Here is a 110,914-nt window from a genome sequence, read left to right as displayed (position 1 = left end):
ATTTTTTATATAACTAACTGGACTTCCTCGCATCTCCCTTACCCTGCATTCTTTATAATAAAGATATCAGCAAATTATTACCTTGTTTCGTACCTTATTTTGTACTTTTCAAATACTATACCTCTAAATTTAACATCCTTTTCATCAGTTACTTATATCTTAAATTAAACATAGTATTACCTTAGATTTTGACCTTTTCTTACTTAAAATATAATTTCCTGTTTCCCAAATCTAATTGCTGAAGCTATAGTTTCCGAATCGTGTAAATTTTTAACATTCATACAACTTATATTGTTTTTGTAAATAGTCCTTAAATTTTTTCCAGTCCTCTTCCGTTGTTTCTTCTCCCAAATCTCGGATTCTGCCAGTCATTTCAGCCAGTTCCATGTAGTCCATCAATTGCGTCTGCCACTCTTCCAGTGTGGGCAAATCTTGTGTCTTCCAATATTTTGCGATAAGTATTCTTGCTGCTGTAGTTGCATACATAAAGAAAGTTCTATCCTTCTTTAGCACTTTCTGGCCAACAATGCCCAAGAGGAAGGCCTCTGGTTTCTTGGGAAAGGTATACTTAAATACCTTTTTTAACTCATTATAGATCATTTCCCAGAAGGCCTTCACTTTTGGACAAGTCCACCAGAGGTGAAAGAATGTCCCTTCAGCCTCCTTACATTTCCAACATTTATTATCAGACAGGTGATATATTTTTGCAAGCTTGACTGGGGTCATGTACCACCTATAAATCATTTTCATAATATTTTCCTTCAAGGCATTACATGCCGTGAATTTCATTCCGGTGGTCCATAACCTTTCCCAGTCCTCAAACATGATGTTATACCCAATATCCTGAGCCCATTTTATCATGGCTGATTTGACTGTCTCATCCTGAGTGATTTTCTCTTCAACCTGCCCTCCATCCTCTTGCAGAAAACTCTTTGCCTGCCCTGCCCGTATCTCGTTTTTGCTTTTTAATTCCACACACACACCCTTCGGACTTCGTGGCAATCGGGCGCGCGGGTGCGTTTCCTAAGAGAGTGAGGACCCCCGCCTCCTCCCCACCTGCTCCCTCGCCAGCCAGCCAGCCGCGCGCCCTAGCCGGAGAGCCCCGGCCGTCCCCGTCGCGCAATCGGCTGGATCTCCCTTCAGCAGGCTGTGCTCACAACTCGGCCCAGGGACCCCCCAGCAGCGGATCTCCGGCCCAGCTGAAGAATCCGGCAACAAGCCCCCTCCTCCCCAATCGCTCCGCCGAAATACGCTCCAAAACCCCCCAGATAGGCCGCTGGCCGCCAAGTCTAGTGGCGCCCTGAGCGAGGGTCTCTCCCCAACACCGCCACCTCGAACTGCGTTCTCCCGGCTACCCGAGCGAACCAGCGGCAGGACCCCGGTATGGGCCCCCCCAATATTTTTTATAAGTCGGCGCCCCTGTCCCCAAGGATCATCTAGACCAGTGATGGCGAACCTTTTAGAGACCGAGTGCCCAAACTGCAACCCACTTCTTTATCGCAAAGTGCCAGCATGGCAATTTAACCTGAATACTGAAGTTTTAGTTTAGAAAAAACAACTCCTACATTAACATCTTTTGTCCTAAAAGAAAAACACAATAGCAGAGCTTTCAATGATACAAACAACTTTTAATTGAAAGGCAAAAGTTTGCATTATCCTTGTTTGGGAAATCATGAAAAAGGGAATTACAGTGGTACCTCGGGTTAAGTACTTAATTCGTTCCGGATGTCTGTTCTTAACCTGAAACTGTTCTTAACCTGAAGCAGCACTTTAGCTAATGGGGCCTCCCGCTGCCGCCGCGCCACCAGAGCACAATTTCTGTTCTCATCCTGAAGCAAAGTTCTTAACCCGAGGTACTATTTCTGGGTTAGCGGAGTCTGTAACCTGAAGCGTATGTAACCTGAAGTGTATGTAACCTGAAGCATATGTAACCCAAGGTACCACTGTACTGTCAGACAACATGGCCGTTTTGATAATTTCCCTTCAAGAAACTCTTCTTTAGGAGATTGCAAAGTAGAAGCTGAATGGCCATCTGCCATGGATGCTGTAGTTGAGATCCCTGCATCTTAGACCTAGATGGACTTAGATGACCCTTGGGTTCCCTGGAACGGGTATCCTGGAACTGGTAAAACAACAGATCAGAGCCAACTCCCAGGGCAAGTATAACAGGACTTTTAAAAATCCAGATAACTTAAAACCAAATACTATTGTCGTGGTTTAGTTTCAGTAATGTTTTTTTCTAACTCCATTGGATCAAACAAGCCCAAAGATACAGACATGTCACGGGGAACCTTCTGATGCAAAACAATGTGTGACACTCTTCTGTTTTTCTGTAGCTAGCTGTAATGCAATTCCATTCCATATGGCTGGTATTCGTTACTAGTCCTACCCACTGAAGTTAATGGTTAAGAGTAACAGGTTTATTAATTTCAATGGGTCTGCTCTGGTTAGGACTTGGAGCTCATTCAGACTCCCAATTGTCCTGTGCTTAGAAAGGATATGTTATGTATTGAAGTTCTCACCCTGGCCACCAGGAGTATTGTGTATGTAGTTTTCACTCAGGTCCACGTCAGTTATTTTAGGCGGGAAACCCTGGGTTGTTGTTGCTACAATGTTGACAGCTGGCTGCCTATAAAAGCAGGCTGGCTGAGCTGTTTGCTGTTCAGTTCTGTTCCAGCTTACAAATAAAGAGCTGCTTTGGAAGAATCGCTGTGTCGTCTGATATGTTCGCCCACAACTTAACAGGATGGGTCCAAGTGGTTTTCCACTTGTCCTTCACTTTCTAAGCATGGATCCAAGAGGTTTTGGCCCTTGTACCCACCGCTTTTCCTGGAAAACCCACTCTTTAGCAATCCGGAGAATGTTCAGTAGTAAAGATCAGGTGTCCATGGGGGAAACTGGCAGGACTATGAGCCCTTACCACCCTATGTCTGCATATTGTGAAGCAACCGGAAAAACTCTATGAGAATACAATTTCCGATGCTAAAATGAAATGATGATACTATGTAATGGTACCAATGCAGAGTGGCACAGATCAGCGCAGCTGGACTTTTCGTCTGAAAGAGCCTGAGGCTACTATGAAATGCAAAAGGTATGTACCAGTCATTGCTTAAATGGGAGCTCATTCTAGTGCTGGCATATGATGTACATGGTACTTTATAAAATAATCTACCGGAAAATTATTACATCACTCTTCGCCTACCTTTTTCTGTTATAAATGATATTCCTGTTATACTTAATTTGGCAGTGTTTGACTCCTAGGCACTCAAACTAATCATGTCACGCATACTTTGAGAGACACGGACGACATCCCTTTGGACTATATTAGAAATAACTTGTTGGTCGTGTTGCCCATTCAGGAGAAAATCCTGTGTGTATTTTGGATTTCTTTGCCAGCCCTTAATTGGAATTGATGAACTAAAACTATTCAAGGGTTGCCAGGTTATTTAAATCGGTACTAGTGAGACTGATGAAAGTTGTGACTTTTCCCATAAGGGGATAGGTGAGAGCAGACACGTTAATTGTGTATATGAGTGTGTGCGGCAGGGTGGAAAGAGAGAAAAGAAAGGACTGGATTCTAAGGTGTGAAATTTGGCAGCTTTGCACTGTACAATGGGCATAAGAAACCACATTTTTCTGTCCATGAGCACATCTGACTTGCTGTTATTTCACAGTTGGATGACTGTATTGTTAAAGTAATGGAATGTTTTTTAATAAATGCAAATCATGAATTAAGTGCTTGAACTGGCTACACTTGCGCTCTCTGGTGTGTAATTAATGTGTGTGTTGGAGACCCATGTCTGCGGGAGTGTTTCATTTATTATTTATAGCACACATTTTCCCTTTTTCTTTTTTACTTCTAGCACACCTTCTTGCATACACAGAAACAGCATCCTATACCTGCAGTGTTGACGGTGAAACCCTGCTAACAGATAAGGCTTTAGCCATTGCTACCTCAAATTGCTACCTCCTGCCAACCTAGCAGTTCGAAAGCATGTCAAAGTGCAAGTAGATAAATAGGTACCTCTCCGGCGGGAAGGTAAACTGTGTTTCCATGTGCTGCTCTGGTTCGCCAGAAGTGGCTTAGTCATCCTGGCCACGTGACCCGGTAGCTGTACGCCGGCTCCCTCGGCCAATAAAGCGAGATGAGCGGCGCAACCCCAGAGTCGGTCATGACTGGACCTAATGGTCAGGGGTCACTTTACCTTTACCTCAAATTGCTATCTGTTAATTCAGTGTTTAATGAGGAAATTTCCCAGTCCAGATAACTGTTGGGCTCCAGATACAACCATGTTCATGGACTCATGACTTCAGCATTTTGTAGTTGCTGTTGACATCTGTCTGCCTCGAGAGACAATGGAATGTGCCTCTCAGAGTGAAGTCAAATTGCTGTGTTAGCCGCACTGAAGTGACCTTGGCGCACAAGCCTGGGCAGTGCGTATGAAGGTCCTAGGCTGCCCAGATGACACGACCCCCCTTCCAGCCTCGCTGATGGGGTCCAAAGGAAATCAGAGCAATACATTTGACACCATCATGGCTGCAAGAGTTGCCAGGAGGTGGCATACAAGGTGCTACCCAACTCTCTTAAGGACTCTACTCCAGATTTGTGTAAGGTTTACTCCTTAGCGGCCTGGCCCTTTATTATCCCAAAGATATCCCGCAAGGCAGCGGAGGTTTAGGAACAGTGTTTTCCTTCTCCTAGATGAGCTACCTTTCCCAGGTTGATGAGCCTCATCTGCCCCTCCCTTCCCTCTACAGCACATGTAGAAACCGCCCTCTTAACCAATGGACCCACTATTGGTCTTGTCCGCTCAATCCTCCTGAGCCTGTCTTCACATGCAGAGAAAGTCCCTAACTCACTGAGGGTTTGAGACCCATCAGCTACCCTCACCTGGTTTAATTGGCCAGTTGAAGCTGTTTCCAGGGTGTGGCCTCTGTCACATGCTGACAGCTTCTAGGAACCACAGGTGAGAGAGCTGAGTGCAGGGTGTGGAGCAACGGTGGACAAACTACTCCAGAAGGAGCACAATGTATCCCCTACCAGAGGTACTACCCATCCCCTAACACCCCATAAACCCCATCTTCAGCATCACCACATGGATAACCAGTGTACTTCTTCATGATGAGAGGCACCACTTCTTTAAAGTTTCTCCAGAAACCCACTCATTACTTTCTCCAGGAAGGTGTTGTGTAAGATACTTGGTCCTGTTTGAACACTGTCCTCTCACGATTTTAGACCACTGTATGTTTAATATACTAAAATCATTTTTACTATGAGATTAACTATTTGCATTTATAAGGGAGAACAAAGTTCTACTGAAGAAGTTCTCAAACTATGGCCTATAAGCTCCAGTCAAATAGTCTGTGGAAAAGATCAGTCTTGGCCCTGCAATTGATCTATAATTTTTCATGACAATAGGAACATCTACTTCCTAAAAAGGTAAAGGGACGTGGGTGGCGCTGTGGTCTAAACCACTGGGCTTCTTGGGCTTGCCTTTCAGAAGGTTGGTAGTTTGAATCTGCTTGATGGTGATGAGCTCCCATTGCTTTGTCCCAGCTCCTGCCAACCTAGCAGTTCGAAAGCACACCAGTGCAAATAGATAAATAGGTACTGCTGCAGCAGGAAGGTACATGGCTGTCTTCCATCACAGTGTCCCATTGTGCCAGAAGCGGTTTAGTCATGCTGGCCACATGACCCAGAAAGCTGTCTGTGGACAAACATTGGCTGCCTTGGCCTGAAGCGAGATGACTGGAGTTAACGGTCCAGGGGTCCTTTACCTTTACCTACTTCTTAAAACCACAAACACAAGCACTTTAGAAAGTCAAGACTACATTTATTTAAAAATTGTGTATTTTATTTATTTCAAAAAATTTATGCACCACTTGATTGTAAAAAACACACACCACACCCTCAAAATTGTTTACAAAAGATAAAACAGTAAAATTTAGAAAAATTCACAACCATACTTTAAAACATATGCAAGTTAAAATACAAAATATTAAAACGCGTTACAAATGTTTGGATTTGTTTGTTGTTTTTTAACAAGTTTAAGTGGTCTGAAATGCACGTTAATTTTCTAGTAGTCTGCGGGGGGCAGGCAGAGTTTGCAGATCACTGTTCTGTAGGTTGCAATCTTATGCTCACCCAAGGCCCACCCTATATTTAGGCTCCAGGCAGCTGCAGCAAAGTTTTGGTTATTTAATTCATTATTATATTTTTAATGCCAGGGAGCAGGAAAAAGTGCTTGTGGGATTTTCTGCCTTAGATGCCAAACTAGCCTGGCAGCTTTGGGTGTTATGCATCTTGACATGGTGGGAGGGGTGTGTTTTGTCCTCTCGGGAGAAAAACAAGCAAGCCTTAGTGGAACTACAGTTAATCACAGCCTTATCAAGGGAGTCACTGTCATGTGTAGAGTTGTTGTTTTGTTCTGCTATTTCATGTAGTATCTTGTAACTGCAGTGAATGCAAATGTTATGCTTACTTTCATCTCTGTCATCTCTGTCAGAGGAATGTAGTTGACAAGGCCATAGAAGGAATGTTTCAAAAATAGAAGATGCCAGTGACTGGGCAAATCACAGCTCTAATCTTGTCAATTGTTCTTCCTGAGATAAGTGCCCATTGCCTTTACCGGTACTTCCTAGCTCCTGAGGTTAATAGCCAGGGGTTACCCACCCATGTCAATTCTGAGCTTAGAAATACTGCAAGTCAAAACAATATGCTTTCTTTGTAATTCCTCATTCCTTACAGAAACATGAAAAAGGAGATTACAGTGGTACCTCAGGTTAAGTACTTAATTCGTTCCGGAGGTCCGTACTTAACCTGAAACTGTTCTTAACCTGAAGCTCCACTTTAGCTAATGGGGCTTCCTGCTGCTGCCGCGCCGCTGGAGCACGATTTCTGTTCTCATCCTGAAGCAAAGTTCTTAACCTGAAGCACTATTTCTGGGTTAGCGGAGTCTGTAACCTGAAGCGTATGTAACCTGAAGCGTATGTAACCCGAGGTACCACTGTACTTTTAAAGCCTCAGGCCTAGGTAATTAAAAAGCCCCTTCTTCTCATACCATGTATATGTGATATATACAGTGGTACATCGGGTTACATATGCTTCAGGTTACATACGCTTCAGGTTACAGACTCCGCTAACCCAGAAATAGTACCTTGGGTTAAGAACTTTGCTTCAGGATGAGAACAGAAATCGTGCTCTGGCAGCGCAGCAGCAGCAGGAGGCCCCATTAGCTAAAATGGTGCTTCAGGTTAAGAACAGACCTCCAGAACGAATTAAGTACTTAACCCAAGGTACCACTATACACATATGCAAAGACTCATACTCCAATCAATCACAGTCCTTTTCATCATGGCCCCTTTTTTGTGAAATATTCTCACTAAGGCAGAGGCAGGGAATCTGTGGTCCTCCAAATGGTGCTAGATGTCAGCTCCCATCAGCCTCGGCTCCTATGACCAATGCTCAGTTGGAGGAGTCCAAATCAAAGAATTGTAAAGTTGGAAGGGACTCTGAGGGTCATTTAGTCCAACACAGAAATCTCAGCTAAAGCATCTATGATAGATGGCCAACCAACCTCTGCTTAAAACCTATAAGGAAGGAGAGTCCACCACCCCTTGTGGGAGTCTGTTTCACTGTCAGAAAGTTCTTACTGGTGTTTAGTCAGTAACTCCTTTCTTGTAACTTGAATCCATTGGTTTGGGTCCTAGCCTATGGAGCAGAATAAACAAGCTAGCTCCATCCTCCATGTAGCAACCCTTTAGATATTTGAAGATGGCTTTCATGACTCCTCAGAGAGCCAGTGTGGTGTAGTGGTTAAGAGCGGTAGTCTCCTAATCTGGGGAACCGGGTTCGTGTCTCCGCTCCTCCACTTGCAGCTGCTGGGTGACCTTGGGCCAGTCACACTTCTTTGAAGTCTCTCAGCCCCACTCACCTCACAGAGTGTTTGTTGTGGGGGAGGAAGGGAAAGGAGAATGTTAGCCGCTTTGAGACTCCTTAAAGGGAGTGAAAGGTGGGATATCAAATCCAAACTCTTCTTCTTCTTCATAGTCGCCTCTTTACCAGCTTTAACATACCCAACTCCCTCAATTGCTCCTCATAAGGCTTGGATTCCAGACCCTTTGTCATCTTGTCACCCTTCTCTGCACACATTTCAGGTTGTCAATATCCTTCTTATATTGTGCTGTTCAGAACTGGACACAGTACTCCAGGTATGGTCTGACCAAGGCAGACTAGAGTAGTACTATTACGTCCCTTGATAATAATAATAATAATTCATTACTTATTCTCCACCCATCCAACTGGATTGCTATACTTCTGTTGATGCAGCCTAGAATATCACTGTTTATTCACTGTTGCATCACTGTTTATTCATGTTAAGCTTATAGTCTACTAAGACTCCTAGATCCTTTTAACATGTACTGCTGGTAAGCCAGGTGTCCTTCATCTTATATTTGTGCAGCTGGTTGTTCCTGCATAAGTGCAGAACCGTACCTTTGTCCCTATTGAAATTCATTTTCTTAGTTTTGGCCCACTTCTCCAATCTGTTGAGGTCATCTTGAAGCCCACAAGTTCCTCATTGCTTCCCTAAAGAGTCTCACTTGGCTTTCTGGCACCTTTTGGGACATGTTAAGAACAAGCTCTTTTGGAACAAGACATGAGTATCGGCACCTCATTTGTTACAAAAAGAAAAAAAGAAAAAAGCAGCAATACAGTATTGATACTTACTGAAGTATCCAATCTAGCAAAAGATTCGGTTAGTTACCTGTACTTCACTCTCATCTCTGCAGTCTTAATATATATTTAAAGATAGCAAATGCACTGGTGGTGAGGTAGAGAAAATATGTTCCATATTGTATTTACCAAGGGTTCCCCCCACAAAAAACCGTTTAACGCTAAAACCATAAAGCTAGTATTATTGCCTTTAAGACACAATGCTCCATTGATTGAAGAATAGCTTTTAACCCAATTAAAGTTTGGCAGCCATCCTACTACAGGCAAAGTAATGCTTGTTAACAGTTCATTTTTGTTACACAGTTTTCAGTATAATCGTGCATTTCTAAAAAGCCTATTTAATGCTTATGAGTATTTTGAAATCTCATTTTTACAGACATTTTTAGCCTTTGCTTTCATATTGAAAGGTATTTTAAATGTTATGGGCACCCATATATTTAATACAGGGGAGACAAAAATGTTATAGTGTGTAGAAATAAGCTATGCAGTTAACAAGCAGTTAATGCCTGTTTACATTTTAAATATCCTTCAGTTTCTGAAAATATACACAAATCTGTTTGAGTGTCTGTATTATTAATGGCAACTCTATCAATACTGTGGCTCTATGGACCCCTTTGGAGCATTAAAAAAAAGGCAGTTTAACACAGTAGTAAGCTTTCACAACTGTTGAAACAAAAAAAACAGAAAGCCTGCAAAATCTTTATAATTCATTAATACCCAATATGCAATATACTAGGCTTTGTGCTAATTTCTCACACATCATCTTATTACCTGTCAATGCTGAAACAGATTATCATGGGAATTCAAAATAAAATTTAACGAATACCTGATTTGTAGTTGTAATCTGCAAACAACCACAATCAGAAACTTAATTTTCCAGGTCACAAGCACAATATCCTCAAGGAAGCCTGGGTCTGGGAGGAGATAGTTCTTCCTTTCATTGATACAGATGATACATTTCTTTCCATTGTTTGTTATGCAACTTTCTGATAATGTTTTAAATCGTATCCATCTTGTGTGAATATTCTCTGCAAGCCAATGTCCATAGTTTAAAATACTCAATAGACCAGTGAAGCAATTTTAAAGTTGGAAATACAGGGGTACCTCAGATTAAGTACTTAATTCGTTCCGGAGGTCCGTTCTTAACCTGAAACTGTTCTTAACCTGAAGCACCACTTTAGCTAATGGGGCCTCCTGCTGCCGCCATGCTGCCGGAGCCCGATTTCTGTTCTAATCCTGAAGCAAAGTTCTTAACCTAACTATTTCTGGGTTAGCGGAATGTGTAACCTGAAGTGTATGTAACCTGAAGCATATGTAACCCGAGGTACCACTGTACCTACAGCCAGATCCCCTTATTTGGTGCAGCAGTTCTCTAAACTGAACACAGCCACATTGAGCTAGCGTTACACAAGAAAGCAGGGAAGCATCACTGACGGAATAGGTTTATTCATCAAACCGGAGGCTGGGAGTCAACGTGACTTAATTCGGAGCAGATATTATTAGGACAGCACTGCAAATTCCACACCAGGCGTTACTCCCAAATTAGCAAGTCACCCCCACTTACCTGGGAGTAAGGCCGCCATCCTTGACCCACTAACTATTGAATTCAGGGAGACTCAGCGCCTAGTTTAGGCACACAGAGAAACTGAAACCGGAGAGACCTGCAAATAAACCATAGCTGTCAACGTTTCCCATTTTTTAAGGGAAATTCCGTTATTCCGAATAGGATTCCTCGCAAGAAAAGGGAAAAGTTGACAGCTATGCAATAAAATGCATAGGGGGTTGCAGAAGAACACAAAACGTGCAGCCCCATCTCGCGCACGTCCCGCCGATTTCCACCCCCCGCCCCAGTAAGTGTTCCTCGAATTGAAATTTGCAGCTGCAAGGGGGGTGGGATATCCCCTTTTGACTGACAGCTGTCCCAGAGCAAAGCCTCATCTGAAAGTGAGGTGGGTGGTAGGGGGCAGATCTTGCATCAAAGCAAGGGATCGCCGCCTGCAAAGAGGAGGTTCCTCCGGCTAAGGGAGGGATCCAGGCCAGATCGTCCCAGCAGGGCGATCCCTGCCTCTAAGGGGGGGGGGGGGACTGCTCTGCTGTCTCTGCTTGGGTCTGGGTGGGTGTAGCCACGGCGGGTCACAGCCAGGCGCAGCTTCGCTCCGATTGGCGCTCGGTCTCCCGTGGGGCGCGGCGGTTGGCTGGCGAGGCCGCCACTCCCGCCGCCCGCCTCCTCCCGTGCTCGGCGGCCGCGAGTGAGAGCGAAGGGTAGCGGCGGGCGGAGGTGGGCGGCGCCTGAGCTGGAGGTCGCGGCGGCGCGGAGGCGGGCAGGCAGCATGGCAGCGGCTCTGGTGCTGAGAGGCTCCGCCAGTTGGTTGCGCAGGCAGAGGAGGGTCTGCGCGGGCAGCGTGGCGATGGGTAAGGAGCGCCGGGCTGCGGGGATGAGCTCGGCTGAGCTGCTCGCGGATCCTTGCAGAGGAGCAGCAACAGCAGAAGGGCCTGGCCTCTTCCTAAGGAAGCCCCGAGGGGAGATGGGGCTACTGTTTCCCCCTCCACCCCACAGCCCCTTGCCTTGTCACCAGGTCCAGGGGTCTGACAGCCCTTTGCCCAAACTTATTGGCAACTGCATAAACAGTAAATCAGGTGCAAAGAAATGGTGCGTTAGATGACATCTGGGTCTTGCTTCTCCAGAGCTAGCCTGCTTTTATTTTTGCTTCTTTTTTTTCAACCTCCTGGTCTAAAGTTTGCATAGGCTTGCAAGGTGCTGATCAGAAGGAAAGGAAAGGCTGTATGACTTGCATTTTGCGCCCTTTACAAGTATTGTACCCGCGCTGTTAAAACCCACACAAGCTGTAAAATTATATTGGGCTAATATCAGAACGTATGGTCGGCTGAAGAGAAGGCCAGTGTAATAAATACTTTAACGTGTTTACTTAAAATAACATGCACCGTGTTTAAAACAGGCCACAAAAGTTTATGTGACGCTAGTGACCTAACGTATCAAGTTAATGGTATTTATAATCTGCTCACATTTGCTTTTCACATAATACTGATTATTTTTCTCGCAGAGAACTAGGCATTTTATTAATTGCTGTGATCCTGGACAGTTTAATACATACATGTAAAACTTGGTACAGGTGTGGTTAGTGTTGTTGTACCATGTACATTATCCTTTTTGTAAAGTTAGCCATAGCCTTGTGGGTTTGCACAAGCGATATTCATGCTGCAGCACAAACCGACATCTGAATTCCACAGAGTTTGCTCTGAGATAAGTGTATAGTATCTAGGATTGCAGGGTAGTTTCTCATCTTTAAAGGAGCAAGTTTACTTGAATGCTTTTACTTGTCTGCCCTAGTTAGGTTATTAGTAACACTAAATAATATAAAAGAAAATGTTTTAAAGCCTTATTGTTTGCCCTTCATCTCTGTGTGTATTTTTTCCATTCTTTTTGATAAGGAGCTCTGTGCTCTCAAAAGGCTTGCATGCTGTCTTACTAGCAAAAGCCTGGCTTTGTATAAACCAGCTTGTTCTATTGGGTGAAACTATTGACATCCAACATACAGGGGTACTTGTTTAACTTCCCAAATGACTTCAGTTCCTAGTGTCTTTAAATAGAACAACATGTGACTTCATAATAGTGAATTTCAATAAATTAAATCGGTTCTCAGTAGAACGTGTATAGAAGTTCTGTATCATTAAAACTGTGCCCTAAGAGTGCAAAAATCCGTAATTCAAAATGCCCCTCTGTCATGAACTCATGTACTGACTTTAGGGAAGACATTTCTCATCCCATCTCCAGATCTGTAATATGATAATACTAAAGCTGGCTTGCTTTACAGATTTTGTTTTACGGATTACCAGGAAAATATACACTGAGCGCTTTGAGCACTTCAAAATTACCGTATAAGCAATGAGTTATAATATATATATATATGTATGTTTGCATGTATATTATATATTGTTGCCACCATGTGTCAATAAGTCTTTGGTCATGTTAGAATTGTAGAGTTGGAAGGGATCCTGAGGGTAATCTAGTCCAACTCTCTACTGCAACGCAGGAATCATTTGCCCAATGTGGGTCTCAAAGCCAAGACCCCAAGATTAAGAGTCCCATGCTCTAACAACTGAGCTATATACTGTATTTATGCACACATAAATCCACACACCTTACACAGTTGTTGGATTGTTCAGCAGTGTGAAATTCCTTCGCTTGCTTATTATACTTATGGCATTAAAGTTGAAATCCTAAACATGGTTGCTCATGAGCAAGCCCCAAAGAGCACAGTGGTGTTTACTTTTAAGAAAACATGAATAGGATTGGGGCCGCACATCATTCATTTCCTGATGGCTTTATGACATGAAGGTAATTAGACTTCTTGTCTGTAGAAATCAACTTGTGCCTTATGTTTACTGTCCTTTAGTGTTTGTAAGTCATCCTTGGCTATTCTGTGACCAAGTCACATGATTACATAAATAATACTACCATTTTTTTAAAAATGTGGGAGCCTTCAATTGCTGTAGCTCAGGGATAGACAGCATGTAAGGGGTCTTAGGCTGAATCTAGAGCACCCCTATATAGTGCTAGAAGAGCTGTCTGAAATCGTGAAAACCTGCTGCTAGTCACTATAGTGTAGGTTAATGAGACAGGATTTGCACCTGCAGGAGCCATAACAGCTGTTATTCAGCAGGGCTTGTTCTTCTCTTTCCCTCTCTAAGACCTTGATATCGACCTCTCCACAAATCACTCCATGTTTGGCACTGATATATTGCAGGGGTAGGGAATCGATATGGGACATGGGTGGCACTGTGGGTTAAACCACAGAGCCTAGGACTTGCCGATCAGAAGGTTGGCGGTTCGAATCCCCGCGATGGGGTGAGCTCCCATTGCTCGGTCCCTGCTCCTGCCAACCTAGCAGTTCAAAAGCACATCAAAGTGCAAGTAGATAACTAGGTACCGCTCCGGCAGGAAGGTAAACAATGTTTCCATGCTCTGGTTCGCCAGAAGCGGCTTAGTCATGCTGGCCACATGACCCGGAAGTTGTACGCTGGCTCCCTCGGCCAATAAAGCAAGATGAGCGCCGCAACCCCAGAGTCGGTCACGACTGGACCTAATGGTCAGGGGTCCCTTTAACCTTTACCTAGGGAATCCATAACCCTCTAGATGTTTGATTGCAATTCTCATTAGTTTTAGTTAGCAAGGGATGATGGAAGATGTAGTCCCTCAACATCTGGAACAGAGCCTGCATCTCTGTTGCGTATGCCCCTTTGCCTGTATGGCTACTGATTTAACATGTGACATAGAAGGTTTGGTTTCTTGCTTTTCACTATTCCGTCCCCATATCTGGGGGGGACGGGACACTTCAGCATCTTTGTGTGAGAGGTGAGAGGACTGGAAGCCAGATTTCTTGTTTCCCATTTTATCATCACAAACCCCCTATCGAGCAGGTAGAGAGCATGTGGTCCTCCAGATATAGTTAGACCACAGCTCCCATTAACCCTATCTATTAGCCATACTAGCTGGGACTGATGGAAGTTGGAGTCCAGTAGCATGTGAAGAGCTACAGGTCCCCTATCTGTGTGAAACGAGGTATGAAATAGAAGCCTTGTGTATTGTTGTTAAACTGTTGTACCCCTATTTATTTAAAATATTTATAATAATACTGCTTCTGGGTAACTTTCTATGGTTAGAGAACAGTTTGTCTCAGCTTGCACATCTTCTGCTGGCTTGATAGTTGTCGGAGGTAACTGGTTAGGACTGTGATCAGGATACAAGATGTTGGCGTATTAATCATGGCACCAACAATATCGTGTGGAGAGCAGCTGCATCTGTCTTCTGTTGGGGCTAAGAAAGAGCTTAACATCCGAAGACTAATAACTCAGATGCTACTGATCTAAGAAGGAACACTTCCAATGTACTCTTGTCACTTCCTGATTTTTCAGTATGAATGCTATTTTTCTTTAGATACGCTGTTGAGGTTGAGCAGTTTGGTAAATTTCATGTAAGCTTGATATTCATTCATAATGATGCCTGGTATGATTCTACTCCATTTTATTTTGCTTTAAGTCAACGTTTCTTACAATTGGCAGTCAAACTGAGAACAGATGGCATTCAAGCTCTAAGCTAGGATTCTATTCATTTAGAAAAGGAAATTATTGTTTATCCTGTTGCCTGACATCCCCTGTTCATGTATGCCTAGTAGCTAGCGCTTATGTTACGACTGCATGGTGCAGTACTGAGAGTTGAGTGCCTCTAAGATTTTTTTCAGTGGGTCTTGAATACCCTTTTTCTGAATTACATCTATAGCCCTGTAGTGCTACAGGTTCTAATTCTGTTGATGGCTACTCTTTGCATTTGAGTGCCTGTCATTTACCTAACTTTCATGAATGTTCTACTAACACCAGAGGATAGCTTTCAGACTCTGGGGAAAGGCATTAAATAATGTGGTGTGAAAGTTCTCCATTATGCTTTTTAAAAAATGCATCTTTAGTCCATGCAGACAAACTGCCATATGATAGTAGTTTGCACATCTCAACATCTGGTGGACAGCTGTTTGTGTCTTGAATTACAGCTGATACTAACTGGCTGGATTGGCAGTCAGGAAAAGAAAAGGGATCAGCTATGCGTGGAATCTGTACAATCTTTCCTGCCAGTCCATATTAAGGTTGAACTCATTCTGTTTGTCCTGTAACCCAAGAACAATGGGTAACCAAGTGGAATTGTTTTAGAATTACTACATTCACATGACAAAATTTAAGCAAAAATGCCCCTGCAACTGAAAGTTAAAGGCAATATGCAAAGCACACCTTAAAATAATTTTGCATCGCTTTTTTACATGAGATTACTCAAAATGGTAACTATTACAAATTAATATTATTTATTGGGTGTTCCGAGTTTATAAAGATAAACTAGGATAAACATTTGTTAAAGAATAAGAAAAAATACTGTGTTTATTAAAGTTTTCTTAAAGATGACAAAAATGGCAAGAACAAGTTCAAGCAAGTTTAAATTCTAACTGAAATACAACATAAATAGATTTTATCTGTGCATGGTACAGTGGCTATTATAAAACACAGGAATAGTACAGATGTCTTCAATTGCATATTAGTAGCAGATAAAAACTCTTGCCAGGGCAGGCACCAGAGAAGCTGGGGCAAAACATAGCACTACTAATATATGACATAATAATTAACAATACAAACTCAGAGATGATCAACAGCATCAAATTGCTACTGTAGATGGTCACAAATAAATGTATAATCTGTTTTTGTTATAGAAATGTATTTCAAGATCATTTACTAATGCTGAAACTCTTGGAATTGTCTTTAGTGTCTTCTAGGGCAATGGCTTCCAAAACTGCTGTTGGATTCATTGGTTTGGGCAACATGGGAAATCCAATGGCGAAAAACCTTGTAAAACATGGGTACCCTGTCATAGCATATGATGTATTTCCAGAAGCGTGTAAAGAGTTTCAAGACTTGGGCTCACAGGTATAGTAGTTGGTATCTTATTTTAAGAATCTTACTTCGTAATGGGTGGGGGCTATGAAATTCCATTAATTCCATCTCAATATAGGAATTGTTATTAAAAATATACCACTCTGGGCGGCTTCCAACAAGTTAAAACACAGTAAGACATCAAACATTAAAAACTTCCTTATACAGGGCTGCATCCAGATGTCTTCTGAAAACTGTATAGTTATTTATCTCCTTGACATCTGCTAGGAGCATGTTTCACAGGGCAGGCACAACTACCAAGAAGGCCCTCTACTCGGTTCCCTGTCACCTCACTTCTCCTAGTGAGGGAACTGCCAGAAAACCTTCAGTGCTGGATCCCAGTGTCTGGGCTGAGTGATATGTGCTTCCTATGTGTTGGGTGTGATTGTGCCCTAGTTCATACATCATGGGCACCCATGGCTAGTTAAAACAAAATTCAGTGGTACCTTGGTTTACAAACTTAATCCGTTCTGGAAGTCCGTTCTTAAACCGAGGCGTGCTTTCCCTAATGAGGCCTTCCGCTGCCGGTGCCCTTCCACCGTTTAGATTCCGTTCTTACACCGAGGTAGAGTTTGCAAACCGGGACACTACTTCTGGTTTTGCAGAGTTCGTAAACCAAATCATTCATAAACAAGGCTGTTCTTAAACAGAGGTACCACTGTAGACGCAAGCTGTGGTTTGTGAAGTTCAGGTGTAATTTCTCAGTTCAAAATAGTAATAGTTCACTCTCCATCCGATGTGCACAGGCAAGAGAGGGATAAAGGTTTGTGTAGGGTCAAATGGGCCCTGATCCTGACTTGCTTACCCTACGCCTCTAATTGTTGGACCACAGCCCCCATAACCTTTGGTCATTGACGGTCACAAGCTCCCCACCTGGATGGTTAAACCCATTCTTTTTCCTTTTTTGTAACTATATGGATAAGCTATAGTTGACTAGAATGTCTTAAGTCAAAATGTATGTGCCTATTTTGGGAAATGCTGGCACCATATATGGTAATGATGATTTGGTGAACAGTGAAGTAATTAGCATCATGGAACAAATAATGCAGGTATAGGCAAACTCGGCCCTCCAGATGTTTTGGTACTACAACTCCCATCATCCCTAGCTAACAGGACCAGGGGTCAGGGATGATGAGAGTTGTAGTCCCAAAACATCTGGAGGGCTGAGTTTGCCTTTGCCTGAAATAAAGGATTCCTACTGTCACTTGTATCCCATGATCCCCTCCTTCTAACCAATCAGCTATTACATCTTTGTGCTGCCTCTTGTTAAAATTCATAGGCGCAAGAGGATACGGCAAGATTTCACCCTTCCATTGTCGCATCTGATTCTGTGGCTTAGCTACACAGCGCTGTTTCTGTTCTACTGAAGTACTTGTAATACTTGCTTAAAAGGTTGAAACGATAAAACATGAAAGGATAACTTCTGTTTCAATAGGCAACAGAACACTGATCTTTTTCTTACGCCCTCTTTCTTGAAAGGTGACAGATTCCCCAGCAGATGTAGCGGACAAAGCTGACAGGATTATTACGATGCTTCCATCTAATGCTAATGCAATAGAAGTCTACGTAGGCTCCAATGGAATTCTGAAGTGAGAATTTCCTCTTATCTTCCCTCCTCTCCCCCGTTTATAAGCCTAATAATAAAATAAAGCATTTTATGCTACATTCTGCCTAGAGTGTTATTTGCATTCATTTTCTACTTGCCTGCTGAATTAAAACGTTGCTAAGCACATAGTGTCTATCAGCTATCCGTGTGTGCAAACAATTCCCTGCTGCACCTATGGCAACAAGCTGCATTTGGCAGTAGGCTTTTACTCCTAGAGACGCATGTGTGAGGGTCTCTCCCCAAACTTAAGCACTAATCCCTGTTAGTATATGAATGCAACATCTTGCTGCTCTTGCAGGACTCTGGAAAGAAATAATAGCTAGAAGTCCATTATCTTAATCCTTCATGTGTGTTTTTCCCTGGGAGATTGTAAGGAATTTCTAATCACACAAGTTGATATTTTGATGACTTTGAAGAAAATTGTTCAGAGCCAGGGGTAGCCATCTTAGGCTGCTGCAGTAAAAGCATAGAATTGTTGGATTGGAAGGGACCCAAAGGGTCATCCAGTCCAACCGTCTGCAATGCAGGAATCACTGACAGGTGGCCATCTGGCCCCTGTTTAAAAACCTCTGATGAAGGAGAGTCCACCATGTTCTGAGGTTGTCCATTCCACTGTCAGACAGCTCTTACCATCAGAAAGTTTTTCCTAATGGTTAGGCGCAGCCTCCTTTCATGTAATTTGAATCCATTGGTTTGGGTCCTGCCCTCCGGAGCAGCAAAAAAGCAAGCTTGCTCCATCTTCCATGTAATAGTATTTTAGATATTTTTATTTTTATTTGTTAAATTTGTATACAGTGGTACCTCTGGTTGCGAACAGGATCCGGTCCCGAGGCCCGTTCGCAACATGAATAGAACACAACCCGCAGCGGCGTGTCTGCGCACCCACAGATCACGATTCACCGCTTCTGCACATGCATGTGATGTCATTTTGTGCATCTGCGCATGCTCGAGCGGTGAAACCCGGAAGTAACCCTTTCCTGTACTTCCGGGTCGCCACGGGACGCAACCCAAAAAAAGTATCATGAAGCAAACGTAACATGAGGTATGATTGTACTGCCCTATTCCTGTAGATCTCAGGGCTGTTCACAAAATATTTTAAGATATCTATCATATCACCTCTTGATTCAGGTAGGTAGCCGTGTTGGTCTGATGTAGTCTAAATAAATAAAAAAATTGTCCAGTAGCACCTTAGAGACACGAAAGCTTATACCTAGAACAAACTTACTTGGTCTCTAAGTTGCTACTGGGCATTTTTTTATTCTTTTATTTATATCACCTCTCGGTCACATCTTGTACATCAGATGCAAATGTTATCATGGCATAAGCTTTCATGTACAGTCATACCTTGGATCCTGAACACCTTGGTACTCGGACATTTTGGCTCCCGAATGCTGCAAACCCGGAAGTGAGTGTTCCGGTTTGTGAACGTTCTTTGGAACCCGGGTGTCTGATGGGGCTTCCGCAGCTTCCGATTGACTGCAGCCAATCAGAAGCCATGCTTTCGTTTCCGAACGTTTTGGAAGTCGAATGGACTTCCGGAACGGATTCCGTTCGACTTCCGAGGTACCACTATACTAGAATTCATTTCATCGGATGCATGAAGCATAATCCTCAGTTGCAGGTGTATATATAAACACACATGGTTATAAAAGAGGGGGGAAGAGTTGTAAATCGTGGGCTCAGAAGTGAATGAAATGCAAAGGAAATTAAATGCAGGAAGTGTAGATGGTAACAATTCAGTTTACACTTAACTTGAAACCATAGTTAAAACTGCCTGATTTAACACGAATGGGCAGTGTGCTGTGCGTGCCGCTCAACAGTCTCTGCTTCACTTCTGCTGAATTTGCCATGTCAGGCAGGAAACGAACCATAGGCCTGCTTCCTGTTGTGTGTGAAGCAGCTCTGGTTCCCATGTAGCGTGACACCAGCTTCTGTTTTGTTTCGTGCTAATGGCGGGAGGGAGGGAGAGAAGTGGGGATGTTTGAGCAGCGTCAGTGTGCTGATCATTCACATTAAACCATAGTTTATAATAAAGGAAAACTTTGTGTGTACCAGGCCAGAAGATATGCAAGAGAAGCACTGGCCCTTCACAACAGCAGCGATAACAGCATTGCCAAGCTTATTGTTTTGATTAACATCTGCAGTGGGAAAGAAAACCATTGTCTCTATTCAAATAGAGTTGACCATCTTGATCGATTGTAATTTAGAAGATTCACACAGGAGCATCTCTTAGAAATTCCTTTGTTCCAAGTATGGACACCTAAGATCAGTGGCAGAAATCCCTGGTAAATTGTGTTATAGCCAACTACTAATGTGAATTTATGAAATAGCATGCCCGTATTGAAGATCTCATTGATACTTTTTTGTTATATCTGCGATTATCTTCATTTGATTGTGCCAGCTCCTGTACTCAAGTTGTGTTGCCTCTAGGCCAGATGGTAGCAGTAAAAAAATTGTGTGGACTTTTTTACATATCTACAAAGCTCTCTGTCTTATTCTTCTTTTACTTCTTCTTCTTCTTCTTCTTCTTCAGGAAAGTGAAGAAAGGTTCTTTGTTAATAGACTCCAGTACTATTGATCCTGCAGTTTCAAAAGATCTAGCTAAAGAAGCTGAAAAAATGGGAGCTGTTTTTATGGATGCCCCTGTTTCTGGTGGTAAGTCCCCCCCCACTTGTGTTTTCCCTGATGTTGGAGGCTAGGGAAGGCTGGCCTATATACGCACTACTCATTAGGAAAAATAAAGTAGAACCCTGAATTTTCATATCCAAGATTCATAAAGATATGTAGGCTCAGGCAGAGGGGCTCATTTTAGCCAAGTGAAACGATTGCTGTCTTTGTTGACCTGCTCACCACATTACAAACTACTTTTAATAGTCCCCTCTGTTTGAAAAGAAATTTGCCATGCGGCACGAGGAGCTGGAATTCACTGAAAACAAGTGTAAATCATCAGATGCATAGGACAAGTTCTGTGGGTCCTCACGCCACATATTTTGTATTTTCTCTCTCTTCAAATTATCAAGCTGGTAATTTTCCACTTAGTATATTGGAAGCTTGTAAAGTAGAGGGTCAGCAATATGAAACGGGGAATTTGAATGTACTATTAAATAGGATTGTTTCTCTAGACTTGGAATCCAGCAAATTCAGCAAAAGATTGATGGATTCAACAAAAATTGATATTTTGGGTATACTGGATTCCTCAACCTCTTTACAATAAGACATTGTCTAATTCATATAGAAGCTGGAGGTTTAACAATAGAAGTACCTTACTGAGGCTTTTCCAGTGATACCTCCTTTTTGGTTGAAAGTTGTTGTCTGTTCATTTTGCCTTGGTGAAACCTATGATATTTGCAGATGTCAATGTACTTTTGAAATACTACAGTGAACAAGGTACCACTTTAACTGCTGTCTTACACAGAAGAGCATAATAGGTAACGCCACTGACCAGGTTGGAAGTCAAACGAACCTATAAAAAGGATAGTAAAAGGTAAAGGGACCCCTGACCATTAGGTCCAGTCGCGAACTACTCTGGTTTTGCTGTGCTGATATCGCTTTACTGGCTGAGGGAGCTTGAATTTGTCCTCAGACAGCTTCCGGGTCATCCCTGGTTCAATCCCTGGCCAGCATGACTAAGCTGCTTCTGGTGAAACCAGAGCAGCACACAGAAACGCCGTTTACCCTCCCACTGGAGCGGTATCTATTTATCTACTTGTACTTTGACGTGCTTTCAAACTGCTAGGTTACCAGGAGCTGGGACCAAGCAACAGGAGCTCACCCCGTTGCGGGGATTCGAACTGCCAACCTTCTGATCGGCAAGCCCTAGGCTCAGTGGTTTAGACCACAGCACCACCCATGTCCCTAAAAAGGATAGTACATGTTACGAAACAGTGCTTTTGAACAATTTACTGGCTTTATGGCTTCACTATCAAGCCAGCTCTTCTCTGCCATGCTTTTTCTTACCCTTCAACTTGAAGAAAAGCTTTGGAACACTTATGTTTGTGACATTTTGGTTAGTCCTAGGAATATAGGAAGCTTCTGTATACATAGAGGCTCAGTATTGGTCCATATAGTATTGCCTACTCTGACTTGCAACACCTCTCCATTATTTCAGATGGGAAATTCCTATCCTAGTACCAGGAATTGAACCAGGGACCTATAGCTCTACCACTGAGCTACGGTCGCTCCCGAATAATTGTCTGACTAAATTTTTAATTTATTCTAATGGAGCAAGACAACTTTCCCTGCTTTTTGTGTATCTTGGAGGATACCAAGTTTAGCCATAGATCAGGGGTCAGCAAACTTTTTCAGCAGGGGGTTGGTCCACTGTCCCTCAGACCTTGTGGGGGACCGGGCTATATTTTTTGGGGGGGGCGGGAATGAACGAATTCCTATGCCCCACAAATAACCCAGAGATGCATTTTAAATAAAAGGACACATTCCACTCAAGTAAAAACATGCTGATTCCCAGACCGTCTGTGGGCTGGATATAGAAGGCCGGATATAGAAGGTGATTGGGCCGGATACGGCCCCCGGGCCTTATCTTGCCTACCCATGCCACAGATGATATCAAAACTGGAAGATTACTGCCTGAAAATGGGACTTTTATTTTGTGGCAGGTGGGGTGGGGTTACATGACCTCCTGCTTCTAGATGAAGCTCTGCAAGCTGGAAAACTAAAAAGCTTGTTTATGGCTTCATGACATTTTGGTTCGTTCTAATAAAGGTATTTAGCCTAACTGGATTTTAAAAGGATAGTGGAGAAGGTATGGGTATCTGGCTGAGTATGAACAGGAGTAGAATCAATATAAGAAAATATAGGCTAGCAGCAGTGTGGCAAGCTGCCAACCCAAGTAGCTGATTACAGTAATGGTGAAGAGACAAGAAAGGTACAGGAAAAAGGCATTTATTCAGCGCAAACCTAGAAAAAAAAGAGAGAGTTGTTGTGGCTCAATCTGTAGGAGAAAATCCAGTTTCTTATATTTGCATTTCCCACAATGTAACACTATGCAAATAACACATCATTGACTTGCCCTATTCAAGAGAGAGCTATGCTTGTACGCTGGTCTCCATTATTTCTGTCTTTATTTACCATTGGTACGTTCTACCACCTTCCCTTGTACAAGCAGCTGACCTCTGTAGGCGAATGTAATTTGAAGTTCTCCATATTGCCTGGATAGGTTCCCCTCCAATTGCATCTTGCCTGCGTGAAGGGAAACTGGAATATGTTAAGTCATTTATTGACGCTGTAGTGACAAGTGTAAACTGAGAACGAAGAAAGTGACTCCTCTATGGCCTTGTATGCATAAGAGCTCCTTTGTACACATCATGTTACTAATGTGGCATTTGCAGCAGTTGCTTGTGTCAAACGAATGTGTCCTTTAAGGAATCTTAAGAGTGTGTGTGTGTGTGTGTGTATATATATGCCTGAGTGCATCTGTGAGCATTTTTTTTCTTATTGGAGAAAATAACATATGTTGAATAGAGTCGTTTTTACTAACTTGTATAAATGCTTTCTAGAAGATTGAAACAGTAGGCAGCGGAGCTTGTTAAAGACTTCTTATTTTACAAGCTTTAAAGAATTCAGAATATGGCTTGACTCCTTTTTTTTTTTTTTAATCGAAACCCTCATATAGACTTCGTTTCAGAGCCAGCATCAAGTCTGTACAGTTCTTGTCTTTTTTAAAAATACAAACATACACTCTTGCTCTTTCTATTTACTGAATCAGAACCCTACTGTTTCCACTGGTGCTGTGTCTAATTTATGACGTGACCACAAAAACTAAAATTATTTATATGTTGGCACAAAACGGCACCACTGTAGTTAAGAGTCTGTTGGCATTTCCATTATAAATCCTCCCTAGGACAAGTTTATAACTTGGCATTTTTCCTTTGCTTCAGGCTCTAAACATGCTGTTTTCTGTCCAAGCACAATTGGGGTTTTTTTAAAATATATAAAAAAAATCATTTAAATAAGCTTGGGCCACTTATACTAGTTTCACAACTAGTAATGCAAGCTAGAGTTTTGAGAATGGTATATGGCCCAAACTGTAGTGAAATAAAATAATAGTGGTTTTTAAATGGACTTTACAAACTCTTTACTATTATTTACTAAATGGCACAAGTATACATGCAACAGTTTTTACGTGCAATTTTTTTTTTTTTTGGCATAGTGCTCTACATTCCAGTCTTTTCATTGAGAGGTCTTAACGGTCAGCAGTGCACATTTAATAGGATAAATATTTAAAAACCCACAAAAATAGTCTGTAGATGTATGAACCCATGTTTATCAGACTCATGATTCCTCCTTTTTAAAATCCCAAATTCTCCCTCAGTCCCCGTTTGAAATCAGTTTGTATTTTTCCTCTTCTGTGTCTAAATGAAGGAAGCTTCATTTAGCATTAGTAAACTGGTAGGAAAGGATAGCTCAAGAAAAGGGGACCAGCTAGTAGATTGTGTGAATTTTTATTACAGTTACCAGTTCGGACTGCATGTGAGAGTCCAATTGGATGAGAAGCAGTTTTCTGTTCCTGCGCAGTTACCGTGTGAGTTGAATTTTTAGTACTCGCAAAGCTCTTTAACTAGAAGGGCTCACACTGCTCACATTACCCCCCTTCTTTAATCTAGTGGCCTGTCATCTTCCCTTGTCCTTAGTTTACAAATCCTTGTTTCCACTGGTGTGCCTGAGATAAGGATTCTGTATGTTTAAGACAAGGTCAGCTCCAGGTGTGAGGGGACCCTGCATAAAGACCACCTCTCAACAGGCCACCTCCTCCATCAGTGGGCCCTTGTAAGCTGTGCCAAAGAGTGCTTGTTGGTTGGGTCTAGCTGCCATTTTGGTTGTTGGTGGTGCCCTTGATATTGTGTCATACTGTACTGCGGGGGAAAATTAAGCTGTGACTTGACCCAGCTACTTGATGCTGTTCAGCATGCTGGGCCAGAATAAAAATCTAAAGCAGTGGACACTTCCAGAGGGCAGAAAATTGTCTTCTACCGTGTCAGGCCATTGGTCCATCAGGCTTGCTATTGTCAGTACTGATTGGCAGTGACTCCTGGCAAGCCCTACCTGGAGAAACCAGACATTGAACCCGCAACCTTTTCAATCCGAAGCATGTGCTGTGGCCAAGTTCTGAAGCCAGTCCTGACTTGAGAGTGAGAGATGCCAGGAAATGATTCAAATTAATTCATTGCGGCCTGGGGAAGCAGAAATACTATGATGTTACTGGATGGATTTGTTGAATTTTGAAAAAAGAAAATCGGAGTGATCTCTGTGTGCATTTTTTTGGGGGGGGGGGACGAGGGAAATATGGCGATGCTGTTTGCAGCTCATTGTATCAGACAATTGCTCTACAGCCATTGGCTCAGTTTCAGTTGATTTCCTAGCTGCCCAGCTCACTGATAGAGGCACATTCTTCCCTCCCCACTCTTCCACAGCTGTTTGGGCTGGAGTTGACAACTACTGTTTCCAATGAAAACTCACTTCTGGAAACAAATGGCATTCTTGACGTTTTATGGTGTTAACAACTTTAAATATCTTTCCCATCCGCTGATAAAAGTGGAAAGGAATAACCCCTCCCCCATTCCATTCTCATGTTGAATATACGCAGTAATAACCCCCTGAAAATATCAGCGTTGTTGCGAGGAGAGGAACATTTATTAGCTGCAAGGTACTTTTTTTGGTGGAAACAGGCTAAAATATATCTCAAAATGAGAATGCAGCATTTTTTTGCTTTATGGCTTTGGCCACGGAGCAGAGCTAGAATTCCAGGCGAAAACCTACAAAGGTTAGTCAAAATATTGTGTGTTTTGTTCTTAAACCTCATGCTACTGTTTACACAGCTGGTCTTGCATTAGGTTATGGTTATGGATTTCGCATCTCATCCCCAGCCTGTGCCACTTATGAGTCACTGGGAACCGTTGTTGAATATAACAGAGCCTTAAAGCTCTTGGTCCCCACTAAGGGTAGGATCCAGCATTCAGCCTCAGATAAGGGCATTCCCTTGCTTCCAGAGAACAAAGTGGGGGTGGGGGTGGGAACAGCATTCGCAAAAGAAAGAGAGGGAGGGTGCAAAGTAGGGCGGAAAGTTGCTATATTCTGAAGAGCAAAAAAGAGGATACATTTTCTGACTTCTACTTTTAACTGCAGATCGCTATGATGACTCTCATTTTAAATACCCCTACTATATGTAGGCCAGGGGTAGGCAACCTAAGGCCTGGGGGCCGGATGCAGCCCAATCGCCTTCTCAATCTGGCCCACGGATGGTCAAGGAATCAGCGTGTTTTTACATGAGTAGAATGTGTCCTTTCATTTAAAATGCCTCTCTGGGTTATTTGTGGGACCTGCCTGGTGTTTTTACATGAGTAGAATGTGTCCTTTCATTTAAAATGCATCTCTGGGTTATTTGTGGGGCATAGAAATTCATTCATCCCCCCCCCCAAATATAGTCTGGCCCACCACATGGTCTGAGGGACAGTGGACTGGCCCACAACTGAAAAAGTTTGCTGACCTCTGATGTAGGCTATAGAAGCTGTGATATATTGCTAGTAGCAAGGTTCTTAACATTTCAGAAACAAAATAATAACACTCTTCCCTCCATTTTGTACATTACAAGCAGCCTTCCCATTAGGAATTAACTCTTGCATAGCTAGCTGGAACGAGGAACGGTTGCAGGGTGTGTTTAAATATTATTTGTTCTGCAGTACTTATATCCCACAGCTGATTTGATTCATTAATATGCCGCTGAACTACAATCATCCTTAAGTGGTGTACAATCAATATAACACAGAAAATATTATTTTGATTGCTGAAATGCATGATTCAGGTGAGAGTGCTATTACAAGATGGAATAGAGGTATCTGCACTTTTAAAATCAAAGGTAGGTAACTTTTTGGTGTTTGCAATACCAGTCATTTGAGCTGAAGCACCTCAGGAAAATTGTGGACAGAATGTAGAGAACGGTAGGCAGAGTTCCATCTGTACAATAGGACTTTCCCGCTGCAGCTTCTTGCACAAAAGCCACTGTAGAGAGTGATGTCATGTCAGGTGCTACAATCTGTGAATGGAGGGGAGGGAATTGGCAAAAACTGGAGACTGCCCCCACCCTCACTTCTGTGACCAGAAGTGCCATTTGTTCACACAAGGAGGCCCCTGGATCCTGGCCATTGTGTTACTAGGAACAACAACAGCCACATGATTAAAATGTTGTTCAGAGGTAGAAAGTGGTTAGCATCCTCCCTGAAGATTGTGGCAAACTTAGTAACAAATTTGTAGTGTTTTCAAGCCATCATAAAGAATGGGAGTCACTTGTATCATTGGGAGTAAATGAATGACCAGAAACTATGTAATTAGCTCTTCAAATGTTTGCGACCTTGTCTCTTCTTGCAGTTACAATGGCGATCCATAATCTTCAACCATGCAGAGTCTTACCCCTAGATTTCGCCAGATAGAATATCAACATTTGCTATAAAGAGCAATGTCAGAAGGCATTTCCAGAGAAGTAGTTTTTAAAGACTGGTTGAAACACAGCTTGCCCTAAGAGAATTCTGGGGATTTCAGCTGTGTGGTTGCTTATAGATTCCTATGAAGAGACTTGTGGCACCTTAAAGACTAACAATAATAATAATTTATTATTATTTCCCCAGCCACTCTAGGCGGCTCCCAACAGAATATTAAAAACCACGATAAAACATCAAACGTTAAAAACTTCTCAAGACAGGGCTGCCTTCAGATGTCTTCTAAAAGTCAGGTAGTTGTTTATTTCCTTGACATCTGATGGAAGGACAAATTTCTTACAGCATAAGCCTTTGTGGATGACAGATCAGATGCAACAGGACCTAGAAATTATATAGATTCTGGGCCCTCTTGCAGAATAAGTTTACATAAGTTACATACACACTGTAAGATGACATGATTTCCGAGCATAATCCTGACTGGTGAGATCACATTCAACCCTTTGGAGAGCCTAGTTCCCTACCAGTGATTATTTTTAAAAGTAATAATTATGTAGTGGAAAAATTATTTCTCTGAATCTACTCTAAGTCTGCAGTTTATTCCACCCACCTCTTACATTTGAGTGAACTCATTTCCACTATCTCATTTGGTATAATAATGCATGCATTATTACCATCCTAAGCTCTCAGCAGAGAACTTGAACTCATGTAGCTCTTTATAAAAAAAATGGGGGAAGGACTTGCTTCACATTAAGGTTAAGGTCATTTGATTGTCTGCCAAATAGCTGGTTTAGCAAATGGCAGGAAAATTGCAATTAAGTCAACATTCATATTTCCACAGGAAGACCTGCTATATAAATCAAAATTCTTTTTAAAGCAATAAAATCACACTATAAAAACTAACGTCAGCTCTCATCTTGCAAGGTTTTCCAGATTATTAGAATAATTATTTTGCTTCAGGTATTTTAAAAGGTGACAGTTGGCTAGCACTGTAAATTGCACCACAGATCAGAAGAAAAATGGCAAAAAAATCAGCATAAATGCATACTGCACTAACTGTTAACAAGCAACAATGGGGTTTTAAAGCATCAATATCTGAAGCAGAATTTATCCACACATATGGTAGGAACTTCCTGAATGTTGAGGGTTCCTGACTAAGTACACCTGTGACCTCTTTTTTGGGGTGGAGTGGGGGGATGATTAAAAGTCTATATTGAGCCAGTCTCAGAAGCGGCTGCCAAACAGCAGTGCCTATTATTGATCCTTTGTAATGGTGTGTGACTTCCATAATCCAATATTCTACATTTCTGCTCAGAAGGAAGTCCCACTGAGTTTACTTGGAATTAGATGTGGGATTGCAGCGTTAGTAATGTTCAAACATGTGGAACTTGTGGCTTCTGTCACATACTGGGGGGGGGAAAGAATGCTTTCCCACCTGACTCACTGCATAGTTATTTGCTCTGGAATCCACAGAAATATGTGCAGCAGTAGTATACTTACTGGATGGGTGAGGTTACGTGGTGCTTCTCCAAACTTGACCACAGCCTTGTCTGTTGCTGTAATGAGGCACTTGGGTTTTGGACTAGGTAATCTGAAAGACCTTGTCCTGCACGATCCTGCTAAGGTCACTAGGAAAGGTTCTCTGAGTCCCACCCTCACCAGAATTTCAATTATTAGGTAAACAGTTGAGGGCTTTCTCTACTGCAATACCCAGATTTTGGAACTGTCTGCCCCAGGAGATCCACCTGTCTCCTTTTCTGATGACATTTCATTTCAACAATCATGTGAAGGAGTGTCTCTCCACCCCCATCTTTCAGTCGGGACACAGGTCCAGCTCCGAAGGCCTTCTGGCAGTTCACAGAGTGTTTGTTGTGGGGGAGGAAGGGAAAGGAGAATGTTAGCCGCTTTGAGACTCCTTAGGGTAGTGATAAAGTGGGATATCAAATCCAAACTCTTCCCTCACTGTGAGAAGTGAGGTTACAGGGAACCAGGCAGAGGGCCTTCTCGGTGGTGGCACCCACCCTGCGGAATGCCCATTAGATGGATGTCAAGGAAATAAATAACTATCTTGACTTTTAGAAGACATCTGAAGGCAGCCCTGTTTAGGGAAGTTTTTAATGTTTGATGTTTTATCATGTTTTATCATGTTTCTAATATTCTGTTGGGAGCCACCCAGAGTTGCTAGGGAAACCCAGCCAGATGGGTGGGGTATAAATAATAATAAATGATGATGATGATGATGATGAACTTATTTGAACATTTTGGACCATGATCTGCCAGTCTCCTCTGCCCTTTCTGGTTTTATCTTATTTTGCATCGTGTTGCAATTTTAACTATGTTGATTGTAGGCCGCGTTGTTGGCCAGTGGAAAGGTAGGATACAAACATTTTAATAAATACTAAGGCAGCTAAGAAGTGGTTGACTGATGACGTCTCACCAAATATCCTGTTCTATGCTAAGGAGCTCTAAGCATCATAATTGGGTTCCCATCTCTTTGTTTTATCCCCCCGGTGAGGTAGGCTGGTTTGAGAGAGAGGAGGAAAGAGACTCACCCATGGCCACCCAATCAGCTTTATGGCCAAGTGTCTCTTTGAACCCAGATCTCTCCAAAGTCCAATACTGTCTACTTCACTTCACCACACTGGTTGAGTGTTTTTATGGGTATATGCTACTAGTACTTCAGACTGGAAATGGTAAAGCTATACTCTTCAGCATTGACACTGGCCCAAGAGAGATTATAAACCATTCTGAACAAAATTTATTTAACCTATTAAAAAGTCAACCTTAAACTGCAGTTAATTAGTTTACACTATTACCTCACTTCTGCTGAGGACTAAAATTCCCTCAGAGTAAAAAGAGCTATATCAGGTGAGTTGACTGCTGCCCATATGGAGCTTTAAGATAATGATGAGTTTAAATTTCCTCTTAGAGCTAAGTGAGAATAAAACTGAAGGCAATAAATACTGTTGGCCAAACCCATTAAACCAAAAAGCTGGGAATTCTCCAGTTCTTGACTTAAATTGTTTGTTTATCAGCTGGCGCCTAGTCTGGAGTCAAGAGCTGGAGATTTCTATCTGTGACAGAACTTTGAAACTCTTACAGGACACTTTCATTTTAACTTAAGGTAACTTGAGTTTATAGCTTTGGCTTTAAAGATTACTAATGATTTACTCATTTCCTTACCATTTAACCAGAGTGGACTTCTTTCCCAGGAAGGGATCTGTGTTTATTTAGGGTCTTTGTCTGCGGAGGGATTAAAAGGCAGCCCACCAGCATTGTGAACTTGATGGTAATAAAGGGTCACCAAAACACGCCATAAAAACATTCTTACTATGGAATTAATTATACAGTGTAATTTTACAAAGCAGTTCAGTAACCCTTCTTTTAAGGCTTCAGCAACATTTTATTCTTCTTCTTCAGAAAGTTGGAACTGGGGGGGGGGGGGAGAAAACAGTTTTTATTTAATGTCAAGAAGCCTGATGTGTACATAAACTGATCCAGGCGTTCAACTTACAAAGACTTGAAACAACTGGGGAAATCCTAGTTTCAGTTTCTGCTCTATGTGTAAATTCTAAACACTTTACTAGGTTGTGCACAGAGGATAAAAGTCTTTTTGAAGCTCTGTTAACAGATGCAGCTATAGATACCTAGCGCAGGGAAAATTCTTAAGAACGCTGCGTTGTTTCCCCCACCTCCCCAAAAACCTTTCGATCTCTTCAAAGGAATCCATTCATTTTCCGCGCCACCAGGTGGCATTGCAACCAAGCATGATTTCAAAAAAGTTGGCTGGTGCATTTGGAAGTATTTGGGCAGAAGAGTATCATACTTTGTTTTGTTTTTTTAAAGAAAATCTTCCATTTTCAAAACTTCTTTTTTTTTTTGTTTTAGAAAGAAAAGTAGTAGCTGCTTAGGATGACTTAGGAAGTCAGATCTTTGAGCTTCAAAAGAGGATGGTACAATATGAAGAGAATAGAAGTGAATGGTTGTTAGAGTGGAAAGCTAAATGATCTGTCAAAGTGCTTTGCTATGAAATGATGATTCATCCTTTGTTGATATGAATCAGCTGTCTACTGATTTATCTTTTAGTTCAGCTGTGAGAAAGGAATTTTGAAATTTGCTGTTTTATTTTTTTGAAACTTTTCCAAAAGGAAGTCTTCAAGGCAGCTTATTCACCCATCTCTTTCAAACCCTTTCACCTAATCTAGCAAGCATTTTAGGCATAGGTAGGCAAACTAAGGCCCGGGGGCCGGATCTGGCCCAATCGCCTTCTAAATCCAACCCACGGACGGTCCGGGAATCAACGTGTTTTTACATGAGTAGAATGTGTGCTTTTATTTAAAATGCATCTCTGGGTTATTTGTGGGGCATAGGAATTCGTTCATTCCCCCCCCCCCCCAAATACAGTCCAGCCTCCCCACAAGGTCAGAGGGACAGTGGACCCCTGCTGAAAAAGTTTGCTGACCCCTGATTTTAGGCATGCAGTCTGTGCACCCAGAGCAGTTGTTTCAGTGCCCGTGGATTCAGAGGAGTCTTCAACTCTGGATGTGGTTAAACTGATGTGTGCAGAAAGAGGTGCCGGTTGGATGGGGCTGGATGTGGATTGTGTTGAAAACAGTGCGCATGCTAGACAGCCACTTTGGTCCCCATTGAAATAAACAGCACATGCTTGGCAATAATTTCAGCCTGATGCAGGTGTTCCACCGCCATGTTCACAAAATATGTGAAGAGGAGCCTTCATGAGTACTGGAGGCTCATTTCACATAGTTGCCCTTGAACCCGTAGCGAACAATGAAAACAACAATGAGGGGAGTAGAGCTTGTGCATTTATCACATATTTAGTGAACATGGTATCCAGTCACGGCTGTGATGTGAATAATGGTTGTATGACTGTCACTAGTTGTTATGTAACAAGTTGTTGCATGCAGCTATCTTTGCATCATAGCTGGAATAGATGTTTTGAGCATTGGAAATCCATTACACCGACTGGTTCAGTTGAGAGGGAATCTTTACAATCTCTGTGATGGGGTTTCTCCCACTCCAGCCCATCCCATAGAAACCTGGATAACTAGGTTGGGTGCAGAGAAACATCCTCCTCTGAAAAAAGTGCATTTCTCCCACAGAATAAGCCTTTTTTCAGAAAATCCATCTCAATGATTACTCTTCTTATATTTTTTAAAATTAAGATTATTACCCTTTCAAAGTATGGTCACATGCATTAGGCAGAACATTAGTTCTTAGAATATACTTGGGGAATTTTTATAGGAAAAAAAATATTTTTTTTAAATGCCATCTTCTGAGAAATCAAATCTTACTAAATCAAACTGGAAAATGGCAACTTAAAGAATTTGTTTCTCCTCGTAATAGTATTTTACCCTTTCCATGTATTATCCTTGCCTAATTCATGGAGGTGATAATTTATCAACAGCTTTATGAAGTGCCATTCATCTTACACCATTACTCTTTCTCTTCAAGTATTTAATGTGTATAATCTGTTGAGAAATGTATATGCTTTCAAAGTGAATGTCTGTGACCTCCCACCTTGTCCTCGGACCGAGTATATATCTTACGGCCTACTTGTTCAAAGAGCAGCTTGAATATTTTATATCTGAAATCCCCAAAGTGTTGAGAAAAAGAGATGTCATGTTATAATTTACATATATGGGTTTTTGAACAGACACATTTATTGGTAAACAGCAGCAGTATACGGTAATTGTGACTTTTGACCCTCCGTGTTACACTTTTAAACTTGATACAACGGTCTGTTTCTAAGCTTTGTTGTTGTGTGCGATGTTGCTACTTATTTAACATCAAAAAGCTGTGGCAGTTTGCCTTTATAGATGGTGCCTGTGCTCTGGAATTGCCTCCTGCTGTCCCTGAAACCTTGCTTGGTTTAATGTGTCAGATTTTCTCACCAGAGCCCTTAATAAGCAAGACTTTAGCTAACACACTAGTCTTTATCAAATCTGATACAGCAGAGACTGTGCTTGAGCAACTGCCCAATTCATTAACACACATAACAGCTTGGGCCTTTTTCTCGGAGCACTTAATGATGTTGTGGAGTAATGACATGCACATGCAGATTTTTACATTGCATGTAATCTTTGTGTTTTCCCACTTTTTTTAAAAAAAAACACCAACAGACATTGCTTTAGGTCTGGAGTAAATGAGTGTTTTTCTGCTAAAGATTCTCAAAGTAAACTGGTCTCATTAAAAATAATGGTCGCTTGGGGGGAGGGGAATCCCGCAAGTTACAACAAATAAAGCCACTTAAATCATAACTATACAGTAGATTCTCCTCTAGTTCGGTTTGGAATGGCACCTATTACTAGCACATGTTGCCATGGGAACCTCTGCATAGAGGTGAAAGATAAGTAGGCCTCGGTTAAAGGAAAAATTGAATAATAGCTGTCGGCTTAAATGATCTATTGACATAATGTGTATGTGTTGCAATGGAAGTCTAATAATCTATGTCTTCCGATTTTTTCTGCTCCCTGAGTCTTCCAATATGTTTAAGAATGCTTTTGTCTATATTTAGTAAATAAATGCTTTTGTCTAAATTTAGTAAATAAATTAAAATTTGGGGGGTTTCTTAGAACAACGGTCAGGTTGTGTCTATTTGAAATTAGCAAGTATTCTTTGTAGTGTCTGTGTGGAAATTACTTTTCAGGTTAACAGTTGTTGTGAGAGGGCTTTAGTAGTTAGATGGGTAGCTGGTGTTCAATAGCTGATGGGAATTTTAATCTTGTCGCCCCATTTGTGGCATCGGCGCCTTTTTCCTTTTTCAACACCAGGTGAAGATAATTTTATTTGTCTAGGCATTCATGCGTGGAATGTGCATTAGTTACTAAAATAGGTTTTATCCCCACCATTGAATTTTTACACTGATTTTTTTATGCTGCTGTTTTGCTTTGTGTCCATTTTATCCGTGAGTTTATATTGACCTTCTTACTGTTCTGTTGTATGCCACATTGAAAGGCAGTTCTCTGAAACTGTGGGATTTATATGGGATTGTGCAGGTAGGATTCTGCCCTTATTCTTGAAAGTATCATTTCAGTATTAATGATTTGATACTTTAGATACACTGTTGTATGGACATTATTTTCCCTTTTATCTTTAAATCTGTATCTGTGACAATGGGGAAACTTAAATACAACTATTAATTGGCAGAATGCTGGCTGACTGGGCTTCCTAATGAGTTTAACTCTAAAGGAGTAATAAGTTGTGTTTCATAGTATCCAGTGGCGTAGCGTGGGTTGTCAGCACCCGGGGCAAGGCAAGTAATTTGTGCCCCCTAACCCGTGGATTTGCGCCCCCTAACCCTAACCCCCAGATGTTGCGCCCGGTGCGGCCAGCCCCCCCTGCACCCCCACGCTACGCCACTGATAGTATCATAGAATTGTAGAGTTGGAAAGGATCACGAGGGGCATCTAGTCTAATATTGGGAATATTTTGCCCAGTGTGGGGCTCAAACCCACAACCTTCAGATTAAAGAGTCTCATGCTCTACCAAATGAACTATTAATATACGTATATATATATATTTAAATAAGATTGTTTAGTAGCATAACATATATTTGACATTTAAATTTAGTGCTTGAAATTTTTCCTCTTTTTAGTAAGTGATGCAACGCTCCACCTATTGAAAGCATCCCTATAAATTGCAATAGTTGGAGGGAAACCAACAACATTTAGCATCTCTGGGCAGCCGCCAGCGCATCAGCACCCTGGGAGGTCCTGCTGTTGCTGATTGTCCTGGGGACCCCCCCCCTTTAAACAAAAAGTCCTGGTCCAGCACTCTGAACACCACTGTGTGGCTGGTGCAGCTGCCAGTTTAATTTCCCACAGTATCCCTGATGTGATCAAGAGTGTTCTGGGAAGTTTAAATCTTGGACTACAGCCACGCAGCACAGGTTGGATTGCTACTGCTACTGCTGCCTACCACTGCTACCAGGTAATTCCACCAGAACCAACCATCAGAGGAAGAAGGAGAACTTACCAGAGCAGGGGTCAACAAGCGTTTCCAGCAGGGGGGCGGTCCACTGTCCGTCAGACCTTGTAGGGGGCCGGACTATATTTTTTTGGGGGGAATGAACGAATTCCTATGCCCCACAAATAACCCAGAGATGCATTTTAAATAAAAGCACACATTCTACTCATGTAAAAACACCAGGCAGGCCCCACAAATAACCCAGAGATGCAGTTTAAATAAAAGGACACATTCTACTCATGTAAAAACACGCTGATTCTCAGGCCATCCGTGGGCCGGATATAGAAGGCAATTGGGCTGGATCTGGCCCCCGGGCCTTAGTTTGCCTACCCATGTACCAGAGGGTGCGTTCTCTTCCACCCCCTCCATCCTGGAGCCCATTCTGACAGTGTGAATGCAAACAACCCCTTTTAAGGCTGAAGTCCTATATCCACTAACTTGAACCAATTTGGTTTCTCAATAGACCTATGTATAGGACTACATTTACTTATATTTACTTATTTTAGTTCATAGGTAGGTCGCCCCCAAATAGTCCAAGATAATCAGATGAGCCCTTTTATAGTCGAGTGGTGAAACTTTTAACCCCTCCTGAAGGACTATATTCCCTTTGTCAGACGGCAGAGCTTAGAAGTGCCTGCTGCCTCTGCATTACCTGCTTTTTAGCCCTATTGTTGCTCTTTTAAGAAACGCCCAAGGTGTTGTCCTTCTAGTCTTCTGTATCAGCTAAAATAGGATGAAAGGATAGCAGGTGGGTGAGAAAATTCCTCCTGCTGGACTAGAGAGAGGGTGGGGGAAACCATCAGAACCAAGAAGCTGTCTGATGGAGACTTCCAGCCCACCTCATTGCATGTCTTGCCTGGGGTACAGGAAGTGCAGCCACCTGAGAGCTTCACGCCCTTACGCAAAGCAAGAAAATTTCAAAAAAAAAAAAAATAAGGAAACACCCTCAGCACCTTGTAAGTAAGCAGCAGGGCAAGGTAAACAGAAATTTCTTCCCATCCCTAAAGCAGAATAAAATATAAAAAGCTCCCTGGCCAAGGTGGACGCATGTTTCCGTGGTTCTCAATCCCTGATCTGGAGTATAGTTCTGGACTTTGAATCCACTCTTAATGAAAATAAGAACAAATAGTGTGCTACATTAAAGAGTTGTCATGAAGTTAACAGCCTGTGAGTTATAAAGTAGCTGTTGATGGAGTTTATGGGAAAGGTCTGACTTTGCAAACCATGCATATGACTTCCTTTCTGAAACTGATTTTCTGGTTGGTACACATATAAAGAGGAATGAAACATACGTTTTTTTTTTAAAAAAGCCAGTTAACAGAAATACTGCCTGAGGGAAATGAGTTTATCTCTTTTAAAAACACTGTTTTCCTTCTAACACTGCAGCTGGGGCATGGGTCAAAGACAGAGGGCTTAAATCAGAATTTCCCAATTTTGGGTCTCTAGCTGTTGTTGGACTACAACTCCCACCCAGCGGCGTAGCGTGAGTTGTCAGCACCCGGGGCAACGCAAGTAATTTGCGCCCCCTAACCCAGGGCAAGGCAAGTAATTTGCGCCCCCCCTAACCCCTAACCTGCGAGTTGCTGCTGGCGCTGCCGCCCAAACGACGCCGCTTGCCCGGAGGAGGAGGGGGGCAGAGAGGCGAGGAAAATGCAACAGCCCAGCAGCTGCAGCAGCACCGGCGGAGGCGGGGCTGTGAGGAGGGGCTGCCTGGCGCGTCCTCCGCGGCGAGCGCTGAGAGCCGCTGCCTGCCGGGCGCCTTCAGCCCGGACGCGCGCACAGCTCGTCGGTTCCGCGAGACATGCGGCTCCGCTACAGCCTGCGCCCAAGGCTCTTCGGCGACTCCGGAGGCAGCGAGCGCGCCCCCCCCAGATGTTGCGCCCGGTGCGGCCGGCACCCCTGGCACCCCCCACGCTACGCCACTGCTCCCACCACCCCTAGCTAGCAGGACCAGTGGTCAGGGGAGATGGGAATTGTAATCCAAAAACAGCTGGAGACCCTGGCTTAAATAGATGACCTTCAGTTATGTTCAGTTTGTGAGTCTGCTGCTTCAAGAATGTTTTAACAAATCCATACTGGATTTCTTTCTTCACCTCCCCCATGCCCCACAGAAACCATTAACTTTTAGCAATTTACCAACAGAATCATATAACCAGACTTGATCACTTCTGTTCGAAACAGCTTTTGGCTAAGTTTGGCTAAGGACCAGGATAGTTGAAGGAATGCCTCTCCCACACACATCTGCCTGCCTGCTTTTTTATCATTTTATCCCTACTTGCCTCTTGTTGCCTTCGGAGGAACATTTGAATATTCCCCATCTGATGTCCCAGCTAGTGGTGGTACCCAGTTTGTGGGAACGCTGTCCTCTTTTTTTCTTTTGTTTTTGGGTTACATACTCACTTAATAACTGCAGCTAAGGCCATGTTCACAGTGGGTTAATTTTACATTAATTTACCCTCAATGCCACCCAGAAAATTATGGCCTACTTAAACATTAGGTGAGAAGGTAAACCTGTTTCTAGGGTGTATCGCCTCAAACATGGGGACTCACATATCTGAATATTCTTCCATACCAAAAAGTCATAGAATCATAGAATTGGAAGGGACCGTGAGGGTCATCTAGTCCAGCCCCAGCAGGAATATTTTGCCCAACATGGGGCTCAAACGCATGATCTTGAGATTAAGTGTTTCATGCTCTACCAACTCAGCTACTCTCACTCACTTTAGTTACTGAAATTTAGACATACTAGTTTCCGTATGTTGTGTTCGCCACTATATTTCTCTTCATATTATTTCCTGGGTTTGTCTTTAAAAGTTTGAGAAACGCTTTCAGTAGGCAAAGGTAAAGGTTTACAAGACTACTGGGAAGTAGTCATCTCAGATTTCCATGTTCACAAGTTACTAGTGTAGTAAATATTGCATGCTTTTATAAAGAGGTTGACTATTGCCTCATAGCTTTGGGTGGAACAACTCATTTTGTTTTCCTAGATTAGGAACGGCGTTTTGTTAATGTTTTATCCTTTAGTGGGGACTTTTGTTCTGTGACTGATTTCCTTCTTTCTATCGAATGCTTAAAAAGCAAATGAATAAAAGTGAGTATGCTTGTCTATATATTGTCAAACATAAAAGGGCTGCTGTCATTTAACAGGAGATGACTCGAGATTAGGTGGGTATTTGAAATATTCACATAACATTTTGTTTCAATCTTTTAAAAAAGAAAAAAGCTCGTTAGGCCGGTTGGTTGTGATTTCAAGTCCACATTTTTAACAATAAAATGATATTGGAGATTGTGTTGATATAAAGTCTCTGTTAAGATAAGATGTGCTGTTTTTTTAAAAAAGGTGCTGTTAATATTTCCCCCCCCCCCAAAGCTTTTTCTCTTAAGTGAACCATTGTCCACTTGCAGAGAGGTTACAGTGCTGTGGACTTTGTTCTGCATTAATAATACAAGTGAACAGTTGAGCAGGAATAAATGAGGTACTTTGGGTAAGTAAAAATGTGAGCCGACTGTCAGTGTGAGATTGGTTCAAGGAGCAGTTAGCCAGCAGTAATGGGGTACACTTGAGTAATTGAATTTGCATAACAAGGCTTGCTGAAAAGATCTGACAGGCGTAGAGATTTGTCTGGCTGGAGATCTCCAGATGGATGTGACCACGCAGCAGCTGGGTGGCACGTTGCTCAGCATGGTCAGCAATGCCCAGGCTGTCAGCTGCCCCATGCAATTGCAAAGCCCTGGCAGGCCAGCTGGTGGCTTCCAACAGACTAGGTCCCTGTTAGCTGAGTTTTCACATTGCTTGTCAGCCCACTGGACCTGCAGGGACTTGCTGGCAGCAAACATAACAAGTCGCCTCTGAGAATTATTAAAAAGCTTTAGAAATCTGCTTTGGCTATGTGGATGTTGCTTTGCTTTGGAGGCACTCAGCCTCCCAGAAATGCTTGCAGCTCTAGAACAAAGGTGATGAAAACCTTTCTGTGTTTGTGTGCTAAGTATGGGTCATGGTTTATCATGTACCCTATGTTACGAAATGTATCCCCCCCCCCTGAACCAAGGGAATTAAATTTGTTTTTCATTCCGAACACTGCATTATTTCGTCTTTCTCCTTTTGATGATGATACTGAAGATTGCAGGCTGACTGGATAGGTATGAAATCAGAGGCTTTTTTTATAAAAAATGAGCACTTCACTTATTATGTTTGCCAACAGAAAGTTGATCTATACATTTATACAGAATGAACTGGTAGAATTCTGAGTTGTACCACTTCAGACTGCGTGCCAAGGGTCAAGCTTTTCTTAAAATGGAAGCCCTTACATATAAAGTGAAAATTTATATGGGTCTTCTCTTCCCACTGAGTTGAGGCTTATTCTCTCATATATAAGACTTCAGCATAGTTAAAGAGTAGGGCTTTTTTTCTCAGCCAGAACTCACCTGAACATGTCAGAAGTATTACCCAGGAGAACACTTTTGTAGAATCTTTTATCTCTCTTATTTCAACAAAGATTGATTGACCAACTAGCTTATAAAGAAACATATCATCAACAGGATGCAACTGGTTTTATAATCTGTGTTTGCAATTTGTGCATTAAAACAACAAATAATTTCTGTGCGCCATTCCAGTTGCAAGAAAAGGACATCCAAAATGATCAAGCGGTTGAAAGGTGTGTGAGCAGGAGGGTGCGTGATAGAAATGTATGGAATTAAGCATGGTTTGGAGACTGTGGACAGACACAGGCTCCCCCCCCTCTTGTCATGAAGTTGAATGTTGGAAGATTCAGGACAGGCAAAAGAAAAAACTCCACACACCACTGAGCTATACTGTGGAATTTGCCCCCCACGAAGTAGCAATGGCCACACATTTGGATGACCGTAAAAGCGCGGGTGGCGCTGTGGTCTAAACCACAGAGCCTAGGACTTGCCGATCAGAAGGTCGGCAGTTCAAATCCCCGCGACGGGGTGAGCTCCCGTTGCTCAGTCCCTGCTCCTGCCAACCTAGCAGTTTGTAAGCACGTCAAAGTGCAAGTAGATAAATAGGTACCGCTCCGGCAGGAAGGTAAACGGCGTTTCCGTGCGCTGCTCTGGTTCGCCAGAAGCGGCTTAGTCGTGCTGGCCACATGACCTGGAAGCTGTTTGCGGAGAAATGCCGTCTCCCTCGGCCAGTAAAGCGAGATGAGTGCTGCAACCCCAGATGCGCCCGCGACTGGACTTAATGGTCAGGGATGCCTTTACCTTTACCTTAAAAGAGGATTAGACAGATTCATGGAGGAGAAGGATATCAACTGCTACCGGCCACGATGGCTATGTGCTATCTCCGCTGTAGGAGACAGCATGCCCCTCAATACCTGTTTGCTGAGAATCGCAGGTGTGGAAGTGACTGTTGTGCTCAGGTCCTGCTGTGTCCCAAGGGCATCTGGTTGACCACTGCAAGAACAGGAGGCCAGACTAAATGGGTCTTTGGTCTGATCCAGGAGGGCTTTTCTTATACAGTGGTACCTCGGGTTACAGACACTTCAGGTTACAGACTCCGCTAACCCAGAAATAGTACCTTGGGTTAAGAACTTTGCTTCAGGCTGAGAACAGAAATCATGTGGTGGTGGCACGGCGGCAGCAGGAAGCCCCATTAGCTAAAGTGGTGCTTCAGGTTAAGAACGGACCTCCGGAACGAATTAAGTACTTAACCCGAGGTACCACGGTATTCTTGGTTTGCATATAAATGCATATGAATTAGAGAGCATAGTGGGGAGCCTTTTCCCCCCTATTGCGGGCCACACGTTGACAGTGGATGAGCCTTAAGCCCTTTCCCCCTGCCACCTCATTTCCCCCCATTTTTTCTTTCCTTGTCATCCACATAATTTTAAGTCCATGGCCCTATGTGGGCAGTCTGTGGCTCATCCCTGTATTGGATTATCTAACAGCATATTGATAAAATAAATAAAGAATAAACATGTTTATTATGACCATGTAGCACTTTGGAGATTAGTTTCATCCAGTGCTCCCCCCCATGAATGTTTAGGGGTACTCTCATTTTCCTACTCATATTGAAATACTGCCCCTCAATGAGGCCAAACTTTCACAAAATATTTAGGGGTCTGCGTACCCCCAGAAAAAAGCACTGGTTACATCAGTGTTTTGCTGTGTTTATGGAGAGAGTCAGCAACTGGATAAGAAACATTTTCAAAATTTATACTTTTAAAAAACTGTTTACAAAACTGATTGCACCTTACTTCATGAGAATTTAATATTTAAAATACTTTAAGGCACATAAAAAAATATGGATGCGGGTGGCACTGTGGGTTAAACCACAGAGCCCTAGGACTTGCTGATCAGAAGGTCGGCGGTTTGAATCCCCGCGACGGGGCGAGCTCCCGTTGCTCGGTCCCTGCTCCTGCCAACCTAGCAGTTCGAAAGCACGTCAAAGTGCAAGTAAATAAATAGGTACCACTTCGGCGGGAAGGTAAACGGCGTTTGCATGCGCTGCTCTGGTTCGCCAGAAGTGGCTTTGTCATGCTGGCCACATGACCCGGAAGCTGTACGCCGGCTCCCTCGACCAATAAAGCAAGATGAGCACTGCATCCCTAGAGTCAGTCATGACTGGACCTAATGGTCAGGGGTCCCTTTACCTTTAAGGCACAAAATATGCCCTTTGATGTCATGCATTTGCCCATTTTGAAATGAGTTAAGTTCTATCTGCTTAACTGTTTTGACAAGCATCAGTCCTAACAAATCTCTACCCGTTTTTATACCTTTATTGCGGCAGTATGTATTCCTAGGAGGAACAATGTATTGCAGTCTTGTGTGTTAGCATTTGAAATATTTACATTAGCTAGTCCTAAAACCTATTCCCGGAAGGAGTGTTCAATATTCTTGATACACATAATGTTTTCACTTTTAGTTAATACTCTGGCAGTGTATTTATATTGTGAGACAAGCTAAATTATATCATCTCGGTTTTCTCATGCATTGCATTTTTCTCCAAAACTGCTTATTAGATGGTAATGTGGAAGTAGTATAATAGGTTCCATCAAAGCAAAAATTTATACCACTTTCTGTAAAATTACAGGTAATAGGACTGCTGCTTGCATAAATTATTATCCCATTCCATTCATCAACTTCCAAATGGAAGTTAAGCACTTTCAACCCATTTATCTTTATGATTAACTTTTAAAATGTTTCCCAAACTACATAAACTTCCATAAATTTTACCTGTAATCCTCTTCCTCTTGGAATTATATATGCACCAGTAGTTTTTAGTTTCTTTTCTATTGCAAAATTGCTTTAAAAATCCTTAAGATATACTGCATAAGAAAGTCAAGGAGATTCCTTCTGTTTTTATTACAATCTTATGATACCAATGCGCTCTTGGAATATATTATATAGTTTAAGATTCACAACTTGAATAATATGTTAATATATGTGCTTGCGCTCTCTCTCTCTCCCCCCCCTTCAACTTTTGAACCATTTCTGTTAATTCTCCAGTAACTAGTGTTGGTTTACAGTTCCGGATTATGAAAATCCAAAATTTAGTGTAGCCTTGTTGAAGACCATAGTTCCACAATTCTCAGACCACCAGAATCTGTACATAGGTCAGACTCTGTTACTTTTAATCTTCGTTCCAGCCTACATTTTTGTTTTTAAGTCTGCTCTTCAATAATATCATTTTAAATATTTGATTGAACTTTTTTTTTTCTAAAGGCAACTGTAAACCTTTTTTTTCCCTTTTGACTCAGGTTTTTAAAGGCCCATAAAAATTGAAATTGATGTTCTTTTCTAGCTTTCTGAAAAGATCTTAAGAATTTTTATAGGGAGCATATAAAACAATTAGAGAACTCTCAAAGTAAGTTCATGCCTACAGCATATGGTCTCCCTAAGCAGATTCTTCTAAATGGTTCTCCAGTTTCTGTGATGACTTTTGGAAACTGTTGTACGTAGGAAAGAAAACTTTGTATGTTATTCATCTTCAGTGGCATAATGGAAGTATTATTATTATTATTATCATCATTTCATTTGATAGTGCAACTCAAGCGGTTTCTGCCATACCAGATGTAGGTATGAGTGTGCTCAGGCAATTGGGCTGTTTCTTGCAAAGCTGAGACAGACCAAAACCATATCCATATTCAGTTCCATTGCAGTCTGGGTTCAGGCCTCGCGGCGGGACTGTTGGTGTCAGTCACCATGACTTCTGATTCTTCCCAAAAGACTAAGCAGAGAGTAGCATTGGGAGAGTGCTTTTTGGCCCTCTGGTGGTTACATTATGGGGTGTTTCAGGGTACTCTCTTATCCCTGATGCTATTTAATATGTATATGAAGCTATTGGGAGTGGTCATTAGGAGTTTGGGGGCAAGAGCTCTATTTCTTTGTAACATCCAAATCAGGAGAAGCCACGTAGGCCTTCGACCAATGCCTGGACCAAATGGTGTGATTGACAAGGGGAAATAAGTTGAGCCTGAAACTGGCAAGATGGAGGCATTGTGGGTTAGTGGTTCCCATTTCTAAGAAACTGGTCAATTCCCTGTCTTAGGTAGCATTACATTTCCTTCTAAGGAGCAGGTACATAGTCTGGGACTGCTTCTGGATCCAGCTTTGTTGCTGGAAACCCAGGTAACGTCAGTGGCTAGAAGCTTACTTTTCCAGCTGTGCTTGGTATGGCAGCTTTGATGGTTCCTGGGCTGGGAGACCTTGATCACAGTAATTCAGGGATTGGTGTCCTTGAGATTTGATTGCTGCAGTGTTGGCCTTCCCTTGTACTTGACCCAGAATCTGTAGTTATGGCAGAAGATCCTAGGGTGGTTAAAATGTACATCGCCTCCTTTACATAACAAAACACTGCGTTTTGTGCCGTTCAGGGTGGGGGTGTGGAAACCAATTTCTGTGTGGTTTCCATTTGCTGCCAAATGTTTAATTCACTTATTTATGTACAGCCATCTGGCTCTAAACCACTTTGTGGCATTTAAATGGCTTGGAGGCGGCCAGTCAGATGTTCTCTAAAGCATTTAGCATCTGTTTTTACACCTTTTGTATACTACGATTTTACTAAGCTAACCAGTGCTAGCTTACTCTGTGTCTCAGTTATATATACAGCGGTACTTCGGGTTACAGACGCTTCAGGTTACAGACTCCGCTAACCCAGAAATAGTACCTCGGGTTAAGAACTTTGCTTCAGGATGAGAACAGAAATCGTGTTCTGGCAGCGCAGTGGCAGCGGGAGGCCCCATTAGCTAAAGTGGTGCTTCAGGTTAAGAACAGTTTCAGGTTAAGAACAGACCTCCAGAATGAATTAAGTTCTTAAACCGAGGTACCACTATATAAAAAAGGCCAAGTCACCTCAGCCTCTCTCTCATAAAAGCCTGTGCATGTGAACCAATGTGTGTTCAGCTCCTTCCCTTCCCTGCCTCCATGCTCCAGTTAGCCACTACTCTTCCCTGCATTGAAAGCCAAGCTAGATGTATAAGAGATGCTTCCTTGTAGAGCAGTGCCATTGCATAGACTGGGAACAAAATTTGGACCTTACTTATTCAAAACCCGTTCCTAAATTATACCTGCAAGAGGCAGGGTATTTCTCCCACCTTCTTTTGCTTCAAAGGTTGTGTAATTGGAAGAATATATTTTGCCCTATAAATTCTGTATATATGACTTGAGAATACATAATATCGTATTGGACATAGCGTTCCTAGCACTGGTAAAAGGTACTGTCCATGATTCCTAACAAGTTTTCCTTTGGGCTATCAATGCCTGAGTCCATGTTCTTACGTACAAGGGGAGCATTTTGGTCTTGTCATATATTTGCAGCTGCTTTAGTTATTCAGTGAAACCACTCTTGTGTTTGTGGCAAGTCCGTCTGAATTGCCAATATTTTATTAGCTGGTTGTGTTAATAAAAGCAAATCTAGGAAATACCTATCCTGCTGCAGCTAATTGAGTATTGCGATTAAAATCTTATGATGATATTAAAGTAAAGGGAAGACTATTTCTTTCTCCATCTTTCCCCCTGTCCTGGTTTTATTGTACCACTTTGTATTCTGTACCCAAATGAGCTATATAGCCTGGAATGTCTTTCTTTTAGGAGTCATAGAGAATAATTTTCATAGCTCTCCTTAAATATCATCTTGGTTCTTATGTCCTATGAGGGAATAATTACACTTTGCTGAACAGAAGGTCTCAATTTTAGGATAGACCATAAATTTCTGCAGTGTCTGGAGACTGAAGTGTATATCAACGCAACTTCATTTACCTGACATCTAAATATCTTTCTAGTTATCATATACAACCACAGTCTTGTTTGTTTTAAAATTTAATTTTTAGTGTTCTAATTCCTGAACTCATTGTTAATGATGCAATCCCCTGTTTGTCCCCTAGCAAGAACAGAAATGCTTATGCCCAAGAGACATGCAACTCTGTTTTTTGTTTTTTACTTGTGATAGCTATGCACCACTGCAGAGAAGTATGCACAGTCCGAGGAAACACACTTTGTATTTAACATGTGCTCGAATGTGCCAAAGTAACAGTGCGTTTATTTTATGATGACATCTTCTGGAACACCTCAAATGGAAAGGAGCTTTTGAGATCTTTGGTGAGACATTAATGTACCACCACACATTTGATTCACTCAACTGTGAAAAAAATATATTAATATTTACAACATACAGTGGTACCTCTGGTTACGGACGCTTCTGGTTACGAACGCTTAAGTAGCTGCTCCTGGTTGCGAACTTTGCCCCAGGATGCGAACGGAAATTGCGTGCCGGACGTGCGCACGCTATGGGAGGCCCCATTAGCGAAAGCGCGCCTCAGGATAAGAACAGTTTCAGCTTAAGGACGGACCTCCGGAATGAATTAAGTTTGTAACCAGAGGTACCACTGTATAGTCATTTTACAAAAGGGACATATATGTTTTTCTCCTTTCTGAAATCTCTTTCTGAAGGCAGCATTTAGTGTTCACCATTTTTTAAATGAACAACAATTCTAAAACGACTGATCAGATACTATATATTACACCCAATATACACCTAGCATATGCTATCAGATGGCTTTACAGGATTTTAAGAAAACTGAAACTAAAGCAATAGATTTCCAAAAATTCCCTTTTGTATTTTTGTTTTGTTTTTGGATAGCTACTTCATTGGTTTTTAGATGTGTAAGAGACGCAGGGAAAAATTAAAGCCAAGCAACCATTAGCAGCAATATTCGGACAGCCGGGTTGCTTTCCTTCTCTGAGGTCAGCTTCACTGAGATGAGATTAATCAGGTTGACATTTCATGCTGGTGGGTCATGAACTGATGATAATAGCATTAAATGGTGATTCACTTGCTGTGGAAAGCACAGCTCATTATTCAGTCGGCATATTAAATCATCACCACAAACAACTGGAACTTTTACATGTCGCTTTGCTCGCATGCAAAGTGGATAAGTCTCTCTTCACATCCTATATTTAGCTCTACCCTTAAGTGTTCCCTGGTTCTAGTAGAATATAAATATATTTGCTGATAAAGGAATGGTAGGAATGCCCTTAGTTCAAGAACCTGCTTTTATCTCTGTTTTTACTTTTTTATTTGGATTTGGATTTTCTACATATCACTTAGATTTTTCTGTAAAGAAAAATGAAGTGCGAACTTCTCAGTTGGCTTCATGCTTGTGTTGAAAACAATGGGGAATATAATCTGCAAATGCAAAGTGGGGTCTTGATATTTTTATAAGCTAGATTTTGAAATGTAGCTTACTGTTTTAAAATATACACAGGAACCCCTTGGCCCTTTAAAAGTTCAATACCATATATGTATGTTTTGCAGAAGTGAATCAGTAAGGCCATTGAATTCAAAGGGACTTACTTGCAGGGACGTGGATACTGGATTGCAGTTTAAATTCTGCAAGTAAAAGAAGCTTTGTAGCTAAACTACCAAAGCAGCTTAAACCACAAATCAGATACAGAACTTTTTGTGTAAAACATTACGGTGTATTTTTAGTCTCAGGTGGAATTGTGCAATTCTAACTTAGTCAATGAACTTATGTTCACTTGTATTTCTGAACTGCACTTGACCCTTTGTGTAGCTGTGATGTAGAAATCAGGAACTGATCTCAGTGGTTGGCAGAAAAATACAAATTTAACTCTTAATGTTCACTGACTCTGAGGTTAAAACCTAGGCAGCTCCATGCTGTCTTATCTGTAAAGAAAAGCAAGCCAGTAGGAGCGACTCCTGTGCCACTAGAGGTCAGTCTTTGGTAATCAACCTTTAATGAGCCAGAACTGTCAGGAAAGCTAATAAATTACACTGTGGACTTTTCTAATTATGAATTCCTATTTAATCATTCACTGACAAGTTAACTGAGGCAGTCGTTCTATGTACTTTGCATACACAGTTATGCTCATGTATTATTATATTTCTTGAGATGCAGGTCTTCCATCATAAGAACAGGTCATTACCAAAGACTCTCTTATCTAATCATAATTACTTATTATAGGAAATAATTAACTTTGTTACCCTCTTGATGCTACTCACAGCAAAAGAAAATTCATACTACCACCAAAAGGCATTTTACATAAAAGGCACATTCTGATTTCTGTGCAGTGGAGAATGTTCAAATAAAAAAATACAGAGGATCAGATGTGTTTGATTTCAAATACTGAGTTATACTATGCGCTAATACTATGACCACAATAGTAGAGAGACTATGACCAAAGTAACTAGAGAAAAGATGCGGCATGAGAATAGGTGTTCAAGGAGTATGTATAAGTAATTTAAGCTATTAAGCTGTGGCTGGATGGTTACGTGGGAGCCGGTTGAAGTTAAATCCTTCGAAGACAGAGGTCCTCTGGTTGGGACGGGACGATATGGGATTGAGGGGGCAACTCCCATCTCTTGCGGGGGTGCAATTAGTGCCAGCACCGTCCGTTAAGAGTTTGGGTGTAATCTTCGATACCTCCCTCTCCATGGAGGCGCAGATTGCAGCTATAACAAAGGCGGCATTTTTTCATCTCCGCCAAGCTAAGCAGTTGGCTCCTTACCTCTCTCGCCCTGACCTAGCCACTGTGATCCACACGACGGTCACCTCCAGACTGGATTATTGTAACTCGCTCTACGTGGGGCTGCCCTTGAGACTGACCCAGAAACTCCAGCGGGTGCAGAATGCCGCAGCGAGACTCCTTACGGGGTCTTCGCTGCGGGATCACATTCATCCGGTGCTATACCAGCTGCACTGGCTCCCGGTGGAGTACAGGATCAGGTTTAAGGTGCTGGTTTTAACCTTCAAAGCCCTACACGGCCTAGGACCCTCGTATCTACGGGACCGCCTCTCCTGGTATGCCCCACAGAGGAACTTACGGTCCTCAAATAAAAACATCTTGAAGGTCCCAGGCCACAGAGAGGTTAGGCTGGCCTCAACTAGAGCCAGGGCTTTTTCAGCTGCGGCTCCAACCTGGTGGAACGCTCTGTCACAAGAGACAAGGGCCCTGCAGGACTTGACATCTTTCCGCAGGGCCTGCAAGACAGAGCTGTTCCACCAGGCCTTTGGTTAGGGCACAGCCTGACTCCCTCCTTTGGCAATCTTTACAATACTTTAGTTTATGGTTGCCATCAATTTTGATTTCAATTAATTCTTATGATGTTTTTATAATGTTGCACTATTTTAGTGTTGTTAGCCACCCTGAGCCTGGCTTCGGCTGGGGAGGGCGGGATATAAATAAAATTTATTATTATTATTATTATTATTATTATTATTATTATTATTATTATTATTTAAATCAATGTTAAGGGTGAAATCCAACGGACCTTTGCCTTTGCAAATGGGATTTGCCATTCCTTCCCTCCAACCTACAGACTTCACCCACCCCCCCAAAAAAATTGCTGTAGAGGATTGAGGGAGTGTGGGGGCAGGACAGGAATGGGAAACTGATTGTGTCTGCTGTTGCAATTTTGGATCTTGCTATAAGTAAATATTTAAGTAATGTGCAACTATGTGAATTAATTGTTTCACTTTGGATTTCTTTGCAATCAGCCTTTTTAGGCAAAACCTCACAAGGCATTCTCACATGTCAGAGAACATTTTTAAAATAAGTGCAGAGTAAGGTAACTGTGTGTCCTGCTTTACAGAATATAATTCTCAATTTGAAGGAGATGTCTGTTTGGTTTCAGTGTGGTTTAAACATAGCACCATATAACTCCTGTCCTGAAAGACCTGCATCGGCTCCCAGTACATTTTCAAGCACAATTCAAAGTGCTAAACGGCCTTGGCCCAGTATACCTGAAGGAACATCTCGACTTCCATCATTCACCTGAGGTCCAGCTCTGAGGGCCTTCTGGCAGTTCCCTCACTGTGATAAGTGAAGTTACAGAGTACCAGGCAGAGGGCCTTCTTGGTAGTGGCACCCTTTCTGTGTAGGGATGCCATATTTCAAAAAGTAAAATTCTGGACACCTGTAGAGTTACTGAGCTTTTTTAAGGAAGACTCCATAATTGTTGAGCTGTTTTGGGTAAACCTCCCCCCAAAGCTATGTATCATGTTGCCATACATCCAGGTTTTCCCTGATATTTTGCCAATTCGGCAAAATCCCCCCCCCCCCGACATGTGGCAAGCCAATTCCTGTGGAACGCCTTCCCATCAGATGTCAGGGAGATGAGCAACTTTATAACCTTTAGAAGACATCTGAAGGCAGCCCTGTATAGGGAAGTTTTAATGTTTTATTATGTTTTTGTGTATGCCGGTAGCTGCCCAGAGTGGTTTGGGCAACCCAGTCAGATGGCTGAGGTGCAAATAATAAAATTATTACTATTACTATTACTATTACTATTACTATTATTATTATTATTATTATTATTATTATTATTATTAAAGAGCCATAAGAAGTGAGAGTTGGGGCCTTGAAGTTGCCTGTCAACAGCTAGTACCTGGACAGCAGACTGAGCAGGTGCACAGGTCACCTTGTCACACTCCTTCCTACTGTGGCATTTCATCTTAAATTATAATAATAGTGTACATCTATACCATATATATTAGCATATAAGTGCCTCTTTTGACCTCTTTGGTGAAGCATGACCTCCTTTTGTCAATTCTGGTGCAGAGCAAGTGCAAGCCCTTCGCCAGCTACAAAAATAAACCCTTAACTAAATAATTGCAGCAAAACATTAGAAAAAAGAGACTTTCTAATATTCCCATTTAGGTTCCTTTTTATCACCTTGGCTGGAGGAAAACCTGCGTGTCACAAACATTAAACTGACAGCATGTTGGAGTACAATATAAAACACAGCATACAGATTTGCTTTTAGGTACATATTGGAAAATCCTTTATTACATGTCCTTACAGCTGTAGAAAAGGAACAGAAACAAAATATTTCATACAAGTTTCAAAAGGCTTTACTGTAGCTTTATTAGGTAGAATGTTGTTATGTTTGGATTTTTCAAAAAAAAAAAATCAAAATCAAAAATCCATACCTTTATTTTATCAAAACAGTTCTCTAATTAGGATTTAGATAGCAAAATAAGTTACCATTTCAATATCTTTGAATAAATGCATTGATTTCTAAAGGAACCTCTGAGTTATATTATGACCAGGCATTCTGTTCTGCATGTTAAAATGTAGGGATTAAGCATTGCATTAAAATGGTTATCATGATGGTAACTGATCAGTTTATGTGTAATCAAAGGAAAGGAACTGTTTACTGTCATTAAATGGACATCACTTAAGATGATAGCCTAGTTTAATTTTTAAAATCTAATATTCCTCATGGATAAAATATATAATTAAAAAAACAACCATGAGTTTTTAAAAATCTGCTTGCAGATTTTATTGACTTCCCTTCAGTTTGGGATTGGACGCTGTTCGACTAAACAGAGAGGAACCTTCCATAATTATACTGATAGTAAAAGTTGCACAGTTTAGACAAAAGTCTCTTACCCAATTTCCCTAAACATGGGGCTGTTCTGGCCAGTTTAGGTTTTGTGAGATCTCTTAAGTAGCTGGAGTCTTAGTGTTAGGCTCAGAGTAGAAGTTTCTGGGGTTTTGGCACATCTTGCAAAGGACCAGTTCTCACAACTCTGTTCGCCCTGTGGTGGCTTGGCTGAGTGAAACAGGTATACCAGATCAATTGTTATGGATACAACATTGTATCTGTCAATAAGCCTATCAAGTTAATGACATTGATTCATAACTGCCAGGTCACCTGGCCAACTGTGAATTGATTGTTCTGTTCTGCAAATTGAAGGGTGCCATTTTGCTCTTTTCCCAAATGTGATTTGTAAAAGTACCCAAATAATATCTAAAAAGCAAAACTGTGAAGTGTTTGGGTACACAAGCTTCCTTTGCTCTGAAATCCACACTTTTTTTTTTAACAACCTCACACACATTTTAAAAATACTGTATGGGTGGAAAACTGACAAATGACCAGCAATCTAGAGTATATTTGTACAAGTCATCATATTAAGAGTCTTGATTTAGTAGGCAGCCATCATTTCTGGTTGTTCTCCCAATCTTTCCCTCAAGTCCTCTGCTCTGATACTACACATAGAGAGTATTGGGGGGTAGGAACTGAAGTGGTTTTCTCATTTTGTGACAAGCCTTGTAGATGGTTGGAATGTTTCCAATGCCTGGTGCAAACTGGGAGTGATTGCTCCCATCAGATCTTTGTGTTGATATGTTTTAACTTGCTCTTGGATTGTCTTTTGCGTTTATGTGATTTCTATTGTGGTGGATGTTGGCTACAAAAAGTAACAACCTGACTGGTGGCTTGAGATCTCTGTGTATGCCAGAGGAATCACAGGGTACAAGTGAGTGTTGTCTTCCCTACCTGACATGTGAAGAGTCCATGCTCCCTTCTGAGTTTACTGCACTGTGTAGAGAATTTACAGGTCAGGATGGATATCTCGCTTTCTGGTAACAGAAGGGTTACTAAAAAATAAAGTTTATTGTTCCCGGTTCCATTGACCACCTAGCAGCCACATTTCTGATGCCCCATCCTGTGACCTGAGATTGCAGTTGAACAAATGTGACACATGTGCACCATTCTGGAATTTGCTGAAGGGCAGGATGTAAAATAAACACTTGCTTCCTAAAGTTTTCCTAGGTAACCCTTTCAAAGCAGTCAATTTCCCTTAAAAGGCAGTTGGGGAGAGGGGCTGCACCACTGAAAGAAATGCACATTGTGAAAGCATCAGCATGTTGATTTATTGCTTGGGGGTGTCTGTATCACTGTACATGTTTATAAAAAAATACATTAGCCTCAATATTTGCCACCATTTTATTTGTGGGAAATAGTTTTAACAGAACCTTGGGAGATGTGTTCAGTTTTCCATGTGCCTCTGGAATCATGCCCCAATCCCAGTTTTGGTGTATATTTTAAGAGGGACTTTTGACATTGGGGAGTGGACAGGATCTCAACACTAAGAGAGGCATCTCATGCTAGGCAGGCAGATTTTTCCTTTGCTATGTCATTGTAATTTACACACTTGCCTGCCACTGTAGGATTGGCCTTTCTCGCCCTACCTGGTAACTTTTCAAGTGCTGTCATATTTCTTTGCTATAAGTGACCAGCATAGAGCATCATGCTTTATAAATTGCACCATGCTATCCTTAATCTTGCTGGATTGGTTTTTCCTGGTGCTAGAATACCTTGTCGCTTTATATTCTTTTTTTCGTAATCTTTTGGTGCCTACAGACATGCATGGGGTGTATTAACGACTTTTAAACATCTTTGTCCCTATTGGCCAAACTTTTTTTATTACATTTACTAGACTTGTTTTCTGTCTCCAGGATATATCTAACTTCCTCTGCAGTTTTACTGTTTGTTTTCTCCCACTCATGTCCATGGTCAAGTTCAAGCACTTTAATCCTTATAGCCACTCAGCACCTTCTTTTGAAACATAAATCCTTTCATTATTGTGCTTTTCGGGTCAAGCAGTTTCCTTGAGTCTCCTGTATGAGCTGCCTTGAATGGCAAGTTTTACCTCTTAGTTTGTTTTTTTCTGGGCACACTGCAACAATGTAGGATGACTGCAAGGCAAATTCCCCGATTCTTTGAAGTGTGTCATAATTATCCCGTATTTTTTCCATTGAGTGAAAAAAGTAAATGAAACCTATGCTGATTCACATCACTATAAAAAATAATAATAATTAGTAGGCTTCTAACTGCAGCAGGAGTGTTCCTCAACCCTAAGCAGTATACTTCGTTGTTTCTGAAGCCTGCATGTGGAATGTGTACAGCTTTGGAATATTCTAGAACTCTCTTTCTCTGATTCTTCATCCTCATCCCTCTGAACAAGGGATGACAGTTGCATCTTGCGGCTACTACAAAAGCAACATCTTGGGAATCTTTTTCTTTTCCACACAGCCTTGTCAAAAGTCTATTGTTTGTGTCTCAGAATACATGGAAATGATAACTGGATTTAGAGCAGTGGACCTCAGAATCTCTACTTCAAAGACCCAGCAATGAAACATTGGCCTGTGGGCCATATGCAACTTATGTTTACTTCTGCTCCCAGAAACTTGGTGTCTACAAAGCATCCTTAACACTGAGAAATGGATGGTTCGCAGCACACAGTTTGGCCCCTAACAGGCTACAGAGTGAACAACAGCCAGAGTAGCTGACAACAAAAATGTTCCGCTTCTATAGTAAATGTTTTAGTACAACTTATTTGTAATAGAGATGTATACTGCCTCTATAATGATCAAGCTCTGACTGGAAATATTTGTAAGGTGAGCTAATTTCCTGAAAGCATATGTGTGCACAAACTCTACCGTACAATTATTCTTCTGCTTATGTAATAATATTATGCAAATATTTGTGGGGGGCTTTTTGTAGGTCCCTCTGGTGACACCCTCTCAGTTTGATTTGTGTCCCCACTGGGTAGGGAGATCATTATTCTAGTGACATGAGCACAAAGAGAGGGATCTGATAATGCAATGGAAGATTATGATCTTCGAGATTAAACAAAACAAAGGAGATAAATAGGATGAGAGGCTAATCTGTTTTAATTCTGGAATGATCTTTAAAATACGCCTTTTTCGAAAAAATAGAAATGTGTGTGTGTGTGTGTGTGTGTGTGTGTGTGTATGTATGTATATGAATGAAAACAATAAAAGTGTCAGTAAGTTGTGCTTTAAAATATATCCCAGAGTAAAAAAAAAAGGCTGATGCAAAAATCTTTTCAGAAACTGAGAGCCTTTGGTGGTGGTAAGCCTGATGTTCACAAATCCTTATTAATATACAAGTATATTTTTAAATATGCTTGCATAGCACAGTTCTTTCTACTTTCTCTCCGTATGGGTAGTTCTAAAGTCAGATCAGCTCATCTTTCACAATATTCTGTTGCTCTTTCAGCAGAAGTTGGGCCATTGTGATATTTATCTGAATTCAAACAAGGCTAATTAAAAGAGCTGCTGACAGTTGTTGTGATCCGACTTTGACTGCAGCTTGATGGTCATTATGGGTAAATAATGAACCAGGTCTGCAAATGTAGCAGCTGCCAACTCGGGATAGAAGAACAGCTATTGCTACCAATTTAAAGATCTATCGACCGCTTTCTTTTCTCCCTACAGATCTTCTGCCGAAATCTAGTGTTTTCTGCTGCTGTGTTTTTGTCATTTTAGCTATTGTAAAACTACCTTATAATTTCCTCCTTAATATTTAACTTTGTCCATTATAAGCTTTCAGAGTTAACTTTCCCAGTTAAAAGCTTACATTGTTTCTTTTTAGGAATCAGATTCAGTTATAATTCCTTGCTGTTTAAATGTTTTGCATATTTCAGTGCCATCTTTTAATTTGTGTGTTCAGCTAGCTCTCCTTTCCTTTGCTTAAACAGTCAGTAACAAAGTAATTATTTTCTAAACGTTTCCCACTGATTGTCGTACACTGAGTTGCAGTAATGAGTGGCTGTTCTTTATGATACATTCCCACAGCATTGAGACAAACCTGCTTTTTGTTTATGTTTTGTTTTGATTGCATCGCTAAGGTAAGAAATAATCTGATCTGGAGCTCTGCTTGTCAGTGCTGACTGAGAAACACAGACTTGTTCATTAAGACGCACTTCTGAATACATTGTCACTTCATCATGTTTTGCCTTGTCCCATTAGCAAGCAGAAAACCTGTGCTAAAGGAAATAAAGATAGATCGTAATCGTAGATGAATCTAACTTTCTTGCAGAATCCCCCATTATAAATGTATCTCAGAAATGTGTAAAAGTCCCATTGTAGTTTCAGATATGTGCCTGTACTAAGAACAGCGACACAACATTTATTTCAGCTGCCATTATTAAAGGCAATGCACATTAGGTAAAATGTAGGAGCTTGCTTGTGCATAATGCAGCAGAACCAGAAATCTTGCTGTGAGGAAATGATCCTAACGTGCCCCTAAAAGGAAAGACTTTCCTTGAGAAATAATGGTGAAAAATGATTCATTTCAGTGTCTCTTTGTGTTTCAGAAGAAGATTAAACTTTATTTTGTTTTCTGCAGAGCCCTCTTGCTTGCTTGTTTGTGGAAATACGTGTGTGTGTGTGTGTGTGTGTGTGTGTATGCTGCTGTTTTCCCTTCTAGGTGAAACCAGCAATATGTTAACAAGAGGTTATGTTATGCTACTTTATGTTAAACCAGATCACCCCTGAAACATGTGTAGAGCCATTCATCTGTGTCACCAAAACCCAAGAGAACAGCTGACATCGACTCTAAAACCGAAACAGTGATCACTTACAAATCAAACATGGCACGCTCTAAACCGATTGTGCACGGCAATCTTTTCTCTAGAAAGGGCAACTAATTGAACATGATAAAGTGTAAAGTTAATTAACACTCTTAAATTTGTTGATTACTTTTCACAGGATTATATTGTTCTGTTGAGTAGCAGCTTTCTGTCCCAGCTGTCGCCTTTTTAGCACGAATGTCTCTGGTAAACAATAGAGACACCATGACAAGTCGTAAATGGTCCCTGTGACAGCAGACCCTTGTGAGGCTACATCTGTAGAAAATGATTAAAACAATTGTATTTTAAAGACAGTTCACATAGCAGCCTGGTCCCCTCGGTCCTCTTCTTTATCTCATTTGATGGTAGACTGGTTAAAACATTTAAGTGCATTTTAGTAAATTAAGTGATTTACTAGTTTCAGTGGAATTAACCGTAAATGCTGTTTTAAGGTGCTGTTGTGCTGAAATGTATGCCTGTGCTAGATTCAAGAAGATTTATATCTCTTCACACACATTTGGTTCAGTTGTAAATGGAATAAAGTTAATGTTTGCATATCATAGTTTGCAAATACATAGGAAATAATTCAATCGCTAACTTTGAACTTTAGCAACTAGCATGTTACATCTTAGTGTTTATTTGTTTTTAATATTCATTTTACAATTTGGTTTCCTTAAGCAAATGGTAAAAATATTTCTTGTGATGCAGCAGGAATTTCAAGAGAGGAAATGTTCCAAGCTTTAAAGTCACATAAGAACAATTGTCGAAAACAACGAGGTGATAGTAGCAAACTACAATGGGTGCTAATCCCTTAAAATGCCTATTTGCAAAAAAAAAATTGGCATAAGAACCCTCCATTTTCTTGCACTTCCAGAGTGCAGGAAGAGCTTTAATTTCCTTAATAAAAAGTCAAGGATGTAAAATTGGAGAGGGTTGAAACTTTGACCGCCTTTTCCTTGGTGTTCTTGTTCAAACTACAAATTATGTTCAAAACTGTAGTGAATGGTGCAATGTGTTTGTAATGAGGTATTTGCAAAGCAAGATTGTAACTGCTAGCTATTCTCTAGGAAACAGATAAAAGGTAGAGCTTTATGCATTAATAATTTCCTTCTAAGGTAGATTCAAGATAAACATAATTAGAGACATCTGCAAATTTCTCCCAAGCCAGGGTCAAAGGAAAACTTTGGGGGCTCACCAAGCTTGCTAATAAAAGAGGTGAGATTTCAAACTCTGGAATCCTTTTCTGGGTTGCAATGGAAGGATGGACGTTGGAGGGGAGAAACCTCTTTACTTCCTTCTTCCCAGCACTGTACTTGCTGCTGCTGCCACCACCACCACCACCATGTTCTTTGAGTTAAAAGGAAGATGGCAAAGTATTAGGGGGTGCAGAATTCTTCCGAACCTTCAGAATAGCTTGGGAAATCTTTCTAAGCTTTTCTAGATTTAATTATTTAATTTATTCCCTTATTATTAGGTTGGAGGCAGACAAACTGTGCTGAACTTAAGTCCCACTCATTTCAACAGAAACTAAGTCATGACTAACTTGGACCACTGAGTCCCAAAAGGACACAAGGTCAACAAACTTAGTCTGGATCCAATTTATTTCCCACCCCGCCCCCCAAACTGAGAAAATTCCTTGGCTAATTCTTGAAAAGTAGCCTTGGAGAATTCTCCTGTCTCTCTAAATAATCAGTTTTGTTGTTGTTTAGTCGTGTCCGACTCTTCATGACCCGATGGACCAGAGCAGGCCAGGCACTCCTGTCTTCCACTGCCTCCCACAGTTTGGTCAGACTCATGTTAGTAGCTTCGAGAAAACTGTCCAACCATCTTGTCCTCTGTCATCCCCTTCTCCTTGTGCCCTCAATCTTTCCCAGCATCAGAGTCTTTTCCAGGGAGTCTTCTCTTCTCATGAGGTGGCCTAAGTATTGGAGCCTCAGCTTCATGATCTGTCCTTCCAGTGAGCACTCAGGGCTGATTTCCTTCAGAATGGATAGGTTTGATCTTCTTGCATTCCATGGGACTCTCAAGAGTCTCCTCCAGTACCATGGGGGCAGATCTTTTGTTCTGTCCTTAAGCAGAACCTCAGCTTGTTATGTATTTTGTTGATTTTTAAACCACTTTGAGGTCGTGGTGTTGTTGTTATTTTTTTACTATCAAGTGGTGTATGAATTTTATGAAATAAAATAAAATGAATGGAAAGGTAATGGAAAAGCACTTAGAATAGGACCTCAGCACTAATAGGCAGTCTGTACAGCAGTGCCAAAACAGGAATGATCTGCTGGGCTTGAACATTCTGTAGCAGCTGGTGTCCTACATCAGAGTCCTACATCAAGTACTTTGCAATAATCCAAACGGCCACAGTCCATGGAGGAACGTGACTATATGCCAGGTTTCCAAAGGCAGACACCAGGGCTTATCTTCTTTCCCTAACTAGGTCGCTATACTTTCCCCAAGTATTTGGGCAAGAGAAAGAGTGACTGGCCAAGATTAACCAGCTGAAAATTATTGTTGGTATTCCGTTTACGCTTATCAGTGATTTTCTGGAGCTATTTAGCAATTTGTTATCCTGATTAGAAAGCTTGACCTGTGATGGACAGTGCTGTATTTTTGTCGGCAAATCTAGGCTTAAATTCGCTGGAGATCAGGTCAGGAGATTAGTAGCAAGGACCAAAAAAAAAAAAAAAAAAAAAAAGAGAGAGAGAGAGATTGTTAAGTCGTGGGTTGACATAGCAGCCGGCACAGCGATTTCTTCAAGTAGCTCTTTATTAAGGTAAGCTGGAATAGAACTGAGAGCGAACAGCTCAGCCGGCCTGTATTTATAGGGAGCCGGCTGTCAACATTGTAACCACAACAGCCCAGAGTTCCCGCCTAAAATAACTGCCGCGGACCTGAGTGAAAACTATCTACAGACCTGAGTGAAAACTATATACAGTATCCCCCTGTTGGCCCAGGGTGAAACTACACTACATAACACCCCTCCCCACCGAGATAAGGCGTTAGTTACAATCGTAATGGTTTCCTTATATACAGCACTACGCGTAATGGTTCAATTAAGCACAAAAGCATATCGGTTACATTTCCCATACTTAGACCAACAGTGATACCTGTCCAACAACATAGTCCTTTAAATAAGTTGGGCGCTTGGAAACTCTGCCAGACCGCCGGGGACTGGTAGCCAAGTCCGGAGGGCCACACAGTTCTCGCTGAGGCTGTGGTGCGACCCTAGGTGGCGTTGGGACCAACTCCCCTGGATCCGCTGCTGTGGGTGGAGCCTCCGCAAGTGGAGTGGTCTGAGTCTGTTCTGAAACGGCTTGGTTCGGCTCCACGCTGGCAGTTTGCGAGGGAGGTGTAGGTGGGGCCTCGCCATCTGTATGTGTCTCTTCTGGAGCCGCAAGCGCAGTTGGGGGCACCTCGGTAGTGTCCAAGTCCCCAACCCTGCGCCTAAGCTGGTCTATGTGCCGTCGCCACAAGCGTCCGTCTTCGAGTGCCACCTGGTACGAGCGAGGTCCAGTGACTCCCACTACTGTGGCTGGCACCCAAGGGATGTCCCCCACATAGTTCCGGGCAAAGACCTGGTTTCCTGGGACAAATGACCGTGGTGCGTTGGCACAGCCTGGGGGTTCAGCCACGGCAAAGTCTGGGTGTAGCCGGTCGAGCGGTGACCTGAGGCGGCGGCCCATAAGCAGTTCAGCAGGACTCCTCCCTGTGGCCGCATGAGGGGTGATGTGTTGCACGAACAAGTATTCAGCGACCCGCTCATGCCATTCTCCCCGGTCCAGGCGCGCCAGTGCCTCTTTTGTCGAGCGCACCATTCTTTCCGCTTGCCCGTTGCTGGATGGATGAAAGGGTGCCGTTAGGGCATGGCGGATGCCCAGTCCCAAAAGATACCGCTCAAACGTGCCTGACGTGAACTGCGGTCCGTTGTCAGAGACAAGGACATCAGGACACCCATGCGTTGCAAACAGGCCTCGCAGCACCCGGATGACAGCTTCGGTAGTGGTGGAGGGCATCAGGGCGACCTCCAGCCATTTGGAATAGGCGTCCACCACTACCATAAAGGTCCGGCCGTGAAAGGGGCCAGCCAGATCGATGTGCACCCTCGACCAGGGTGTCTTTGGCGTCTCCCAGGTGTGTCCCTTAGCTGCCGGTGGTGCAGGCCTCGACTCCTGGCACGCTTGACAGGCGGACACCCAGGCAGTGATGGCATCGTCCATATTAGGCCACCAGACGTAACACCGAGCCAACGCCTTCATTTTGACAATTCCCGGGTGGCCAACGTGCAGAGCCTCCAGGACGCGCTGACGGAGTCCCTGGGGAATCACGACGCGGTCTCCCCACAGCAGGCAGCCGCGATGAGCTGAGAGTTCATGTTGTCTGGTTGCGAAGGGCTGGAACTCCGATGCAAAAGGCCCTTGTGGCCACCCCCTCCACACCCAGTTGAGCACCCGGCTGATGGTGCGATCCTGGGCAGATGTGGAGGCCACAGTGGCAGCCGATACAGGCGCTGCCGGAAGATCCTCAATCAGAAGGAGCGATGAAGCTGGAGCCGGGTCTTCCACAAATGCTGGAAGAGGGCAACGGCTGAGGGCGTCGGCATGGCCCATCGATTTCCCCGGGCGATGGATGAGCCGGTAGTGGTAGGCAGCCAGGAAAACAGTCCATCGCAGCATGCGTGGTGAGAGGACCGGTGGAGTTGGACGATCACCGGCGAGGAGGCCCAGGAGTGGCTTGTGGTCAGTGATGAGGTCAAAAACCCTGCCATAGAGGTATTCATGGAACCTCTTCACTCCAGCCACAAGTGCCAATGCCTCCTTGTCGAGCTGGCTGTAATTCCGTTCCGTTGGAGATAGTGTCCTGGAAAAGTAGGCGAGCGGTGCTTCTCTTCCATCTGGAAAACGGTGACTAAGGACAGCACCGATGCCAAAAGGTGAGGCGTCGCAGGCAAGGACCAGCGGCCTGGATTCACTGTACTGTACCAGCACACTGTCTGAAGAAAGGAGAGCCTTGACCGCGTTGAAGGCTGCCGTCTCCCGATGACCCCAGGCCCAAGGCGTCTTAGTGCTAAGGAGTCGGTGAAGAGGCTCAGCCACTGTGGCTTTGTGGGGCAGGAACATGTTATAAAAGTTCAGCAGCCCCAGGAATGCCTGCAACTCCGTTTTGTTCTTTGGGGTGGGGGCCTGCTGGATAGCGCGGATCTTGGATGTGGTTGGATGAAGACCGGAGGCATCGATAAGATAGCCCAGGAACTCTACCTGTGGAACGGCGATCTGGCACTTGTCCCTCTTTACCTTGAGCCCGGCCTCCTGGAACCTGGTCAGCACGGCACGGAGGCGCTCGAACAGCTGCTGGTGTGAGTCTGCAGACACCAAGACGTCATCAAAATATGGAACCACGCCCGGAAGCCCTTGCAGGAGACGCTCCATAAGGCTTTGGAAGATGCCAGGAGCCACACTCACCCCGAACTGCAACCGGCGGCAACGGAAAGCCCCCCGGTGGGTGACGATCGTCTGGGCTTCAGCAGTGGCATCATCGACTGGCAGTTGTTGATAGGCTTGGGCAAGGTCCAGCTTAGCGAAGACCTTACCCTCACCCAGGGAATGCAGCAGGTGTTGGACAACAGGAACCGGATAAGCGTGCTGCTGAAGTGCCTTGTTGATCGTGCACTTGTAGTCAGCGCAGATTCTCACCGACCCATCTGGCTTGACAGGCGTGACGATGGGGGTTTCCCACTTTGCGTGGTCAACCGGCTCCAAAACTCCTTGGGCGATCAGTTTGTCCAGTTGTTCGTCCACCTTAGCCTTGAGAGCAAAGGGAACCCGGCGTGGCTTTAGCTTGATGGGGGCGACTTGTGGATCAAGGCTAAAGGAGATGGGCGTACCTGTATATTGGCCCAAGGTGCCGTCAAAAACCTCGGCAAAGTCTTTGACCAGACCCTCAGTCTCTGCGTTAGAGATGCAGTTGATGCCGGTGACTTCCAGGCCGAGGGCATCAAACCAGTCTAGCCCTAGGAGGCTTGGCCGCTGACCTTCGACCACCACCAACCGGAGCAGGCCCGAAAAATCCTTGAAGGCGATCCGGAACCGGCCAACGCCCACCACGGGAATGTCGTTTCCCTGGTAGTCTCTCAGGTGTACGCGGTGAGAGTCGAGTTGCCTTTTGGACACTCTGGGTACCAGTCTTTTGATGGTGCTCCATGACACGATGGACAGGGCAGACCCGGTGTCGATCTCCATGTCACATGGAGCTCCTTCAATGAGCACCGTGACGTTCAGCTTGCGTCGCGTAGGCGAGTCGGTTTGGCCAATCGTGGTTCCAGACGGGCAGCGGCAGTTGGTGAGAGCAAAACAACTTTCCTTGGCAGACTGGAGTGAAGACTTGGACTTGCGAGTCGATGAAGGGGGGGTGTCAGACGGAGCCGATCGGCAGACCTTAGCGATGTGGCCCCTTCTGGAACACTTCCTACAGATGGCGTCTCTGAATCGACACTTGGCACGGGAATGGTTGCCTCCGCAGCCAGCACATTCCGGTTGGCCCTTGGACTTCTGTTGGAACTTCCTGCGCTCCCGCTTTGTCTGGTGCACGTCATCGTCTTCACTGGAGGATGCCTCATCACTGCTGGCCTCTTCATGATGCACCGGAACTGGCTCCCTAGCAAGACGCGGGCTGCTGGACTTGCGGATCTCCTGGGCGGAGCGTTCAGCAGCTTCTGAGGCCACAGCCTCCTCAATGGCTTTCTGTAGCGTGAGGTCTGGCTTGGCTAGGAGGCGCCGTTGCAGATGGATGTCCCGGACCCCGCAGACGATTCGATCCATCAGGGCATCGTCTAAGTCTCGGAACTCACAGTGCATTGCAGCCTGTCGCAGGGCGGTGGTGTAGTTGTTGATTGACTCCCCCTCTGCCTGGTTCCGGTGGTAGAACGCATGGCGGGCAGCAATCTTGGACGGCTTTGGTGCGTAGTGGTTGCGGAGCTTCTCTTGGATCGTGTCCCATGGTGTTGCCTGGACTGCTTCAGGCGCAACCAACGCTCGGGCCGTCTCAAACACCTCAGGCCCACAGAGGCTGAGGAATAGGCCCCGCTTCCGCTCCTGTGATACTTCTGTCAGCTCGTTGGCTTGGAGGTAGCAGTTGAACCGAGCGAGGTAGGAGTCCCATGATTCAGAGGCTGGCGCAAAAGGCGGTAGAGGCACAAGTGAAGCCATGATTCCGATGCCGGCGTGAAGGGCGATGGATGGAACACAGTGCTCTAGCCAGAACAGTCAGTTCTGAATTGGTTCTGCCCAGTGATTTCGCTCAGTGATTTCGCTCTGTGATTCAGCTCAGTGATTCAGCTCAGTTCAGAGGCTGGCCGCATCTGGCTGTGCTCTGATGTCCATCCATCCCATCCTCGTCGCCAGTGTTAAGTCGTGGGTTGACATAGCAGCCGGCACAGCGATTTCTTCAAGTAGCTCTTTATTAAGGTAAGCTGGAATAGAACTGAGAGCGAACAGCTCAGCCGGCCTGTATTTATAGGGAGCCGGCTGTCAACATTGTAACCACAACAGCCCAGAGTTCCCGCCTAAAATAACTGCCGCGGACCTGAGTGAAAACTATCTACAGACCTGAGTGAAAACTATATACAGTATCCCCCTGTTGGCCCAGGGTGAAACTACACTACATAACAGAGATGTGTGATGAAACTCTTCCAAATAGTAATTTGGAAAGGCTGCCATTGGCTGTGTGGATATATCAATATGCCAAGGTGTGGCTGAAGAAACTGGAGCAGCTGCTGGTGGATGGGCCGTGGTGCAGCGAGAGGCCCCCAAATGTGGAGGCAATGCTGGATCTGCTACTCGGCCTTGACACTGAGTGCAGTCGCAACTTGCCACTCCAGAGGGACAGGCTTGTCTCGGTCTTGCTCCAGTGGAAATGGACCTCCTGTTTATTGAGAGTGGCAGGGACAAGTTCCTCATCAGTGGTGCCATTGGTGGTAGGCCCAAGAGCCTACTACCTGAGGACCCCGGTGGCACTGCGGTTTAACCACTGAGCCTCTTGGGCTTGCTGATCAGAAGGTCGGCGGTTTGAATCCCCTTAACAGAGTGAGCTCCTGTTGCTCTGTCCCAGCTCCCACCAACCTAGCAGTTTGAAAGCACACCACTGCAATTAGATAAATAGGTACCACTGCGGTGGGAAGGTAAACGGCGTTTCCATGCACTCTGGTTTCCATCACGGTGTTCCATTGCACCAGAAGTGGTTTAGTCATGCTGGTCACATGGTCCGGAAAACTGTCTGTGAAAAAACGCCGGCTTCCTCGGCCTGAAAAGGAGTTGAGTGCCACAACCCCATAGTTGCCTTTGACTGGACTTAACCATCCAGGGGTCCTTTACCTGAGGACCCCAGTCAATGCAACATCTGACCAAGCTGGCTTAACAATGGGCGTTAAGTGTACTTTATGTGTATTTTTATGAACTGAATAGAGACACCGAGGCTTGGAGAGTGTGTGTATGAACTTAACAGTGCTTAGCTTATTTTTTGTTGCCATTTTGTTGATGTTGTTAATATTGCTTTATAGATTATAAATGCCATATGGATTTGTTAATCCTATAATATGACTTTTGCTGCAATTGTGATGTTTAGCTTATTTTTCAACTGCTGTTTTCTTAATAAATTGTAATTATTTTATTGGTGGTTTGTTAACTATTTTATATGATTTATGCTGCATTTGTGATATTCTTTTTTTTTTAATGGTTTGTAAGTGGCTTTGAGGTTCATTTGAATGAAAAGCAGCATAGAAATACAGTAAATCAAATCAGTGCCTTTGTACCTGTCACATTGAACTCCACGGCATCACTTCTGTGTCGTCTTCACGTTCTGGCATCATTAAGTAGCTGCGAATGGAGTGACCTGAAAAGAAGCTAAACTCCATTATGTGTTGCTGTTTTGAACTTTAGGTGTTGGAGCTGCCCGAGCAGGAAACCTTACCTTCATGGTTGGAGGAGCAGAGCAAGAATTTGATGCTGCAAAGGAGCTGCTTACATGTATGGGTTCCAATGTGGTCTACTGTGGAGAAGTTGGAACTGGACAGGTACAGACTGGAAAAAATCCTAGACATTTCTTGCCATCTTTCCACAGACAGGCTTAGACTATCTTTTTCCTTGTTTAGGGAAGTTTTTAATATTTGGTGTTTTATTCTGTTTGGTGTTCTGTTGGGAGCCTCACAGGGTGGCTGGGGAAACTCAGCTAGATGGGCGGGCTATAAATAATAAGTTGTTGCTGTTGTTATTTCAATGTGTCCTTGATTACTAAGTTGTCATATTGCCTTTTGATCCTGTCACGTTTGTGATTATTTTTTGGGAGGCGGTGGTAGGGTTTTATGGTTTATTTGACCTTAGTCTCTATATCAGGCTTCCTCAAACTCGGCCCTCCAGATGTTTTTGGCCTACAACTCCCATGATCCCTAGCTAGCAGGACTAGTGGATGCTGGGAATTGTAGTCTCAAAACATCTGGAGGGTTGAGTTTGAGGAAGCCTGCTCTATATCAATATTTAACTGGGAAATGATACAGAAGACTTTAAGATAACCAATTAAGGATGAAGATGCCTGGAATGCCTCTTAGATCAATTTATATATCACAGAATAAGCAAAGGTCTAAGTCCTGGGATGCATGCATTGGTTTACAGTGGAAGATAAGCCAAGATAAATAACTATACAACCTTTAGAAGTTGTCCGGAGGCAGCCCCTGTATAGGAACGTTTTAAATGTTTAATGTTTTATTACGTTTTTGTAAATGAAGCCGCCCAGAGTGGCTGGGGCAACCCAGTCAGATGGGTGGGGCACAAATATTCTTATTCTTGTTTATTATTCAGTTAACAAAGTGAGAAGCAAACATAAGAAGAACATGCCGTGATAGGTGCGTGTAAAACAGAATATGTACCTACCATCTTTTCAGTCCATTCTGTGGCGGATTTCTGCTTACACATTCAAACCTATAAGCACATATTTGTTGCAGTTTGCTAACTATACTTTTCTGGTTGGTTATTAGACAGTGACATCAACAAATTGTCAGTAAGAACAAATATTTATACAGTTCTTTTAAAAGTGCAAATGCAGATGACTGTTAATGTCTGAGGCATACCAAATCAAATTACTGTGCAAGTGTTTCAAAAATTGTTTTGCAGCTTTTGATATCCTTGCCCCTGAAAACATGTTGCTGTCTGTTCTAGGGACTGGCTGTGGAGCAAATGCATTCATAATAGAATTTGAGTTCCTGTTGGATAGTTATCTGGATAACAGAAATTCATGGGGTGTTGAATTTCTTTTCAGGCTGCAAAAATCTGCAACAACATGTTATTGGCCATTAGTATGATTGGAACTGCAGAGGCCATGAATCTTGGAATCAGGTAAGTTTGCCTTTTATGATATCCTTTTTATATCGGTTTGTGTTTATGTGTTTTTCTGACTGACTCTTCTATGGGAGAAGAATGATGTTTCAGAAATGTAGATTAACAGCTGTTTGCAGCATAAGTGTAGTATTTCATTATTGCAATGCTTTCCACCCCCACCCCAGAAAAACACCCAACCCCGACAACCTTGTTTGTTAATCTAGGCTAGGATTTCAGGAAGAAGGAACATTATTTATAAAGACCATAAAATGAAATTACATTTTGATATTGTTATATAGAAGCTCTTTTTCTTATTTTCAGACGAAACATGAAACAGAGAAAGAATAACGGTTGCAACTACTTGCAAAAGACAAAGGGTTTTTAAATTATTATTCACGCAATTATGTGATCTGGAAGTTTGCAGTTGTGTGAACTCCCCCGTATGCAGCTCTGACATTTAGCTGCCACATTTTGATACATCCTTTGTGGCATCATGTCCTGTATCTACTAACTGCTGAGCATGCACTTACTAAGCTGGCAAGGTTCCTGGGAAGCCCCAGACGTGGGAATTCCTGTCTTACTTTCTTTCTACTTGATCCTTGACTCTGAAAACCACAATAGATATTAAATAATAGTTGCATCCCTGTGATTGTAAACAGCAGCAAACCCAAGTTCGTTCCCAACGTAGCATTAGTGTTGCTTTTGTTGCTTTTTATTACAGTGGTACCTCGGGTTACAAACACTTCGGGTTACAGACTCCACTAACCTGGAAGTAGTACCTCGGGTTAAGAACTTTACCTCAGGATGGGAACAGAAATCGTGTGCTAGCAGTGCGGCGGCAGCAGGAGGCCCCATTAGCTTAAGTGGTACCTCAGGCTAAGAACGGTTGCAGGTTAAGAACGGACATCCGGAACGAATTAAGTTTGTACAGTGGTACCACGGTTTCAGAACGTTTCGGAACTCGAACGCTGCAAACCCGGAAGCAAATACTTCCGTTTTCGAACGTGCCTCGAAAGTCAAACATCTTCTGCTGCGTGTTTCTCACTTTCCTGATTTGAATTTGCAGATTGCCCTTTGAGCCTTGGTTTTCGAACGTTTCGGAACTCAAATGGTTTTCCGGAATGGATTACGTTCGAAAACTGAGGTACCACTGTATTTATAAAATTGCCTACAGTACACTGGCTGCTGTACATTAGTCAGAGGACTAATGGTCACTGTGAAGTTGCATCCTCATGACAAGAGCAAAACAAACCTGGACCCATCCATCGGCCTGAGAAGGAGAAACTGTAGGGAAGTTGGTCTAAAGGCTGCTGAGTTGGGAGAGGGAGGGTTGCTTTATGTTACTAAAGTCAGTCACAAGCCATTTTGAGGATCAGTGGATTGACAGGTGGGTTATAAATTTTCTAAATATTCTTCCATATTCCGACACAGTAGCAAATAGCCACAATGCTTCCCTGTCTCAAATCTGCACCCACTTCTGTTTGATGTGAAAAATTGCTACTGCTCCTGTTTATTCCTTGTTTTTTAATATTTTGACAAGTGTAGATCACAGTCCATTCTAGTGGCTCCTATCTATAGAGAAGTACGGATAAGAATCTCAGTCAGTAAGAATCTTGCCTTGAGATATAGGAGTCTGTTTCTCCTTGCAGAATATCTATCTCACCACAGCATGATTGATCATGTAAAAAGTCCAGAGACAGAGTTGTTTACATTCTAGCCATTTTCCCTAGAATTAATGCCATTCATTCACTAGTTGGAGAGTCTGGATGAAGTCATTGCCACACCATTGCAATCTGGTCTTTTCCCCTGCTGTCTTTCCCTGCTTTTAAAAACCTGCTTCAACTGGACAAACTGTCCAGTATGGACTGGTTAAGTACCATTGAAACATTTCTCTGATACTGGACGTTTAATAATGTCCTGATAATTGATGGCCACAGCAATCATTCCCATAATGAATTGTTTTCTACCTATAACCTGAACAATACCATGGTTTGGGATAGTAAAAAACAAAATTAAGAAAATTATCACAAAGGTCATGCTACAAATAAGAAACATGACTTTTCTAAATAACTAAACAGCATGACATTTGTGGCCTCAGCTATCTGGAAATAACACATATTAAGATCTTGGCCATGGGCAAGATGCATTAAGGGATTTTTTAGGGAGATTATAGTGTCATCTTAAGTCTCATGTGGAAACAATACATTTTGTTTTCCTTTTTTAAAAAATCTTCATCTAATTGATTGCAGAAGTGCCTCGGTTTTGTTAAAGGGCTGTACTGTGGGATAAGATCAGTGTGTTGGTAGATCAGTGTGGAAGTTTTAGAAAAGTAGGGACATCACTGGCACCATGAACTATGGGATGTGTAGACCTACAGCAACATACATGAGCATTAATGTAAGCTGTGAGATGACAAAAGGCTTTGAGAACAAATAACTGACCCTCCATATTCCTATGCCTTAATGCAGGCATAGGCAAACTCGGCCCTCCAGATGTTTTGGGACTACAATTCCCATCATCCCTAACCACTGGTCCTGTTAGCTAGGGCTTATGGGAGTTGTAGTCCCAAAGCATCTGGAGGGCCGAGTTTGCCTATGCGTGCCTTAATGCAAAGAAGGCAACTGGATGTCATCCTTGACTCCTCTCATCCTTGGCTACCATGCTGGCAAGGGTTGGTGGGAGAACACCTGGAAAACACTATGTTAGCTATTCCTGCATCAGTGTATGGAATGCCCCACTCCAAGAATGAGCTTCCTCCCTCTTCTGTGAAGCATATTCTCTATGACCAGGCTAGAAACTGACCGATGGGACATTCTGTTGACTTTACTCATTGTCTTATGCTATCTTGGCTCATTTAAAATGTGACGTCCTGAAATATATGCTAAAAAACACTTCAATAAAAAACCTCACACACCATGAAAAGGAGGCTAGCAATTAGACTACAAGTAAGGTATTGCTAATTCAGCACTCAGGAAATATAATTGCTCAGTTTGCTTGCTTTAGCTGAATCAAAAGTGTGGAGAACACTGCCACCACTGAAACTATGTCCAAGCTCTGCTGTTACATAGTCTTCCGCCTGAGCCCAGCATGGCGCTGTCCAGGGTGCCGCTGAAGCCTCCCCTGGAACATGCTGGGTCCATGGCTCAAAACAGAACAATGGTTTTCCATTGTCCACCACCGCACAATTTTGTCAGTCAGTGTTCAGTGTCAGCATGCTCAGTTTTCATTGGACTTTTTTGTTTTGTTTTGTTTTGTGGGAGCGAGGTTTCCAAAGGGAGAGTTGGGAGATGTTGGGTAAGTACAATGGGTGCCCAGCTCAAACGACAACAAGATGTTTCATTTCTCCCTTGATTTCTATAGCAAGCTGTCACTTCCATTACAGTGGTACCTCGGGTTACAGACACTTCAGGTTAGAGACTCCACTAACCCAGAAATAGTACCTCGGGTTAAGAACTTTGCTTCAGGATGAGAACAGAAATCGCGCGGCAGCAGCGGGAGGCCCATTAGCTAAAGTGGTACCTCAGGTTAAGAACAGTTTCAGGTTAAGAACGGACCTCCGGAACGAATTAAGTTCTTAATCTGAGGGTACCACTGTACTTCTCAATGTGGACCAGGAAAAGGCCTATACAGACAGTGGAATGGTTCTCTCTACCCTTTTCATATCTATTTCCTTTCTCCATCCTCTGTTCCCAAGTTACTCCATTCCATTCCTCCTCTCACCAGTGTGGTGTAGTGGTTAAGAGCGATAGACTCGTAATCTGGTGAACCGGGTTCGTGTCTCCGCTCCTCCACATGCAGCTGCTGGGTGACCTTGGGCTAGTCACACTCCTTTGAAGTCTCTCAGCCTCACTCACCTCACAGAGTGTTTGTTGTGGGGGAGGAAGGGAAAGGAGAATGTTAGACGCTTTGAGACTCCTTCGGATAGTGATAAAGTGGGATATCAAATCCAAACTCCTCCTCCTCTTCTTCACTCCTTTTTATATTTTTGTTTTCTCTTGCTAACCATTCAACATTCCATGGGCATGGGGAGATGCAGATGGCACTGTACTCTAAACCACTGATCCTCTTGGGCTTGCCAATCAGAAGGTCAGCAGTTCAAATCCCTGTGACAGGGTGAGCTCCCGTTGCTCTGTCCCAGCTCCTGCCAACCTAGCAGTTCGAAAGCACACCATTGCAAGTAGATAAATAGGTACCGCTGCAGCAGGAAGGTAAACAGTGTTTCTGTGCGCTCTGGTTTCCATCACGGTGTTCCATTGCGCCAGAAGCGGTTTAGTCATGCTGGCCACATGACTCAGAAAGCTGTCTGCGGACAAACGCCAGCTCCCTTGGCCTGAAAGTGAGATGAGCGCCGCACCCCATAGTTGCCTTTGACTGGACTTAACTGTCCAGGGGTCCTTTACTTTTACCTTTTACCTTTTCTATGGGCATTAAGCATGTTAAGCACTCCTTGGTCCATTTGCAGTGGAGAATTCTGTCACCTTTTCCCTAGGTTTTCTCCTTAGAATTTGCAAACTCTGAACTGCATAGCTGTTGCTATTTGGGATACAAAACAAGGACTCTCAAGAAATTGAATTGGAACAAGGATAAGGGATGGTTTAAAGCAATTTATACGTACTTATGTTCAATGTCTATCCTGCAGTTTTGCTTCGTTCTTTTAAAAATAATTTTTATTGTGTTTAACTCTTCTTCTAGCCATGTATTCCAGAACTTATAGTTTGCATACCGGTAAACATAACTCCCTCCTGTAGTGAGCCATTAGCTACCCCTTGGACCATCTAGCCAACCCTCTTAAACTCGATTTTGCCAGCCAGTTCAGTTCTCAGTTCTCAAACTTTCATTGGCATACATACAAGATTCCAGTAAGGTTCAGTACAATCAAATCATTCGGCAAAATCTGCATCTAACACTTAAGTTAATGTTGTATAGCATTCACGCATGTTGCATAAACCTGGCTACTACAGTCATACCTTGGTTGACAAACGGCTTAGCAGTCAAATGTTTTGGCTCCCGAACACCGCAAACCTGGAAGTGAGTGTTCCAGTTTGCGAATGTTCTTTTGGAAGCCGAATGTCCGCCGTGAATGTCCGCCATGTCTTAGTTTTCGAACCATTTCGGGAGTCAAATGGACTTCCGGAACAGATTAAATTCGAGAACCAAGGTACGACTGTATCTCCATTTTATCCCTGTCCTGAGTAAAGATGAGGAAGGCTATCTTACATTTCAACTGCTGCTACCAGTTCATTAAGGAAGGTGGGTAGGCATTGGGGTGGATAGTAGAGCAGCAAGATCTCTGTTCTGCTTCTGCCATCTATCACTTAAGTACAAACCCTCGCATCCAGCTCCCACATGGAATGACGTTTATTAATTAAACTGAGAGAGATTATTGTTGTTAAGAGATTGATTCCTTGTCAACATATTTATGATTTTCTGCTCTACATGTCGTCTGTAGCGATGTGCTTCCTTATGAACAGTATACATTTAATTTAACTTTGCAGTCTTTGACCGTTTTGTTCCTATATATTGCGAGGGTTTCAGTAATGTTGACCACATTGTTTTATATTTGTCGTTTCAGTTGCTCTCTAGGAGCTGTGTACCCTGTAAATACTTGTGGGTCCTGATCCTAAATAATAAATTCCTGTTTTGATATTGGCGAAGATAATAAGAAACACATGAATGTGTGCAAAGCTGTATATATATAAGTAAATGTATATTAACACATGCACACACATGTACCCAAAAGGCAGGATAATGGATTCACATTTCCTCTTAATTACCATATCAAGATGCAGTTGTTTTATTGAATTGCCCTTGTCTCAGATGTTAGACTATCTTGACCTATTAAGTTGTCATGTTGTAATTGAGATAAAAGAGGAATTTGCTTTGCATCAGTGCTAATTGGTTTATCAATATCCTCTACCATTTACATTTTAAAATTGAGCATCTGTAAGATAGGGAAGCGTATCTTTAACAAGCCATAATAAAACCCATAAGGTGGTATAGTGCTGTTGTAATTGAGGATTGTAAAGCTGTATCATAGTCAGTTTTAAGTCATGGTTTGCTTAATGAAAAATCAATCACCTATGACTTCATTGTATTTAGTTCAAGTAGAAACTCACATTTTCTGTTATAAAAAATATTCAGTAGCCTGCAGTATCTGGCACCATAATGCTATGCAACCCTAATTGGTTTTTGCAGCCACTGTAGCATGCAAGTATCTCTGGGTTTTCATATTCCAGGTTAAGGTTTGTGGTGCAAATTTGGATTCTGTTTAGGTTCTGACTGCTTTGATTGATGCCAGGTTTAAGGAATTCTATGAGTCTTAGCCCACATCATTAGCAATGCAGCATTGTCTGCAGTCTAAATTATCTGCCTCTCCTGAGCATCAGTCTGCCCCTATTGCCAGATTGCATAAAGAGAAAGCATTTCTATCTTGAAGAAAATGAAATGGTGGAAAGAGACTTCTCGAGGCAACAACATTCCCAAGTCATAGTGAGTGTGACACTCTCGCCTATGTGTCTTTTTCCTGCACCCAGAGGGGAGAACTAGACTAGTCCACAAGCTGGCCCCGCTTCTTACCTTTCCCTGCTGTCTCCCCCGCCCTACCTACTATGTGTTTGCAAATCTGAGAGGATCTGAGCAGAGAAATATTGCTGGTATTTGTTACTTCCTATGTGTAGAGAAGGAGGTCATGCATATAATCAGTCTGGTGTGTGTGTGTGTGTGTGTAGATATAGATAGAGATAGAGATAGAGATAGATATATATATAGTTGTTTAGTCATCTTTAGTCGTGTTCGACTCTCCGTGACCCCATGAACCAGAGCATGCCTTGGAGAAACTCACTTTCTTCTCAAAGCTTCTCCTTTTTTATGTCCATGGAGTTTTCTTGGCAAAATACTGGAGTGGTTTGCCAGTTCCTTCTCCAGGTGGATCACATTTAGTCTAAACTCTCAGCTATGACCTGTCCGTCTTGGGCAGCCCTGCCCGGCATAGCTCATAGCTTCTCGTAGTCGTTCAAGCCCCTTCACCACAAGGCAGTGATCCATGAAGGGTGTGTGTGTGTGTGTGTGAGTGTGTGTGTATTCACACACAATTAGTGAATTGATGCAACTGCTAATAGAACAGATCTGTGTGAGCAAAGTCTTACAGAAAGCATTGAGATTTGGTTTAAGTTTCATTTTGTGCAGATATAAATGACTTTGACTTCTGGAAAGTCAAAGGTAGGAAGATGCTTTATTGTGAGTCAGACCATTGGTCCATCTAGGTCAGTTTTATCTGCTCAAGTGTGGCGAGCCCTTGTGGCCAACCCTCTGGTGGGGAGGGGGCATGTCAGCGGCACTTAGGACCAAACCAAAAGCAGGTGGGGACATCCTATGTGCACCATGCACACATACACACACAATCCTGTGATCTGGCAAAAGAGGAGAACAATCTCTTTATCCATGGGTTGCAGTTTTGAAAATAGCTCTTTCTCAGCATGCAGCACAGGAACACTACAATCCGCCCAAGGGGACTCTTCCTTCTTGGGCAAGTCATAACATAGAAGCCAGAAGATGCATGGGGGCTGAGGAGAGGCTGTTGGGCTGCTACAAAAGGCCATCACATGGGTCAACTTCCCTGCCTCTCATTTGCACTGAATAGCACTGACCTTTAAAGCCCTAAATGGCCTCGGTCCAGTATACCTGAAAGAGCGTCTCCACCCCCATCGTTCTGCGCGGACACTGAGGTCCAGCTCCAAGGGCCTTCTGGCGGTTTCCTCGCTGCAAGAAACCAAGCTACAGGGAACCAGGCAGAGGGCCTTCTCGGTAGTGGCGCCTTCCCTGTGGAACGCTCTCCCACCAGATGTCAAAGAGAAAAACAACTACATTTAGAAGACATCTGAAGGCAGCCCTGTTTAGGGAAGCTTTTAATGTTTAATAGGTTGTTGTATTTTAATATTCTGTTGGAAGCCGCCCAGAGTGGCTGGGGAAACCCAGCCAGATGGGCGGGGTATAAATAATAAATTATTATTATAGCAGGGGCTTTCCAGGATTACAGACACGAATATTTCCGAGGCTTATCTAAATATGGCAGGATTGAACTGGTTTGGGGTTTTTTCCCCACGTAGGCATATTTTCTACCACTGAACATGGCTCTTTCCATTTTACAAGAAGGCACACGAGTTTTCTTCCTCCAGAAGACGTTTGACCCAAATCTGTTTAGTCTTCAAACAGTGTCTTTCTTTCAGTTTTCTTTTCTGTTCTAAAACATTTTACAAATGTGGGTGCAGCTGGATCTCACGGTTGGCCAATCTGCATGTGAAAACCATTTCCTAGCCAACAGTGGTCAAGTTATTCTAATCATAAATACTCACCGGATTTTGGGCATTGTCCTTTGGAACTATTAGTGGGTTGAATTAGTAACTAGTCCAAGATGGTACATGTTTCCTTCTAACCTTGGCTGCTAAACCATGGAGTCATTTCATCATCTGCTGTGCCCATTTGCATGTATGTTCAGAAACGGTGGCCCACTGTCTTGTAGCAAAGCTGCACAATGAAGTGTAACGGTTGGGAACACTTGGCAATCCATCTTGCTCTTTAGAAGTTCTCATGCCTGTTAATGAAAGTTGATATTGCTGGGTGGGTGGGGGGTTATTTTTTAAAAAATCCTGTAAAGTATTATGAACTTTGAATGCTGGTTTCTTGCCTAAGGAACAATAAATGCAAAAATTAGGCTAGTTGCAAAGGATACTGGAATACAGCTCTGCACACCCATTGAAGGATCACTAATGTGTGCATGAGATCAGAAAATGCACAGAAGTGATGCTAGATTGGGAAGGATTGGCTCCCACCCACAGTATCAGGTAATAGCACATCCATTCTCCTATTACAAAATGCATGAGTGTGTGCCTGTGTATATGAAACAGTGACTTGGGCTGGAGAACTCAAGCATCTGTCCTGCATTAATTTTTCTTCTCCTTTTACGACTCCATTACACTCTTCGCCGTTTCTACTACTGATGGGTCAGGATAGTATGTTATACTGAAACATTATTTTCTCATTTACTATAAACCTGACTGTACGTTGAAAGTGTTTTCAGATTCTCAGTTGTTTTTTAAAAAAGGAAACTGTACTGCATGACAGGGGACTCAGCCATCCTCAAAACAGCATGGGAAAAATATGCACACTGAATCTTCAGCTCTGACTGACTTTTCTTCTAACTTTTAGAAATTGCCATAGTCTTAAATTTGCAGCAGTGTCCGCCTACTAGCAAAATCAAAGCAGCATAGTTCTGTGCATGTGAATAGCTGCGAGTAAGCACTTACCAACATTCTTCAAGTAGCTTAGAACCACTAAAAATGAATGTTGTCTGCTATCAATTTCTTTGGGGCTGACAAGTGTGTTTTTCGAAGTGACAGAATTGTTCTCTAATAAAATACACACCGTGTTTGCAATTTATAGAGCTTTTGCTAGGTTGGAAAAGAAAATTGTTTCAGCAAGTAGAAATCCCTCTGTAGTAAATTCTCCCCTGAAGAATACATTATCATGATGGGAACGCATTGTTATTCTGCTTATGTCACAAGAACGCTTAATTAAAGCACAAGGCTAGTTTTGCAGGATTCTTCATTCCGAACACCGGAGAAGCAGATTATTCAAGCCGAAGATGGATTTGTGAACTGTTTTCACATGTATGTGTGCAGATCTTACCTTCCGTGGCTTCTGCTTTTAAGAGCAAAGAAGAGAGGATGCACTTTGGACAACTTAAAGTACATAGGAATATTATATGGCGGGAAGGACTCCACAAGCACAGAGGGTACAAGTAGGAGGTGCCTCCACGTGCCCTTGGGGTGTATGGAGTGAAGCTGCTGCTGCCCATTGGACGAGGGGAGGTTATTCAGGAGAGGGAAGGCATTGCTGAGGCTGGAAGCAGGAATGGGAATGTCTCCAGCATAAAATGGTGACACTGCTTATGTGCTTTGAATCTCAGCATTTACCTGGGAGTTATCCACACTCAATTCAGTTGGACTGACTTCTGAGTAAACATGCAGTAGACTTGTGCTGCATGAAGGTTGGCTTTCAAATCAAAAAGATTTCTCTTAAAAATAAACACCCTGAAATATTTATGAACATCGGCATGTTGCTGTTATTCTGAAACTGGCCATTTTACAGAATGATGTGTAAAGCCTGTCTTAATACCTCTGTGCAATGCAACATTTTAGATATTTCTGTCTACTTGGGTAGTAACGTCAATTTTTTCTTTATATAGCACATCCAGGTATAAAGGAAACTTGGCATTAGTGGTTACGACTCAGCCAAAATTAATCAATTTGGGTTTCTCAAATGGGTTGCATATAGTCTGAAAAGCATTTTTTTAAAGTTTGGGTTTAGATCATTATCATCCCACTGAAAGATTGGCAGCAAATTAAACTACGCTAGTAATTTTGGTCTGGTTTAGACGATTGCCTCATTATTTGTGCAACTATTTATTCCTGACAGCACCCCTAAATCTGAGAGAGCTCAACGCTATCTTTCAATATTTCAGCTACTTCGGTCCCAGTTAAGTATCATGAAGTAGAATATATTATTTCTTTTTATTGCAGGCCAAAATGTTTTAACTATGGTAATGAGTTGTCTAACCCCTAGTTTTATATTGGGTGTGGGATTGCAGAGGAAATAAAACTTCAAATTATAAGGTAGGTTAAACTGAAAGAGAATGAATGGGCCAAAGTTACCCTGTGGAGTTCATGGCTCAGCAGGGATTTAAACCTCAGTATCCCCTGTCCTAGTCCCAAACTCCAACCCCAGGGTGGCCAATGTGGGGTCCAAATGTGACTGGACTCCCAGCTCTCATCAGTCCCAACCCGCATGGCCCTATGAATGGTTGGAATTGTAGTCCAACATCATCTAGAGAGCATCACATTGGCTACCCCTACTCCAATCCCTGACCCACATTGGCTGTAGAGTTTCAGTTAAATCCTTCAGAAGTTATGATGTAGTGGTTAGAGTGCCTGAGCTGGGTTCAAATCCCCACTCATCCATGAAGTTCACTGGATGACCTTGAGCCGCTCACCATTTCTTAGCCTAACATACCCTCCATAGGGTTGTTGTGAGGATGAAACTAGGAGGACGGAAACCTATGCCATGTTGAGCTCTGCAGGAAACGTAGAATAGAAAAGTAACACTTCATTTTTCTGCAATTTTTTGAAATGTTGAAAGTGCTTATCCAGCAAGCTCCATCTTCTTTGTTCCTTCTGATGTGCCTCAAGAGGAGGTGAGATGAAGTGGTGAGAGAAGCTAGGAAAGGGTTCTCAAATGAAAGGCCTCTTCCAACCATAAACCTTTCTTTTTACTCTACCTCTATTCTACTAAGAAATCCATGCCTTGTAAGATACAAGGCAATCCTCCATAGTCTGTATCAGGCATGTCCAAGCGGTCGATCATGGGTCATCCGTGGTCGATCGGGGTCGATTGCATCATTCTGATTGATCGCCCCCCAAAAACAACTTTTGTTCTTCCTCCCCCAAAAAAGCTCAACAACTTTGGTCAATCCAATGGGTAGATCACTGCCAGGTTTTTTTTAATAGTGGGAGTCGATCACAGTCTCTTGGGAGTTGGACATGCCTGGTCTATATACCGTATTTTTCGCTCTATAACACGCTCCCAACCATAACACGCACGTAGTTTTAAGAGGAGGAAAATCCATAGGCATGCCACCCATAGGCATTCCTTCCATAACACTCACAGACATTTCCCCTTACTTTCTAGGAGGAAAAAAGTGAGTGTTATGGTGCAAAAAAGTACGGTACATTGTTGGATCAAGTAGTCCTTTAAAATGCACATGAAGAAGTTGCCACTCTCATTGCTCCTAGCTGGGATGAGATAACAAAAACTAACCTAGGAATGTGGCTGCTATTTAAAGGTGCTTCAGACTATAGACCCAGTGGCATAGCAGCAGTTGCCAGTGCCCCGGGTGCACGTGTGTGCCGGTCAGGGGCGCCAGCCCAGCCCTTGCCACCAAAGCAACCCCACCCCCTCCAGAGCAAAACTGGGCCGTGCTGAGTTGCCTGCCCATCCATGCAGGGGGGAGCCTGGCTGGCCGACAAGGCCCTTGGCGGTGGTGAGGAGCACTGGGATGAACTGGGCTGGGGTTGCCTGCATGGGGCACTTGGTTCGTGCCCCCTCAAAAATTGTGCGCCCGGCCACACCACGCCCCCAGCACCTCCCACGCTATTTTTAGTATTTCATGCCTCCGATGCTGCAGATGAGATTGTTGTAAATCACATGCCTGTCTGAGAAGAGTGTGAGAAGTGTAAGACAGTCTTACTTCTTCCGCTGTAATGTACTTTCACTTTTACTTGTCCTGTTCTCTCACAGCTGGAGAGAACAGACGCCATTATGCTTGTGTCTGTACATAGTGTGTAAATAAATTATGGTTACCAGATTTTTTTTCAATGAATCCAGGGACACCTTTTTTTTTTTAAGCTGAGTAGCAACAGGGAGTCAGTAGTGGGGATGGTGAGGCAAAAGACCCTGGGCCCAAGCACACATGCATATTGTATAAAGGTGCAAAGCCCTTCTTTTGCACCCTGTGAAACATAAATGCACAGATTTTTTTTTAAAAACTGGGCAACAGCGCGCCACGCGCTCATGACTCCCGAGCCTTCCCCAATCTCCTTCCCCCTTCTCCCTTTGTTTTGGCAGATCAGGGGAGGCTACAGAGTCTTGGGTGGGCGGGCGTTGCCCAGGAGGGGCCAGCCTGGTAGTGCAGTTGGTTGTGGCTGGCTTCAGAAGCTGCTCGCTGCCATTGTGCAGGAAAAATGGCGGGCACCACGACAGTGAGCAGCTCCTGAAGCCAGCCAGAGCCTGGAGTTGTGGCTCTCATCTTGCTTTATTGGCCAAGGGAGCCAGCGTACAGCTTCCGGGTCATGTGGCCAGCATGACTAAGCCGCTTCTGGCGAACCAGAGCAGCGCACGGAAACGCCGTTTTCCTTCCCGCCGGAGCAGTACCTATTTATCTACTTGCACTTTGACGTGATTGTGAACTGCTAGGTTGGCAGGAGCTGGGACCAAGCAACGGGAGCTCACTGATCGGCAAGTCCTAGGCTCTGTGGTTTAACCCACAGTGCCACCCGCGTCCCGCCCATTTCCCGGGGACAGCTTTGCAAATCTGGAGACATTCCGGGGACAGAATTTGTCTGGTGAGAGATTTGCAAATCTGGGGACTGTCCCCAGAAACCGGGGACATCTGGTAACCCTAGAATAAATACTGTAGTACATTAGCTCTACGATGTCTCAAGCTTCTTGCTGTGTTAAGCTAGAAGATTACTGTGCATAATACCAGCTGGTTTATGTCGCTGAGCGCACTGGAGATGAGGGAAGAATGCCTTCTCCAGAGCTGCGCATACTTGAGGACACTCAGAGGCTTGCAGGCTCACCCTCAGGGCGTTTTCCAACAGCTGTGCCCCTGAATAGACCAGGCGTGAATCAGAAGTCGGTTACCATTGAGGTTGCAATTGCATAATAAAATCTACAAGATTTAGCTAGTCAGATAACTAAAGTTTCAAACTTACCTTTAACAAACAAAACTAGACGTGTTATACACTTCAGTAAACCTGAACTCCCTGCTAGCTTTTGAAGACTTTTAAGTATTTCCATGTGGATTATCTGCTGCAATTATTGACGGGATGCTGGTACTTTTCTCCCTCTCTCTCCTCACCCCCTGCCCAAAATGTGGAACACCTTTGCAATTGTAAATGCATGCGTGCGTTGCACATCCTCTCGCCATGTCCGGTGGCAAGTTATTATGGGGACTGACAGACTGTCATCGTTTTGATAGCTTGAGCAGTATATCTCTTGAACAGCAATAGAGCTCTTATGCAGAAAGTATCATATGTTCCAAGCCAATTTACAGGGAAACAGCAATAACATTTTATCATGGTTGAGAGCCCAGTAGCTGCTTCCTATTAAACTTGCCCTTTCAGATACCTGTCTTGGATTAATTTGTTGATTTCAAATGGAAACTCAGTCTTCTCCACTGAAGCATGACTTTCTAGGATAGACTCTTACTGAATGACAATTACTGTATATTCTAGCCGCTTTCAGACCATTACAAGCTTTGGGCGCAGTGGAAGACAGAGGACTTCTTCAGTAACTGATTTTAATACGTGTCTAATTTTAGCTGTCAGTTATCTACGCACCAGTAGACGAATCCTCGGAAAGATGAAATGCAAAACACCTCTAACTTGCTCCTTTTAATGATATACTTGCTGCAAGGGATAAAAAGGGAAGGATCAGGGAAAGGAGTCGCTTGAAGAACACCACATGGTGTGTGAGAACACATCATTTTGAACATTGGGCTTTCTGGGTTTTTTTTAAGTTTTCTTTTAAAATTGAGTGGTGTGAATGCATTGGAGATTTTTTTAGAACAGGGGTAGCCAACATGGAACCTCCATATGTTGTGGACTAGAACTTCCATCATCCTTGCCATTGGCCATGCCAGCTGGGGGAGTTGTTGAGGGCACCAGGACTTGTCCAGGATTGCCTTCCTCCAAATGATGCTGATGGATACATTCCATCAGTGGATGTCATGGACTGGCTGGATGCAGACGAGTGGTGGGAGACACCAGCTGGGGCTGAGAGTGGTGGGATGATGATGAGCGGTCGGAGGTATGAAGAGGGTGGCGCAAAGACAGACAAAGCGGAGAAGTCTCTAGTTGCTTGGGATGGACCTGGGAAAGGAAGAGACTTAGAGAATGGTGGGAAGGCAGGACCCTCAGTCTTCGCAACTGCGTCATTGGGGCAAAAACTACTGGGAAGAGGTGCTCTGCTCCCTAGGACTGAGCTGTTTTGTTTCTTTGAATAAGGAGTTATGGTGAAACTGACACCTTGTGAGTTATTGCTGACCTACTCCTGCCTTGACAGTGGAGCTGCAACAGTTTGATTCCACATGGGAAACCACTTTTCTCTTTCCCCATTCTCCCCACCCCCCAAGTTTGCACTTCAGAATACACCTTCTTGGGTGGTTGGTAAATTTCAAATATGCAATATGCCCATTTTTTATATAACAGAGGGAAGTTCTGTTCTGGAAGTGGTATAATGTCAAAGTATCTAAATCCTGAATTTGGTAACAGTTTTGAGTGAATCAAACCCTCGTGGTACTTAATAATTTTCAGTGGAGCCTTAACTAATATTCTAGTATATGGTCCACTGACTTGTCTACAACCACGGTGGTATGGGTTACCTTAGTGAGTTGCTGGGAGTGTACCTATGTGGGGAGTGCATTGAAAATTAAACATATGCACGAAATGTTGTCAAATGAGTCTCCTGTATTAAAATGGGAAAGATGGACAAGGTACCCTTCACATGATTGAGGATCAGTCTTTAGACTGGAGGTTAGTTTAGCAGCGGCGGGGGTGGTTTTAAGGGTAGCGCAACCATTATGGTCGCACCGGGTGCCGCCCTGCCAGTTACACCAAAACAATGCTGTAGAACAGAGCACAAGAGGCGGGTGGGGAGGAATTTTAGTGTCACACAGGTCACCGCTGAAATTTGAGAGCCCAGAGTCCACCACTGCAGGGGCTGAATGTCAGGACATCTTGCCTGTGCTGACAGAGGTTTGCTGGCTAACGGTCTGTTTCCAAGCGTGATTCAGAGGGCTGTCACGTACCTTTTAAAGCTGTGCATGGTTTCGAGATAGGAGAAGGAATTTCTGCTCCCTGTGCACTGAAGTCATCTTCAGAAACCCTTCTCTGATTACCCCCAGTATATGATGTGAGGTAAGGTGGGTGGCAACTGTGAAGAGGGTCTGTTGTGAAACCTCATCTATGAAATTCTCTCCCCAGGAGGCCTCGCCTGGTGCCTCTTCAGCACCAAGGGATAGCCTTTTTTTCCTCCCAGACTTTGTACTATCTGAAGGAGCTTTTATTACAGTGGTACCTCGCAAGACGAATGCCTCGCAAGACGAAAAACTCGCAAGACGAAAGAGTTTTTCGTTTTTTGATTTGCTTCGCAAGACGAATTTCCCTATGGGCTTGCTTCGCAAGACGAAAATGTCTTGCAAGTTTGTTTCCTTTTTCTTAAAACCGTTTCCTATGGGAAACCGTGCTTCGCAAGACGAAAAATTTGCAAGACGAAAAACTCGCAGAACGAATTAATTTCGTCTTGCGAGGCACCACTGAATTATTATTTTTTACTGCTGCTTTTATTCCACTCCTTTTGCCAATTTTAGGTGGCTGGGGTTGTCTTTTGGGGGGGTGCTTCTATATATTTTTAAACATTTTGTATACCACCCTGATTAATTCTGTAAGGAGGAGTGATGTAAAATCCTAATGCAGTCAAACCTTGGTTGTTGAACGTAATCCGTTCCGGAAGACCGTTCGACTTCCGAAACATTCAACAACTGGGGCGCAGCTTCCAATTGGGTGCAAGAGCTTCTAGCACTCAAGCGGAAGCCGCGTCAGACGTTCAGGTTCTGGAAAACGTTTGAAAACTGGAGCATTTACTTCCGGGTTTTCGGTATTAGGGCGCCGAAACGTTTGAAAACGGAGCTGTTCGAGAACCGAGCTTTGACTGTAATATGAGGGTGACTGTTAATCAGGAGCACTGTGGTAAATTATTTAAAATATATAAATATTGAATTTCTAGAAGGATTTTGGAAAATTGCATCAGAGCCTGTAGATTTATAATGCAAAGAAATACATTATGTGTTGTGTGGATGAATGGGGATTGGATTTCTTTAGTACTTGAGCTTTAGTGTTTCTTAAATGGCATACTACAGACAAGAATAGCTGATTGCTTTCACTGTTTGTTGTACAATGGAAAACGATTCTGAGTTTTTTGCCTAGTATGATTTTCAAACAAGAGTCCTTGATAAATGCTGTTAACAAAAGCTCCTGAGAGGTTTTAATTTTCAGGGGGTTAATGTTATAAAAAGTTCTGTTCCTCTTTCTCTTATTAACTTAACTTCTAGTTTTAAAACTACAAAGTGTGGGTGTTTTGCTTTCCTAGAACCATTACTTTTCTTTCTCTTGTTAAGCAAATCTCTGTAAGTCTCTCCTTTTTACATACCTAGCATTTATGTGAAACTTAACTTTTAACAGCTTTTGTTTCTGATTATACCTGCTAGTATAACTGCTATAAAATCACACTTTGCAGCTTGACGGCAACAACCACAGGAACATACCAGATTCTATTTTTTTAAAAAACAAAACAAAACACAAAACCAACCAGTATGCAGTATTAAAATATTTTTCACTATGTTATAAAGACTACCCTCCACTGCGTAGTGGCTTTTTCTTTCAACTCAGTGATGGCGATAGAACAAATGATGTTTCTGCTTGGACAAGCTTTGTTTTATCAGGATCAGTAACCACCTCAGCAATTGACCCAGAACTATAATGCATGTCTCTGAATAGATAGAGAGCATATGTCACAGTGTTGTGTAGACTTGCCTCTTGAGCAAGAGAGTGTAATAAAGATTTTATAAAAAGAAAGATAATAATAAGGAGAAGTTCTTAGTCTTATTACTGATACTGTAGTGTGTATAGCAGCCATGTTTCTAACTCGGCAGTTGATGGTTCACCTCATTTCCAAGAATATCACTTGAATTTTAAGAATCTAATATTATCTTCTAGGGCTCTGAAGCGCCTTTTTTATTATTATTCCTACTTTCACCTCACAATTTGCATGCAAAAAGTGTATGGACGATTGATGACCTTTAATTTAAGGAAGGGTCTCCCCTCTCTTCATATCAGTGCTCCAGATCATTTTTCAAGTCTTGGAATAAAGGTAGAGAAATGACAACACGGGCCTCGCATATAAAAATAAGTCACCCATAACATGTGCATTTTGACACGAACACTTCTCTTCTTTTGACCTTTGACAGGTTAGGGCTTGACCCAAAGCTGCTGGCCAAAATCCTAAATATGAGCTCAGGCCGTTGTTGGTCAAGCGATACTTACAACCCAGTGCCAGGAGTAATGGATGGCGTCCCTTCTGCTAACAATTATCAAGGTGGCTTTGGAACAACCCTCATGGCCAAGGTACGTATATAGGAAAAAACCCCATAAATGTGCTCATATAGAAAAGTTACTTGTCCTTCTTGCTGGACAGAATAAATGTTTTCTTTCAGTGCCTTCTCCTGCTCATGACGTTTAGCAGCACATTGTATTATTGTGTACAGATTTTCCTGAATTTTACAGAAAAAGACAAAATCAGATCAAAGCAGCATCCATCTAAATCATGGGTAGGCAAACTAAGGCCTGGGGGCCGGATCCGGCCCGCGGATGGTCTGGGAATCAGCATGTTTTTACATGAGTAGAATGTGTCTTTTTATTTAAAATGCATCTCTGGGTTATTTGTGGGGCATAGGAATTCATTCATATTTTTTCCCCAAAATATAGTCCATCCACCCCCCGCCCCCCAAGGTCTGACAGACAGTGGACCGGCTCCCTGCAGAAAAAGTTTGCTGACCCCTGATTTAAACCCTAAGGGCTTGGGAAAGCTAATGTCACACGGAAAAACACATTAAACCAACCAATTAAGATGTAATGCATAAACATTGTAATGCATATAAAACATAGGCTGGTTCTTGGGTGGATGAGGGAAAATCAGCTGAGCTGGACTCCTGGAGGCACTGTGGGTGAGTGGTTCCCATGTCGAAGAAACGGATCCATTGCCCACCTTGCATGGGGTTACAGTCCACCTGAAGAGACTCAGTCTCAGGGAACTTCTGGATCCAGCTTTGAGGCCTAGCTGGCCTCAGTGGCTAGAAGTGCCTTCTACCAGTCACGACTGGTACCCGTACCTGCACCAGCTGATGCAAAGAGAAGGCGATCCTGCTTGCTCCAGACAGTAGCGTAGCATGGGGAGGCCACAGGGGCGGTTGTCCCAGGTGCAAAATTGTTAGGGGGCACAAAATTTCTTTCTTTATATTTTATTGATTTTTCCAGGATTTTTAACAAATTATTACCAGATTAGTACAAATTAATACAAATTAAAAAGCTGACTACTACCTCCCCCCCAGTTGTTTGTTCTTTTTTCCTCCCTCCGTTGCTGTTCCAAGTACAATAGCTTTTTCCAACTTTCGTTTGGGGTCTGTGTGCAAAATTTCAACACCCGACGTTGCCTCAATACGGTTGCATGCTTCTGTCACTGACCTCTGTCGTAAACAGCTTCTCCATGCGAACCAGGAAGTGACCTCTCCAGACGACGGAACTGCTCTTCCTTTTCTTAAATCTGTGGTTGCGATCACCTGCGTGACACGGATGCCACTACTGGGCAGTTGAATGTGAATGTGTATTCTGTCCATTTATCTCCCACCCACCCGTGCCTCCGTGCTGGCAACCCATGCTATGCCACTGGCTCCAGGTGTGCGAGAGAGCCTTCTGCGGGAAGTTTTCATGTGCACCCAAACCCAGCGCTAAGCAGGATTCCCCCCTACCACACTCCTTCCCGGAAGAATGTTTGGTTTCTGAACATAGCTGATTGTTCTGACAAGCCAGATTCTGTGTACAGTGGTACCTCAGGTTAAGTACTTAATTGGTTCCGGAAGTCTGTTCTTAACCTGAAGCGGACTTTCCCATTGAAAGTAATGGAAAGTGGATTGATCCGTTCCAGACAATGAAAAAACACCCCCTAAAACAGCAATTTAACACGAATTTTACTGTTTCACGAGACCATTGATCCATAAAATGAAGGCAATAATCAATGTACTATACTATAAAATAAGTAAGACAGTATTTTAGATGAAAAAAATTAACATTTCTTTTCTTACGTGCACTCACTGTTTGGAGGGGGCTCAGGGTCCTCTTCCACAATCACAATCAGCTTGGCTCCTGGCATTCGTGGAGGCCTCAGAGAGCTCCTGTGGCTGGAGCCCAGTTGCAGAGCCTCTGCAGGCCTCATGGATGTTGAGGCTTGGCTTCCGGCATTCACAGAGCCCTGCAGGCACCGCGGACGTCGGGGCTTGGCTCCCGACATTCGCGGAGCCGCTCTAGGCGCCGCGGACGTTGGGGCTTGGTTCCCTGCATTTGCGGAGGCCTCCGAGAGCTCCGTAGGCCCTGTCGATGTCCGGGTTTGCCTCCAGGCAGCGGCAAGGCCTCCGAGAGCTTGGACAACTTACTTCTGGGTTACAATCGTTCGTAACCCGAAAAAATGTAAGTTGAAGCGCTCGTAACCCGAGGTACCACTGTATAAGCTGTATAATAAAAACGACAATCGGATTTTAATTCTTGTTTTACTTTCTTTCTTATTTCGCTCCGCTTCCCCCAATTCCGTTTTGTTTTTCAGGATCTTGGCTTGGCCCAGGTTTCCGCTACCAACACCAAGACGCCAGTCCTTCTGGGCTCTCTAGCCCATCAGGTCTACAGGGTCATGTGTGCCAAGGGCTATTCCCAGAAAGACTTCTCGTCTGTGTTCCAGTTCCTACGTGAAGAGGAGACCTTGTGAAATATCTTTTGACAACGGACACTGTTAACAACCAAACTGTCTTTGGAGCCTTCTTGCCGGTTACTCATCAAATACATGGGTTTAATTGAAGGTCATGAATCATGATCTCACCCACCTCTAATTTGCTGGGCTACAGCAGATGCCAGGATTTATTTTGAAATATTATAAAGAGAAAGGGTTTTGGTGTGTGCTTTAGCTTTACGGTACATAACTGACTTAATTAAAGACCTGTAATCAGGTTTAAATAAAATTCAGTATCCTTGTATACAAAATGACTTTAGCGTGGTTCTAAACTGTGCAAATGTAACTGTGATTTACGGGACTGATTCTGAGCTTCCTATCTAAGTAACAAACCATTTCATCTTTTAAAAAAAATTATTCCCATGAAGAATTTTCCTGATATTTTTTACATCTCGCTTTGGCCTAATTATAAATGCTGGTGGAAAGTTATATTAGAAGAGGTTTGCGACTTTATTGAAAGGCTGCTGCTTATACGGTTTTAAATAGTAGACATAGTTAAAATAACACTGTGTGATTAATCTTTGCTAATCTGATTTTTTATATATATATTTTTACCCTTTTCACATATTTTCGAAAGGTTCATGTCTACTAACCTCACTGTTACACATTTGCTTTAGGTATATCCTGCATTATTATAAAACTAAATAAATAAACCCCATGCCTTCGAAGGCAAATAAAAACCAAGATAGTGAATGATCACTAAATGTGGTTTTTTTGTGTGTGTTTACATTTGTTTTCCTGCCCTAATTACAGGACTCTGGGTGTACAAATATATGTATTTGTACAAAATCTGTGTAAATCTCTATAGACGACTATATTCTTTAAAGTTTTCCTCTTTTTCACTGCAGTCCATATGTATTAACATTGAGGACTACAGTCCAGAGCAATAAGACCTGTTAGTCTTTCTACATAATAAACATAGCGTGTGAATATACTTTTTGTTTTGTGCACGAAGGAACCCTCTGAACCTATTCATGAGGAGAAGTAAATTGTTAATCAGAGCTGGCAATTACCACAGCTTTTGGCCAGGGCTGGGTCGGAGAAAAACTATCCATGCATAAGACCTAACAATCATTGTGTAATTTTGCTGTGCTCTTTAAGTACACCCATCTCTGCTTAATGGTGGGGACCAAGTAGAGATTTACCATTGGTTTCAGTAAGCTATGGGCCCTTGTGTGTGTAGGAATCCCTAATACATGTTTATCCTGGATGATGCAGCACCACTGAACAGGACAATTGTATGTAAGTGTAAGGGACGCGAGTGGCGCTGTGGGTTAAACCACAGAGCCTAGGGCTTGCCAATCAGAAGGTCGGCGGTTCAAATCCCCGTGACGGGATGAGCTCCTGTTGCTTGGTCCCTGCTCCTGCCAACCTAGCAGTTTGAAAACATGGCAAAGTGCAAGTAGATAAATAGGTACTGCTCCGGTGGGAAGGTAAACGGCGTTTCCGTGTGCTGCTCTGGTTCGCCAGAAGTGGCTTAGTCATGCTGGCCACATGACCCGGAAGCTGTACGCCGGCTCCCTCGGCCAATAAAGCGAGATGAGCGCCGCAACCCCAGAGTCGGCCACATAAATGGTTATCTGCTAATGGAAGTCAGATTGGGAAACGGGTTAAGAAACCGACATGTTCTGATTTGAACATGTCGGTTTCTTAACCTGTTTCTGAATAAAATAGACTGTTGATTTTTTAAAAAAACCTACTTACTGGCTTTTGTGCTTTTTGAGAGTGTTTATTCTTTTAAGATTCTCTCCACCTTTTAAGTAAAACTCGAATTGTGATGTTGGCACTTAAATAGCCATCACTCAGTAAAATCTGGGTATTTCTCTGACAGGGTTGACAAATCCTAATGAAGGCACACTTTCCTTTTTAAAGAAAAGATCAACACAGATTCAAATATTCCTGTGTGCTTTACATAATGATTTGTGAAAATAGTTTGTTGAAAGATATGAGTCATTGATGGCGGGGGGGAATTGGCCTCTACAATTTCTTGAGTCAATGGTATTTAATTTAATACCACAGGCTAAAATCTGCATATTTTTTGCAAACAAATTTTGAATGGAACCCCTTTGTAGATAGAGATAAAGAGAAGACTAGGGCTGCTGTTCCTCATTCTCCTTAACTGTGACCTAGAGTCTTCCTTCTCCTTAGGGGTCGGAGGTAATTAGTTATGTCTGCTTGTTAAATGTTGAGGTTTGCTGAACCAAGTTCCCAGGAAGACAAGACTGTTAGTGTGGTAACTATATAGTCTATTAGTCACCAGGCTTTACCCTTGAGTTGGAAATAAATGAGTATACATGATCTTTCATTTTATGTGGCAGATCCCATAGCATTTGCAAAATTTATCTGATCGCACAACAGATAAAGGTCACCAACTGCTGAAGCACAGCATGTTATTTAGCAGCAAATAGAAATGGTTCTATAGTACTTTTTGAGGGTAGATCAGCCCTTTGCAAATACCATTTTCCACTCCCCTCTGCATAGGTATGTGTGGAGGGCGGGTCACAATGGCAGCAATGGGTTCTCCTCCCTCTGTTTACCCAGTTGGATATAACCTCAGCATGTAGGTGCAAATTGTCTGATCGATACGCCATATTTTTTTAAAAATTAGCAACACAAAGATCATGTAAATTTTTGTGTACACAAATATGTCCATACGGACTTGAGTATGCTCAGCGGACACATGAAACTGACATGGTTGTTAGGGAGGGGAAGTGAATGCAGTTGCTGGAACACTAAACCGAAACACTCACTGCATGCTGCAACCAGTTTGTTGCACTAGTATTGTGCATTTTCATTCATAAAGGTTGGATCAACTGGAGAACTGTTTGGGTATGATAGATTGTGGCTGTGTTTGAGGCTAAACGAACTTGAATCAAAATACACTTCTACATGCAATATTTCATACAATGTATTTAATGCCATTTACCATGGAGAGTGGAATGTCTGCATTAGCTATCTGAAATAATAATAATACAGTAATAATTTTATTATTTGTACCCCGCCCATCTGTTTGGGTTGCTCCAGCCGCTCTGGGTAGCTTCCAGAGTTATTTAAATTTATTAAACCATTCTTTCCCACTTGATTGTAATAAAACCTCAAAGCAGTTTAATAAATTTATGTCCTGCTTTCAGCGTAGGTCCAAAGTCACAAGGTAGCTTATCTGCAGCATGCTATAGTTACCAATATAGATGCGCACACACACACACACACACACACACACACACACCCATAAAACTCTTATTTTTTTGTCCTTGTCCAAAATTCAGTGGCCATTGTTGGGAGAAGAGTAATATTTTTGTTTGTTGCAAGTGGGATGTATGGTAACGGACGTCACTTTTGCTTTTTGTACACTAAACCAATAGAAGTGCTAGCAACCCAAACCTGAAGAGCGAGAAACTTCACAGCTCTGCAAAGAGCTTTGACTATTGACAGAGCTTGTTTAGATGTCGGGCAGACAGAAGCTACCTCCTACTACAGCAGAAGCCTGTGCGATAAAGGCCATGCCAAAATGTCTTGCCTCTCCAGAGGCCCCTGGAGGCTATTGCCTTGGCAGCAGTGCCTGATTCTTTCGCTCTGGTTGCCAGGAGCCTGGTGCCTTGCTAACATCCCGCTTTTGTTTATGACCTAATGTAGCGCTAGGTTTCCAGCTTGGATTGAATTAAGCTTTTTAGATCTTACTGTTTTGCATATGTACACAACCGAGCTGACAAGTGTATATTTAATATGTTGCCCTGACTCTAAGAGTAATGGTGGATATTCAATCTGCTGTAAGCCGAAGCGATGGGAGGGGGCAGTGGTGTGTCTGCCAAGACTTGTAAGAGAGACTCCAGCAAAAGAAAAAACGGGGGGGGGGGGGAGCATGGGAACGCTTTATGCATTGCTGCAAACGCAGGATTTAATTTCTCCTTTTTATAAAGTAATTTACAAATAGATTAGGATATCATCAAGCAAAATAAATTTCACGTAATTAATGGGCATCGTGCACACATATATTTACAATCTGCTTTTAACTAACATCGTGAATTGGCGATTTTCATAACATCTTTTCAAGCTTATTAAAAACGTGCTCCACATGCACCGCAATAGTGGGGAAACAAACCACAATATTTTCAGAACTTGCTCTCTCTGTCCTTTGTTCTTTAATGATTCCTGTAAAGCCTAGATATTTAAATGCTTGGGTGTACAAATGTACTTGGTGTGTGTTATGCGGCCCACGAACCAAGGTGATGAGTAACTATACAACCATTTAGAAGACATCTGAAGGCAGCCCTGTATAGGGAAGATTTTTATGTTTATTTTTTAATGTTTTTATATATGTTGGAAGCTGTCCAGAGTGACTGAGGCCACCCAGTCCGATGGGTGGGGTACAAATAATAATATTATTATTATTATTATTATTATTACTATTACTATTATTACTATTATTATTATTATTGAATAGGATGTCCCTATTTTCATTGGAGAAATGTTGGAAGGTATGTGTGCCTTTTACATGCATTGAAAGATAGGGGTGTGCCTTATTCTGTGTAAGCTTAATTTTAAAACACTGCTAGACACCTGCAGGTGGTGTTTCTAGAAGCATTTTTTTTTTTAACTCCATACCCACAGAGGCAGTTTTAGGGTTCAGCCGCACTGGGCGCCACGCTGCAGAATGATGTAGAATGGAGTGCAAGAGACACGGTGGCACCATATTTTAGTGTCACACTGGGGGCTGCTGAAATTTCATAGAATGGTAGAGTTGGAAGGGACCTTGAGGATAATCTGGTCCACGCAAACCCTGCAATGCAGGAATAATATGCAATTGCCCCATACGGGGATTGAACCAGCATCCTTGGCATTATCAACACCACGCTATAACCAGCTGAGCTATCCAAAGTCTGCCACTGATACCCACATAGTATTCTCATATATAAAAACTAGAGCAAAGCTACCTCTGATAACAGGCACATCTCTCCCTTACATAACATAAAGCATGCGCTGTCTTTATTCAAATGCTCATGTTCATTCCCATTTGTTTTGTCTTCTTTTCTTTTATTGATACACCAAAAAAGAAAAATACAAATAAAAACAGTGATAAACACAATATTAATTGCAAATCAATAAAGCAAAAAGTGGTCCCCATTTGAAGCTGATCTTGTGTGGTCCAGTAAGGGAGAGTGGCATATGAGATACCATACCAGTTGTTAAGCTGAAGGGTTGGGTTTGATACTCATACATAGATTTAGGCTAGCCCTCCAAATACCTTGCCTACAAGATTCTCCGTTTTGTACCTTGCATTCATCTCTACTTATGTGGAGTGCATGTTGTTTAACTCGGCTGTGGACCAGGCTAGTAGCTGAAATGCTATGCTATGATTTAAGCGACTTTTGAGGTCTACTGACTTCAGGAAGAGTTAATCTCCTTAACTGAGTCATGGAACAGGCTGTGTTGTTTTATAATAAAATGTATTCAGATTCTATCAAAGAACCTCTTCGTTCCAGAAGCAAGCCAGCCTAGAAGCAAATTGGCACCTGTGCTATTAATAATGCAAATTTGCAAACAAGAAAGTACCAAGTAGAAATAATGCACTCTTTGAGAAGTAATAAACTCTTTGATCTTTCTTTGAAGACGGGAGTATAGGTTTAAACTACCTATTCAGAAACAACCAGATGCCCATAAAGGCCGGTACTTTGCTTTGATAGAAAATCACTGAGACCTGCCCAGCTGTGCTCATTTGTAAACAGATTAGTTAAGTGCTCATCAGCCCCAATTTGCATAGTATAACTGTATAGTTCACCATAGCCGGCATCAACAAAAATTTGTTTGTTGGAAGTTTAAGAAAACCTGTTTCTATGAGCCTGAAATTGCAATGAGATAATTATGTGCACAGTAAAGCAGTCATTTTAAGAGTAGAGTTGTTTGCCATCCATTTAGTTGAATAGGAAAATAGATGCCTGCATCATAAAAATACAGGATAGTGATATAGCTGTGATTTTGGCTTTCTGGTGGTCAGCCATTATGTGCCACAAACATGTTTGTTCATTTTTATATATTGATTAAATAAACTTATATCCCACTGTTCCTCCCAAAAGAGCCCAGGGTGGCAAAAAAAACAACAACACCACAATACAATAAAGACATATTAAAAATAATTCCAGTATAGATACGGGCTGATAAAGATCTCAGCTTTAAAGTATTATTGGAAGAGAAAGGTCTTCCAAAAAACAAACAGACAGACAGGTCTAGGGTTACAGATCAGCACTGTTGGGAAGGTACATTCAGTAACTCAGCTAGGACATAATCCTAAACCAAGCCATGATTTAGCCAGCAAACCTAGCAGTTGTCCTGCTACACTGTTGTTAGGCAAACTATAGTTTCACTTATGTCAGAATAAAGGTGTGTGGTTTATCTTGCTCCAGACTGAGCTGTAGCCAAGGAGGCTTACAGCTTGTGGTTTCTCTGAGGGAGATAAACTATGAGCTCAGGTTCAGATGTAATGCTACAAAAACAACATGGGAAGTAAGGCTGCCCAAACTCCTTTCAACTTTCTTTCAAATAAAGGGATGGAGTTTCATACAGTGTTGAGCTTCAGCTCCCATCAGCATGGAGAGTGGTCAGGGATTATGGGAGTTGTCATCCAACAGCATTCCTCATCCTTAATTTAACTCTCTCCACTTGCTGTTTTTTTATGTCCCTGTTATTCCATTTGAAATCAGGGATGTCCAACCAGTAGATCATGATCTACTGGATCCTGACAGATCACAGGACCCTTATCATGTACAAAAAGTTACAGGGGGGGGGAGCTAAAAAAACCCTCTGCAATCCTCCCCCCCAAAAAAGCTCGACAACTCTGGGCAATCCACCCACCCTACGCACACTCCTCCCCCCTCCAATGACAATGGTAGATCAGTGCCAGGTTTTTCATACTGCGAGTAGATCGCAGTCTCTTGGGAGTTGGACATGCCAGGACTACATCACATAGAGAAATGACAATACTTTGTGGTATGTAAAAAACAAAGGCAGTCCTGTTGACCCAGAAGGAGGTGCAGGGAAACATTCAAAATCCACAGTTGAGCAATACCTATATTAAAAAGTAAAGGGACCTCTGACCATTAGGTCCAGTCATGACCGACTCTGGGGTTGTGGCGCTCATCTCACTTTATTGGCTGAAGGAGCCGGCATACAGCTTCTGGGTCATGTGGCCAGCATGACTAAGCCACTTCTGGCGAACCAGAGCAGCGCACAGAAACGCTGTTTACCTTCCCGCCAGAGCGGTAACTATTTATCTACTTGTACTTTGACGTGCTTTTGAACTGCTAGGTTGGCAGGAGCAGGGACCGAGAAATGGGAGCTCACCCCGTCGCGGGGATTCGAACCGCCGACCTTCTGATCCTAGGCTCTGTTTAACCCACAGCGCCACCTGCGTCCCAATACCTATATTAGGACTCAAGAAAATAGCACAAAATATTGAGCAAGCGTTAACATTTTCCAGAACTCTTGATCAGGCTTAATTTTGCACAAATTGCAGGTGGTGGTGGTGAGGAACACAACGTAAAATTTCAAAAATTAGGCCTTGAGGTCTTCCTTTTGATTGGAGTCAGAAACTTCTCTCCTAAGCCCTGCACAGCCCAGGTAGGCAGGGCTGCACAACTGTCAGTTACTCAGGTAACATGCATGCGTGTTTGGTGCTTTCAAACTCCAACCATCAGCTAAGAGTTCAGACTTCAAAGTGCTGCATTGGGCTCCATGCAAGCAGTGACATTCAGCTGTTTGTTGGGGCCTGAAGAGAGCTCTCCCGGGTGCTTTGCAGCCCCAACTCTTAGCTAACTGTTGGGGCTTCAAAGCACCATGGACAGCTCCTTGTAAGCACCAGCGATCAGGTGCTTGCAGGTGTGGGAATGTTGTGGGTAGCAGGAGAAGGATATATTGATTAAATATTATCCTTCCTAACTCACGCTAGTGAGTTTATTCATACAGCAGAGTACAGTCCCCTCTTTACACAGCAAGGAAGCTATTTGCAGATTCGTTAGAATCTCTTAAGTTCTATTATTCCTGGTAAGAGCCCTTTGATTCCCTCCTAAAAGAATAAAGACACAACAGTCTTCTTTTAAAAGTAATAAGAAGAAGAGGCAGGAGAGGATATATTATTTTATGTTATCCTTCCTAACTTGCGTCAGCAAGTTCTATGACTTAGCAGAGTTGTTAAACAACCCCCCCCCCTTTTAAATTACACAGAGGTTAGCTAGTTGTTGGCCTGTCTGAGCCTCACTATTTAGGAGTCCTGGTTTCCCTTTTTATATCCCTCCTAAAAGAATAGACACGACCATCTGATTAAAGTTAACATAAAACTAGTTTACTTACAGTCATCCAGTTCACAATAAGATCCCTGAAGGCAGACTTAATTTGCAGAACAACATATAACTATGTGAACTATCCCATAAGGGAAATAGTCTAAAGTGACTGCGACTCAGCAGTCACTTCTCCTAACTCTTAGGAACACAAAAATGGAGAAAAAGAAGAACAGAACAACATGGAGGAATGTCTGCACCTCTGCCCAGAAGAAGCCACACCCTCTTTGAGTCACATGCAGGGAAAGTCTGTCCCAGCTCAGGAGGAAACAGGAAGTTTTCTCCTGAGTGGTACAAAACATCCCTTAACATGTCCACTGTAGGAATGTTGTGCTTGACTGCTATAAGTTTCACATCCCACAGTCACGTCTACCTACCTGGTCACAAGCAAAGGAAGGATGCTCCAGACCAGGTGTAACAGGAAGTTCAACTGGCTGGACCAACATTCCCCTGCATATCCACTCTAGGCAAACAGGAAATGTTGTATTTGACTGCTTATGCTACATCCCACAGCAGGGAGTCCAATAGGTTACTGTGCACTGGGCTCTGCAGGCACCACTGATCAGTGGCCAAAGCAAGGGCTGCACTTGGAATTTAGACCCTTTCTGTAGATGGAGATTGCAGGCTGAATTAATTTATGCAAGATGCTTGCAGGGATCAGATTGCACCTTGGCTTCCCATGGGCATCTTACATTTTCCCTTTAAGCCTCCCCTGTGAAAATGCCCTGAGCTAAGGTGAGAGGGAAATAGAAACCAGCAATCTGTGGCTGAGGTCACTGCATCTACTATGCAGTTGTCATGGCTAATTTAAAGGTAAACAAGTTGCTAAAAGAGTGCTGTGGTCCTCCCCTGGGGTAATAAAATCTAGCTTGGTGTAAGACTGGCCCTACAATTAGGAGGAGATCAAGATGTCAATTGAGGTTATTATTTCACCACCTGGAATCGGGTTGGGGCGTTGTTTGGATTTTCTGCCTTGGGGTGGCAGAAAATCTTGCAAGCTGCTTTAAAGTGGGGAAATTTCTGAAGTGGAAATGGCAGGTTTGCTTATTCGTTTGTTTAGAGCAGCTCAGAACACGAAGCATTACAATTTAATTTAGCAATGCGCAGAAGTTGCAAGGAAGAACCAGGGATTTAAAAATAAAAATAAAAATTTCCTCATAAAGTAAAGGCCTAATGGAATAAAAACACATTAGTTACCAGAGAAGGAGGAGGAGGAGGTGGAGCAAACCTCCCTCTATGTCTGAGTAATATTCTGGGGGCAGCCACAGAACAGGCCCTTTTCTCCCCACATTGATCCATATTTCCACTTAGATGGGACACAGAGAAAGACATCTTCTGCTCTTACAGACTGGATGTCATGGGATAGCCTACTACTATATGGATGGTCCATTGATTTCAATTGAAGTTATAGACAGAAGGAAAGTTTGTCACTTTTTTCGTACTCCTGTGTTTTTACCTTAAAACAGATAACTTTTCAGCTGCTTCTTGGCAGCATTTACAATTGTCTTTGTGACCTGGCGTGGTAAATTGAAAGTTAGGCCATTATTCCAGGAACTTATGTCTTTTGAAAGTTGCAGTTAAATTTTCATTTTGCTTCCTGGTAGCAAAACTTTGATCCTACACAGGCCTACTTGGGAGAAAGCCCCTTCATTTCAGTGGTGCTTACTCCCAGGAAATGGTTGCAGCTTGGTTTACATTTTACTTTGAAAGCATATCATTTTTGCATATAACAAATAATTTTAAAGGACCCAGACTCAGCTCTACTGTTAGTAGTCAATGGCATTTCAATAGCTTGCTTTCTTCGTTCATTTACATTTCACAGCAGCTGAATCTCCCTACTAGTCCTATGGTTTAGATACCAGGCTAGCAAGCTTCAAAGAGGAATTCTCAGCCTTTTGCTGTGCTGATTGACACTGCTCTCATCCTTCACCTCTAATCCAGATCAGAAAGGTTGACCACAGAAATTAAGGTATGTTTAAAATAGGCTTCTAGCTAAATCACTTGCTGTTTGATGAAGTGTGAAGGTTAAAAATAGGGAGGCAGAAGAAACCTCTTAAGAAGGAGGAAAAAACAAAACCCAAGTTCCTCCTCCTCTGCCCCCAACTGTGCTTGTCTAGTAATCATAGATCAGCATTTCTGTAACATAGCAGTAAAATCGGAACAGATTGCTGGTGTGCAAACAAAACCCAAACAATTTTCTTCCTCCCAGCAATTTTGAACTCTTCTATCCAGTAAAACTTTCTATAAAAAAATAATAAACACTCTGAGTAGCTGTATGTAAGGCCCAACTCCATATTTGCTTTCTTATATAAAGGTAAAGGACCCCTGGACAGTTAAGTCCTATCAAAGGAGACTCTGGGGTTGTGGTGCTCATCTCGCTTTCAGGCTGAGGGAGCTGGTGTTTGTCCACAGACAGCTTTCCGGGTCATGTGGCCAGCATGACTAAACCACTTCTGGTGCAAGGAACACTGTGATGGAAGCCAGAGGGCATGGAAATGCCATTTACCTTCCCACCGCAGTGGTACCTATTTATCTACTTGCACTGGAATGCTTTCGAACTGCTAGGTTAGCAGAAGCTGGGGCAGAGCAACAGGAGCTCACCCCGTCGAACTGCCGACCTTCCGATCAGCAAGCCCAAGAGGCTCAGTGGTTTTATAGCTTATTTATATACTGACCATTATTCTAACTTTCAAGACTTCAAGGTCCTGGTTGTCTATGAACTGCCCCCCCCCTCAGATTCTCATTAGGGTGAGATGCGCTGTTTTTTCTATTTATTTCTAAATGTGCACCTAGCATGCAAATCACCATATGCAAATTTTATGAAAATCAGCACCCGAATTTTATTTATTTATTATTGGCTATATATATATCCTTTTTTCTGAGGGGAGGCATAAGTGGTTGCCCTCCCCTCTTCTGTTTCAGGATATCCTTGACCAGAAAGCCTATATTCCAGGAGGAGGCCTTTGCTTTGCATCTATGCAGTGCCTTTGAAAAATCAGACCTTTTTATTCATGGCTGCGTATTAGGTGAAAAGCGCAAAATGATTGAATTTTGGTCTTTGTTTTCATCATCTTTATAGCACAGCCAGTCAAGCCCCAGTAGGCACTATTGTTATGTGGAGAATATATCATAGAGATCTTGGCAGGAGGTTATGTCTTGTGCAATACCCAAGACAAGCACTTAATGATACCTAAAACTTTGGCTGGGAGTTAAGGGCACATTTTACCTCACAGGAGATTTTTCGCCATGCACAGCGGCAGACATCTGAGTGACCTTATGGAAATCCAAGTTAACTTGTTTCACTCACCTGAGCTGGATAAACTGCTGGAAGCCATATGCTGCGAGTGAGCTTGGCTCTCCTGGGGAAATAAATTACAAGCAAGGTCATTGTTTGATGCAGTTTAGAAGTGACTTAATATAAATATTGGTGTTGTTTCAAATACAGCCAGCCAAGAGTTTGTCATTATGTTTCTTATTACCAGGTAATTATCTTTTCCAACTTCCATTTAAAAGAATACCTTTGGGAGAAAATGTTCCTGTGGAATGAATTCTCACCTGTGTATCCTCTTTAGTGGTTAGATCACTACTCCAGCTTTACACCAGATGTCAACCTTTGGTGTCAGCTCATCTTTCTATCTGCCAGCAACGCAAGACCATATTCCAATGGAGGATAGAGGGGATATGTATAATTTTTTTTTTAGTCTTCCTTAGAGGCCCACACCGGAAATCTGTGGTAAATGGTTCAGCATGAGATTGGACGACCAATTATCCACATTATTTTTCATCCCATCCAAGCCAGACTTGAAACATATGTGTCAGGTTTCACTGGAGCTGAAGCTGGACTTGGGGTGAAAGTCAACATGTAAATTTATAGTACACAAACTGTTCCTTTTCCTTTTACTCCAAGGAAAGGGGACCAGTGACCTCATTACTCCAAGGTTCATACAGTCTCAATGCCCTTCAGCCCCAACCAACATGGCCAATGGTGAAGGGTGATAGGAGGCAGCCCTACAAATACTGGAGAGCCACAACTTCCCCAGACTTTCTTTACTGTAAGCTGGGGTCCCTGTCTGAAATAAAGGGAGGAGGCTGAAACAAAAGGGGCAATTGTGGTTACAATCGGTGCCGGATTAAAATCCCAAGGCAGTCCAAACCTTGCCCTCCCCCAACTCTAGTGGAATAACATTGAACTAAGACAGCTTGTAATTTTCTTTCAAGATTAAATCCGTATGTCAGGGGCTGAGCAGAGGAGGAGTGGTGGAGACTGCCTCCCCAGCCTGACCCTTCCAGAGAAGAAGACAGTTCAGAATTACAACAGAGGTTTGAGGGAGGAGGAGGGAGGGAGGAAGATGAGGTGAAAAGTTGGGAAATAATGGGAGAGGAGGAGGAGGCAGAGCTGGAGCAGCTGTCTGACAACTTTATCACTAGAAAGCATTCCAGATCCACCATCTCTCGGAGCCCAGCGAGCCTTAAAAATAGGAGAGCAAAGGGCTCAGAAGCAAAGGCTCTCAGCGCCAGCCGTAGAAGGGAGGACGAATGAGGAAGTGGGAGAGGAGGGGAGGGGAAAATTACTCGGAGCAATGCCATTATTCCAAGAGGCCACATTCCCAAGCTTCTCTCTGTGAATATTGAATAAAAGCAGATGGTAAGGGCTTTCCCTTGTCTTGTCCATTCCTAGCAACCTGCCGTAAAATGCTCTTCCAATGCTACTTTCTGGACTTGGTCCTGTAGGTAGGACCAGATCTGCTCTAGTACAGTGCCCCTAATTCCCTTTTCTACAGAGCCAGTCCAGGAGGATACCAGGGTCAAAGGTTCTGAGAGCTGCCACAGGCCTGACACTGGGGAGCAGCAGGGGGTGAACCTAACACGTGTGTGTGTGTGACGTCATGCGTGATGTGCATTGCATGTGTGACGGTTGCATCGGGAGAGGTCAAGCAGGACTCCTCCCAACGAGACATTCACTCACCAGGTTGTGCTGGTCCTCATGGTGTCTCCCAAAACGGTGCGGCCCATGGCAACATCCCACCCAGCCTTCTCTGCTCCCTCAAGATTGGGGGGGGGCTGAGCCCCATCCCAACAGACATTGGGGGGCCTCAGCCCCAGGGAGTTAGCACACCTGAGAGCCATGGAAAAATAAACAAGCAAGAGCAAGGTCCCTTCTCTCTGTAAAGGGCGATCAAAGCAGACTCAGTCCTGTGGCTAGGCCTGAACCCAGATTTGAACGGATCTAAATAATGATGAAGTGCCATTACACTTACCAGCAAGACGGCTAATTAGCCATATATAAGGACACAGCAACAAACCAGCCCAAAGACTGGCTTCCTTGTTTTGGGAACTCGCATTAGAATGCATATCCAGAGCAAAAGAGAGAGGTGGTCTGAGATAATGCAGGAAACAGAATGGCCATAAATCAGAAGGCAGAAACACATTCTTGGGAAGCAGCCACCTTTTACTGTAATTGGCTGCAAGGTGCTGTAATATACAAGGTATGCTGCTGTTTAAGAGCTTCTTTCAGGGCTGTACACGGCACATGGGCAACTTAGGCAACACTTTTTTGTTTTTTGTTGTTTAATGCAAAAAGAAGAAGAAAGAACTAACTCCAAGGAAATTTGATATTAGGGAAAGCTCTCCATTTCTCTCTTGAGTAAATCTCTCAAAGACAAGCAATCTCCTTCTATGTACTCAATTAATGTTCTAATTAATGTTGCTCTATAATATTAACTGGAGTGTGTGGGGTGTTAAGGGAGGGGTAGTACCTCTGGTGGGGGACACGTCGTGCACCTTTTGGGATAGCTTGTCTACCTTTGGTCCCCTCAACTCTCATCTGTGGTTCCTAGAAGCTGTCAGCATGTGACAGTGGCCACATCATGGGAATGGCTTCAACTGGCCGGCTAAACCAGGTGAGGGTAGCCAATGGGTCTCAAGCCCTCTGTGAGTTAGGGACTTCCCTACATGCAAAGGCAGAGTCTGGCATATTGAGTGGATGAGACCAATAGTGGGTCCAACATTCAGGAAGGCAGTTTCTGCATGTAAGGCAGAGGGAAGTGAAGGGCAGATGGGGCTTGTCAACCTGGGAAGGCAGGAGAAGGAAAACTCTGATCGAAAACTTCCGCTGCCTTCTGAGATATCTTCGGGAGTAAGCCCTACACAAATCCAGAGTGCAGTCCCTAAGGCGCCTTGTACACCTCCTTCTAGCAACTCCTGCAGCCAAGCTAGTGCCAGACGTATTGCTCAGCTTTTCTTTGGGCCACATTAATGAGGCTGAGAGGAAGGTCTTTGCATCTGGCTAGCCCAGGACCCCATACACACCGCCCAAGCTGCTGCACTATGGATGGCCACTTTGGTGCTGCTAACACAGCAGTTTGGCTTCACCCCTGCAAACATACTCCAGTGTCTCTTGAGACAGATGGCTGCCAACAACAAAGACTAACCAGTGATGCTAGACCATGGGGTATGCCTTTAGGCATGAGAAACATGGGGTATGCCTTTAGGCATGAGAAACTGGTGGCCTTCGGAGTCTCTCCTGGTTGGGAGACGCTGCTTGCCTGGTGGGTAACAGACCCAGAACAACTCAGGATCATCACACTAGAACAATCAGTAGTGGCTACATATACATGCTAATCCTAAAGACTATTGATTCCTTTGTTTTAATCAGTCACTTTATTTTCCTGCCCTTCCCCCTTGTGAATAGCCGAATGGTCTGCTAAGCTAAGTATAATGTGTTAACCAGAAACTGACAGACTATTATGAAGCAGCTTCCATGATCAGAGGAGCAGAAGATATTTCCAATTGCCACACCACTCTGTCACTTTACACATTACACTGCTCACATGGCTAGGACACTTGATTAATTGGGAGAAGGAAACAAGTTGTAATTGTAATTTATGGATCATCCCTCAAATTTTGAACAATTGAATGGCAGGAATGCATTTAGATAAACACAACACAACCCACTGAAGGCCCCATGCATGAAGCATCTTAACAGCCCAATGACTTTATGGTTATCAATATGCATAGCAATTAAGATAACCGATTTAGGTGGCATCAGAAAACATTTGCAGCATTAAAAAAAGCCAATTTTGGATATAACCAGTAGATATTTCAGTGTTAAATATGCATGCTTTCTAACTCAATTTCCATAAACTTTATTGAGTTGATTGTAGCTTTTACTACTAGGTTTTATGTTGACCAAACAACATGTTTATCATCCCATGCTAAAATATATTTTAGTTGTTGAGTAGAATACCTTGGTGATATAGCGTTGTATTTGTCAGCCTGCAGATTTGGCAAACATAGACAATACGCATGGTTATTTAGATGACTCTCTGAGTTCGGAGAAGAGCTATACCTGAGTGGTGGGGAGGGGCTGTGGCTCAATAGTAGTGCAACTGTTTGTTATGCAGAAGCTCCCAGGTTCAATCGCTGGCATCTCCAGGTAAGGAATGGAGAGACCCCTGCTTGAAACCCTGGAGAACGGCTGCCAGTCAGTCTAGACCAGTGTTTTCCAAACTTGGGTCTCCAGCTCAATTTTGGACTACAATTCCCATCATCCCTGACCACTGGTCTTGCTAGCTAGGGATGATGGGAGTTGTAGTCCAATGACAACTGGAGACCCAAGTTTGGGAAACACTGGTCTAGACAATACTGAACAAGGAGGAGCAATGCTTTGACTCAGTAGAAGACGACTTCTTGTTTTCGGTGACACTTGTGCACAGGGTTGCAGCCGCAGTCCACGTTGTTGGTTACATGGCAATATATTTAGTTCATACAATCTCCTTGACTTATTGGCATCATGGTTCCTTTCCACCAGCTGCCCTCAGTGCAACAGAAATTCAGGTTTGCACTGAACAGAGTCTAATCTAATTACCAGGGCAGTCCAATATATCTCTACTCAGAAGTTACCCCATTGAGATCAGTAGGACTTCCTTTCAGCTAACTGCAAATAGGCTTGCAGCCTAATGTTCCCCACTGAGTCACTCCTGAGTGGAAATATGCAGCCATCGAGGCTGGTTTATTGGGGCAAAAGGGACACTGTCCTACCAACCTCAGTCTGCCCTCAGCAAGCTCTCACCTGCCCTACCATCTTACAACTAGTCTAGAGGGGGACCCTGCCTGTCAGCTTCCTCCTGCTCAGTTTCAGTGTTGCTCTGCTGTAGAATTCAGCAGAGAGGAGAATAAGGACTAGAATTAGGATGAGTAACTAGAATTAGTTGGCTCTGCCTGTGATTGGCCCTGGCTCCACCTATCCTTGGCCCCTCTGCTTTCTGCACCACCAATCACAAGGGGTGTCCATAACCATCCACATATAGGATTCTGCTGTTCTTCTGATTCCCCCTGCATTCCGTCTTAAGACTGTTTCAAACAGCAGACTGTCGCGTATTCCACGCGGCGTTTTCAGCAAAACACTAAGAGTTCCAGGTTTTTCAGTGCAGTCCTTTTTTAATGTGAGCTATATACAGGCAATTACAAAAGAAACAGTCCATACAGAGTACTTACAAACGAATACTCTCCACCACAGCACCACCACACTACAGTACAACCACCACACCCCCTGTTAAACAGGCTTTCCTTTTTAAAACAGGTGATAGCCAATTACAGTGGTGCCTCGCAAGACGAAATTAATTCGTTCCGCAAGTTTTTTCTTCTTGCGAGTTTTTTGTCTTGCGAAGCATGGTTTCCCATAGGAATGCACTGAAAATCAATTAATGCATTCCAAGGGAAACCGCCTTCAGACCAGGTCCGGGGACAGTCTGTCCCCCGACCTCTTCTGAAGGCTGGGGGGGGGGAACAAGGGCTTTTCTTCCCACTGCCAGCCTTCAGAAGGCTGTTCTGAAGGCTGGCAGTGGGAAGAAAAGCCCTTCTTCCCACCTCCCGCCCCGCAAGCTCCGGGGACAGGAGGGCTTTGCTGCCGACCGCCAGCAGGAGGGCTTTGTTGCTGTCCCGGGGCGATTTTAAAATGCTGGCGGGTGGGAGCGAAGCCTCCGCTGTCCCGGGGAGATTTTAAAATGCTGGGGGTCGGCAGCGAACGCTTCGCTCCCGCCCGCCAGTATTTTAAGATCGCCCGGGACAGCAGAGAAGTCTCCGCTGCCCCGGGCGATCTTAAAATGCTGGCGGGCGGGAGCGAAGCGTTCGCTGCCGACCCCCAGCATTTTAAAATCTCCCCGGGACAGCAGAGAAGTCTCCGCTGTCCCAGGGAGATTTTAAAATGCTGGGGGTCGGGAGCGAAGCGTTCGCTGCTGACCCCCAGCATTTTAAAATCTCCCCGGGACAGCAGAGAAGTCTCCGCTGCCCCGGGCGATCTTAAAATGCTGGCGGGCGGGAGCAAAGCGTTCGCTGCCGACCCCCAGCATTTTAAAATCTCCCCGGGGCAGCGGAGACTTCTCTGCTGTCCCGGGGAGATTTTAAAATGCTGGGGGTCGGCAGCGAACGCTTCGCTCCCGCCCACCAGCATTTTAAGATCGCCCGGGGCAGCGGAGAAGTCTCCGCTGTCCCGGGAAGGCAGGCGGGGGGGAGCAAAGACTTTTGCCCCCCGCCGGCCTTCAGAAGAGGTCCAGGACCTCTTCTGAAGGCCGGCTGTGGGTGAAAGTCTTTGCTCCCGACCGCCAGCAATTTAAAACAGGTCCCCGGAGATTTCCCTATGGGCTTTCGTCTTGCGAAGCAAGCCCATAGGGAAATTCGTCTTGCGAAGCGCCTCCAAAACAGAAAACCCTTTCGTCTTGCGGGTTTTCCGTCTTGCGAGGCATTCGTCTTGCGGGGTACCACTGTACACTAATCACACTCCTGCTGAGTCACTCTGACCCAGCAGAGTATTGCATCATCCTGTTGAAGCCTGCAGACTTATCCAGTATCCTGCAAATCCCAACACAGACTTTGGGCCTACAGCAGTAGGATCAGTTCTTCTCTCTCTCACCCCAGTGTTGTTTTGCTGGATATCCAACCTGAAGCTGCTTTGTGACATTTTAGCCAGTCCTAATAAATATTTTTCCTGCCTCCACGGTGCCTTTTGGATTTTTACTGGTTGCCTAAGTTTCTTCTGCATTCAGCTGTAATTCAGTTATCATCTGAAATCTATAGTTCACTCCGCATTTTATGTTAGTGATGGAACTTGAGGAATTAAGCAGGGGATAGGAACAATAAATTTGTTAATGTAATGTATCGATCCAGGTTTATGTGTTAGTCATTTGGACTTGATGCTGCAGCAACGCCTCTTATGTTTATGTCTCAGCAAGAGAAATGAAAATAAACTTGACTGTCGGTCAGTGGGCTTTAGGAGAAGCAACAAGTATCCTGTGTCAAATAAAAGGGGGGAATGGAAACACATAACAAATAATGCTGAAACATTTTCAGCTGAAGCCATGCGATGAATGATGCAGTAGCTCAAGGGGTGTGTACCAAAGGTTCAGTGCCTGGTACCTCTATGTTCACACTGACACTAAACATTTAAAGCACAATGATACGCCTCAAAGAGCTACAATTTCCAGAGTTACCTCTGAAGTGGGCTTGATTGTGAGAGCACTCTGGAAATGGTAGCTCTGGGAGGGGATGTTCAATTGTCTTTTACGACCACTGGATGGTAACCCCACTGGGTGAGGTAATCCAGTCAGGGAAAAAGGAAGGCAGACTATGTTTAGGACACCTTTTCTAGCCCCTCCCCCTTTTCAAGATTGAGCAGAATGGACCCTCAGTCATGGGTACAGCTGCCAAGCTACTCAACTGCCTCATTCCTTGAGTCAAAATGACTGAATCTGTATCTACCGCCCATATACCAGTTCATGACTAAGGGCTTCCAGATTTCACGGTCCTGCTCCTATTACCATTTGTCGATTGCCATGGGACTTTCTTGGGTTTGGGATGGGGTTTGGGAAGACGCCGGTGCGTGGATTTGTTTTATGTGCGTAGATTAGTGCATGTTGACCAATACACAGTCTTCACAGTAAGGCTATATTCCAATGGCATGAGTATCACGACGAACAGTAGATTCTCATCTGCTGCAGCCTTCATCCGCCTTCACAGCTATTGAAACATACCGTACCGCTTGTTATCTTCCGCCTGTTCTGCCGTTGAGCACTTCTTGGATCATTCTTTTTCAAGCTCCTCCCCCTTGACCTTACCACATTGGGTGACCCTACTGGGAGTATGATACTCCCGACGGCTTCGCTCACAAGGATCAGAGGAACATGCAAGCCCACTCACCATGACAAGGTGATGATCTAGTGAGTAAGTCTGGGAGGGGAATAGGAGTCTCCTAACAATTCTCAGCACTCTTCTCAAACTACAATTCCCAGGATTCTATGAGTGAGGCCATGACAGTTTAAAATGGTACAAGAGCATCCCCACCATACATTTAAAGCATAAATCTATTTATTCCTTTTCTTCACCCTGGGCATAATTTTATACACTTCTATCGCATACCCCCTTACTCACTGTTTTTCTAAACTAAAATGCCCCAAATGTATAACCTTTCCTCACAGCTCAAGCTCCTTGAAAATTTTGGTTGCCCTTTTGTGTACATTTTCCAGCTCTCAGGAAAAAAAACATGGAGGTTCAGTGACAAGAACTGTACACAGTATTTCAAGTGTGGTCACACCACAGATTTGTATAATGGCATTATTGGCAGTTTTATTTTAAATCCCTTTCCTAATGATCCCTAGAATGCAATTTGCTGTGTGATGGGTCAACATCTCCATTGAACTGTCCACCACAACTCAAGATCATTTTCCTGATCAGTCAGTGCAGACGCCATTAACATATATGTGGTTACGATTGTTTGCCCCAGTGAGTATCACTTTACAATTGCTTGCATTGAACTGCATTTTCAATTGTCCTGTTCACTCACCCAATTTGGAGAAATCCTCTTGGAGGTCCCTTTCCATTTGAAGGAAACTCCCTTTGTTTTAGTATCTTTCTGTTATCACATTGTTATAATGAAAGGATTAATTGCAACTGCATTGCTCCAAAGGGGTAAAAGGATATAGCTTTGGTCCTGAGAACACAAGGCTTCCAGCTGTACTAGATTTGATATAGATCAGGGCACAGTTGGAAGCCGTAGTGACTGGTGCTCAAGACACTGCTTACCTGACTTCCCAATATTAGAGTGCCTGTCTGATTCTGAGAGGAGCGAGGCAGCAAGGAGGCTGGTGCAGTGCAGGTGCAGCAGCAGGAATGCTGGATTGGTTCCACCATAGTGCTCTCACCACGCTGACCTCCCCACCACCCACTGCCTCTCCCTCTTGGTAACAGGCAGTGACCCCACAACACTGAGATGCTGGGTAACCTGTGCATCCTCCACCACACCCTACCATGCTGAGTATAAGCCCCCACCCCAGATTATTCACTAGGAATATAATTAAACAGGAAGTTACCGTAATGAGAAAAACTCAGAAAGCAGTGGTAGTTCAATAGTAGAGTATCTGTTTTGTGTACATAAGGTCCCAGATTCAATCCCTGGCATCTCCAGATAACAGATGGGAATGTCCCCTGTCCGAAACTCTAGCCTGGAGAGCTGCAGCCAGTTAGTACTGACAACGCCAAGATAGATGGACTACTGGTCTGACTTGCTCTAAGGTAGCTTCCTGTGTCCCTATTCTCCCCCTGTAAGCCCTGCTGAAATCTGTGGGAGTTGCACAGATCAGATTGCCTCCATAGCAAGGCTTTGTAGCTTGACAAACTTGGTATCTTCTGACTGATTTAAAACTCGAACTGTCTCTTGAAAATCTTTGGCACATTCCTTAATTGCTCTTTACTGCCGTTCACTTCATAAAGGCATGCCTTTGGTGATTTGGTAGATAAGGGGTGGGGAACCAGAGCCCCCCCCCCGAAAGTTGTAGGACGCTAACTCCTATTAATGAGGGTGAAAGAGGAGAGTGCAGAATATGGTCTGAAGCTCAACATCAAAAAAACTAAGATCATGGCCACTGGTTCCATCACCTCCTGGCAAATAGAAGGGGAAGAAATGGAGGCAGTGAGAGATTTTACTTTCTTGGGTTCCATGATAACTGCAGATAGTGACAGCAGACACAAAATTAAAAGATTCCTGCTTCTTGGGAGAAAAGCAATGACAAACCTAGACAGCATCTTAAAAAGCAGAGACATCACCTTACCAACAAAAATCCATATAGTTAAAGCTATGGTTTTACCAGTAGTGATGTATGGAAGTGAGAGCTGGACCATAAAGAAGGCTGCTTGCTGAAAAATTGATGCTTTTGAATTATGGTGCTGGAGGAGACTCTTGAGAGCCCCATGGACTGCAAGAAGATCAAACCTCTCCATTCTGAAGGAAATCAGCCCTGAGTGCACACTGGAAGGACAGATCCTGAAGCTGAGACTTCAATACTTTGGCCACCTCATGAGAAGAGAAGACTCCCTGGAAAAGACCCTGATGTTGGGAGAGATGGAGGGCACAAGGAGAAAGGGACGACAGAGGATGAGATGGTTGGACAGTGTTCTCGAAGCTACCAACATGAATTTGACCAAACTGCGGGAGGCAGTGAAAGACAGGAGTGCCTGGCATGCTCTGGTCCATGGGGTCATGAAGAGTCGGACATGACTAAATGACTAAACAACAACAACAACTCCTATTAGCCCTTCCTGGTCAGAGATCATGAGAGTTGGACTTCAATTACATCTGGAGGGCTACAGGTTCACTTCTCCTGTGAGAGATGGTGCTGATAATGTGTAGTGACTTCAGAAGGAAAGAAGCCAAGTTCTGCAAAGAGGAAGAGGTCTACTATGTGTTTTCTGAATGCACAAAAGCTGTAGCAAAGTGGAGGCATGTTTTATTTACAAACTGTGCCTCGGGACAGCTTATAATGAAATATGCAGCAGGTTTTTTTAATCTATAATTTCTATAAATTTGTGAAAGGACAACTTTAGAATTTAAGCTCAGTCTTGTAGATTGCTAGCAATGGAGACAGTTTGGGAAATCTTCATTTTGCAATAGAGAACCACACTTCAGCTCACTTTTTAGGTTCCTTACTCCATCCACCAAAAACTGTTGCCTCACCATTTTCCCATAGTCATTAGGGAAGCCTGCCAGCCAAAATGGCTTTCCCATTGTTATCTAATAATTATCAATTACACAACAGCACTACAAATCACATTTCGCTGCACATTTTACCCTGCAGACAACCGAATCCAGTGTTTTCAGACTCTCCGGCACTCAGATATCATGGTGAGGTGCCATGTAAATACTTCACTAGATAAGCAAATTCATTCCACATGGCAAATCCTCTCTAGTAAGATAGTTGAATTTGGAGGAGCATCAGTGCATCAGCTCTATCTCTTAATCTCTATTTCTAAAGCCATTATTTAATCTTTCCATGCAGCAAGCAAGCAAATGATACCGTTGAGCTCATGGGAATCTTCACACAAATTGAAACTGAAGGCAAAATGTATAGACTATTTAGAAACAAACAGCTTAAGTGTCAAGTATTTGCTTCTACTTTATTCTTTCAAGGAAAGTTGATAGATCCATGGCCACAAACCAGACCTTTTTTTTGCAGGGTGAACAATGCTACATGCAATATTGTTCTAACACATGCAGGAAGAGAACAGCGATGTCCCACCACTTCGTTTATTGACTGCATCTATTTTCAGATAGTCGATAAGTGAAGGCTTGTAGATTAGGTCTACTGCATGGGTAGGCAAACTAAGGTCTGGGAATCAGCTTGTTTTTGCATGAGTAGAATGTGTCATTTTATTTAAAATGTATCTCTGAGTTATTTGTGAGGCCTGTCTGGTGTTTTTACATGCATAGAATGTGTGCTTTTATTTAAAATGCATCTCTGGATTACTTGTGGGGCATAGGAATTTATTCATATTTTTTTCCAAAATATAATCCGGCCCCCCACAAGGTCTGAGGGACAGTGGACCGGCCACCTGCTGAAAAAGTTTGCTGACCCCTGGTCTACTAGGACAATGCCCCAATAAAAATGGGAAAAGAATGCTGTGTACTTCATAGAACACTTGTGGAATGGGGTGGAATGTGCAAGGTTTGCCCCATCACCCTCACACACCCTTTGTCAGGTGGACTACACTGAGAAATGGTGGTTTGTCAGTTCATAACTGAGCAGGGTTCTGAAGGCTGTTCTTCCTTGTTCAACCTTCTGGCAACTAATCACTAGTTCTCAGGGACGGATGCCATCATGACGTGCATCTGTACCAAGGGCGTACAAACAATCCTATTGCCTTGTCCACAAGGTGACAAGGAGCATGGATGGACCAACTTGAGATGGCTAGTCTGAACAGCGATGACCCAGGAGCAAAGGCTCCTTTATCACGGGTATCACCTGCCAGTTGTGGGCTATGGCACCCTAACCAGGTGCATGATCTACAGTCTAAACCCTTAAAGCTGAGGGTTTAGCAAGATTAGGCACCCTCACCCACTCTGCCTGAATGAATTGTTTCAGGAAAGGCCTGTATAAAGCAAGAGCCTGGGACCGGCTTTTGTGGTAAGCAACAACTGCAAAGAAGGCTGAATTGTGAATTCTCTTTCTGATGAGACAGAAAAGTGATGCATCATGTTAATAAAGAGCTCCGCATACACAATAGCTTCCCCATCAGTTTGAATGGAGGCAGCATGTGTGTTCATCCAGTGAGAATGGGTTTTCCTAGACTGCCAAACTGTTGTCCGGTTGAATGTTTTTGTTTGCTACCTTTGAAGGTGACCCAAAAACTACAATTAATCCAGAATGTGGCAGCTAGACTGGTGACTGGGAATGGCCGTCGATACCATATAACACTGCTCCTGAAAGACCTACATTGGCTCCCAGTATGTTTCCAAGCACAATTCAAAGTGTTGGTGCTGACCTTTAAAGCCCTAAATGGCCTCGGTCCAGTATAGCTGAATGAGTGTCTCCACCCCCATCATTCAGCCCAGAC

At 43.1% G+C, this 110,914-nt stretch overlaps 1 protein-coding gene across 1 annotated transcript; it reads left to right on the top strand.

Annotated features, from left to right (window-relative positions):
* The first annotated feature begins 10,974 nt into the window (after positions 1–10,974).
* HIBADH (3-hydroxyisobutyrate dehydrogenase) lies at positions 10,975–87,412 on the top strand. Its single transcript, XM_083468515.1, has 8 exons — positions 10,975–11,146; positions 16,056–16,216; positions 17,702–17,811; positions 20,362–20,483; positions 64,833–64,966; positions 66,205–66,281; positions 84,124–84,280; positions 86,529–87,412. The coding sequence occupies exons 1-8, from the start codon at positions 11,065–11,067 to the stop codon at positions 86,685–86,687; spliced, it is 1,002 nt and encodes a 333-aa protein (XP_083324641.1). The 5' UTR covers positions 10,975–11,064; the 3' UTR covers positions 86,688–87,412.
* The last annotated feature ends 23,502 nt before the right edge of the window (positions 87,413–110,914 follow it).

The sequence above is a fragment of the Podarcis liolepis genome, assembly GCF_965112155.1.
Source record: "Podarcis liolepis genome assembly, chromosome: 12".
Classification (NCBI taxonomy): Eukaryota; Metazoa; Chordata; class Lepidosauria; order Squamata; family Lacertidae; genus Podarcis; species Podarcis liolepis.
The sequence above is the reverse complement of the archived record's forward strand: the minus strand, read 5'-3'. Positions and strand labels throughout refer to the sequence as shown.

Coding starts and splice junctions, on each gene's coding strand:
- HIBADH (XM_083468515.1), top strand. CDS start 11,065: ATGGCAGCGGCTCTGGTGCTGAGAGGCTCCGCCAGTTGGTTGCGCAGG. Junction 20,484..64,832: donor GGATGCCCCTGTTTCTGGTG/GTAAGTCCCCCC, acceptor TTTGAACTTTAG/GTGTTGGAGCTGCCCGAGCA. Junction 84,281..86,528: donor GAACAACCCTCATGGCCAAG/GTACGTATATAG, acceptor TTTGTTTTTCAG/GATCTTGGCTTGGCCCAGGT.